The sequence below is a fragment of the Necator americanus genome, chromosome III (genome assembly GCF_031761385.1).
Source record: "Necator americanus strain Aroian chromosome III, whole genome shotgun sequence".
Classification (NCBI taxonomy): domain Eukaryota; kingdom Metazoa; phylum Nematoda; class Chromadorea; order Rhabditida; family Ancylostomatidae; genus Necator; species Necator americanus.
The window spans coordinates 759,590-873,836 of NC_087373.1; the positions used below are offsets into that span (position 1 = coordinate 759,590).

Below are 114,247 nucleotides of genomic sequence, written 5' to 3' on the forward strand. Positions count from 1 at the left end.
GCACATTTTTAAACGATTCCAAATAGGCATATTACCATAATTTCATTCGAAGTGAAATAAAGGTTCAGGGAATTGAAAGTCTCTGGCATAGCAGTCAGCTTGGGATGTGCCAACGTGTTTGATTGCGATTCGGAATAGCTGAGGATTATTATCGCTAGTTGGCCTATACAAGGACTTGCTGTAGCCAACCGATGCGTCGAGCCAGTGTTTTTATCCTCACAAACAAGTCTGATACCAATTTGTTGACCTTGGAGGGATGATGGGGAAGGTTGGCTTTAGGGCTGTTCGTCCGGGTGTAGTTTGGATTAGGATTTTATTGTAGAAGACGTTTGTGAAAATATAAGTGAGAATTACGTTCAAAATTTTGAACATATGACTTGTGGGACACTTCGATCAAATTTTCAGTATGTAGTTTTTTTCTGCCTTGATCAGTTCTTGGTCTGGAATTCGAGGATGCGCTCTGCATTTGACGTCGTAGTGTCAGGTATTGCTTATTGAGTTGCGGCTCGCAGAGACTATCATGTTATGTAACAACGGGATTAGTCTTTATTAGTCTTTGTAGTTATGCATGCCCGTCGCATATCTTGTGTCACTAAAATGCTTTAGTAAAACAGGTTCAATTTCGGCTCGGTGCTTTTGCCCTGAGGCGGATCTCATGGTGTCGAATTGTTGCACCAGCGCCAGAAACCACTAAAATGGAATGAGTTGGTTCCTAACGCCTAGAATTTGTGCGACAGACCCAGAAAGCTTTTAGTTCGGCTCCACAAAATGGGACTGGTGCCACGATACAAAAAATAGTAATTAGGGGTGTTATTCGTGCACCATTGCCGTGTAATAATTACAAGTGAGCTTGTCAAAAAAATAAATGGGACTTTGTGAGAACGTTGTTGTGGCCGCGACAACGTAGTGTCTCACCGTAATCGCTGCGCCTTCTTATGCCTACTTCATAGACGTTCTTTTCGGATTGTCTGAACAAAACGGCAATGATATTTAGAATCCGGTTTGAGTTCCAAGCTTGAAAAGAGAATGTTTGGTGAAAATTTTAGAAAAAAAAGCATCAAAACCAAGGGTTGAACTGAACTGCGTCAGTCGGCGGTTGTCTGCAACTGCTATAAACTGATCTAACGACTACATCAACAAGACTGGGGAAGAAAAACAAGTGCTTCCACTCTCTTCGCGGCAACGCGACACATTCAGTATGGCAACAAGGTTTGTCGGAAGATGCATTCATCGCGACATAGGCGTCTGCTGAATGTCCAAACCGCTTCCTCTTTACCCGTTATGTGGATCAACATGTTCTTCCCCTGCAAAAATATGTGAAGCATTTGTGACTTGATGGCAGTGCGTTTAAGTGAAAAGGAATAGCATTCACTATCGTTCATCGTGGCGTTGATTGCTGTTAAAAGTAAGAAAAGAGTTAAAAGAGTTAAAAGTACAGTAAGAATAAAAAGTAAAAGAGTTAAAAGCAGCGTTTCACAAAACTGACGTGGTACAGAAGTCGTCGTTAAAAAAAGCGCGGAAGATGGTCTTCTTTCCTACGAAATTATCTGCAAACTTCGTCCACGTGCAAGCGGTCGGAAACCAATCAGGTTTCCTCACAAGGCTATTCAAGAAAAACCAACGGTACCAAAATCCTGGTAAAGGGACCGTAGCATGAGAACTAAGACGGTTCTTGCGCCAGTTTTACGACGATTAACGGAGGATAAGAGAAGCCATGCTTGTTCCCCTATTCCACAATCCGAATTCGGGGGAAAAGTCGTTGGGGGGGAGCTTATTTTCCGAAGCTCTAACTTACTTTTTTTCTCTTAGTAACTTAAGTTTACATGTCATAGATTCTCTAAGACTAATGCTTAGGCCTTAGAGCCCCGATTGATTTGATTACTTATTTTGAGAAATAAGAACCCCACTGAGTGCTCCTCCCCCCCGCCCCCGGACGACACTTTACCCCGAATTCTACGTTTTCCGTTCTACTTCAATTTTGTACGTTAACACGCTAACACTGATGAAGCACATCACGAAGCCCCTCAACGGTGATCTGTCTCACCGTGCTTTATTAGTCTGCGTAACGAATATTTTGCGATCTATAGTTATTCACAAAATAATCCAAATGATAGATTCTCCCCTTCCACCACGTTTCTTTCACAGCGGTTTATTGAAGAACAACGGCAGTCACAACAGTTGTTCCGAGCAACGATGTTGTGGAGCACTTTTTCAGTGTTTTTTTTTCTTTGCGTAGCTGTCGAAATGTTCGTCTTTCTGCAATTCGTTCATTATCCCGTCGAGAACGAAGTAATCTACGTGTTTGGGAGATTTGAGCGTCAAAACGCTCCAACTGAGTAAATCGTGTTTTTTCCGGCTGGCAGCCAGCGGATGTGGCTTTTTGTGTTCTGGAGCGAAGAAGAAGAAATAAAGAAAGCGAATGATATTACTGTTCATATTCGACTATCGCATAAGTCTACATTGTTGCGGATTTCTACTGCTCTCTCTTACCAGAAGAAATGCATTAATTTTGAAATGATTTACACCTATAACTTTACATTGAAGAAAGATTATCCCCCTAATGAGGCTTCTGCTGCCTGATGAATCCTGCAGCGCTTCGCTTAGTAGCGCAATTTTCTCTGTTTGGAAGTCCTTAGCACTTTCCTAAAATCTTTAGACAACACTACATTTCTTCATTCACGTCCAAAGTGTGAAGAATTATAACTTGAGTAATTTGATTCTTAGTAATATGATAATGTAGTTGTAGTTATAATAAGTAATTTAATTCTCTTTCGGTAAACATTTTGTAAATTGCGACAACTAAATCCATGCATAATGATGAACGCCTTCTAGACAAAGGAACAGGCACCACATCAACTCGAGGAAAATGATTGACGTAAAAAGTGCTCCACAGCATCATCCCTCAAAACAACTGTTGTGAGTGTCGTTGTTCTTCAACGAGTCGTCCCGTCGTGAACTTGGTGAATGTAGGATTTATTTTGTAAATGATTGTAATAACGGTAAGGATTTATTGCGTAGACTCATAAAAGAGGCTAAGACAAAGAGTCTTATTCTGTTACTTAATCACAGCAAGCTGAACCAACATACTGGTGGCCGTCAGAGCAACGACGAAGATAATTGAAAGATGACTTTCTTTTTTTCTTTAGATGTCTCGCAGCTTCAGATCAAACTTTCTCATGCCTTGGAACCGCCGCATATGTACCTCTGTCTATGTTTTCTATTAATTTGCCTTACATCTCGTAGCTTTGATCCTTCTCACGTAAAGTCGTCAACTCAACACTAAATTATCCTTACAGTAGACAGTGGTATTTAAATTAGTTAGTCAGTTAGAAAGATTTAGCATTAGAATGCTGGAAATTGTATTCCAGGACAATCTAGCTAAAACCCAGGAAATAAATGTAGCTGTGAAGACATCTCTTCATAGAATTAATCAGAGTACTGAAGGAGTTATGTATTGTTTAAAAAGTCAGACCAGAAAGTCCAGCAAAATCATCAGATCAAATTATCACGAGGAAAAAATGTGCAGAACGAGGAGAACTGATATAAATTGAGCACCGCGCTCTAAATAATTGACTTTTCGCTCTGTGTCCTTTTTTCAATTGTGCAAACATTCCGTTACAAGAATGGTTGCTATTAGCAGTTCCTTCTGAGACTTATGTTTGTGAGGTAATCCATCCAATAAGCAATCACTCATATTTTCAAGTGAAAGGGAGCATGGGAAAAAAAAGTGTGAAGGAACGTTATGAAATTATGTTCAAGTTCGAGTAAAATTCCAGTTCCTAGAAATTTTACAACACATCAACATAAGCTTCTATATGAGCTGTCAACTCTCCTCGGAATCTCAAGTACCCCGCTTCTTGTCGTATGTGAAACGGGAAACAAGACTGTTAACAATCTTTATTACGGCAAAAGTTTCGGCGGCGCCGCCTCCGTCAGAGCGGGGCAACCCTACCTCAGCGGTGGTACGCGATCACGGCGGCGGGAGGCTCTGCCTGGGGGAACGACGCCGAGACGATAACGGCAACAAGGAGCGCTAACAATCTTTGTTCTTACTTCACGTACCTAGTCGATGAGTTGTAGAGCCTTAACAAGATTGAAGAAAAGTCGAAGTTTCACGATTCTGAGATACGTTATCAGCTTCTCTCCAATCCGCAATTTTCGAATACTCTGCTTTTCATGTGTTAGGAGTTCGGAATTGCCAAAAATTTGAAGTTATCGGATGTTCAAGGAATATCGCCCCCTTTTTTCGATTCATTCAAGAAGCAGAGAAGTGTGAAAGTGCGTCTGTGAGCAGCTAAAACGCATGCAGATCGGTATATGCCTTCCTCCAGTGATCTGTGTCTTTCCAATTGCACTATACCTGCGTGTATATATACGGTGTGGATACTCCTATCCCAATTAAATCAGAAGCGGCACCTAAAACACTTATTCGCTTGAAGTTGAAAAGAAGGCATTTTAAGCTGTTTTATGCCCTAAAATCAAAGAGATCACACAGTTTATAAGCAAGTTGAGTCCATTTTGACTCTTCCGTCAACATTCGCTTCTCTGACGAAAGCTAACAAGCATTATAGTAGTCCAGATGCACAGATGAATTAAGAGTGAACGAAAGAATACAAACAAGTTCGGAGTTCAACCAAACCTTTGCCATAACTCAAAGTTTGCTCCCTTGGTTTACTTCACTTGGAAATTTGAGGTTTCTCGAAATAGAGTTCTCAAGGATGTAGGATGATTTCGGTTTCTAAGAAATCTAATGAATATCGAAATAAAATTCTCAAGGATACTGCTAAATTGGATTTCTTTCTAAGAAAGAAAGAAATCGGATTTAGCAGTAAGGTGCTGTTTAGTCTTAAGTCTCTGGTTAGATCATCGTGCACGTTAGTCGTAAACAAAAAGCACTTTTCACTTACAAATAACTTCTCTTTCATTTTTCCACAATGAAATACATGTTACAATATAGGAATATGTGTCGCAATGGAGAATGCAGGATTAGGTTTTTGATTTTGAATTTTCGTGCTTTTGGATGTAGTTTTATTTTTTACCTCCAATTACAGTCCATTGAATATATGTACCCGCATTCAGCAAATTGTTTACTTTTTTACTTTCGAATTTTGAATATTAATGTCTTAGGAGCTAGCCCTCTTTTTTAGCTAGGCACAATCCTTTACTGGCCCCGCCTCCTCTGAGTAAAGCTTCTGCGATCACAATAACGAGGAATCATTCCCTTGTGTTCTCATCTTCAAACCACACAAGTTGTATGCTAGAGCAAAGCATCGCAATCAAAAAAAAAACTCTCCCTCCATTCGTGGAAACATTTGTACCAGATCCCGAGATATTTCTTTGGCTAATCCTTACTTCCAATTTTTTCCTGAATATTTTCAAGTAGCACTTTGAGGGCGAGTATACCAAATCTCTGGAACGTTCCCACAAAAAACGCCTTTCTTATGTCCTGATTTACTCTCTTTTATTAACATTCTCCTAAGGTTTGATGTCATCCTTTCAAACACTAGGAGAATCACTATTTATAGTGATATTCTCTCTCTTGGCTTCCATACGCTTCAGTTTAAACTAAAACTCATCAAAACATTCAAAATTGGTTCGCTCAATGAATGGTGCTACTAGAAGATTCTGGCTATTTGGCTCATCAATCCTTTGGTTGTCTTTTTTTGTCGGTCTTATTACAACATAGTAAAACAGGGAAAAGTGCCTGGAAATCTCTGCATTCTTCGTAGGTTTCCGTTTTTATTCATATGTGTAACACGACAACGAGTGAATGCAGATGCGGCAGAGAAAATTTTAAAGTCCGACCATCCTGACAGCAGTGTTGACGTCATCGCGGTGTCGTAAGACGCTGAACATTCCGCACATTCATAGATGCGACAAATCGTTAAGCGAAAAACAAAACATTTTCTCTCTGAAAAACCAGTTCTACTGCACTTGCTGCTAGAAGTGAAAAGGTTCCCATTTATTGAAAACAAGGGAAATTCAACTTGTTCTTGCGTCATAGCCATTTCCACTTGCGAAAACATTTTGATCCGATAAAAACAGTTCAGTTGTTTTCCTCCTCGTATTTTTCTTGTCTGCTTTTTGAATTATTCGTCTATGTATATGCAGGGGCCTGCAGTTTTGTCTACCGGAGAAAGAATGCGGGATGGCTCTCTGATTGCATCTCTTCTGTGGTACTCAATCTGTCTGGACTTTCCTGCCTCTAGGTAACATATCTTATGCAAGCAAAAGCGCACCCACACTGATTTCCTGAGTACCAACCTGATTGTGTTCCCAGCAAATTTGCTTTACTCTTTCACTTTGTTAGCTTCGTTTCTCATTGCATCATTTGCGGATAGACCTTTACTTGTTAGGAGCCGCCCTGCTGCATTTTTCAAAGTTTATTCCGCTATGTTGTAGTTGAAATCCGCAATGCGACTGAGTCACTGTCGACTGAGACAGAATAACCATGTTTATGCTGCAGTATGGCGCAAGCGGTTCCGTTCGAAGCGACGCAGTTCCCAACCGCTCGCCGGTGACGGTCAGAACGATCTGAAGTAGGTCCAGTGGCGTTAGCGGCTGCGCTTGTGGTGAAGCAGTAAAGCCAGAGGTTGACCGAAGGAACCATCGCAGTTTCACTTGGCCTGCAGAGTTGACTGGAACAAGGGAGGAACTCAACGCAACCGCCTCACCGCGCCGCTTCGAACGCAGCTCCTTACGCAATTGCACCAAGTTTCAAGCGGTTTTCACCCGACCATATCATTTTTGTGGTTGCTCTGCAGCGCGAAAAGGAGTTTAGCGAGAACGTGGAGGTCAGGAATCGCTAATTCTTTTGAGGGAACCATAGGCAGGAAGCTTTGAGAGACATCTGTTCGATCTGGTTCTTATATCTCCTACATTTGGTAATTTTGGGAATATTCAGAGCGACAATCTGCCCGATATTGATCCTTATGTGGAACGATACAGTAATCATCCACTTATCCATCACATGCTCCTCGTGCATCGCTTCTAGATCCCAGGTTCGACTAGTGACATTCCTGTAAGGAATAATTGTCCAACAATAAGTGTGATCAGAGAAACAGGGGTAACGGCCCAAGTCTGCATGACACGTGATTGCCCCCTAAGTCTCCTTGATGGTGCGATGACCGATGTCTGAGAGATAGCTGCAGTGTTGTGAACGTTTCCTGCAAATAGCTCATCCCAGCAAATTTTTTTTTGGCGCTACGATCTCCAAATGAAATACTTCCTTTCATTACTAGGTGCAGGAATGTTTAATGATGAATCGTGTTTTCTCATCTTTTCCAAAGCTTTAAGTGCGCTTCCGACGAATTTCTCTCACAACAGCCAAACAAAACTGAAGTGCTGTGTGGAAGTCAACATAGAGAACACCCAGGTCACATGTTGTTCTTTAACCCACGTGAAAATCATGTCTTACTACGTCATTTTGCAATCCACTGTTAAACGCAGCATACTATGAAGTTGAAAAAGTTGGGATCTTCCCACGGGAATATAGGCGAGAAGTGTAGATTACGAATATAAGCCTGGATTTCCCCAGTCCAGAAAACAACGTTAGCAATTGTCCTGGCAAGCGCCTTTTCCTATGAGATAACTCTTCCCCACAACTACGAACGCAGGCATGCGCGCCGCCGTTGCTAAGTGCTTCGTAGAGAAATTCGGTCACCAAAGTCATTTCGCACGCTGTTTCTGGGAGAACTCATACTTCTGGTCCCTCAAACCTCTCATTTCGCTGAGATATCTCAAATTCGTCAATTTCGTGGTACTGTACCTTTAATAGTACACAAAAGATTCCTGACAACAATGAGCATTTCCATGCAACCATCGATAGTCTTTTTTTTGTATCTCTTGTGTTGACAGAGCGATCAGTAAAATCTTTAACTAGGAACGCTTTTCTTTACTTTCTGCAAGGAACCGAATATATTTTGCTATTGACGCCCTTCTCTCCTTCCGAAATCTTAGCAGTGACGTAAGATTTTGTAATCTCCTTTCTAAAAAATCACTACATTTTAGAAAATATTCAAAATTGACCTCATATCTATATTATTTGGATATCATTGGAAGTTGGAAACATTAGACAAAGCTCCCCTCTTTTTCTTTTTCAAATCGTAGTAGCATAAAATGATGTGAACATCATGCCACGCTTATATGAACATAAGGATTTTACTTACAAGACTGAAACGTTTGCATAATTTATTAGCTAGTAATCAGGGTATGTAACCACAATTGTCTTAAATCTGAAAACTGCGGAAAGGAAGGTGGAGAGGAGTAGGCGAACAGGGACCCACATTTTTTATGGCACTACGAATGCAGCTGTCACAGCTATGGCACCATTTTCCACGTATCTTCTACCTTTGACAAATTGACACCGGTGCCCACGAGCCCCGGTGGCCTTACTTTCTAACGCTCGGACACTTGATCCGTCCCATCCACTTTTATGGCGCCGGCGCAATAATCCCATCTCTGTGTTTCCAATCACCAGCGCTTTTTTCAGAAGAAAACCTATTTCGAAACCAGTGATGAGCACATTTCTCTACTTTTACGTCTCTTTAATATTTTTTTAAGATTTCATTATTACCAGGATAAAACCCTGCAGAAATGAAATGGATTTAAAGCAAAGTAGAAGTTTCTCCTGTTGAAATTGGTCCCAGATTTTTTTTTATGTTCACGTCATGTTTTTGCCCAGACTTATACTATTCATGATCAGTAGCAGCTTTTCGCATTTGTTTGGTTTCTTAGAAATGATCTTATTAATGATCTTATTAGGTGTTAGGTAAACTTTTCAAAACAACTCATTCACCTGACGCCGATTTTGCATCTTATCGAGTAATACATATGATCGAACAGTGCACCTCACAACTGAACTGTCAACCTATCTTCGAAATTTTGAGTCCGCGCCTTGTTGATTCTGGCCCGGATGTGATCTACTCAATAGATGTGACTACACCGCACAGGAGATCATCTCTCGTTGTGAGACGCAGAGAACTTGCTTCCTGGTCTGCAAAATCCCGTTTCCAAGACATTTTGAATCCAATTTCATCTGAGAGGAAACATTCCTCGTGCCCGGATTCTCATTTTCAAACATAGAAGTTTTTTTCATGAGTTTGCAATGCTTTTCCTGGTGTCATTATGCTACATGGTTTTTCTTTTTGTAATTTTAAATATGACATGATATCAGCACCTCATTCGGCTGCCGTTGTTCTAGGTATCTAGGATAAAGTGAGATTCCTCGGTCACTACGTTCTCGAGAACATTATTTGCTTCTTTTTTTTTCTTTTTTTCCTCTAAACTTATTTTTCTTTGGCTGAGGACTGAGGAATGGTGAGGGATTAATCTACCCTATTTCTCCACTTCATAACAAGGAATCATGGTAGACATCTAAGATTAAAAGCAAATGTAATAGAATAGCTTGAAACAGAGTCATTTTTTTCAGAGTAGAAACAAAAATCGAAAGAGTAATGGCTTGCTGATAATTGTTTTCCTCACAAGATCTTCTTAGCATTTGAGAACAGTGTTCTTTGAAGAGCTGAAATGGCCTCGGTATCGATACACCCAGACCATTTCGTACCTAACGAGGTAAGAAGTGTAGTATTATACTACAAAGAGCTGACATTATTCATTGTTCTCCATCGTCAACCCGTTATTTGTTGCAAAGCGCATTATATCTTTCAGTTTCTTTTAATTAGGTCAAGGCTTGCAGCGAACGCGATAAGAGAAACTTTAAAAAACTAACGAAATCTCGTCAATCGAGTACTCCACCTATTAGATGTCAGTGGAGCGCGTCATAATGTGCGTCGTTGTAAACTATGCCGTGTTTTCCTGAGAAATTACACAACTATAGTACTATCAAAACGACATGAGCCACGATGCAGTTGCGCAAGCGGCTGCGCTCGAAGCGGCGCGGTAGAGCGCACCGGTAGGAGTCGAGGTGGGATAATCGCGATCGAAGAACGTTACTAGCAAGGGTCCTCCCTCGATCCTAACCGCTACCTCCACCGCTTCGAACGCAGCCGCTTGCGCAACTGCACCGTGCTTCATGTCGTTTTAACCGTATTATACAATCTAACTATATGACTTGAAGTAACAGGCTGAAGTGAAAAGATCTTAAGATTTAAATTTGATGTATAATTAATTATTACATAGTAATATATTTAACTGTAATATTATTTACCTGCAATTTCGCATTTGTGTCGTCCTTGAGCATATTAGCTGTAATATTATTATTAAGATTCAAATCACTGCCTTCACCGTGCCGCTTTGATCGCAGCCGCCTACGCAACTGCATCATGCTCCCTATCCTTTTGATCCGGCTGTATGTGCAACCAGTCATAATTTAGTCATAATTCCAAACCAGGTGTTCCGCATCTAATTTGGCTTGAACGACTCACTGTGTTACACATCACATCTTCGCCGAAATGCGTCGTCCTTGAGCATATTTCATCTCATCCTACTCTTTAATCCTTGGCTACAGAGATTAATAGAGCCTATAGAGTCTATCAATCCCTAAATATTCCGTAATCTGCGAAACATTGTCTCTTGTCTGAACTGCCTATCAATGCCATTTCTAACAATATGCTCTAATTATTTCACCATCATATCGTTATCTTAACAAATTAAGTTGTATACAATGCATTATTTTTTCAGTTTACTCTAAATCGCCAGTATGGGCTCTACAATTACTGAATTTTCTGATTTAATTAGTGGTCAAGGCTAAACAAAATCAGTAAGCCAGTAGCCTCTTTGAAAGAACCAGTGCGGGCAAACGAAGCAAGAAGCATCACCAGGAGCTCAATGCTTCCTCAAATCCCCTTCTTGTCACCTACGTGTCGCCAGCAAAACATAAGTCGAAACAAAGTGCAAATTAAGTTCTTACGGTTCTTTCTGAAAACATCTTCCTCTAACATCTTTGTGAATTTTAACCTTGTTTTTATCGAAATCGAAGAATCTCCAGATGTTTTAAGTCCTGAGCACTCAACAATTTTCTGGTTTTTCTATGAATACATTTTTAGGATATTTTCTAAGAAAATGTCCTCCTTTTCTGTCAAGATTTATCGGATCTTCTCCTGAATTTCAATCTTTTTTTATCGAGCTGCGGATTTTAGAAAGTAAGGGAAAACTTGTTAGCTGCTTCATGAAAGCATGTCCCTCCTGCTAAGAAAACTCTGTCACGGACATCTGTGGCTTCCCCTGATGCCACCAGTTGTGAGAACCTCTTATCCATAAACCACCACGCTTTAAGAAAATCATCTCGAAAACGGATTGCTGGACTTTTATGCAAACACCCCTATGACGGACTTGGACTAATTCCGATTTTCACATGGATTTCTGACGTCGATTGTATCCCTGAGATGTGTGTCGCTGCCGAGATGCTCAGATTGCAACTGAGTTTCTTTCTTTCGCCACCATGGCTGTTATCTCATGCACATCCTAGCAGCGACAGTTGTTCCTTCTAATTAACACAAGTCAACTAAGAACCTCAATGGCATGTTTTGTTTTCGTGACAATAGCTACAGTATACCTTCAAATCATGAAGCGTTGCTTACCTCCCACATGAAGTAACTGCGTAAGGTAATGCGTATGAGTATTCGCAAGTTGTAACGATATCAATGCATTACATGACTAGTTTCATGGACTTGAATGTTCTTATCAATTCTTCATCTTCCTATCAGGTATCCAGCAGTAATAAGTCTCAGAGAAGTCTCAATGCAACTTACGAAATTTGTCCCTATTCGAGTTGAGCTGGTTGTGAACTTGCGGTCCAACTATAAAAAACAACGTAACTTCCGCCGCCTTACGTCGTACGTCGTGAGCGCTTCAGTAGACTTCTAAGTGGTTCCGTACAAACTCAGGTGTTTCTCTACCTGAAGATCTATATTTGCTTCCTAGAACATTGAAGTAATTTTTCTAAAGAAATACACTATTTACGAAATATTTCCGCTGAACACTGCAAAGAGTTATTGCCATTAGAAGGTATTGCCTGATTGTACTCAAGCAACTCACATCCATGCCCAAATTGCTCGCGATTCGCCAGAAAAGAAGGATAGGTTAGTAAGAATAAGATCACCATGCTCTTCTTCTACAGTTCAAGTCCAAGAACCACTTCGATACATCAAATAGCGATGCGATATCTCACTTGGAAGAGATGTCACGCTATCAACTGCAAGTAGAACTGCTGACAAAGAACTTGGCACTTTTTTTCTCTTAAGAGGCTCTGCTGCAGTTTCGTGTTGGGACTAGCACTAAGGCACATCCCTATTGAAGTACAGTCAACAAAGTTTCCAAATCACCCATAGAGCTTCCAGAGATGTTCAGGAACTGATATTACGTTAACTTCCATGGAGACAGTTTAACATACTTTAAAACGAGCGGTATAACTAGGGAGATTGAGGTCGGCCGTGATTTGTGGAGCTGTTAGCCCCTGCCACAATTCCATGCCTCCTACCTACCGCAGTACAGCCTTGCCGACCAGCTGGAAACTGAGTTGTAATGGTGTTATCGCCGCATTGATCGCCTCACTTTCTGCTAAGCCTGCTAGGAGAATTTTTCCTACATGCCTCTGCAGCTAACATAAGCGCCAAAACTAACTCACCACCACTTCTCCACCTATACACTTGTGAAAATCGACCTTAATATATCACTCAGACTCAGGTCCGATCATCATCAACGCTTTTTTTGTTGATCTAGAGCGTTGCAGGTGAGAGCGTGATGACTGCCGCCGCCATCGGACTCCCCTGAAATCCATCCCTCCGAAATCTATGCGCATCGTGCTCATGTTCTCTCACCCGACTTTACACTGGCCCCGCGCACAGTTATTGGCTTCATGTCAGCGGCATTTCGTGAAAGTTCATCGCAGACGTGCGCACACACAATGACAGCGCTCTCAAAAGACTTTCCTCTTTACAAAATGCCGAACTTTTCTTAAACAATTCTTCGCTACCATACAATTGGTCCCTTGTTTCCCGCGTCCTCAATGCTGCTTCAACAAACTAATGACTTGTGCCAATGATGAGATACAGATGCTGCAGTTCAGCTTCTTTTACAATCAACGACGTTACAAAAGTCATTTTCTCGTTTGCTGTTGTTTTTTGTTGATTAGATATCTCAGCATCTCTAACTATATTGAATATTTTCTTGCCCATGCCTTGATTTAGAAACAGAAATGGCCTGGGAGAACGAAATGGTGGAAGTGATCACCACCTCATCAGCCTGATAAATCTTTCAACAGTCCCGAAGGCCAGCTAGACTTTCCATCCCTCTGGCATCGAAACATCGGTACTGTACTTGTCTACGAGGTAAAGACACCTAATCTGATACACTGGGCGACTTTCGCAAGTCATTGTAGGACGCACAATAACCTCCACGGTCCTGAATTGAATTCGCATCCCGAAGTTATAAACTAAATCCAAGCACTTTGTCCCTTGTCCTTTGTGTTTACTCAACACTCAGTTTGAAACTAATTTTAAGATACTTTATCGACATGTCGATGTATTTGGCAGATATGCTCAAGATACGTTCACGAAATGTAGTCTGCGCCGAATGTGTTAAGCAAGGTGAACGCGACGCATCCGTAACGGCGCACGATCACTACCCGCTTGACGAACGTTCCTTCTTCGGTCGAACCTTCCCACTCTGCCTCCTGATCGAAGGTACACAAGTCGATCTTGTTGAACCTTCATTCAAAGAATTAAAAACTGGAAAATTCTTCTTATTCTTGATTCTATGACTTGACTTCTTCGTGCCTCTGATAAAACCTCATTGTTTACCACACGGTCTCAATCTGAGTAAGCATCCCATTATTTCTTCTCAAACTACCACAAGGAATTGACTTCAGCTTTGCGGTGCTATTGGACTTTTTCTGGTCCTGCAAATCGCCCCACTCAAGCAATTTCATCGCGCTCTCACGTAAGCTGCCTTAAAAGCAACGTATCACGAAACTGACGCAGTTGTGAAACCTGTAAGGAAGTGCAGAGTACGGATTATAGATTAGTAGTATGAAGGCAACCCCCTCTAATCGTCCTGAAAAGGGCGCAGTCCGCTTAGCAGTCTGTTCATTGGTTTTCCTTGAATAATCTGGTGATTAGACCTCATTGATCCTCGTCCGCCCGCTCGTGAATGCAGCGCGTGTTCAAAGCTAGCGCGTCCTTACGTACCTACGAAGGCCGAGAAACGGCACTTTTCCTTACTTACGTAAGGAAAAATGCCGTTTCTCGGCCTTACGTAAATAAGGAAAAATGCCGTTTCTCGGCACGTTTTTTTAGGACGATTAGGGAGGACTGAGCGGGGCCATGCTAATACTCGTAATCTACATCCGGGACTAAGGATTTACTCACAGACACATCAAAAATCTCCAGATTTGTCAGTTGCCTTTAATCATAGCGACTTGCTTGACAATGAATCCGAGACCCTGGTTAGATGTTAATTCCAAGAAGAGCACTTTTCTTACATTTCCCTATCAAAATCCTCTTCACCTCTACCTAAACAGAATCTCTCATGCTCGGTTATTTGACTTCATTTAATTTACTTCCATCGAGAACGATAGGTGAATTGATTCGTTACACGATTTGGAATGTGCTGCAGTATCCTTAATAATGGTACCCAAGCGAAGCCAAATCTAGTTAAGCACCTGAAGTACCGTTTAAATTTGACATGAAACATGTTTTGAGTCGATTCCAATGGTTTCCACTTGCTTTTATCAGCAATTCTTCCTGATTCTTGCGTTATTTTTGCATCACTATCGCATCTATTCCAATGTTACAGAAGTTTCTGCTTATGTTTACTGCTGGTGCTCATATTCTTTCGTTACCCTATCGTAATCATCTGTGTCAGCTGCAGAATTTCATGAAGACAGTTGCTCGTTGACGTTTGTGCAGTCACATATCAGTGCAGTCAGGGAATGCTGACGTAACTGCCGTAGTCACTGAAAAGACCCTACAACGAGTACCTGCAGTTTCGATTTACTTAATACCAATGTTATAGCAGTACACCATCTTCTCTTATTTATAATACTACACTTTCGTGGGATATTCTGCTGTTTACACTGTTATTTTGTCTGATGCTGAAAATCTTACGATATCGTATTGAAATATCAACAAATCAAATCTAGTAGCCATTCCTACACTTCCAATATTTGTGTTCTTTTATATATTACTGATGTGGCCTTGGATTTTAGCTGAAGTCAGCTTTATATGCAAAATATTTCGTTACCATTAAGAAAGGGCCGGAACACTCACATCATGAATTGCTGATTTTGCTGTTATTCATATACTGGCCGGTGTGCAAGAATCGGCCAAGAGTTCTTTACAATTTTTTCGAATAAGAAACATTCAGCCCCTGAGTAGAGGTCCTACCGCCGTGCTTTGGCACTTTGGGAACCTGGTTTGAGTGTAAAGGACATGCTTTCAACGCAATTCTCGGTGTTGCCGTGAAAAGCTTATTTCTGTGAAACACGAGGTGTTCCGAATCCGATAAACTTACCTCTGAGCTATGACATGATATAAAGTACAGTTAAAAAGACCTGAAGCACGGTGCAGTTGCGTAGATGGGTGCGCTCGAAGCTGTGCGAAGGAGCATAGCGGTTAGGATCGAGTGTTACCACCTTTCATTGCTGCAGTTCACGATGGTCCCATCTTGATTCCAACCGCCACGCTCCACCGCACCGCATCGAACGCACCCACTTACGCAACTGCATCGTGCTTCATGTCGTGTTCACCTTACTATACGCAAATCTAGTCGTTACGACACCATTTGCACCGTTTTTGAAATGTTACACGTTCATGTATACATATTTCTGCTGCCGTTAATGTTATTTAGCAATGGGGAAAAAAGTAGGAATGATGTTTTGCCAATATATGATCTTGAAGAAATTCAAACTGCACTGTCGTAATGGGCTTAGGAAACTACGGCGAATCAAGGTGTTACAAACCAGTGAAGCAGACAACGAAGTAGTACCATAAGAGTTCTAGATTTGTTCAAAGAATTATTATTCTGGACCATTGCGTACTGTAGACTATTACGCGACTATTTCGCTCCAACACAGTGTCCTGATGATTTTTCAAAAATTATGTAGTACTAACTTCTTTTCTAAACTTCTTGGGACCTATATTTGTTCAACTGCCGTAGACAGTTTCAGCACAACGTATTCTGTACCAGTTACGTTATCATGTAAAATTTATAATTGAAATAAACGTATTTTCAAGAGATCATGCACTATTTAATGAGCTATGCTTCCTCTTTTAAGCTTGGCGTATAAGCTACGCCGCGTGAAAGCCACAGTTTGACGAAAAGCTGTAGAGGAGGAGCATCTAGGACAAATCTTGTTTTTTTTTCTCAAAGGGCTGCCACTTGACAGTTACTTCAAAACCGGATTTTGGCGATTAGTTCGATTTTAGCCCCTTTTTCTTCGAAATTGCTTTTGTGTCGTTTATCCTCACCGCGTCGGCGACTAAAAAAATGGTTAAGAATTATCATGAGCTAACTTCTAAGAAGTTGATTGTTGGGTTCATTGTCCCAATTCTTTCATTACAGCTATAAGCCGCAGAGGTTTCAAATGTTTCTGCATAGACATCGTGCAATCGCACCAACAAAAAAAAAAGTTGCGCGAATAAATTCTGCATCTGATAATAAATTATTCCTGTACCAAATTGCTTACCATATTCTTCTATTTTAGTGTTCAGTCAGCTTCACAAAATGTCACCCTTGCAAATGCACAGAATTATTAACTAGGGAAGTGGAAAGCAATCAAGCTAAAAGTATTCCTATCGTAGCACTTTTCGTGCCTTCACCTACAGAAAATCCTTACTCCTAAACAAAATTTTTGAGCAGTTTTTGTAACGATTGAAGGAAGAATTGGTTCGCATTCCTTTCATCTATTAGGGTGTTCGGAAAGTATCTGCCGAAAACTTCGAAGTAGCGCAGATTTCTTGAGATGTTCTGGAAATTCCCCTTTTAAATATTTTATATACACTACCGCTTGTATACACATAACATATCTGGCTCCCTCTTCCTTGCTTATTTCATCCTATAATGGCCAAACATTGCACCCATAATCGACACGTACTCCTTTGCGAGTTCGAATCTAGCCACATCGTTGCTGAAGCCCATCGAAACTTAAGTCAAGTATTCGGCACTGAAGCCCCTTCTGAGTGGTCTGTGCGCGCCTGGTTCCGGCGCCTCAAAGCCGGAAAAAGAAACTCGAAGATGATCCTCGCTCTGGTCGATCGACTGCAATATCGTTCGACGAACTGAAGAATCTGGCGGCGCAACATCCATGTGAAAGTGTGCGGTATTTTGCTGCCAGTCTTGGCTGTTCGCTGTCCACCGTGAACAATGGACTGCGATCTCTCGGAATGGTGAAAAAGCTCAGTCAGTGGTTCCCACATGCATTCCACCAAAAACGCGTGGACATCTGCACTCAGCTGCTCTCCAGAAGCTGCAGATTCGACTGGCTGGACACCATTGCCACTGGAGAAAAATAGGTCCTCTACGTCAACCACACCCACAAACGTGCGTGGTGCGCTGGCGACGAAATGCCGGATCCTTTCGTGAAATCCATGAGAAGAAGGTCATGCTGAACGTCTGGTGGGGAGTTCAAGGAATCTACCGTTTCGAACTTCTGTCGGACAACACGACAATTACTGCCGAGGTCTACTGCGCTCAACTGCAAAGACTGGCCGACAAGATCCGCAAGGAGCACCCGAACCTCGACAACGTTAGCCTGCTGCACGATAACGCGCGCCCTCACATCGCGAAGAAGACTTCCCAGAAAATTCTGGAGCTTGGATGGAAAGTTTTAGCGCACCCACAGTAGAGCCCAAACCTGTCCACGAGCGACTTCCACCTCTTCCGATCGCTTCAGCATCACCTGGAAAAGAAGCGCTACGATGATCGTGACCACCTCGAAAATGACCTTCGGGCTTTCTTCGCCTCCAAGTCGCCGGAGTTCTACGCCGAAGGAATCCGTAGTCTTGTGAGACGTTGGCAGAAGGTTGTCGATGTTGATGGAGATTATTTCGTCGAATAATAAAATGTTGTTAAAAAGTTGTGTTGTTTTGAAATTTTGCGTATTTCGGCAGATACTTTCCAAACACCATAATATGTTTCCGAAATCCCATTAGTTTTCCAAAGTTACCGCCAAGTAATGACTTTCAAGATTTACTACTAATGGAACCAGGAAGTTCCAAATCCATTCTCACTGATATATCTCTTTTTCTTCCTACGCACGTTCTTTCATAAATCCGTCTATGTGTATATCTGCAGAAAACTGCATGAATGATTCCACCCATTTGCGGAAAGTATCATCTTCACCTCTGTTAATTCACGGTGAAATCTCAATTTTGAAATCGTGAGTACCCACAGCAGAAAACGTCTTATGCCGAGCTACAAATAGGAGCACTTTTACGATGTTACGTCATTCACATCATGCGAAATATTTCAGTATCTCACACTTCACATGTAGCACATATGTTTGACAAAGTTGTTTTTTTTTTTCAAAGAAAAAAAAACAAGTTCGTCGAACACGTAAGCAGAAGTGGTGCAGTGAAACTAAAGGCTGAAATCGTTGTCGAACCATTATCATTAGCATTTTTCCGCACTCTGCAGTCAGGTGAGAGTCCGTCTCGATCGTAACCCCAAGCTTCATTGCGCCACTTCGAGCGTAAGCGCTTAATCCAGCTGCACCTGGCTTCAGATCGTTGCGAATCGACTATACATCGTTTTGAAAATGAGTAGATTGGCGCCAAAATTCTAAAACCGATCGTTTTCTGATAATGAGCATGACTAGAGCGAAAACACCTAATTTCAGGCCTTCTATAGAGATAATCCAAATAATACAACGTATTTTTGTCCTATCTCTATCCGCTCGCAGCATTTTCAACTGCTAACGATGAATTCGGACTCGAAATTCTAAGTCTCATTGTCGTCAGAAAATTCACATGGAAATTTACGCTATGCCTCAAATACAATCCTTTCCTGTTTGTTTACTCTCGTTTGTTAAGGATGTGTTTGTTGTTACTGTTACGTGAGCATGTCATATGCTATTGCGACAGTTGTCTTAGTGTGCAACCATCAATTCATACCTGGTCTTGAACTGTCTCTTCGAATAGTCAGAAAAAAAAACTTACTCCCAAAAAATACTGCCTTACACAAATAAATCGTGCGATGTTTTACCGTTAAAGTTCAGGGAATCATAGAAACCCATATCGTGCTTTATTAAGGATTAAACTCATTTGTAAAATTTCTTTTGAAATGCTTTATTTCAGAAGCAAATGCGCTCGGATAGCACTCATCATCGAGTGAGGCAGAAAAACTCGTACTATTACTAATATTACTCTTCAACTTGTGGTCCCGGCCAATTGTCGTTCCCAACTCTCGGTTGTTGTAGTGGTGTATGTGTCATTAAATTAGCGAAAGACTCCTAGTCAGGATGCATCCTCTCTGTTGTTTCCCCATCTTTCTCATTCACGACCGCATTGGAATTCTCTGGACACAAAATCTGTCTCAATCTGTTCATGTGAAACAGATTACCGCAAAATGGTCCTTTTTCTAAACAGTCCTGGTGAATAAGATTGATCGCTGAGGGCTTTTTTAAAACATACAAATTTGCAGAGAATGAACAGATACAATCCACTATTCATAAAAGACAAAAGATTCCTGTTAATTTTGCATCAGGACCAGGTTGTGGCTTAACTATCAGTGAGGTGCCAATTAGACGATGAGAAATGTCTTCCTGAGTGTTTTCATTCTTGACTCGGCTGAGCTGAGGTATATGAAAAACAACAGCAGCAACAACGTACTCATCAAGAATCGTCCGAACAATAATTCAACCCAGTCGAATCGAAGCAGCAAGGATCTTCAAACATCTTCTGTATTTGCGGACGACTGCGCGAACTGATGGCGGAAAAAGTTGTCATAATGTCAAGCATTTGATGTGAACTATCAGCGGAAAAACCTATCTGTTTGAACGCCACTGCTTGTGAAGAAGAAGGACAAACGCAGAGAAATGGGGCGTGGAGTCAGATCCAGCTTCATTAGTGTAACTGCACTGGGGAAGGGCTGTGGCGTACTTGAGAGTGCGGCTGCTTCCATTTTACTAAGAAATTCTGTGTTAGTTACATACTCCATACTTACATACGAAGAACTAGCCAAACTTAGGTACTTTATGCCACGTTCTTCGTCGTTCAGTACGAAATGTTGCAGTGCACAATCACAAGTAGTGGGCTTTTCCAGCCTAACGACATCTACATTCGCACCGCATTGTAAAATACATTTGCTCGAAAGTTACGAATTCGATTGCGCATCGTTGGCGTCGGACAGGGAACTAAAGTCAGGTTAAAATGACCTTAACTTGGTGCAGTTGAGCTGGCGGTAACGAGCGACTCGAACAGTTAACGGTGGCTCAAACTCGATCACAACCACTGCCCAAAAATTGAGGTATTTGCGACTTCAGGAGCGCTCTGAGCCATCAATTCGGAAGACATCTGCAAAAACCAATAAGATGACTTATTCACCCTCACAAAATGAGGAAAAGAAATCATCAAAGATATCGAAGAAGAACGATGTCTTTAGAGGCAGCATATCACGAAGTTGAGGGTGTTGGAATCTTTTCACGAATAGATTGAATGGATACGAATAGGGGATGTAGTTTACGAGTATGGACGTAATCACCCTAGCTATTAAAAAAAAACAAATTGGGAAACGACTGGATCCTTTTACGAGGCACCTAGTAACGTGTCACGTCTTCGTGAGCGGGCATACACGCCACTGCGAGCGAGGGCAATGAAATGATTGTTTCCCTTTCGACCTCTAAAGGCACCCGATACTTAAATCAACTGTTATGAATGGTTATGTCAGCGTTAAAAATACCCGCCTCTACAGTATCTGAAGTTCTGAACCCTAGTGCGATTGCTTAGGCGGTTGCTCTTGGAGTGACGCGTTGGGACCCTTATTCATCTCTGCGAAGGTGACCTTGAGCGCAAGGATACGCTGCTACGCCAGGCTTCAAGTCGTTTCTACTCAACTGTACCAACTAATTGGAAGATGATTTCTAAGAACAAGATTATGCAAAGAGAGCCCTAATAATGAAAAAGGAAAAATGCACCAAAATAGGATTGCACATGCCAGATCGAAACGACCTAACCTGTGGTGCAACTTGTGCGGTTGCGCTCGTGGAGGGACCCCCACTAGCCCGTGCTGCAGGGCTGACCGAAGACACCAGCGTGCAACTGCGGGCCCAGCTGCATACGCACTTGCCTAAGTTCGTGGTTTTGATCGAACTTTAGATTCAGTATTGGCTAATGCTAAACGACAAATGGTCTTAACAGGAACCAACCTGATTGGAAAGTGGTGTTCCCCTCCTCTTAACCCATCTTGAAATTTTTCACAGACGCGGCCTACGAGATTTAAGCGGTAGCGCAAAGTGTTTCTCTTTAGACTATTATAATCAAGTCAGAGCAACTTTAAGTTCTGTATAGTTGCGTAGATGGTTGCGCTCGGAGCGGCGCCGGAAAGCGTAGCAGTTCGGATCGATGTAGGACCACCGCCAGAAGCACCGAATCACCGTTGTAGTCAGAGTGAAGCTAGCGATGGTTACGTCTCGATAGCTTTCCCGAGAAGATAATGGTAGTCATGTTGCCGTGGGTCTGATCCTGACTTTGCCATTGTTTCCTTACTCCACGGTTTAGTCTGTATCATGCAAAGCTGGAAGCGTTTGAACTGCACAAGATAACGTACTCAAGAATTGGTAGCTACTCAGAAGACAAATTACTAGATTGGATGCAAATGCAACACGTGCGTTTAATATTTTCGTGCCTATGTAGGAGCTATTTCCTCAAAGTAAACTGCCGAACGCTGCTGTTGAATGAATCTTTCAATCAAGAATCTGTCAAAGTCACACATGTTTGCGCTATCAATAATCCAGAAGTGGATTTCCATTAGGAAGTCCGTAGTTCTAAGTTCACATCATTCCTTGCAACTTTTCACAGCCTAATTGCCCTTTTAAGTTTTTAAAGCTCTACACCACTTGGATCACTTGGGATCTGCGCTCATTGTAGATTCCTTTTTTTTCACAGACGCTTGCGTTTTTAGGTCCCAGTTGAGGACTGAAAGGATAACATTTGACAACTCAAAAAATGCGTTAAGGCAGCGTATCATCAAACTGAGTTAGGAAATCTGTGGGAAAATATAGAGTTCAGGGTATAAGTATGAACGTGGCCACACTCAGTTCCCCCTAATCGTCCCGAAAAAATTAGGATGGGAAATGCCTTTACATGTACGTGAAAACTTTCCAGCTTTCCGCAAGCGTGGCATACATGAGCGGGGTTGAAGATCAGTGGGGTCTCCTTACGTACTCAACCCTACTCAAGTAAATCCAATGAATAGGCTACTGATGCGACGGAGTTTGTACAAGGGTGGCGCGTTCTGGTGCATCGTAGGACAAAAGCTGTTTTCCACGTCGTTTTTCGGGACGACTGGGGAGAACTGAGTGGGACTGAGCTTATACTCGTGATTTACACTCCAAACTCTATACTTTCCTACAGCCTCCCTAACTATGTCAGTTTTGTGAAACGCTGCCTTTAACTAATAAGAAGTTGCATTTCACAAAACCGTAACTTCCACATCCGTTGCGTACGACATTGTTTCACGACATATCGAATCTAGAAGGTTAGGGATTTATAGTCTCGTGGAGACTACGAAGCCGCTATAAAAATGTGCAGCCATGCCGAGTGTGTTTCTCTTCACGCGCTTTCGATCAGGAACGGGTGGCAGAGTTCCGAGAATCTCGGCGCAATCATTAACATTCTCGACTTTTAGCATTCTTAAAATCACAAACATTTGAACTATGTAAGCTCAATATTTGTAACCTTTTAGGTAAGATCTACGACAAAAAAATCCTTTGTCGAAGCATCCCTACTTTCCTTTTATTTGTTTAGGTAGATGCAGTCGAATTCGCTGTCTGCAAACCTTGAGATCTCTCGGAGTTTCAGATTTACTTTAGAAAAGGACGCTCATAGAAAAATGTCTACCTTGTCCTATGCATGATGAGATGGTCTAGTCTGCTTTCGTTTTTTCCCGTGCCCCGAGGGGACCTCAGGAAGACAGTTGCCTGCTGCTGCTTGCCACGCCCATCCCGAATAGCTGCGCTTACGCGCTAACATCACACACACACACCCCGCCTCGGCTATGTGCTTTCTCTAGTAACGAACACACACACACACACACTCCAGCCACTTCCTCTCCCCCCAAGAAACGAGGCGAGGAGAACCCCACCGCCATTAAAGGATCTCGGCGCATCGGACTCTACGGTCCTGCAGCGGAGCTACCGTAGAATGATTGCTGACGACCGATGACGCCATCACTGCGATTGCAGTAGCTTTTGTTCGCAAGTAATTCGCCGAATTTTAATCGATAGTCCGTAGATCACACTGATCCTAGTGTACTGTGGTCTTGAGTTATACTGTGACGAAGGGTCGAGTTTTTTGTTGCGCTGTTTTTTCTCTATATTCTGTCCGCGTGGCGTTTGCCATGATGTGCATTGCATAAATCGTCATGTTAACAATTATATCGAGCCTTTTCGCTCTCGCTTACCCTCTCTCTCACTCATACACACACGCACACTCTGTCTTTGGAAATCATTTTGGTTCCAAGAGATCTTGTCGTATTTAGTCTTCTCGTTTGGATGATTTCTCCCCTTGTCTTGTATGCATTTTTTTTCAGATCCGGAGGGCGTTTCCATCCGCTTGGGTGAATTAGCGCCAAAATGGAAGACGCACACGCGAAGTCGGGCGAAGAGGTGATTTACAGATATTTGTAAATGCTTTGTTTCAATTTGCAATCATTTTCTTTGTGTCTTTCCTTTAGTTTTTGCTTAATTATTTCGCTTGTTTTCTCATTGCTGTTCTTATCAGAAGTTTTGATAGCACAGTGGAAGATTTGTTATAGGTTTGCCGTTTCTTTGGTGTGGGTGAAGACGGACTGAACGAAAGTCAAGTAGAGGCGCAGCGAGCCAAGCATGGCTTCAATGGTGAGTGACTCTCAGAAAAAGCTGCCCACAGAATTTCTTCTTTTATACATAAACTTGAGAGCAATAGAGTATTTTGTTTATCTTGTTCTTTATCATAGATCTTTTATCGAACAATTCTTGCGCCCTAACCTAGATATAGTACAATTCCTGAGAAAATAACTAATCGATTACCTCAAAGATTAATTGGATGACAAATGAGGCTGGTACTGTCTTGATATCGCTTTATGTTCCTTTATTTCTGAAGTGTTGGAATTTTGCGCACTGTGTGCTAAATGTCTAATATTTGGATTCTCATCAGAGATTGTCAGGATAAGTTTCGGCTCTGTTTGAGACCGCTATGCGGAGGTGCGATATTTGAGGACTTGGATGCAAAAGCGTCGTCTATGTTTACTGAGAAAGAAATGCCCATGTGCTCTCTCGAAACTTGAAACTTTTGGGCTTGCTTTATTTGACCATTTTATTAGGCTGCAACCTATACGGCAAGTTTTCCAGAAATGCCTGCCGAGGAAGGAAAGTCAATTTGGGAACTTATTTTCGAACAGTTTGACGATCTCCTTGTGAAGATTCTTCTCCTCGCTGCTATAATCTCTTTTGTAAGTTAAACTGGAATTATTCTTTTCACGTTTCCAGCGGGTTTTCACGAATCTTTACCTCTCTACCACTATAGTTTTCGTACTCTTCACGGGTGACTCCGGTTCTGAATTGGAAGCTGTGATCGCCGATATGTTGGCTCAATTGTCATTTTTATCGGTTACAGTGGCATCACTTATAGTGTTGACATAACCTCTTCGTTAATTGAAGCCTTCGCTCAATGTCCTAAATCGTAGTCAATTTCAATATTGAGTTCTGGTGTTTCTACAAAATACATAGGGAATTGTGGTGTGGGTTCAAATGTAGCACTGCTTGCTTAGCGCCTGCTGCCACTGTCGTTGCTTTCCTTTGCACACTCCGTCAAACAGCTGCGCCTTTTCTAACAAATGTCTGCATCTGATATCCACCACTACGTTTGATATTGTCAATGTGATGCTCGCGTGTTTCATGTAACAAGCAAGTTTTTATGTGATGCTATAATTTGCTGAAAGTGAATGTAGTGTTTCGAGGAAATAGGTGCGATAACGAGATATCTCCAGGTCCTAGCTCTGTTCGAAGAACATGACGACCAAACTTCTGCCGTCACTGCATTTGTTGAGCCTTTCGTCATTCTCCTTATTCTTATCGCTAACGCCACCGTTGGAGTTTGGCAGGTATATAGAAAGTAATTGATTAGAAGTTTAGTCAGTGGCTTTGTGACAACTTGGTGTTTTTAGGAGCGAAATGCAGAGTCAGCTATAGAAGCTTTGAAGGAATATGAACCGGAAATGGCCAAAGTGGTCCGAGCTGGGTCTCATGGCATCCAGATGATTCGAGCTCGCGACTTGGTACCCGGAGACATTGTCGAAGTATCTGGTGGGTTGTTAGTCAAGTTTAATTGTCAGAACAAACCCTCTCTTTATATTATTTTTGAATGACTTACGTAATTTCTTTATGAAAAAATTATCGAAAATCAAGTAGTTCGTGCAATATTTTCGACTTTGTTCTGCATAAGACAGATGAGTTCTCTGAAATTCTCATCTGTATCAAGTCACAAGGGAGGCAGTCCTAGTTGAAACTGAGAGATGATACCTCGTAAATTTCGTCACACAACACTTATGCCTTCAAAAAAATGGGACCTTTCGCGATTTCTCCATCCCTATCCCCCGGGACCTTCCTGTAGTTCTTTGCCAGCATAAAGCAAGGTAGTTGTTTTGTTTTTGCAAAACACAAGAGAAATATGTATTCCAATTTAACTTTTGTTTTTGAGATACTGACGAATTATGAGCCTTCAAAACCTGCTGCCTCTTACAGAAAAACATCACAAACATCCGAGAAAAAAATCTGCATTTCTGAATAGTAGCTGGGCATGACAAAATTAAAAAGTGGATCACTTGCCGGATTTTATCTGTCCAACAGAACCGTCATTGTAAGAAAAGGGCGTATTCTTGATTGCACTGCGTTTACATCCCTTCATTTCTGTACATATGCTCATTATTCAGCCGCTTAGAAGACATTTTTGGCAAAATTATGCGGAGAAGATCATTAGTGCTTAGTTGTAGAAGAAGATTTTGCTTCATCATCTAATTTATACTTTGTTATCTTCAACAACATACAATTACGTGGTGCACTTATACGATAATTGCAGTCGGAGACAAAATCCCAGCAGATCTTCGCCTGCTTAAGATCTACTCGACAACGATACGAATCGACCAGTCCATTCTGACTGGAGAGTCAGTGTCAGTTATCAAGCACACAGAATCTGTTCCTGATCCCCGTGCCGTGAATCAGGATAAAAAGAACTGCTTGTTTTCAGGCACAAACGTGGCCTCTGGAAAGGTATCGTGCTGAGTAGCGTACTTGATTAGACATATCTATCTTTGCTTTCAGGCTCGGGGGATAGTATTCGGAACTGGACTGAGCACTGAAATCGGTAAAATTCGAACTGAGATGGCAGAGACGGAAAGCGATAAAACCCCACTTCAACAAAAACTTGACGAATTCGGTGAACAGCTGTCTAAGGTCAGTACAATATTAGGAATTTGCGGTAAATGCAATCCGAAGGGTGGGGTGATGACCGTCTATCTTTCATAGCGGGAATCCTTGATGAATTGGTTTTCCCATAGCTCATCACAAGGAGTGAAGTTTACATGAAAAGTTAATATATTTTAACACTAGCTTTATGTGTGGTTAGTACCATTTATTCGTAAATTACCGGATTGATGTAGAAGGGATTAAGAACTTCAAGGGATGCTGAAGAGAAAACAGAGGTTGTTACTGAGTCACGGCAGAAGACGAAAGGTGTTGGCTTTCTAACTAGGTTATTGTTCTCTATTCGATGGGAAAGGAACGTTTTTTTTTTAGAAATTCTGTAAAACAAGATCAACTGTACACATCTACTCGCGTTCAACTGATGTTAAAAGTCGCTTAGGTTATTATTAATAAAGATTCTTAATAATAATAATATTAATAAGCATTCGCGTAAAGTGAATACAAAAAAGTGTATATGAGTGTCAGCTGTTTCATTATGGGTGAATTTTGGAGTTAAGTGATGAGAGACTAAGGTTATGACGTTAATGTAGAGGTGTGGACTAATTATTTACGTGGAATATCGTCTGTGATGATCGTAGGACCATCTTTTATCTGTTTTAACTGTTAAGATTAACCAGCGTTGATACGTTTCTTTCAGGTTATCTCCATAATTTGTGTGGCTGTATGGGCCATCAACATTGGCCACTTCAACGATCCAGCTCACGGCGGGTCTTGGGTTAAAGGAGCGATTTACTACTTCAAGGTGAATTTTCAAAATACGCGTGCCTGTTTTATTTTTGTTCAGCTAATGAAGAGATCGTTTCTAGATTGCTGTTGCGCTTGCCGTCGCTGCTATTCCTGAAGGTCTTCCTGCCGTTATCACTACCTGTCTAGCTCTTGGAACACGAAGAATGGCAAAGAAGAACGCCATTGTCCGATCACTGCCGTCTGTGGAAACTCTTGGGTGCACATCCGTGATTTGCTCTGATAAGGTGATTTTGTTATTTCTGACTTGATTTTTCGTCAAATATCTAGTGGTTTGCTTTTTTTAGACCGGTACTTTGACCACTAACCAAATGTCTGTGTCAAAAATGTTCATTGCTGAATCTGCGTCTGGTGATAACGTTAATTTCAACGAGTTCACTATCTCAGGATCAACGTATGAACCTTCTGGAAAGGTATTCTTCAACAACAAAGAGGTGGGTTTTATTCATTTGCATCTGGAAGTTCTTTTGTAAGTTTGTATGCTTCAAGAGAAAGAATTGTAGATCAACTGTGCTAGTGGAGATTTTGATGCCTTGACTGAGTTGGCTACTATCTGTGCTATGTGCAACGATTCTGCGGTTGATTACAACGATACGAAGAAAATCTATGAGAAGGTATGGTCACTCACGTCTAAGCAAGTAATAACCGTTAATAAGAGGGGTGCATCAGTAATTTGATCTGAATAGAAATCAAATATAATTGTTATTTCACCGCTTCTTTAAATTACATCTCAATTTGGTCACACGGCGATCTACCGTAATGTATGAGGGAAATTTGTCCGACAGTTCACCTTGCACGAATTTCCGCGTCCATTTCATGATCCGCTGTTCCTCAAACTTGAAAAACCAACCCAGCTTAATCCTTAAACCAGTTTTTTTTTTTGCATAGTGCATGTTTTTTCTTGCTTCGGACGGAGTACCGGCATTAACTGTGTAGCTAAGCTTCCGGGACAACGTCTAAACGAGAAGATATATATCATGCACTTCATCCTCAACCAAAATACTAATATGAGAAGGCGGTGCGTGATTACAAAACATTTGATAATCAAAACACTGAAGAGGTGCATGGACTATTAAAAGAAGCTCGAAACTTTGAGAGTTTTTGGCATTCCAATTCAAAATCTCACCGTATACTTTGATTATCATTTTGCCACCTCTCTTTCGAACTCAACCCTAACTGCTGTGCTTGCTGCAGTGCAATTTAAAGGTGTCCAACCTGAAAAAAAAACATCGGGTTGCCCAGAACTAGATTGTTCACAACTCGAATTTGAAGCGAGTGGTCGTCTCGCTAAAAAAAAAAAACTAAAATACACTGGCTTAATGCGCTCTGACGTTCATATTTTGTCTCCTAGTTTTAATTGTGCATTCTAACTTTTTTTGGTGCAGTTTATTCAAGCAGTTTTTGGGGAGCGAACAGAAAGCTTGCGAGAACCACTTTTTCAATCACTTGTGTAAGAGTTTTTTTAATCACTTGGGCTTACAAGCTGTTTGAGTGCACATCGGAATTTGCATCGGACGAACAAATTAATGCCTTATTTTTCGGTGTGATAATAGTATCAGGAATCTCACTCGTTCGATGCTACATTACTGGTGCAAACGAGCTGGAGATTATCCGTTTTGGTTGCTTTCTCCATGTTTTATATGATAGACGGGCGCATAGTTGATTGCATCTCTGTGCAAGTATCAGTATTGTCGAATTTTTGCCGGTTTTATCTGAAAAAAAATCGTTCGGAAGTGTTATTGCGTGCTATAATTTTACTATGATTCATAAACAAATGTTCTGGTTGCAATCTTGCTGTCGTTTCTAAATTAAAGGCATCACCCCAGATTCGTGGGGTGATGCCTTTAAATAACGAATGTGAGTGAAAACGATTAAGACTGCAACAGATTGAATCGATTATCCTCTACATATACGATCCATTTAAGGTCAGTTTGCTCTCTATCAACAGGAGATTCATCTCAGGCACAACAAATAGTAAGATATAGAAATACAACTTGATATGAGATAAAACAATTTAAAAGCTTATCTAAATTTGGCAGCTATTGATTGTACAGAATGTTAAATCTCGTTTTTGAGAGCTTTGCATAAGTTCCTAATTGGAAGTTTACAGTAGGATGAGAACGGTATGATGCATGATGCAGTTGCATAACTGGCGTTGAAGCGTTGCGGTGAAGATAGCGGTCGGAATCAAGGTGGGACTATCACAAACTGCAACGAAAAGTAGTGCTATCCAGGCTCTTCCCTTGATCCTAATTGCTACATTATACCACATAGCTTTGAGCCCAGCCGCTTCGTGACTACATGCTTCATGTCGATTTGACCCTACTATACGTCAGCATCAATTCAGAATGTATTTTGAATGGTAGGATGAAAGTTTCTCGTTGGGATGTTATATTTCCCTGTTGAAGGTAGGAGAAGCAACAGAAACAGCACTGGTTGTTCTCTGTGAGAAAATGAATGTCTATGGAACCCCGAAGTCTGGACTCTCTCCACGTGATTTAGGCAACGTTTGTAATCGTGTTATTCAACAGAAATGGAAGAAGGTAATAGTCACTATTCGTTTTTCATGCGATTAAAATTCAAAAAGTAGAGATTATTTCTTCTAGGAATTCACTCTGGAATTCTCTCGAGACCGAAAGTCAATGTCATCATACTGTGTCCCTGCTACTGGTGGGTCTGGAGCTAAGATGTTCGTAAAGGGAGCTCCAGAAGGAGTGCTTGGACGTTGTACTCATGTTCGTGTGAACAACCAGAAAGTACCACTTACGCCCGCGATGACTCAGAAAATTGTGGACAAGTGTGTTCAATACGGCACTGGCCGCGATACGTTGCGTTGTCTCGCACTGGGAACGATTGACAATCCAATATCGCCGCAAAGTATGAACCTCGAGGAGTCTACGCAGTTCGCCAAGTATGAACGTGATATAACTTTTGTTGGAGTCGTGGGAATGCTCGATCCTCCTAGAACTGAGGTAGATTGATGAATTTCCAAGAATGCTGTCATTTACATGAGATTTTAAGGTCATGAGTTCGATCAAAGAGTGCAACCATGCTGGTATTCGTGTAATTATGATCACTGGTGACAACAAAAATACTGCGGAGGCTATTGGAAGGAGGATTGGACTTTTCAGCGAAAATGAGGATACCACTGGCCTCGTAAGTTTATGTACCACACGCTTAGCAAAAGTGAGTAGGACTACATACCGAACGATTTGCACTCGAGGGAGTGAAGACTGACGACCACATGCACAACTAATTATTAGTTAATATGCTTTTATGCAAATTTCTGAAATTAACTTAGTATGATCAAGAAGAGCTCTTCAATTTTCGAACTGTTCCATAGCCGTCCGAAAAAGGACAGAAATTGGGCCACCGGAAGTGTCGAATTCGCGAAGAGATTCTGTCGAATTTGTCATTAGACGTAAATAGAGAAAGGATTCAGCTGCTAGGTGCTTTAGGCCTTCACCGGCCGTGAGTTCGATGACTTACCGCCAGAGCAGCAATCAGAGGCCTGCCGACGAGCCAAGCTGTTCGCTCGTGTCGAGCCCGCCCACAAATCCAAGATTGTTGACATTCTTCAAAGTCATGGAGAGGTGAGTGTCTGAAAAAGCCAAGAAATTCTTTCACTCCAAGCATTTCTAGATAACAAGATGAGTAAGTATAAAATTTATTACCCAAGTTTAGATTACTGCTATGACTGGAGATGGTGTGAACGATGCTCCTGCTCTGAAAAAAGCGGAAATTGGAATTGCTATGGGTTCAGGAACGGCTGTCGCCAAATCGGCCTCAGAAATGGTGCTCGCTGATGACAACTTCGCCACCATCGTCGCTGCTGTAGAAGAAGGAAGAGCCATTTACAATAACATGAAGCAATTTATCCGATACTTGATCTCATCTAATGTCGGAGAAGTGGTCTCAATCTTCCTTGTTGCGGCACTTGGAATCCCGGAAGCGTTGATCCCAGTACAACTTCTATGGGTCAATTTGGTCACAGATGGTCTTCCAGCTACTGCTCTTGGCTTCAACCCACCCGATTTGGACATAATGGAACGTCATCCGCGGTCAGCGAGCGAGGGATTAATCTCCAAGTGGCTTTTCTTCCGTTATCTGGCTGTTGGAAGTGAGAAACCCTTATTTCTGGTTCGAAATTTCTATTTCGTTGAATATTTGATCAAATTAAGCCTATGTCGGAGTTGCAACTGTTGGAGCAGCCATGTGGTGGTTCCTTCTCTATGAGGATGGGCCCCAGATCACTTACTATCAGCTGACTCACTGGATGAGATGCGAGGTATGCAATAATTCAAGCAATTGTGGTGATTTTGTACATTACACCTATCAACTTTTCTCCAATATTGCCTACTGTTTATTCTTGAAGATTGAACCCGAAAACTTCACCGATTTGGACTGTGCAGTTTTTGAAGATAACCATCCAAATGCTATGGCACTTTCCGTGTTGGTTACGATTGAAATGCTCAACGCCATCAACTCGTAAGACATTCCTTAGTTTTCCTCACTTAATGTGTTTTGCCGCAGTTGGTAGCAATGATTTCAGCATGAAAAATATGTTTTAGATTATCGGAGAACCAATCCCTTCTCGTTATGCCACCATGGAAAAACGTATGGTTATGCGCAGCTATTGCCTTGTCTATGTCACTCCATTTTGTGATTCTCTATGTTGACATCATGGCAACAATCTTCCAGGTATAGTTGATGATTATGTAATTGTCGTACAAATTTCTGATGAAAAGCGACAATGTAGTATTGAAAGGGATAGATTAGTGTCCGTAAATTTGTCACACGGATATCTCACCATACAATCCTCGGTTTTTTTTGTTGAGCCAACGTTAAACCTTAAAATAACTGGTTGCAGCATTTATAAGTTACCAATATCTCCATTTTTTCTGAATACTTTGGAATTTTTCAATACTTTTGTTTTGGAGAAGCACATTTTTCTCTTAGAATTTACAGGATTCTTTTAACATCACTCTGGTAATTTTTACTTTCAATCCTTTTTAATTATAGAAGTGTGGTGGATTTCGTATATCTGACATCTTTTCCCACTTCGTATTAAAATTCCATCGTTTTCTTCAGTAAAGCTACTTAATATTCAACGGGTGATCCAAAATCTCATGGTAATTAATCTGACTTTGGGCCAGTTTTTAAGAGATAAAATTATAAATTAGTCTTCTGAAAAATCGCCTAGATATTTCTGCAGAGAACCAAATTTGGAGTGCTCTTTCATAATTTTACCACCTCAGTATTTTCAAATCCCTATTCTCTTATCGTATTTTCCAGATTACTCCGCTATGTGTGACCGAATGGGTCGCTGTATTCAAGATCTCATTCCCTGTTATCCTTCTCGACGAGGTTCTCAAGTTCGTCGCACGCAATTACATCGACGGTAAGCCGGAAAGTCGGGCTGTTAGCATTCGAGCAATGGTGTCTCTAGCTGGGCTCGGCGCAGTTTGGTGTGCCTATTTTGGTTGGATGTTAGGGCCTTACGCTGCAGCCATCGATCGAGCTTTCGGTAGTTCAGTGATAACGTCGCGTTTGCACTCTGAACTCTAATGATTACTTAGAAACACCTCGAAAGTTGTTTGTTTACCATCTATCAAAACACGTGTGTTGTTGTTCTCTTCTTATCACTAACCGAATGGAGTGCTGTTGTTAACTTACTGTCGACAAACGATGCTCTTAACCATTGGTCACACATATACTTGTCTCTTATTCCCCAATAACTGCTCATGCGATGTATACGCGTACTCAGGGGTACATACAGCGCCTTTCTGTGTTTTTTTCAGTCCCGTAGAAAAAGGAGCTTGAGACCGTTTTTTGAGAATGGCCGCTTTTCGTTGTGCTCTTTTTTCTTGGAACTGGGATGGTTTCGGATCTTTGGTGAGATTCAGAGTCACTCCGGAATTTCTTGCAATTTTAGCTATGATTTTATACTATGAAATGAAATTTACAATGTGGACCATATAGATTGATGATCACGAATGATTGACATAAATGCATGCACACAAGATGATAAATCAGTAAAATTGAAAATATGTCTACCAAAGAGGTTATTCAAAAACAATTGTTGCTCACATTGTGTTTCATTATATATATATATATATATATATATATATATATATATATATATATATATATATATATATATATATGCGGGACTCTTCAAATTTTTATTGTTTTCAGTTTCCAGATGTGAGTAGTTGATTCCACCCTGTTCAACTATTTCTGTGTAAGATTAAAGGCATCACCCCACGAATCTGAGGTGGTGCAGATTTCAGGTGGAGTATTCGTATACAGGATGGGAGACTACGGAGAGGGGGGTGATTCCGTCCATTTCTTCCTAATTGCCGTAAAAAACGGCCCGGAAGATACGGCTTCACTCGTTTTGGCGCACCATTTTGTACAAGAGGTTTGATTGGAGCGCGCCAGTCTTGTGCGGCGCCGCATCTTCCGGGCCGTTTTTTACGGCAATTAGCAAGAAATGGACGGAATCACCTCCCTCTCCATAGTCTCCCATCTCGTAAACGAATACTCCACCTGAAATCTGCACCACCTCAGATTCGTGGGGTGATGCCTTTAAAGAAGTTCGAAGTTGGTCTCGGTATCTCATGATCGTACTTATGACTGAGTATCTGCTAGTTCAAGGTATCGTGTAATTCTAATCAAGTGAGAGTATCTCCCTACATTCAGATCATGTTTGGATCCAAAAGTGTTGTTTCATGTTTGGATCCAAAAGTCGGACGGGAGACGCAAGTTGTGCACTTTAGAAGAAAACATCAATCAGGCATGCAAAAATAATTTTGTTGTAAGATATGAAGTTGGTCGAACGACACATATATCGAGTTGGACGTTTTATCCTCAAAGGTCAGGTTGGAGTGATGTAACAGAAAAATCCAAAACAATTTTCGTCTAGAATCTCACCATTCATTCGAAACAAAATGAAAATTGCTGAAATGAAAGTTATGAGTTTCACTGCGACGATACTGCAATCTATGAACTTTCCACATGTGCAGCCTAAATGGACGTTTAATTTTTCAAACTCCACCGCAGTTCCTATCCACCGATGTTTTTGCAACCCCTATTATACAGCGGACCGAGCTTGTGGCGTCCGGGTGCTTCGTTTGCGGGATTCTTCTGCGTCTTCCTATTGCTCCATCTGGCTTCTTTTCACCTATTGTTTCGTTTAATCTGTGTGTACACCACGTCTTTTTCCCCTAGGAAGTTGTTTGTGAGCAGTTCCTGTTGTTTTTCAAAGAGAATGTTCAGTCATCTTCACCAACGATCTATCTATGTCTCTGATCATCTTGTCGTCCTTTCGTTTTCCTTCACAATTCGTCTACACTAGATGTAGAATTGATGATAATAATTGTTACTACTTCATAGTGATTATGAGTGATATGAAAGGGACGATCGTCTTGCGGTCGTCCTGCTACTTTTTTTCTGTGACGCACTTTTGTTGATATTTATTTGTAGTTATTCTAATCATTATAATTTATTTCTCTTTTTTGTTCTGCTTTCTTTGAGTATGGTTTGATAACATAAACCTGGTTTTACATAGGATACAGAGTTCCTAAATATGGTGTGCTCCTTACGGTATCGTCACAGACGATGTTCACATCGACAAAAAGGTGCTACAGTCCGGGTTTGTTTCGTCTGCTTTCCTGTCGGCTTTGGTGGTCTCCAAACTGCTGTGTTGTGGATGTGCATGATTTGTTGTGTCTATAATTTATAGCATGTCTGCTGATCTGTTATTTCATTGTTTGGAGCGTATAATGATGATAATGAGGTTGTTGACTGCATCCGACTAACGTTTCAAATATGTTCTTCATCGTAAGACAGATGAGGATTCAAGATTTCGGAACTAATACAGGTGAAGTGGAGCTCGCAGCTGAGTTCGAATAAGAGTTGCGCTAATAAAATAAGAAGAAAAATAAGAAATAGAATAAGAGAAGCTATGATTTCGCAGAAGAAAAAGAAGAACTCAAACATTTCAAAATATGTTCTTCCATTTGATTTTATTGCTTACTAACTTGCCAGCAGAATTTATTCGTGGTCATAAATGTTCAGGAAATGAATAGAAGAGAAGGGAAACGAATAAATCATGAATTATTCGTTTTGTTCCTGAATATTTGAGTTTCGTCTCTCAGCAGTTAATCAGACTATGAACTTTAGTGATATAATCAGATATCATATTATCAAACTTCATAATTTCTCTGATTTCTTGGGATATTAAAAACTAGGTTGATGTTGAAGGAAACTCTACACATACTGCTGAGGTGCACTTATGGTCGCAGAGAATTCGTTGTTAAAAGAAATGGTAATAAAAAAAAGTATTAATGCGCAAAGTTTGCAAATAGAGCTTACCAACAAAAAGACAACGAGAAATTTAGAAACTTGAAATAGGTTAGACCATAACTCTCAATCAGTTGAAGAGGAAATTGGAAAATTCTCAAAATATGTCCTCCGTTATTTTCGACATTTACATATTTCATCATGTTATTACTATTAAGCAAGAAGGCATCATCTTTAAATTACCTTAGTCTTTTTTTGACCGGACGACCTTAATATGCGCTACCGTTCGCCGTTTTTTGGGATCTGGCTTTTTATACTAGTTCAAGCTAGTGTATTGGGTTTATAGAAGTGTGTTTTATAAGAATACCCTTTTCAGAGGAGCTATTCACAGAGAGTAAAGTTTCATCTTGGATTTTTACTAGTATTTCAACAGTTATTTCTTAGTGGTCGAATTTAATCTTAACTCTATATTGCAGCGTCGTAACCTTTTTCTCGTGTTCGCCTTTCCGTCCATTTTCTAGCCACACACATAGTCCGAGAAAAATTTTTGCTGTTGCCACTAGATGCCACTTGCTGATATCATGAAAACGGATATTTGGAAACTTTTTGAAGACTATGGGTTTCAACTAGTAAATTGGGTTTCAACTGGTAAATTGCGGTCGCTATAGCGATTTTTTCTTGTGTGTTCGTTGCCATAGTCCTGAAAGAATAGCGAGTTTATCCAAGTTTTCGATTATATGTAGCTAACTAAATGTATGTTTTATGGGACACTTCATTTCATTGCATATTATGCTAAAGGATGAAGAATAAAGTGCATAGTGTTAATCAACCCGCTTGGGGTGGGCCGATGCGCTTACTTCAGTTCACAGTCGTTTGAGGTTTGTGAATGCGCATGCAGCCTTGGATGAGTTGTGGAGGGTAGCCGATATGTCAAGTAAACGTTTCTATCCTCCCAGAGATCTGGTACATACTTATCGACCCCATAAGAATGAAAAGCTTGGTTGGCACTATCACAGTGGTACCGCTTACCTACTGCGCTACACCGGCCCCTCTATTTTGTGTTATCTATCACATGGCCTTTTGTGCAGATTTGCCAACATTCCGACGTGCGGGATGTTTTTTTTTCGTTCATGATCATGTTCAGTTAGGCGATCGCACTATGTGTGCATGTTCGCAGTTCATTGCGTGCGGATGCATTGTTGTACCATATGGTATTGATTTCGCACAGACATTTTCTTGATTTGAAAAAAAGATTTCCGAATGTGTGGCATTCAGCATGCATGAGCTCAGGTACACAGCTGTTGTCATGGTAAATTTCGTCGAGATTGCCTTGTAAATCACCTCCATTACATGTGCTTTTGTCATTCATCATAAACCTATTTCAGTGGAACCTCCAGCGGATATCAATATCAAGAAGAGGATTTAAGAGGTCGGTGTGGAACATCTTTATCTGTTCATCAATCTTCTCGTCGTCATCATGACTTGAATCATGAGATTATCAAACGTTGCAAACATTGCTTCCACTTCTCTGACCCTCCAACAGATAATTAGGGATATTGCTATTTAATTTTTTGTATTATTTCCTATCTTTGTAAGTTAATTACATTGTGATAGGTCGTAGTTGCTTGTTTTTTATTCCTAGGGATGTCGAAAGCTCGACCAAATTAATGCTCAAATGGCAATATTCCACAATAGGCGTCGGCGCGACGTACCTGTATTGCTTAGGGTCACATTAGTGTGGTTTTCTCGCCCACCTGTTAATATTTACATTAGTTATAGCGCTTAATAAGCGGATGAGAAAGCCACTACGCATTAGTAGTCCTCCTCTCTATTTTTTTTTACAAGCCGCAGGTTAGATATTTCCCGATGTCGACGTAACGTACAGTTTTCTAGTATTTTTATCTTTCGATTCTTATTCTGAATAATCTAATAATGGGGATAGGTTCTTTCATGTTGCTCAAGTGCTCATCATTGATGAGTGGTTAACTAGAGGTGTATTACGCGCGGCACACCCACAAACACTATTTGGCCGAGATGTTATTCGCCAATTGAAGTCTGGTCACACTAATACGAAACATACGGTCTGTATCCGTGTTCATTTTTCTCCATGCCTATTGATAGTGGTATTGTTATGTGAAAATATTTGAAATACAGATGGAACCCTAATAAAAAAGTTTTGTTTTGCCTGTTGTCTTTGTCATTCATGTTATTTGTCCAAGAAACGCTTAAGCTTCGAACATCTTTCTTTAGGGCATAACATCTATAACTACGAAAGTAATTGATATTTTCTCTATTTACATTAAAAAAAATGAAAGGTGCGCAGTCCGATATCGATTACTATAACGCCATTGTTATCTGCAGTATTTGTATGAGAAAAATAGGTGTGAAACAGAAGGGAAATAAGAGGACCACAGTGGTATATGTAAAAGTAAGCGATAGCAACAAAAAATGCGAAACGTCGTCTCGGACATGATCATATCTGATACACACATTTTTCAGGTTTTATATACGACTTGAACTCAATACTATCGAAAATAGTGGTAGGGCTGCGACAATTTTAGAAGACTGTAAGAGGTTACCTTTGTTCGATGATATGTGACAAGACGCGGAAAAGTGCCAGGCACATAATGCTTAATCTAAATCTGTAAAGCAATATTGTATACAATTATTATAATTATATAGACTGCTGAACAAATTATATTCATTATATTATAATTCTATAAAAAAATTGGAGTGTCTGGTGCAAATTTATCACAATTGTGGTTGTTCGTCTTCTTTTCAACTACAAGCTCAACGTCCACACGGCCTCCTTGTTTCGACTTCATTCTTCTGCAGTACTGCGATGAAGACCGTTCCAAGGGCTCTCATCACTTATTACTTCACGAGTTAGAGCGCGGAACTTCTAATTGAAGAATATTAATCAGTTCTGAATATGAAGAGTCAAAGTATCCTGCATCTAATGTTTACGAGAGAATCCTGCGTGAGAAAAAACAAACGATGGGAATAATGAAAAAGAACTCTAGAACAACGTAACGCTTCTGGTCTACTAATGAAAAAAAAAACGTAAATAACTATGGAAAACAAGAAGAGAGAATTGCGAGGAGCTTGACGCACTCTGTAGAGAGGGCTAATGCCAGCCTCCACCGAGGACGCATCATGTCCACGCTCCGTCTAATTTTTGTTTGCCTTTTGCTTGATTGGAGCGGCTAAACTGACGTTTGTACAAACAGAAATAAGGGGAAATGTAGCTGGCTGGAAGGGGCACTCAACCGCGCGCTTACTTCTGGAGGCTCTATCTTCCTTTAATATCTAATAAGTCATAGGACACCGAATGAGTTATTTACATCCAGAAATAAGAGCGCGATCGTGTGCCCCCTACCCCTCCCACAACTACAGTTTACCCCGGAAAAGTTGGTATTTTTGGAGGCACGTGCATTACTCCGAAGCCAGTGTTAATTGGTACTAATAAACCAATAAGGCTAAAAAAAAACCGTGATTGCATATCCAGTTCTACGAGGTCCACTACACTGCTAGTCGCCCCCCCCGCACGTTAACTTCTTTCCAGAATCGTTTGAGATTTACGAACGTGTAACTGACCTGTGGAATGACTTGCGGTGACTAGCCGACGACATTGAAGAAACGACAGGAAATAAAGCAAGAAAAAAACTTTACATATCCTCACAATTGCGAATAATAGGCAGCAGAAGCTTGCGCCGAGGCTTCTCTGCTCAAATGTGGCCTGCTGCGACGCGGCCGCTGAAACAAAATCTGCGACCGTACTGTATTTTGGTGGCATTTAGGACTTGACGGGACCTTCTTTACCATTTCCCAGCGAGTTCATAGCCAAAGGAACATTACATCGCAATCATGTGGATCTTAGTGGCCAAGAGGATTGGAGGGCTAATATGTAATATGTCAACGGTACGATATATACATTATGAAGATATGTATTGCTGAGGGATAGCCTTGGTAGCACCCTTCCTCGCCGCACTTTGCGATGGTCCCACCTAAGTGGGTTGCCTCAGGGCTGAATGTGGCGCAAGGATGAAAGCTACGCGTCTGTCGCTGCACATACTCTTTCTTAGCTTAACGTACACTACTCCGCTTCGACATGTCCCAATCGAAGATGCATTGCCCCCATTCGGTTGTTCATATTTGGCATCGACTGCGAGCATTAGCAGTGGCATTACAGCCAAAATATATGTGACATGTAACGGCCGGTTTTGCTATTGAAAGTACTGCTTTGAAGAAAATCAAACAATTATAACTATTATTATAGTAGGGTTAGTACGACGTGAATCACGAGTATAGTTGCGCTGCATTTGCGCATGCTTTCGAAACAGCGGGGTAGAGGCAGCAGTTGGGACCGAGTTGGGACCGTCGCAAACTGCAGCGATGGGTGGTACTAGCAAGGGTTCCACCACACTCCAAGCCGCTACGCTCCACCGAAGCGCCTTGAGAGAACCCGCGTACGCAATTGCGTACATAGTTCATCTCGTCTTGACCCTAGTACACAATTCCGCTTCGAATTTTACCATCACCACACACATCATCCTTTGCATAATTTATGCCATTGGGACTATGTTCACACATGAACTCATATTTCATTCGTTGCAGATGATCACTAGCTGATGGACTGATTTGTCTAAGGGATCGAAATTGTAGTAACAAATGTGAGTTGCAGTGAGTGTTGTCGTTTCGGGAGAGGACACGTCGACGTTGTAATCAGCGTTGCCACGTATGGGCGTCATCGACTATGCAAACATCCGAATAAGCCCGACTCAAATTCATTGCCCAACAATAGATTTTTCTTTTAGAAGAGTTCCTTGTTTCCTTACTCACTAGACTAGTCAATTTTTTCTAATGTATCCAATATCTTTATCTCTGATACATAGTGATTAAAAGTATGCGCTTTATTTCATTGGATTCGACTTTCGTCTAAGAAGTCACCAGCTATAATGTAGTTCTTGCAATTAGTTAATACTTTTGAAGAACGTGAAGAGATTATATCGTATCGTTGGATTACACTGTCCCATAACTGTTTCAGAATCGTAGTTGTTGGCATGGGCTTAGCCCGATTTTTTATTCCGCGGCGCAAAGACAATGTCTTTGCTTTCCTCATAGTGCTCTCATTCTTCTGTGGCGCTGTTTACTTCTATCGGATAAATGGTGGATATATATCTCGAGGTTGGTTGTATTCCTTCGTGTAATTTCTTAACCATTTTCCATTGTGAAACAAAACAACAAGTTCAAATTGTCCTTCTGCAATTGAAAATGCTTCCTTTAAAAATCAAGAGGTTTGCAAGAAACAGCAGGCAGTAAATTAAAATTCTTTGTTTTGATCCTGATCAGACCTGGAAGCTTCCTCCTGTTTTTGTGGTAAGTCTCCTTTTCAATTTTGTGAAGGTTATATTCAAACGCTGTTGCAACATATATCACGTACATTTGTTCATTCTTCGTCCTTCGATATGTTTTTCTTAGTTTTTTTCTTCATTCACCACATTTTTTTTGGGTTGGGGTGAAAATGACAAAGGTTTCCTTTCGGATTATTGAGAATTTTGTCCAATACTGTGTGGTATCACATAAAAGGATAAAACAACCAACTGTTGACGTTGCTCAATTGGCTTTGTGTCGATGCTTTCAACTTTAAAATGATTTGAAGTTTGCAAACGCATGTGCAGCCTCTAACATTGACTGAGGAACAGGTGACGTATCAAGGCAGTGTTTTCATTCTACCAGAGAAACTCGGTTCCTCCAGTTTATAGATTCCGGATGGAAGTTAGGCTTGATCTGCTCTAGGGTGGTGCGATATCTATTCATCTGAATTCCTTTCATGAAAGTTTTTTTTTTTCAGTGGCTGTATCAGGTCACTACTTTCTAAGTGTTTAACGATATTCTTTGCTTCTCTTTAGTCGCTTTTTTAACTGAAGGCATTGCGGTATCTTAATTTAGAACCATTTGGTGGCAGTCTGATGTTACATAACACTATCCATTGTTCTGATACAATATTCATTTCGTTTTATATTCATGAGTTGAGATTCACCTTTCTTAATGATCATGTTTGGGTAAACAAAGGTTTCAAGTTGACCCCCTATCTTTCTTGATGTAACGATGGAATCGATAAACGGAACTTTCTCCTTTTACGGTTAACATGGGAGAAATAGTTAAAAGGTTTTTCTTCATTAATTTAATACTGCGACTGTATTAGATGTGATTTTTTTTGAAAACCTTCAACTGTTCAATACATTGGAGCAAAAAAATGTACGCTTTATTAGAAATTGTGTGCCACGTGATGTCTATGTTATTGCTTGGAATGTTATATTCTGAGAGAATTCTGTTATATTCTGTCCCTTTCGAGTTTTATGTCGGATTTGGATATCATGCGAAATTCACAATTCATAGGTAGTTTAAAGTTTAAAGGGTTGTTATACTTCTTTCCTCGGTTCTATTTATTCTTGTGGAATTTCAAGCACTGATTTTTTTACTTTTTAGGTACAAGCTTGGCTCGAAGGACGGAGTGGGGTTATAGAGCACAACATCTAGATCCTAATGCGCCTGGAGAAAATGGTGCTGGTGTGGTTCTTCGGGAAGAGGACAAGGAGCAAGTCGAGAAAGACATGAAAACTTGGTTCATGAACGTAAAAGCTAGGTAAATTTTGTGAGCTTTTCAATGAAAATCCAGAAGCTTTTTAAAGGAGATCTCCTATCCGATATTTTCATGTTCTTTGCCTGCTCGCGAATGTCAGTGTTATCGTATTGCATGTAAGAGGATATGTCATATTTTCTCCGCCTTTGTAAAATTGTTCATGAGAACATGTGCGCTTCGCTAGGTGCTCGTTCCTCTATGATTAAGCAATGAGCGGGTATTACAACGCGCCGCATCAGATCCGTGACGAAAACCGTGTGAGGGCAACTTATAATGTTTACTGAAACTTGATTAGCGCAAATAAAACGTAGATTGATCTGTGGGCAGAATTATTGCTAAATTTTTGTCTATGCTAAAGATTGCCAGAAGCATGTTCTCTATGTGTACGGGAAACAAAATTTTCCCTACTACAGCGATATGATCTCACTGGATAGAAGCCTTCCAGAAACTCGTAGAAAGGAATGCTTAGACATCAAATATGATCTGGAAAATCTCCCCCAGGTATGCATCACTACTCTATTTTTTTCTTGATGTGCGTCTTTTGTCATGTTCAACGTCCGCCATATTTCTCTTTAGGCATCGGTAATAATAATCTTCACAGATGAGGCTTGGACTCCCCTGATGAGAACTGTGCATTCCGTTGTGAATCGGAGCCCTCCACAGTTGCTTAAGGAAGTAATTTTATTGGATGACAACAGCCAGAGAGGTATTTCTTGAACACGTTTTGTTCATCACTCGTGCCATAAAAAAATAACAAAAATAATGTACCTGGGGTTCATCAACCTCCTTGGATAATCAATGCGTTGGTCTTCGATTTAGAATCGTAGAGGTTCATAAAGGCGCATGCACTGTATGCTTTTTCTGTAGGACCTTACGGTACGACTTACTGCATATGATTTTTTTATGTAGTATATACAGTAGTACATATAGTATGTAGTATATACAGTAGTATATATAGTATGTAGTATTGACACAGTATTCTTAGTACGTATTTTTGCCCTGCTTTGATAGATCTTCTTTGAAGTTAGCTGCCCTAAGTATTCACTCTTCCAGGTAGGCATACAATGATGATCCGTTTTAATGTCTAGTAGAAAATTCGTATTGGAAGATTCCATGCTATACACCTCGCAGTGCCTGCAAACGCTATGATTTTCAATGGGAAATCCAAGTGGAAGGCGAGAGTGCTGTGCAAAGGAACTCTCTGAAATCCTCTAAAAGACTTCTTGTTCAGTACAAAAAGGCTACTGCTTCTTCGGATGAAATAAATGTTATTCGTATTGTCACTTGTTTTCGACTGTCACCTTCAGTAAGCTTTCAAGCACCGATGAAGTTTATGAGAACGCTCCTGAATATCTTCCGAGAAGTGCTCAACTTTTTTGAGGTTCAACATCATCTGTTATGTTTTCCAGCTGAGTTAAAGGACCATCTCGATGAGTATGTTCTTCGGTTCAACGGTCTGGTCCGTGTTATAAGAAAAAACATCAGACATGGCCTTATAAGAGCGAAATTGGCAGGCGCACGGGAAGCTATCGGAGATGTAGTCGTATTCCTGGACTCTCATTGTGAGGCAAATGAGGGATGGTCAGTCTTTAACGTATTTGTAGTTTCTTTACGAAAAAAATCTTGGAGTTATATAAATTCAGGTTGGAACCGTTGGTGCAGCGAATTAGTGAGAAGCGTAGCGCTATTATCTGCCCAATCATCGATCACATTTCTGCTGAGACTATGCAATACCATGGCGACCCTTATTCAACGTCAGTTGGGGGTTAGTTATTCTCTTTTCCTGTAGCACCAGGTATCGTTGAAATTAGTTTAGGGTTTTCCTGGGCCCTCCATTTTACATGGGAAGGCTTGCCGGAAAGTGAGAAAAAGCGGCGAAAAAGTCCAACGGAATACATAAGGTTTGATTTTTCACTTGCCGCAGTCATGGGGATGTTCATGCTCTGATGACAACAAAAGTTGATGATGTCATCGTCGTTTGGTATTTTCGAGACGAAATAAACAACAAATCTAAGTATGGTTACTTTCCAACTACGTTTAGGTGATTCTATTAATCATGCCTAATCAACAATCAACAAGCAACGCTATGCAGAAATGCATAACTATTACTTTTATACCACAACATCTTAACGTTTTGAAGCATTATCGTCTTTCGCCGTGATACTGTCTTATGGTGTATTCGTTTTATATGTGCTCCAAATTGGTAAGTTGTTCACACCGGTGAGGCTGGATCCTTGAGCATACGTGATTAAACTGACGGTGCATTACGAGGAAACAGAAATCAAACTGCATAAATGTTTCATATGTTGTACCACTTATTCTTAGTTTACTTCACTTTCTTGATAAGGTAGGTGGTTAAGGAGCATTGTGGTATTTCCTTTCTCAATCTATTTTCTTTGAGAGAGGGATTCAGTTCTACTGCAACACAAAAGAAAATCGAACTGATATTATTCCTAGGACCTGAGCCCGTATCCAATATATCTACCCTTTGGAGGATAAATACGATTTAAATGAAACTATCGGCGACTTCTTTTTCCAGCCGTGCTGTGCAGTAATATTTAGCTGGAGTGTTGATCCAAAGTCGATGCAGCTCGGCACTTCAGCTGGACCTGGCCGTATATTGTAGAAACATTTCCGGTGCTAAAACGTATTTCCAAGTTGTGGTGCGTTTGTCTGCGGCGTCTAGGACACATTTCTAGGACGCATTTATCCAAGTGGAAGAATTTTATTGGATATGGGCTCTGGGCTAGAATTCGTTGAATATTGTGCTGTGGAATAAGGTAATCAACCGCGTGAATGTCTGTGTCAAAATCTGAGATGCTATAATAAGTTCTCATAGAAAACATCGTCTTGCTTACTCTGTGCTACGTGCCTTATTCATTTCATCATTTTCCTGCCTTTGCAATTTCAATACGGCGATTTTTCTCCATTTAACAACTGTAGTAGTTTGTAGTAAAGACTTGCAAAATAATTTCACATCAGCGGTCATCCACCTAGTCTAAGATGAACGTTGAAATGAAACTTCGCTATGATAATGCATCAATTTCATTTTAATAAAGACTTGTGAGACGAAAAAGTAGGGGCCACCTGACACTGCTCTAATCGAACTGAGCTTTAGAGCGCAAGAATCATTCTTAGAGCACAAAAAACGTTCTTAGCTGTCAAATGGCTTTCACATTTGAGAAGGCGATACTTCATCAATCGACATTTCATCACTGGAAGTGAATAGCTGACTCAGTCGGGGAATTATAGCCTAACCATTAGTCTTAGAGGATCCACGACATGTAGGCTAAAGCTACTAAGAGAAAAAAAGGAAGAAAGAGCCACATGCACCAAAGACCTACTTCAACAACTCTCCAAAGAGGCTTACTAGAAGTGAATAGCTAAGTTATAGTCGGGTCAAAACGAATCACGAGTGTACTTGTGGTGCATTTGCGTACGCGCTCTAAACGGCGCGATGGAGCAGCAGTTACAACCGAGTTGGGGCCGTCGCAAACTCCAGCAATGGGTGGTGGTTCCACCACGCTCCTAGCTGCTGCGCTCCACCTAAGCGCCTCGAGAGAAGCCGCGTACGCAACTGCGTACGTACTTCATGTCGTTTTGACCACTATACACCATGTAGTTTTTTTTACGAGAAAAAAAAAACCGAAGGTGGCCTGAGAGATGACTTCTGCTTTGTATCTTCGCAATCTGCATCGTATAGTTTAGCACGGCTTTTGTGCCCTAAGACCGATTTTGCGCTGTAAGTGCAGCTCGAGTCCAGTTCGACCAGAACGGTGTTGAGTGTTCCTCCTCCTCCCAGGAACCTTTTCGTCGGCTTCTGACTGTAATGATTTACGAAACTCATTTTTTCCGTTTACTTATAATGTGAGGAGAATCTTACGTTCCATGTTGTTTCGGAAACGTTCTAAAATGTATGTATCCTTCCTGCATCTTTTTAGGTCTCCTACTATGGCTGGAGGCCTCCTCGCTGCTAATCGTGAGTATTTCTTTGAAGTCGGTGGGTATGATGAAGAGATGGACATCTGGGGAGGTGAAAACTTGGAGATTTCTTTCAGAGTAAGAATGCCCAACCCATAACATCTAAGTGATTTTCAGATGGTTTGCTTAACAATTTTTTTCAGGTGTGGATGTGCGGTGGTTCTATAGAATTTATTCCGTGCTCCCATGTTGGTCATATATTCCGTGCTGGGCACCCGTATAACATGACAGGTTTATTCGATTTTTTTTCAGGCTCTGAGCAGTTTGTGATTTTTCCCCTCTTCTTTTGTTTTAAGCTGAGCTTGTTTTGCTCGAATATGATCTTTCTGTGCTACCACCCCATGAGCTAGAACTCCTCCACTTGAGGAGGGTCTGGCTCCTCCCTATCCCACCAAGGGGGAGGAGCCAGACCGACCTTCAATTATAAGCTTTTTTTAGCAATCAATTCAAAACAACAGTAGACTTTTCAAAAACGATGTGTTTACTATCTACAATATGCTCAACCAAACATTTACTAATTCTATATGAAACCATTTCTCGAAAATCTGGAAGGATTTCTGAGTTTGACAACTTTAAAGGTCGCGGGGGCAATAAAGACGTACATGGTACAAACTCGAAAAGGTTAGCTGAGGTATGGATGGACGAGTATAAACGACTTTATTACCTTCACAGACATGATCTGATGGTTTGTCTTTGATCTAGCTGCTTATTTCTGAGTTAGTTGTATTCTCTTCATACTTTGGTTTCAGGACACCGATGTTGGCGACTTGTCGTCACGTAGGGAGTTGAGGAAGCGTTTAGGATGCAAATCGTTCAAATGGTTCTTGGAAAATATTATACCAGGAAAGTTCGTTCCTGATGAAGATGTGCAAGCATACGGAGTGGTTTGTTTTTTTTTTCTACCTTGTCCATTTACTTTCTTTCGTTCTTTTTTTCTTTTCTTCAAAAGAACAGTTTTTTGCAGACTGATTTTGTTCTGTGTACCTGTATAGGGAATTTGGGCTCAGCTAATTAAATTTACAGCTCTGAAATAATCAGGGACAGTTCTGACGGTGTTAAAAGTGTTCCTCATAACCGAATGGTCAATGCAACTAGATTCTAAAATAGCATTGTCCTTTACCAAATGCAGAGAGAAAACTGGGTAGCAAAGAAGATCGATGAATTATCGTTTCTTATGTATCTTCTTCTTATGAGGGAGTATTCGGAAAGTTCATCATGCTGTATGATAACGCGCTTAGTTCGTGTACGTCTGTGTTTGTTTGTGTGTCACGGAAACACTTCCTGAAGATGCAGAACTTTGCGCGGTGGGAACCGAACCACCGCCAACACTCTGATAGCCAAACATTCTGGCACTGAGACATTGCCATTAATTACGTAAGAATATATGAAACACTTAATAGGACAGATTACGTTTAATCTTGTGTTAAGGAGAGCATATAAACCTTTATGAGCATGTTCATTTCCAATTCTGCAAAACAGTAAAAGTCGCAGTAGTAACTGATCGTAAAAAACAGCGTCCCGGAATGCTCGAAATTCTACTGGAGCGCGTCACCCTTGTGCACGCGCCCCATCTTCCGAGCCGTTTTTTACTGCAATTGTAAAGAAATGAGCGTTATCCCAGGCGTTTCTCCAATCTACGACACTGTTTAGTCATTAGCCATCAGAAATCCATACCACCCCAATTTCGTGGGGTGATGCCTCTAATGCAAGTTACTTCAGAATGCTAATTTTCTAATTTAAGTTATTTACCACCGTCAACGACTTTCGAATGTGCACGGATACATTGCAGCGAGACGAACATTCATCACATACGCTGGGTGTTTATCCTTGTCAAGGAAAAGGCAGCCCACCTCAGGTTAATGGAGATTCTCAGACTCGTATTCTAGCTTTCTTTCAGGGCTTCTGTGTACATTCCCTAAAAACGGTCTACTTATAGTAGGGTCAAAATGACATGAAGCACGGTGCAGTTAAGCGACTGTGCTTGAAATGGTGCGGTGGAGCTGCGGCTGGCATCGAGGTGGGAACATTGCGCAGCGATGGGTGGGTGCTAGCAAGGTTCTACCGCACCCCTCGAGCAGCCGCCTATGCAATTGCACCGTGCTTCATATCGTTTTGATCCTGCTATAGAAAGCGGTTTATTTAGAATCTCACTTGCCCGTGTCGTCTGGGTTAACTTGAGGATATGACCAAGCTACCATTCCTCTTAATACACTTCTGTTTATACACAATAGATCCATTTTGTGTATTAACAGAAGTGTAATAAGAGAAATAGAATCAATTCATTACTAAGGTACATTTGACATTCTTCTCTCGTCATATTCAGCTGATGTCCCTTTCGAAAGCTGGCCATTTGCGTAGAGAAACCAACTGTGCCGAAGTACGAATTTCGGAAAATCTTCGCCGAGGCGTTGTCCACATGTCTCGTTGCCATGCTGGAAGTCCTGCATGGCTCTATGAGGTGAGTCTACCTAACTTTTTATTGGTTTGCTTGAGTTGTATCCAAGATTCAAGTATTGAACTTTCTGAAACTAAATTTTGTATATTGAACTGTATATATATATATATATATATATATTGAAGTGATTTAAATCTAACCTTATTACGTGCGCAGATTTTACGCATAACCGTTTTCCACCAACTGTTTTATTCGCAGAATTCCATGCTAAAGAACAAGGACTCTGGATTATGTCTGTCCACAGCAGGTTTGAAAGCCAGCGACGATGCAACAGTAGAGATTTGCGACAGCAGCAACCCACACCAATTATGGAAATTTGTTGATCCCAAAGTGTAATTAGTCCTCCTTCAGTCATATTGTTCGTCATTACTGGTATTTACCGAATGTGATAGGATGTGATTCACCTCGCCTCTAGTGATGTCTCAAAGCTTTTGTGCAATAGCTTTCTTATTTATTTGAAGCTGGACAATAACTGTCTTTACCTTTATGGGTTAATGTCGAGTTGTTCTGGAGCTGTGATTGAGAATTATGTGTTTCACTCAATTTCTAGGGCAAACGCCATTTCTGTCTGAGAAAACAATAAATCTCATAATTATAATGAGGAGACGCTTATTGACTGCTTCAGATGGGATGTCTTGAAATACTGGTGCAATTTACAATTAACAGAAATGTTGAAGTGTAAGAAATTTAGAATGAACGAAACTAGTGATGTCGTGATAATGACACTCGCTCCGGGACCACTCCCAGATGCTCAGTATCCATTGAAGGTGACGTACTGTGGAGGTGGGCTCCTTTTTAAACAGCAGTGTATGCCGATCACCGGCTCCTAATTGTCGGTTTTTCCCTTTTGGTCATTCACTCTTTCGTACCGATCATACTGACAGCAAATAATTTTATAGGTTGTATACACATTAATAAAGCCCTACGATTCTTAGTTGAAGTTGGGCTTGCAGGGGCACTCTGAAGCGATTGATGAGCACCAAGTGCATTGTATTGTGTCCTGCTCATTTAAAAGATGAAGGAGGCAACTTCCTTGCATTGTGTTTAAGGTGACCATAGCTGCAACGGAATTTACGCTTTGCCAGGAGTGCACAATGGTGTTGTAGGGAAATTGGGACTGTTAAAGGGAGATAAGATTTGTGGCTGAAGATGATATTAGGTTAGCTGTCTTCTCATCTTTCAAACTTGAATGACCTGCGACATCTGGAATTCAAGAAGAGATACAGAGGATAGCCCTCCAATCTTCAGGCCAATCGTCCAGGTTAACGTTTTTTTGCAGCCAGTTAAAGCCTAGAGGGTTTTTCGTTGTTTGGAAGCGGAAAAGCAAATTGCCTATATTGGAGCAATACAGAGGGATGACTAGAATATAAGTAGTATGCTAAAGTAATTTCACCCAATAAGGTATTACTGAAATGGAGTCAAGCTTTTAGTGTAGATGTGTTGCTCATTCTAATTCCTTGTAATGAGCTATTAGTCTAATAAATGACGAATTTGTTGACCTACTTTAATATTACTATTGATTGAAGCACTTGAATTACGAAACAATTCAACATTTTAGAATGTTCCATGCCAGTAGAATATTGCGATTATTCTGGAATGACTGATAAGTGCCGAAAATGGGCCGAAGAGAATGCTCCGGAAGCTTTGGAAGGTCTTGAAATTTCACCAGATGCAGAAAGTGAAGAGAAAAAACATCAGAAACGTGGAGGCAAAGGGATCAACAAGGTAATTAAGTTGGTGACATTGATGTCAGCTTCCATTTAACAGCTGATCTTGTTAAGGGCGAAAAAAAGAAAGCAGCCACTGCGACCAAGATTACGCTTCAAAGAGAGCCGCGTGGAAAGAAAAGTGTTACAGTGATCAAGGGGTTAGCAGGTTTCGGTATGTGTTTCGAAGTAACAGTTTTTTTTCTTGTTAACTATAAAAATAATATAATTTACAGAGATCGATTTAAAACAGGCGTCGAAACTGTTCGCGCAGAAATTCGCGTGTGGCAGTTCTGTAACGGGTGCTGATGAGATAGTAATACAAGGGGATGTAAAGGATGATCTTTTGGATGTGATACCAGCGAAATGGCCACAGGTGTATAGTTTTGCTTTCCTGCTCTTCAGAACCACGGACCATGACAATTTTTTTTTCAGGTGTCCGAGGATATGATTGATGACCTAGGCGATAAGAAGCGGTAGAACAAATTTAAGTCAAGTGTTTGGTGAATTCGGATAGTTCCTGTTGGCATAAATGTTTTTCTTCTCTTCTCTTTTTTCACGGTAAATACGGGTAATTGGCCTCGGTTTGTGGTCATTTCCATCCTATTCGTACTCATTTCTGGATTGAATTCTTTATGTTTACGTTTTAATATACAATACAAAAGGAAGGACAGTGATCTGTTCCTAAGATCAATGAGGCTGTTCCTGACTTCGCGACAGCGTTCTCGCCTCATCAACTGGATAATTTTTTGCGTTGCTGTGTTTCTGTTCATCACATGGAATCGTGAAGGTGCTAAGCTGTACAAGACAAACCACGTTGGTAGGACGCATTTAGTGGGTTCTATTCAATTTGGAAAGAGTTTCAGTGTTAGCAAAAAATTTTCCGTTCAATTTGTGAGCCATAAAAACTAGCCAAGGGACTTTGATGATTTCATTATTGAGAGTCCAAACATACCTACAATTTAAAAACTCTATGTGTGTTCAGTAGTGAGGGATTGAAAGGATTATTTTAAAGAACTCACCGATTTCACAACTATTAAGCATATTGGCGGCGATATTTCGGCATTATGTGGAACTAATGTCAGCTTGGGCGGGTGTAGCGCAGTCGGTTAGAGGTTCCGCTGCCTGCACGATCTGTAGGAGGTTCGCATCCGCCCTCTGCTCACCAAGCCTTTCACCCCTCTGGTGGGGTCGATAAATTGCTACCAGACTTGTCTGGGAGGATAAAAACACTGACTTGGCACATCGGCTAGCCTCCACAAGTCATTGTATAGGCCTGTTACACGTTCGTAAACCTCAAACGATTCTGAAATGAATTGAACGTGGGGGCGCATTCCAAGCGGATTCATAAACGCCAGACACTTTATCCTTTATCCCTTATTCACTTTTTAGTATACTGAAATTAAGAAGTTATGGTCTCTTCTCGTTCAATTGACTCCTTCTGCTGTCGAAAAATAACTCGCAGGAGAACTGTGTCTATGGTCAGGTCAAAACGGCATGAAGTACTACGGTGCAAGTGCGTAAGTAGCTGCGTTCGAAGCGGTTCGGTAAAGCATAGCATTTAGGATCGGGCGAGGACCGTTTTCTAATAGTTTGCCTACGTTTTTTCATTCGGTTCTATCCGCTACGCGCCACGGCACCTTTTACTGTCACTCCTTGAAAACTTTGAGTTCAATTTTTTCGAAATATTGAAGTCCAAATTCGAAACTCTCACCTTGGATGGTAACTGACACCTTTCGTGTGGGAGGTGAACGTACAGCATAACTTTTCTTGTTTTTTTTTAAAGATAGTGTATCATGCCATTCTTACGAAGTGCATTAGGACGCACCTCGTCCCCGTCTCTGAGGAAATCTGAGGAAACCTCCCTCCTCTGTGCCTCGTCTCGGGACATTCCTTTCCTCAGATTCAAATAAAACCAATTGACGTTCTACTGCTAGAACCGGACCGTATACAAAGATTGCACGTTTTCACGTATCTTGAAGAAACAAAGGTCATGCTACGCAATTTTCCAGGACTCTTGGTAGAAATTTAGCGTTTTCACGCTCATATTCGTAATCTCTACCCCGAACTTTGTATTGTCTGCAATGTGATCCAAATATCGAAAATTTCGTGGTATGTTGACTCTAAGTAAATAGTCAATCTTGAGGGACACTGCGCCGTTTACGAAACTGCAGAAGGCTTCATGTCGTTTTGACCCGATTATAGTCACTCATAGCAGAATGGAGGAAAATAGTAGGGGACGATCTGTAGGAACCCACAGCCGATTACGTGCAACTGGCTTTGCTAACATTATGTTCTTTTAACTTTCTCAGAAGCAAACTTCATCTATTACCTCGTTTGCAACACGAGTTCATTGGTACGGCCGAAGCTTAATGCTCACAACGGACGTGAGATATGCCTGCTTATGGGCCATGCACAGTCTATTGTCTAGCGCAGTCACGTACGCAACTGCACTTGTCTTCAGTCGTTCTGATCTTACTTCAACAGCGCAAGAGGTTCCGCCATGTACGATGGGATCATCTGACAGACGTTGGTTCCTCTGAACAATTTTCTTTGGTGATCCATGCTTATTCTACTAATGATCCTGCACGAACGAGAGCAGGAATAGTGTGGTACAGTGCTAGTTGAACGTTTTCTTTCGGTGCAATCAAAGTTGCTGTGGAAAAAAGGTTGCATCCTGAGAATTGTACCAATTGGAGCGGAATTTAGATGGGTTTCATATAAATGTAGACTCGAGGTCATAGAAAGTAAGTGAATGCTAGTTGCACAAATTATGGTAGAATTTCCAGATCCCCAACTACACAATACGTCGATTTGGACCTGGTGAAAATGGGGAAGGTGTTTATCTGGAAGGGGAAGAGAAGAGAACTGGTGAGGAACAAGTGAAGAAGTACTTTATGAACGTCTTGGCAAGGTTAGATACATTCCTGACTGTTAATGGACTTTTTTTTAGTGCATACATGGTTTTTAGTGATAAAATATCACTGGATCGAAGTATCCCGGACTCAAGATCGCGTGCATGTTTAGCGCTATCCTATCCCAAGAGCCTACCAACTGCATCGGTTGTCATTATATTCACGGATGAATTCTTGTCTGGTAGAATTATGCTCATTTCCTTTTTGAAGTATTCACAGATGTTTTAATTAGGTCCCCCGATTTTGGACTTTTTCCAACTTTATCGAAGCTAATTATATCTTTTCAGCATTACTTCGTACAGTACATTCAGTGGTTAACCGAACGCCGCCACATTTGCTCAAGGAAATAATTCTTGTGGATGATGACAGCAATAGAGGTCGGTTGTTTTATAAAGGTCAGGTCACTCGTGAATTGCATGGGTTTCGAGTTCATATTATCAGAGCGTTAAGAAAAGTTTCCATAAAGTATGTAGATGGTTACAAATCCATTGGAGTTTCTTGCACGAATCTTTGTGGTTGCTAGGAATATTTCTCTTGTGAAGTAAGATATTGTCTTGAAATAAGTCAATTCAGTTGAACTTAAAGAAGCCCTGGATAATCACCTGAAACGGTTCGGCTCTCTAGTGACATTAATCCGATCCACAGAGAGACTTGGTCTCATCAGAGCAAAATTGCGAGGAGCCAGAGAAGCAACTGGTGACGTTTTGGTGTTTCTCGATTCTCACTGCGAGGCAAATGCTGGCTGGTGAGCATTTTGCTCTCAAAAACTATTGTTTCTTTCCTCGAGTATTTGCTTTCATGGCGGAACCACTGTTGGCACGAATCCAGGAAGAAAGGACCGCCGTTGTTTGTCCAATCATAGACGCAATCTCCGATACTAATATGGCGTATCTTGGCGGCTCACATGGAGGTCTTTTATTACTATAGTATGTTTCAAAAAAGACAAAATCTAAGCGTCTATGTCGTTTCTGGGATTTTTAAGAATACAGTATAGGGAATGTTTGTTCTCTCTTGTTTTGGATCTACTCCATCTGAGCTGTCAGTTTAATAATCTGTGCTTTATTTATGTGCTAACAGTAGATGAATGCAATCCTTTCTTGATGTGCATTTCTAGAGGTTAATTGGACTTTTCTCTACTCTTAGATTGAGTTTGGTTACCCTTGCACCAAAGTTTCCAAATCTGTCTCATGTTCCTTTTTTCTTCCTCGAATAATTTTGCTAACACTGCTTAATTTTTCAGGAATTGGAACATTCTGGTGGTCGCTTCATTACAGCATGGGACCTATGCCTAAGAGTGAAATAGAGCGAAGAACTCATCCAGAAACGGACTACATAAGGTCTTTGATTTAGTTCCAGGTGTACTGAAGATTTTCGTCTTACCAGGATCATTTTGATGTCATTTTCTTGCTTTAACCTTTCACTCAAAATAATAATTTTTCCGGTCGCCGACAATGGCTGGTGGCTTGTTTGCTGCTAATCGGGAGTATTTCTTCGAAGTTGGTGGCTACGATGAGGAAATGGATATTTGGGGTGGAGAGAATCTCGAGATATCATTCAGGGTGAGCGTTCATTGTTTGCCTCATCATTCAATGCTTACAGGCGGCTCTGAAAGTTTGAATCGACTGAGCGTGATGCGATTGCGACAATCCAAGCATTTTCTTTCGAACACATTCGGAGTTTTGTACTGAGTATATTTTATTTAAGTAATTGTGTGGGTAATTATAGAACATCATGTCTATTGCTGGTCTAAATACCGACACTCACCCCTTTTTTGAAGATTTTTTTTTTGTCTTGAGGTATAAAAAGATAAGTTGTCTGGCTTCAATCAGTCCGGCTGGAATGCCCCAACACACTCAACTTCAATTTAAAATCTTTTTAAGTTCATGAAGGTGTGTCTGCCATACTCCGTGAACTAGGTGATGTATCAAGCCACTGTTTTGCTCTCACGGACAAGGCTGGTGCTAGTTTATTGACCTCGGAGGGATGAAAGGCTTGGTTGACCTACGGCTGTTTCGAATCATTGACCATGCAGTCGCAGAAAAACCTCTCACCAACTGCTTAGCACTTGCCCACCTTTTTAGTTCTAGCTATAGATTATTGAAGATGACTATTCAACTTTATTCATTTTCTCTGGGTCATTTACCTGTGAACTGATTTACGAGAAATATTATAACTCATCTTTAGGTATGGATGTGTGGTGGATCGATTGAATTAATACCTTGCTCACATGTAGGCCATATCTTTCGTTCAGGCCATCCATATGACATGACAGGTTTGCTTTTTTATTAAGTGAAAATTACAGTAATGGAGATAATAGAACTGTGCCTTTCTGCGCTTTGTTCTTTTTCCTTTTTTCTACACTATTCGCTTTTCGATGTGCAAGCAGAAGACGCGTCCTTTGCACCTAGGAAGCAAAAATACAATGTCTTTCGAAATTTCAGGTGTTCTAGCCCTTTTTGTGATCTATTGGTTTTCCTTCTTTTTTTCTGAAAGTTATGTTTGTGTATGCAGTAAGATTTGCAGAGGTTCACTGATCTAGTTGATTGCTTACGTTACGTTATCTAGGTCGAAACAACAACAAAGATGTCCATGGGACGAATTCCAAAAGATTGGCTGAAGTGTGGATGGATGATTACAAACGACTTTTTTACGTTCACCGAATGGGTTTGGTGGTGCGTTTTATATACCAGATAATTCAGTTTTTTTTTTCTCGAGAAACGAAGCTTGCCTTTTTTCCGAGATGTAGGTCAAATATTGAAGACTGGCCCACTCTTACATAGTGGTTTTTTCATATTCAGAATACGGATGTTGGAGATCTGACTGAACGAAAAAAGCTCCGGGAACGTCTACAATGCAAATCGTTCAAGTGGTTCCTCGAAAATGTCATTCCGCAAAAGTTTATTCCCGATGAGAATGTGTTTGCATATGGCCATGTGAGAACCGAACGTGATCTTTGTTTGGATACACTTCAACGGCTGGAAAACAAGGTTTGTGACGTATTATGGTTTTTCTGTACACGGAGATAGAGGTATGTCCTACTTTTCTCTAGATGTAGGATCACTTCTGGATCACTGTCTTGCCGGAGCCGCATGTATGAGTCTGATTGCTACTTGATCGCGATGCTTCTGCTTATATCAAATGCAAGCGGCATTTGAGCTATATTACTTGCGCATTTATATGGCAAACGTTGCCCACACTTTGCAAAAGCCTACCAGCATACTGCCAAATCTCAGCCTAAATAAGTAAATACCTGGGAGCGTTTAGTCTTTGGTAGCCTCATTTCATTACGCGGACATTGTCGACCTGAGGTACTCGGGTCACTGGGCAGTTCACACGAGACGCCAAATCTCGCAGGAGAGCTCTTGCTGTGGACCGAGAAGGTTAGGCAGAGATGTGTTCGGATACGACACGCCTCGGCGTGTATTTGTGCGCCAGGCAGATATCAGTCCGCCGATTAAGTCAAGTAAGTCGAATCGCTGTCTTGCTTACTTTCTCCCTAGATTTAGTCGCCTACTCCTCATTGCGGCAAAGCACCTAGGAGATCAGCAACCCAGTGGAAGTCCACTGTTTTGTTACTATAGCCAGGTAATCGGTTAGGGCACTCCGATAATCCTGCTTCTAACTGCAGGATTGCGGTCGTTGTACATTTAAATAGAAGATAATCATGTTCCCAACTGTATGGTGACATTACATAGTGTATCAAGAACAGGCAGTTTGCTTTGTAAGCCTGTGTATAGTCAGGTTAAAACGACACGAATCTCGGTGCGGTTACGTAAGCGGCTGCGCCCGACGCGGTGCGGTGGAGCATACTGGTTAGGATTGGCCAGGGACTGTTTTATTGTTCTACCAGGTACTAATAGACCTCTAGAGACTGCGAAAAACCCGAAACGTCCGGCGAATAAAGGTTCCGTCTAAAAAACTTTGTAGGCCCACTATTAGAAAACAAACAGAAATATGGCGAGATTTCAAGACACGAGAACGTTTGAGGTACTGCGAGTGGGGACCCTTTCTAGTACCATTGGTACTGCAGTTCACGATGGTCCCACCTTGATCCCAACAGCTGGAGGTCACTGCACCACTTCGAGCGCAGCCGTTTACCTAATTGCACCGAGCTTCATATCGCTTTGACCACACTATAAGTATTTGTTATGTTTCAACAATCTTGGTTTCACTCAGAAAAAAGTAGTACACAATACAATTACCTTTTTTGAGGAAGATTGACTAATACAGTGCAGCTCGAGGAGATGATACGTTAAAGTAAATTGATCTTGCCGGATACGTTGTTTGATGTGACAATACAGCATTCTTCTTGGTACTCCAGAACGGTGATGTACCATACTTTAACCCCTCTTACATTTATTTGAACATCTTATTCATACTACTCTCTTCCTTGTCAACATAAGGAATGAATTTTGCTGTTTCCTTCACTTTAGCTACTGCTCATATAGTGCGTATAGTTTTGTAAGATGAAGCCCATACTGCAGTTACAATCGGCAGTAAGTTGATCAACAGCCGTTGAAAGAAGTTGGACCAGACCATAACTGCAAAGGACATTTGGTCTTTTCTCTGTCTTACTGAAATAAAGAGTCATGGGCAAAATTCAGGGCGAAGCAAGTAAAGGAGGCAGTCCCTAAGAACTACCCCTAGCTTTAGGAGAAGTAGGCTTGCCTATTCAAAATGTCACACATCCTACCCAGGGGTTACGCAGTAGTTGGGTGCAGCAAATTTTCTTTTTTAGGGCACTGTGATTCTGGGTGTTTTCGTTTGTCAATCAGAAGGCAGCTCTGCTCAGGCGAGTGCAACTTTTTTTCTTGTACTTCGATGAACACAGATGATCTTGAATAGGTGTTTCGCTGTAGTTCATATTCAAGAGGTTAGTTGCGACTACTTCACAGTTAGTTTTTTTTCCGTTGAAATATAACATCACCTCTTTTTTGCAAATTTTCCAGAAACTCCAATGTTTTTGTATGTACATGCGTACTGTTGTAGATGTTTTCCATATCAAGACAACATGAGCTCCGCAGAGAATCGACATGCGTAGAGGTTGGAGAACAGCTGCGACCAGGAGTTTATTCCGTGATCCTGCAAGAGTGCGTGGATGAACAACCGATTGAATTTGAACATGAACGGGTAAGATTGTTCTTGAGTTAGCTTTGCGGCATTCCTTTTCATCAATTTTCTTTCTTGCTGTTTTATGTATGTGACGCTATTGAAGGGCGGTCGAATCCGACATAAAAAACGTGGACTCTGTTTGGACGTGGAGAACATTTTATCCGGCGGTGATGTGACGTTGGCTCGCTGTGAAGAAGGCAAGGCAAGCCAACAATGGACGTTCGATAAGTACTTTCAGATCGATTGACCAGCTTTGTTCTTAGAAGCTTATGCTTGTATTCTAGTTCTTTTTCACTCGTTATTCGGTTGAGTTTTTTGTACTGTACCCCAGCAGTTGTGACTGGGTATTATTTCTGTGATACATTTTTTCCGCTCGTCACGGTGTCATTTCAGATATCTATGTTCTTATGTTCTCAGAGGGCAGTATCTTTTGAAATTTATTCAACTTATGATCACTGCTTGTATGGTGTTTCAGGAGGGATTTAAAGTTGACAACTACTCCTCCTTCTTTTCTCCACGCGGTTTTAAGTGAATAACCACCTTTTGAAACTTTCGCTACAATGGCTCTGACGACTTATTGGAAAGGACGAATGTGGTGCAAGATTGCGGTGAGCGAGAAATTGGTGTGGAATTTGTTGTTGCGCGAGCAATTATTTGAAATTTTAGCTGTACAGCGCAACGCAAAACTACCGGCCTAGCATTTCCGAACATATGACATTCTTTTGTGTAAAAAATAATTTTAAAAATCTGTGAGCAGATGCTAAGCACGACATGATAAGGGGAGGTACTGTTCGCACTGCTTTTGAACGCTGATCGCAACCTAAAACAAAAAAATAGCGTGCACCATATGCACTGTGCACACGACGTGTACAAAATCATCAAGAAGAATCTAATTCCTGTTGGTTTCTCGGTAACTTTGCACTCTTAGGAATAAAAGAGATGAATATGGTAGTCAAACGTTTGAAATAAAATTGCCGTTACAAGCTAGGCTAGAAATTCATCCTAGCGCACCTTAAATTTTATTATTTTGTTCTACTCTCACCAGGTATCTGTACTCTATACCGGTCATATCATAAATGGCATATTATCTTTTATGACAGATATTACACAAGTTAACAGGTATGTGTGCGTTTATGCATAGATTTGGGGGCGGTCGTTAGGTATCCACAGCCGATTATGTCCAGCCGAATAAGTGCCTGCAGAAGAGGTTGTAGGTAGGCCAGTGCAGGTATATCTTGGGCTACCTGTGGTCACTTAAGCCGTGCCCACCAATCACTACATCACCGGAGTCGTGCGCCGTGTTTTTATTGCAATTACCTGGTACAGTTGGCTTTTAGGGCAGTTCAGGGAACAAAAAGGTACTACATCAACGTAGAAAAAAACTAAAAAAAATGGAAATGTTGTATGTATGGGCAGGACATGAAGCGAACGCAGCGCAATGGTCTGTTGATACTGCTAACTGCTGCGCAGCGCAATTAACAATTGTCGTTGCCAGTCATTTCCTCTAAAATAAACTGTCGTGGAACCTGTGGGTACCTAATGATACGCACACAATTGATTTTGATAATGGCAAATATTCCTCTTAAAATTCTTTACTTCTTGTGCCGACATTTGTCGAGCTAGTAATATGGGCGATTACATCGCCTGTATTACTATTCCTATATACTCAGGTCTTTAAATTATTGGTGGGCGATTCCTCCTACAGCAAAAGTAAGAAAGGTTCTTAACAATACCTTCACCATTCTACCTGATTATAAGCTTTCTTTGTTTTATAACATTTGTTCTATGCTGTAGCTATTCATTGTTGGAATTACTCTACAAAAAAACTGTGACAGTCGCTACTACACAAATATTTGACCGAGGTTAGAAAAGCAGAGGTAGGGGAGGATCAGATGATGTCATGAGTATTCTTATGGTATTAGCATTCTTGATATATATATATATATATTCACTGTTTTGAGACGAATTCTGATATCTCAACTCCTCCTCTTTTCGGTCGCTGTCGAAACTGCGGAGAAACCCGCTTTTTATTGTTTTACACACCATTTTCGCTGTTTTGACAAAGCTGAAATTTCTTAACCTCTTCCATGTCGGCAGGGACGAAGAAGGAAAAGCAAACTTTATGGAGGTAATTTTGCTTCATATCTAAATTTTTTTATCAAAGAAAACTTGGAGTTGTTGCTCTTCACAGTTTTTACTCCTATTTGAGTTGATCAATGTTCAAGCATAATGATTATTTTTCTGCTGATAAATTGTCAGTTATTTCCCAGTTTATATGCCTTGTGAGTACTGATGTTGTAGTATGATAAAGTTTTTTCTTTTTTTTTGCAGCAAAGCGTGATTGTTACATATCCAATTGAATAAAAGGTTGCTAGAAACTTGTTTTCTTATGTTTGTTTGAACGGATTCCATTCTGCGGATCTTGAAAACATTCCCATTGTACAGATTTTGAAAATGTGTCAGAAGTTGGTGTAAAAAGGCATATCGTTTTCTTGGCCTTGGGCAATTATTGTCAAACGTTTCGTTTTTCCAATGCTATTTTTGTGCTTTTAAAAAATGTATGACGATACTTATGAGTTACTAGGTCGTTCTTGAGAATTCAGCTGTTTTCATCTGTGTTGATGTTCGAAACCTAAATGTATACCGCTGAATTGTTAGTACCAGATTCCTGGAGATCTTCGTTATAATCCTGTTGATAAGAAAATTCTTGTTATGCATGATCTCCTGCAAGTAAACTGTGTAGTTTAGTTAAAAGTAGCCCTTACGCTGGCTTAGTGTCTAGCCAAATAGTGTATTCCAAAAGTTTCAATGAATGCAATAGCATCGACGAAGATTGAATTGTGATCAGAAAGAGTGCTTCCAACTTTGCTTGGCGAAATTTTCTTTAAATGAAGTGCTCCAAAGTGGATATTCGCCAGGCACAACCGGGCTGCAGATCTGTTAACGACGGGCATGCAGCGCTCCGCATAGTGGGGAGCGACTTATCCGTATACCGCATCACTGTGTATCTCGCACACACCGCACATGTAATACGGTGAAATGGAGTGAGACGGGTCCTACGGCGCAAAGTCGGAAAGAACTGACACAATTCCATAGTAAGTGATTGGTGCGACCGCACAAGAAATTGGACATAGAATTGTCGCGGCCTCTCATTTATCTTCTGTATCCCTGTCGTAAAAGCGGCTGGAATCGAGGTGGGACCATAGCGAACTGCAGCAATGAACGGCGGTAGTAAGGGTCCTCTCCCGAACCTAACCGCTACGCTCTACCGCACCGCTTCGGGCGCAACCGTTTACGCAACTGCACCGTGCTTCATGTCATGCTTTGACTCCACTACACGTTGTTAGTAACTAGACGACTTTCATAACTGTTTTCAAGTCGTCTCGTCTCACCAGAATCGTTGTTAGTCATTTGCTCAGATTAGTTGCAAAAAGTTATGAATCTGACAACTGGAGGAGCGGTCAATGGATATGGGGAATGCTCTTTTACGTGTGGCTCATTGGATATTTTTCCGCAAATTCGAGAGCTATGCGGAAACCAAATACGAAAAAACACTCATAAAGGAGGTAAGAGAAAGAACTAGAATGAAGTAGTCCTTTGATGGATGTTTCTTCTGCGAGGCTTTCGTAAGTGAATGTGAAATAAGAGAGGGGATATATAAAATGCATGTGCGGAATACTGATACAATACTGGTGTTGCTGCTTTGAATCTCTGAATTTCTACGGCAGATGCGCTCGAGGTGGCACCAATAACCAACACTAGTTCCAATCAAGCTGCAGAGGTAGTGAGTAAGGGTCCCATCGCCCCACTTGAAACGCAAGCGGTCAAGAGGTTTCACTAGGGTTCAGATCGTTTTAATCCGATCCTAGATTAGAATAGAGTAGCTACTAACCTGTCAGTTTTCATTAGCTCAGAGCTAAGAAGCCACACTCGTTCATCAATCCTCAAATTTTTCTTTTTTTTTTGGATCATTAGGAAAACAGACCAGAAAGGAAATATGTGCCTTGTCAGAAATGAGTAATGAGGTGATCAAACGTGGACTAGCAAAGGAGTAGAAATCACTAGGATAAGTACTTATTATTAATTACTCTGCCCTGTTATTATTAATCGTTAATCACAATAAGCAGAGTGACGCAGAATGGCTGGTAGTGAAAAAAATCATAAGGAAATCATAAATCATAAAGATGATGATTCGAAGAAGAAATGAGAACAAGAAGCAAGAAAAAAGAACTTTATGCTGATGTCCACAAAACAAAAACGTGTTCAAGAAAAAGTTACAAGTTCGCACAGAAGGTTCTAGGAATTAGCGTTTGTCAAACCATAAGTTCTTGAACCAATCACGTCGGATACCCTCAAGAACTGGAGAATGTTCTTCGACTTGTGATCTAGATCATCATCTCTGGTGCGACTGTAGGTTTATCGATGACATTAAGAACCAGATATCGTCTCAAAAACGAACTAATTTTCGTTCTAAATGCACATTTTAGACTTTATCTGCTCAAAGAGGACTAGATTATTCAAATGGAAGTGTACACTCTAGAGAAAAAACGTTTCTGTTACACCAGTCTGAGTTTTCTAGGTGCCAAAACGCTCTGTCCCATATGTTGGCGCCCTTACGAGTTCACGGGCTTCCTTTACCGACACGTGAAGAAGATGCATCCCGAGACTTTCTATCTTTTCACGGAAATATCCAATGCTGCAACAGAAACGGCACATAGTGGTCGAGATGCAGTCTTAATAGCAAATAATTATAATGGAGCCTTGAAAACTCGGGATGTGCTAACGATGCGTCATACTCCTGATCATGGAAAAAGTCGCAAAGTGAGTTTTGCTTTGTAGTGATCCTTTTCATGGTATCGTAACAACATCCATGTTCTTTTTGAAAATTTCTTTTCTACTTCTCTATTTTAGCCTCATACTCCGTTCTTCGCCTTTCATGTCCAGAATTTTCGCTTATTCATATGTCATTTATTAATCGATAGTGACAACCGCAGACTGGCTTGACGGCTGAACATTCTAAGTCTGCGCATTATGTGCACTACATTCTTGCTCTGTACAGGGTCCTATTCAAAGCAGTTATCCTACCTTAATTTTCTTTACAGATGGCAAAATATGTGGCTGATTGTCCGTTTTGCTCACCGTTCCTTTCAGAGGCTACAAAACTCCAACATCAACGTGAGATCAAATTTCGTTTTCAGAATAAAATGCCAGAAGTTGATGCGTCGCAAATGATATTATCCTCTATGGAAAATCTTTTCTACAACTGTGGGGCATCCCTGGAAATTTCGTGCGAGGAAAACTACGAATCAGACGATGATCTCATGGAAAACAAACGAAACAAAATCACTAGGAGAAAAGCCTATCTGGAGAAGGCAGATTTCTTTCCTACGGAGGAAGCAATGCTTTGTGAAGAAATCCAACGAAAAGGTAAGAATACAACGCAAAAAGTACTAAGAATATGAACAACGGTAATGACAGCCCTTACATTTCTACTGAGAATTCCATCACTATTTTCATTCGAGGTATGAGAGGTATGTACCGGTAATTCGAAGGTTGTGCACCAGGAGTATGTGTTCTTCAGTCGATGTATTTTAATGATGAATACCTTCATTTTCTCTACCTTTTTAAATTCATTGTCGAATACTTGCATCCAGACAGCTTCCCAGGCATCTCGCACCCATATAATAAGAACTAGCAGTGCTGTTCCTTTCTTTGAAGAAATCTGCCCAACTTATCCATCAGGATTAAGAGTTGGCCATAGTACTAGTAACCCTTCTTTTGCACACAACTTGGCCACGTTCTGACCACCTAGTAGCATTCTACCGCTAGATTTCTAACGAGCGACGTTCTTAACGTTGAGGTGAGAACGTAGTTCGAACTGTGCGCTTAACGAGATTGTACAAGAATACTAAACAAATATGAGCAAAGTAGTTTCTCGTAATTGCTACTACTGGTAATTTTGTTCTAAGAAAGGTAAAATATACATGTATTTTTTATAGGTGGTAACCTAGCACGTTTTCGTGGCGGACTCTAATTACCTGATTCCGTTAATTTCGAGAACCTTTTGACCTCTACGCATTTTGGTGGAAGCTGTTTCATTCATTGCAATTACTGTGATGATATTAATACCTCTTACTTGGTCATACGCATGAGATAATGGCTTACCAATTCATTTTATTATACTTTCGTACTTTTTATACTTCCTATTTTTCATTGTTTTAATTTCACTCGGCATTGTTATTATTCTTTATTCGGAGGAATTTCGTTTATTATAGTTTTGATTATTTGAACTTCAGCCTAAAAATTCACTTCAAGCAGGATCTACGACAAATCATCGGAAAAAACACAATAAGGCAAATGAATGAAGAAAAACTCTGGAGCAAGAAGGTCTTCTTGATAAGGGTCAGCTATTTCACTCGACAGTTGGAAGGTGTTATAAGTATTAAGAGAAATTGTTTAATGCATTATGTGCGTTTCTATGAGAAACTAGTTCAAAGAAGAAGAGTCCGAAGCAGCGAAATTCCAGAATAGTTCCGTTAGTATGTATTCTTCAAACTCCACCGTGTCACAGATTAAGTGATGGCGATAGAAAGTTCTACACCATTGTAAATGTTATGTATTCGTAGAGTAGTGTGCTGTAAGAGACGATTTACTTTTGACGCGAAGACTAGAGCCCACACAGTTGATCGTTAAGGCTGATACGCGGCCTTTGTCTAGTTTCAACACTGCTACATATGATACTTCACTTATTTCTTCAATTAAGCATCCTGACAAAGGTAAAAGTGTATACACCAGTCGGGTAGTTTTTGAGATATCTACTTATTTAAACTTCATTTTTCCAGAGAATGGTGTGGTTGCTCGAAATAAACGTGGAAAATTTGATTCCTGGAATTTAAAGTATGTCGACTTTACTAAGAAAGCCACTTCACCCTCCTTTCCCTTCCGAAAAGATCAATAATCGTTTCTCTTTTGTTTTCAGAAGGATAGAGCAGGCTACTTGTGTGCATAATCTCAGTTTAAAAACATCAGACCAGCCAGGACTCCTCACACGGTTGTATATCCAAGGACTTGGGAATATGCGGTAACTGCCATTCAACTACTATCTAAACGTTTTAGTAAAGTAGCAGTACAAAACGTTCTAAGACCAGAAAAGAGGAAATTATGTCACAGATTATCGTTCAAGTGATCAATAACTGTGCAACAAGACCATGTTTTGAAACGTTTTTTCTTCCACAGAACGATGCCCAACACCATCTCCCACCAACAATTGCTTTATCACAACGGTTTTTGCAGGCACGAAACCATCGGATGTATGTACAATCAAGAGGAGAAAACTAAAATAAATAATCCAGTTCCCAAGCAGTGGGGTAACCTCCTCTTACACCGTAAGCTTTCGCAATTGGATTTTATTGTTAATTTGTTGCAGGAGATCCAAATCCAATACCTATTCTTATTGCTCCTTTCCTTGAAGATAATAATGTCAATAGTATTGATTTGTCTGGAGGTGGGTTCTTCTTAGTATTTCGTACACACACAAATTCGCTATAGTTCTAAGGTTTTCATCTTATGCAATCTTTCATGTTGCTTGAATATGATTTTGCACTGTTGCTAAATTGTCCATAAAACCAGTGACTACCGCAACCGACCGAGGGAGACAACTGAATTTTCTAATCATACTGTTGAATTATATTGGCTATCCAAACAATTTCTTACATTTATTGATAATGGAACTAAACAAATAAGTATTTCAGAATGGAAACGTTCACGATGTGATGGTGCAGTTATGTGTTAGCTACCAATTTTTTTTTCAATGTATTGGTGCAAATGCATTAAAATACTTAATCACCAGTTTTCGAACTCGGAATTAGAATTGGTTTCAGAGGTTGAAATAGAAGGAGGATCCAAGCGACCAATCCGTCAGTCCCTCTCTAACCATACACTAAGCCCTCGAAAGAAAGGAAATACGCTAAGTCTGGAATGTGTGTATTGTATTTGTTCTCAGTAAGGTATGCTATTAACTGATTTCGTTGAATGTGTGAATATTCTCGTTTAGTAACAATTGAAGATATTACGGCGTTTCCTTTTCGATGGAGGGATGAAGTTATCACTCAGCCGTATCTGTCTTTTATTGTTTTCCATCGTATATGTGTGTAATTGATAGCTTACAAATAGCACACTTCAGAGAGGAAACCTGCATAATGAATGCACAACCGATAAAGAGAACAGCAAGGAAAAGAAACACTACTTATAACCAACCTTGACCAAATACATACATTCCACTTGCAAAGTTTATGTTGTGTTGGAGTTTCATTCCATATTATCACAACAAAAAGCATACTCATCATAGTGAACTGTGATTTTCCATATACAAATTTTCTGTTTTCTTCGTCTGAATTTTTTTACGGATTGCCATCGTCTTAAAGGTGGTTGGACAGACATGTTTTAATGTTCAATAACACATTTGTTGCGACAGACTTCAAATCGTCCTCTGTAGGCAATCTCATTCACAATTATCTATCGATCTTCATTTGTCTCTTTACGTATGTCTTCCATTTTAGGTCTTATTGATCAGATCGTTCCTAGTTTAATTGATCTTTTTTCCTTTTGTAAATTGAGTCGATTAAATTGATTGGGTTACATTGTGCTGTCGTTTGTACACACTAGTTAAGAATAGACATCGAAGGTGGTTTCTTTTTTGTGATGATCGGATGTTACGTTATATGAAAACTTCGATAAATCTTCAAAGAGCTACTGGCAGCCGGGTCAAGAGGTATCGAGGTGAGACGATCGCAACTGCTACACTCCACCACCGCGCTTCGAGCGCAATCGTACCGTGTCATTTCACGGCATGTTCGTCTCGTTTTGACCCGACTGTTTTGTAGTTGCCTACAAATGTCCTTGGACGTTTAATTGCCGATTGTTCCATCTAGGAAATAATTACCTGTTCTCTTTCCACAAAACTACCCAGTATTAGTTACAGGAAATTGGATCTAATTAGTACCATTAACAGATGATCTTGAGAATTTGCAATTTACGTACTATAAATCTAATTTTCGAAGTTCTGTTGTGGTTGTAGATGAACAGGCGAGGAATGCGTAATGTGATGATAGCTACTTGTTATTCCTTTGAAAGATTATCATTCAAGAACTGGAAACTAAACTGATCAAAAAATAGTCATGACCGGTTACCATATCCGTTAGAGCTTGATTCAATGGATTTACCACGGTTCATTGGATTGGCTTGAACTCGACACACAGTAAAAACCTCTGCTCATCAAAAATACGATAGTTTTCTACTCCACGCTCGCTAAGAATCAGATTGGCTACACATTTTTATTTTGCAAACGCATACTCCTTATGATTTCATAGTTTCTTAATCACATATTGATGATCATCCATCAATGTATTCACTATGAACGTCTATCACACTTTTACATCTTTCGGGAGGGTTTCAATTCGATTGATCAGAAGTTGAATGGTTGAGACTGAAACAACTCAAAAGCGAATTTGAGATCTGTAAAAGAATTGAACAGTTTCTCAAGAGATACTTAAGGGACCGGAATAAATGGTAATCTGAAGTAGAGTGAACGGGGAACCGTTTCCCAACCCAATAACTTGAGTAGATGGAGAATGGCCGGAGCGAAATGCTGCCCTACGTTCCCGTAGACAAAGTAAACTGCTGCGCATCTCAGTCACTTCGTCGTCCGTCTGGTTGTCAGGCAGTCGCTCCTACAGCGGCATTGAGTCCGGTGCGCTGTAGCTACACCAGACACGCAAGGACTTACGACATGATAAAATAATATTTTCTGATTTTGATTTCCATCTCTATAGTACCTTCCTCTGTTTGTGTGGTGAGTATTATTTCTCGTGATTTCTCTCGCTAATTTGTTGGCTTGTTTGTCTCCTGCATGCCTTTTGTGTACGTTTGCATACAAGCTCCTTTTCTGTGGATTTTTGTCTCAAATATACGTTATGTTCTCTAATGCGTGCTATTATATGCAATATGGTGATTTCATCGTTGTTCTTCTTGTTTACGCCATCGTTTCACATCTCCTGTTGTACCTTCTGCCATCCTTTGCTGTCGCATATATATGGTCATGCGAACCATTGGATGCTCTGGAGGGGAACCATGATGTATACTGTGACGTTTCTATCTAATACCTCCCTTAGGGCACTGCCGGACCATAAATAGGATTACATAGTCGTAGTGAAGTTCATTTTCATTAGTTTTATCGTTTGTTCTGCTTTTACGATGCCTTCGAGATGTTTTTGTTTTGGTTTATTTTGTATGGATTCGATTTTTCTCCCATTTTTTTGCGCAGAACTTTCATCTTTCTTAGTCTTAATAGCAAAAAAAAAAGAACCATTTCCACCGATTCAGGAGTTTCTTCTGCATTTGTTGTAATCAGTAATTGTATTCGTGGGGAGCGTCTCCTTGAAAAATTCAGTTCGGGGCAGTTGGATTTCTGCACTTTTTGTGTGACTGTGCACATTAGCCTTCTTCCAAGACGGATTTTGAGATTTCACGATGATTTCTATTACAACGAATGCTAATTATGCACAATCACACAAAAAAAAATTGAATCCCTACAAACTAAGAACAAACGACGAAACTAACGGGAAAAGATTCCACTGAGACTACGCAACCCTATTCATGCACTATTATACGGAAAAATTATGGAAGACTATGTGAAGGAAAAACGAGATCTCGGGAGTTTTCCGCATAATGTGGAGAAAGTTTAGTGCAAATCTTAACCGAGAGCGCGTCGTCATATTACGAAACGTCCTACGTACTATATTAGGTTGGCTACTTATTTTTTCACATTTTGAGAAATGTTTTGTTTTAAAAAGTTTTATCCTGGGTGTACAGGGTGGCAGAAATTATCTGTGCCATAAAAAACGCTCCAAAAATCCCGAGTTTGGTTTTGAGGAAGTGGATCGTTGTTTTGGCTCCATAGACTGGACCCCATTCTGTTGAAAGATAAAATTTGGATGATTTTCCTTCCATGGCGCCAAAGCTTTTTTTGAGGATCTCTTCTTGATGGAGCAACGCATTAATTTTGTCAACGTCAAATGTAAGCACGTAATTTTTCACCACATTGTATATTCCAGATATGTTATACATAATTCTGCAGATATTATTCATGCACTGCTCAAATCTCCATGTAGGCGGTTTTTTTTTTCATTTCCCCTCTATTCTGAGCTGTTCTCATAGAACGCTGCTGTACTCATAGCTGAAAATGCTACTATGGTCGCCAGCTCATGTGTGGATGCAGTCAAATGAAGTTGTGGCTCCCCCAATATTTCTTTCTAATTCATGGATAACTACGCGCTTTCTGCTGTCTAGCTGGACAAATCCTACAAGCGGATGATTCTGCTAACTCTGTTCTTCGACATGTAACCTGCTAATCTGCGAGAAGAAAAAAAAAACGAATGGAAAGTGAATGTAGAAAAAGGAGCAGCAAAGGAAAGGGAGACGACGATTAAAAGAAGCAATGGTGGAGAATATCGTATATGAAGGAAAGAAGGAGGAAAGCGAGAGGGTGCATGTCTCACCACGCATACCTACTACTGGATTATAGACATTTTGAAAGCTAGCGTCAATCTGTGTTTTCGCAAGTAAGCAGAAACCTTCATGATCACCGATTTTATTTGTGGTATCAACCACTAGTTCAACAAAATGATATGCCTTAATAAGAATGTAACCATAATTTCCAACAGACGAAGTCATAATACAGAAGTCAATAATCCTCATAGAGGACAGACACGTGCTTGGTGCCAGTTATCCACTTACACTTTACAACATCTGAAGCAAAAACTGATACGATTGAAGATACAAACCCATAAACAGGACGTCCGGAAGGCCTCACAAGGCGAAATGAAATCAAAAAAAAATTACTGAAATTTTTCAGTGTCCCACAAACCGCACTGTATTCTATCAGTATATTGACGGATGGACGGTTTTTACAACACTGAAATGCTGATGACCCGACACAATAAAAGTACAAATGGGCAGCTTTAGAACCCTATGTCATCAACAAAGACAACTTCCATTATTGTTCATGATGAACAATCGAGAGTCACATATCTGAACAATCTATACGTCCTTCATGTGATGATAAAGTTAACAGCTGTTCCAAAAATTGTGCATCGCTGAGTTCACCAATATTTTTCCAGAGTGAGTGAAGTTTGTGCACAATTTCTGGAACAATACGCGATTTCCCGACCAGCACGTCAAGGATTATAGGTAAAGAATACATCGTTGGGTCAAACTAACGGCGGCGCCAAAATCGCCTTCAGCGTTGGTTCATCGCATGCTTCTGCAGCAGTTTGTCCATCGTAGTTGCGCATTGTTCTGTCTGCACCTTTTGAGATCAGGATTTCAGCAGCAGTTTGTCGGTGACAGTACGCAGCTGAAATTTCAATATTCTACTACTTAAGCCCTTAGCAGAACTCTGTTTCCGAACTACGAAAGACTTGTGGTTTTCTTTTTCATGGACACATTCAATGTAGCACCTAATCACAAGTATTAAATTGTTTTCAAAGAGTAGGCGAGCTTAAATAAACCTGCAGTAGAAAGCTAAATAGCTCCAGTTTAAAGAACAGCAGAGAAACAGGCATACCAAGTGAGTGTTCAGCAGCAGCACAAGTGACAATAATTCGAGTGATAGAGATTTACACACAACGAAATGAAGCGATAGAATGTGAGGAAGGCAGATACCCGATCGCCGATTCTTAATTTCGGTCTCGTACAGCAAAGATTGGTAAGAGCATTGTTTCAGCTTTACAGTATAGGTAGGAAGAGAAAAGAGATTAATAATAGATGAAAGCGTCCATATTTGGGCAAGCTGTGGCGAGAATATAAGTCTGTTGATAACAGCTTTAGTAGTTCCAGAACCGTGAAATAAAAACAGAGTGCAAGGACAAATTGAAGTACAAAACTACTGAGTATCTCAATGACTATGAGAGCGCAAGCAACGATTCACTTATTCTTAGGATTCTTGGAAAACCCACCAAAATGTAACGGAGTATTTCCCTCCGGATCTGTAGCATTCACGTCAGTTCCCTTATCAATTAAGAACTGCACCACCTTATCACAACCAGAGTCTATCGCCCAATGCAAGGCAGTCATCTAAATCCCAACAATTAGTTTAGCTGATCGAAGTCAAATCGACTAGTAATACTTACACCAAGATGCTGATCCTTTTGATTGAGCAATTCCGATCTTCGTTCAAAAATATCCGCAATTGTTGTGACATCGTCAGCTTTCGCTGCTGTAAACCAAAGCAGCGCTTCACGGTCACTTACTGTAGCTGAACTGCCGTCAGATGATTCGCTCTGGAAACTGTTTTTGGAGCGATTACAAAGACCATAAAGGCGCAATAAGGAGTAGCAATCAGAAAGTTCCCTGTATTACCACTGCTGCTGGACGACTTGGCCTCATGCCAAAACCTTGAGATGAGTCCTGTGCCGTTGGATCCCAACCCAAATTCATATATGCCATCTTAGCAACGTACCTATAAAACTAACAGAGTACAAAATACAATAACTAGATCAACTGACAATGAGGCGCAGTACTTGAGGAGAGTTTCTATAGACTTATAGTCGTGTTCAAATTCGGAGTCAAAGAGGAAAGTGGTTATGCAGATGGATATAGATAAAATCTATATAAAAGCAGTAGAAAACAATAAAATGAAATATGTACCATAGCGAAGAAACGCCTATAAGCACTAATAATCTGCAAAATTTTAAACTCCATTACTTGCTCATTGAATCTTTTTTCCCCGACTTCAGCATTTCTCAAAATGATTGTTCCTCTTTTCTAGGCAGAATATAGCAAATTTAGCAAGGCTGAAAAAACCACGATCGTGAAATGAGTTCGCAAACGACGAATTCTATGCTTCCATTTGCTCGTACCTATGTTGATAAAATAATAAGAACATCATGGAAACATATTAAGGTCTTTCTTCGCTTCATATACAGAATGAGAAATTTCCCAAACGAAAATTAAAAATTTGGAACTATTTATATTAAGAACACAAAACTTTAGGATTTTGGATTTCAAATGGCCACAATAAAAGTAGTTTCTACTTTCTCTACTTTTCAGTTTCCTACACCCTCTTTTTTAGCGAAAAAAAATTCTCATCTGGAGACTTCACAGAGACGCAGAAAGAAAGAATGAGTAAGTGGATGATGATGATGATGATGATTGTAAGAAAGAAGTAGGGATGTAAATGCATTTCTGATCTGGAGTGAAAAATAAAATCAATAGAGAAAGGTGAAAACAAGGAAAAACTAAAGAAAAACAGAAGAATTAGATAAAAATTAGACTGAAGTCATTACTAATAGATAGCACAAAAAGGAACAAGCTTTAATAGAAAAGGCAGCAATAACAATTACGTCTTCATGGCCACATCTTTTGGCATATCTCCGAGCTGAGCCCACGCCTCGTACTTCATCCTTCCTTTGGCATCGAAGAACGACGGCCGGTCGGCGGGTTCTGAAATCTCCGTTAATTTAGATTTTTCTAACAGGACCAACACTACAAAGATCTCATATGGTCTAGTATATCTCAAAACGACCTGAGGTGTAGTGCAGGTGCGTAAACGGCTGCTCCCGAAGCAGTCCAGCAGCTCCACTCAGACTGCAGAGCTACCGATAGTCTTGCCTCGATCGCAACCGGTTCCCCCTCTCCAACTTTAGTGCAGTCAATTACGCGGTTGAACAGGTTTCACTTCGTTCTGAACCGACTGTAGCACTAGACTCCAAGGTATCCCTCATAACCCAGCCGATTAGTCGAGAGGCTAGGTGGAGCGAGCGCAGGGAGCTGGTAAAGGGTTAAATGTGGTCCAAAAGCGACTTTGTCCTTGTCTCTGCTGTGCCAGAACTGACTCATACTATGCATCTGACATGTCTCCTTGGTCAAAAGCTTGCAATTAAATGAGTAAGAGATGATAGGGAGCCAGCTTCTAGTCGAGAGCAACAAGTGAACTTCACTTCTCCATTTCGGGAGGGAAGGAAGGAGTTGCAATAGTCATCTATGCTACCAAAATAAAAGATGACAAGGATGCCGATATGCACTTATAACGCAATCACGCAGCATCGGAAGGGAACATTGAGAATTTGATGATACATGCGAAGAAAACCAAGTACAACGTCATCGGACTGGTCAACACGAGAGCAGACCCGTTGAACGCCGTGCATGCCATTGGGCAGGAACTCTAGGAACATGCGACACAAGAAGAGTTGGTGGAGTTTGTATGTATGGAGGCACTTGTCCACACGAGTGTGATAATGAACATGGATTCTTTCAAAGAACTAACGATCCTAATTGGACATCAGTGGGTGAGAAGATGTGGATCAAATCCGACTTTGACTATCTTCGTTGCTTACGCTCCAATATCAGGTCACGGAGGAAAAGAAGTTTATTTATTAAAATAGATACAGACAAGCACCATAAAGAAGAGCAACCCTGTAAGATCACTGACTGTCGGCTATTTCAACATCAAAAGCGGCCACAGAAGAACGCCTGAAGCACTTCATATTAAACGCGAGCTGCAGATGGAGGAAAGATTTCCAGATTTATCGCAATGGCTAACACTGCCAATGAAAATTAGCAAGCCGAAGACCCTTCCTATTTACGCCGGACGTGGAATTCGCCCCGGTAGAGGTTACCGTGACGAAAAAACCACATCACCATCATTACAAAGTTTCGCTTGTCAATGGAGTATGTAGCTGTTGTATCAAGGTTCTACAGAAGACGGACCATCACCTCCTTCAAAAAAAAAAAAAAAAGATTTCCTCCTCAAGTAAAGGAGAGAAGGCCCTAAAGTTCACAAAGCGAAATCACAACTCCACTGCTAATAAGTTTCTTTGCTAGTTCGTTAGCAGACCTTTGGAAAGACATTGGGTGAACAACGATGATATGAAAGACTCACAGGTCAGCTTACGAGAAAAGCCAAGAATTTTAAGACTACTGATAGGCGATGTCTCCGGAAGTTCTCGCGCAAATACACCAGAGTGGATCCGCACGAGCCGCAGACGATCACCAAATCTCTTCCAAGCTTGCAAGAGTTGTCAGAGAAACGATAAAGGAAGATCTTAAAGAATAAAAGGGCAACAGCAGGTTCGGCAATCATAGAACAGAAATACCGCTTTTTGAAGTCCGACATGTCAGCATGTCGGCTATGAAACTTACTTCACCTGGCCCTGAGAGGATCAAATCCGGACATCTGAAGAACCCACCGCCACTCCTCATTAACACCTCATGTAAACCAGCTGGTAAAAGATTCGGTAGTGTTTGCACGATCGCTGGGTTGAAACAGCCCTAATGCCAACCAATCCTTTCATCCCTCTGAAGTCGATAAACTGGCGCTAGACTTGTCTGGGAGGATAGAAACACTGACTTTACAAATCGCCTCGACCTCACAAGTCATTATAAGTCTGTACACACGTCCACAAACCTTCTACGGATGTTCGGTACATCTTTCTCTCCAGAAGTACTTCTGGTTCACCGGTAAACTACGAGGGTACTCTCAGCTAGAACAGTTTCCTAGCAATTTAAAGGCATCACCCCACGAATTTGGGGTAATACGGGTTTCAGGCGGGTAATGCCTATACGGGGTCGTAGATTGTGGTGAAGAGGGTGATTCCGCTCATCTCTTCCTGTATCGGTGTAAATTTACGAGTCCAGAACGGTGTTTCTTACGACGGCTTCTGTCAGCGCGCCTCTCCTCCCCACAATCCGTATAGGCACGACTCGCCTGGAACCTGTGATTCCCCAGATTCGTGGAGTGATGCCTTTAATGAAAGAACTAAAAAGTCTGAGTGAAAAGTGCAGGCAATATCAATTAAAGCAGCGCGACGATGTTCAAAGAAATCTAAAAAAAATTAGGAAAAGTGATGAAGAATTCTTTGAAATAACTGACTTGCTGGTCCAGCAGTCGCCTGCTTATAAAGGGCGTAGAACTGGGTGAGATGACTTCGCTCAAGTCGCCCAACGATACGAGGCAAGTAAGCCGAAGCAGATCGAAACCGTGCCCTAACATCAGGTTCGATGTGGGCCTTCAAAATGGTCTTTTTTTTTCTACGTAACTAGCGGACAAGAAAGGTCATAAAAACAGCGAAACAAAGTAAGAAAAAAAAGCAGTAAAATTCTAAGGAGACATAAAAGTAACGACAAGAAGTAGTAACAACAATATCACGTCAAAAACCGCTGACCTCATCAAGATTGTCCATCAGTCCGAACTCCTCTTCCAACGAGATTTCTTTTTTCGTTTCTGTAGAAGATGAGAAGTCAAATCTTCCAAAGAAGCTTTTCAATTCAATAAGTGAAGCCATGAAGAGAACATTAGAAGGTGGAAACTTGACGAAAGTCAACCATATTCTATTCGAATTGCGAGCAAAACCTCTATGCATTGAGGTAGAATTCCTCCAATACCAACTCCAAATAATATATTCACGTAAAAAGCAAGTTTCCACAAAATGTCTTGCTCTTTTCTTGAGCAAAATACGGGTGACTTCAGGCGTGAAATAATTAGGAGACGTCATAAAATAATTTCTATTAATTTCTAATCCATGTTAGTAATGAGGGTTTTCAAACAAGTCTTACCTCGTTGTTCTGAGTCTCTGAAACAAGCCTGGTAGTAGCGAGCGAGTAACACAGTGAACATCCACACTCCAACCAAGGTATCTCACACGCCAGCTTTCTTCAAGACAGCGCGTTTCTGAGTGAGAGAAGTTAGAGTTGATCAGGAACTTTTGTTCCGGAGAATACGAAGCTATAGGTTAGATCCACGAGTTCGGAAAAGATGATCTAACCACAGAGAAAGATACAAGACCTCGCATCATGGAAGCGCACGAAGAGGAGGGCAGGCTAACAGGTATGCTATAGGAACATTTACTTTAGTAGGGTCAAAACAACATCAAGCACAGTGCAGTCGCGCAAGCGGCTGTGCTCAACGCGTTGCGGCGGGATGTAGCGGTAAAAATTTAGAAGGCACCTTTGCTGACACCACTCGTCGCTGTGGTTCGCGCTGGTCCCACCTCGAATCCAACCGCTATCTTCACCGCGCCCCCTGATTCGCAGCCTTATACAACTGCATTGTGCTTCATGTCATTTCGACTCTACTATACCTCTATTTTCTTAGCGCCGAATCAGATCACAAATCTGCATCTAGCAGTACGTTACCAACTCCAACAAATTATTTATATGGACCAGGCATCACACTGAGATACGGGTGGATAATTCTACGCTGCGAACCGATCCACAGTACAATGACATAAAAAACAAGTTCTGAGGATATCATCATCAGATATGCATCGTTTTAGTAAGAACAAGAAGTTTATTGTTTCCACAAACATCTCTAGATGAGAATAAATCGTATGGATTCTCGACCACATTCAGTTCCAATTAAATACCTTTCGATAACATTTACTAGCAACAAGCAACGATTTGGAAAATTAAAATAAGGAAAGAAGACACTGATACTGTTTTGGGATCAGTGTGCAGTGGACAGAAAAAAAAGTCGGTAAAGAACTGAAATTTTCAAGCAGCAGCCTTCTGAGCGTTCTCCCATTTACTGTGTGTGTACGCATTTATGGTTACCGCGTGGATCTGTGGCATGATATCTGCAATTGCATCTTGGACAAGCCTGAAAAACGGCACACAGTCATCCATCCATCTTTCAAAAGGCATGTTCTTAGTAAACTAGTCTCAACAGTGTCTTTTAAGTATGGTAATACAAACAAAAAAGCGCATGCATGGCTAAACGTCACTTTCTTCTCTGGAAAAATGACCTAAGCTCCCACCTATGGCATTCCAGGACTCGCTTTCCGTTGAAGGAGTCTGAGACTACAGTTATTAAAAATTTTGCTCCACATCCGTCCGATTGGTCAGTTACTTCCTAAACTAGTTTAATTGAAGAAAAGACTGAAGAGTAATGCAAAGCTAATGCAACAAAAGGCTGCTTCGTAGTAAACATGGAAGAAAAGCATGTGCGCAATCACTCGGCCTCAAAAATAAATTTGTACTCCATGTCCATATTCAAGAGGTTGCCAGATGACTTCACTTGAGATTGAAACAAGAGCAGCTGTTCTGTCTTCACAATGCATTCGCAGAATAACGTGATTGCCAAACGAAAAGACTGATACCTTGATTTCGTACTTCAGACAGGTTTTTCATGTACTTGTCGTGAACACTGAGTATTTATAGGTTTTTTTTTAGTGTTGGAAAAGATGGATAACAACATCTTCGACTGATAAAGTGGAAAGGTGAGGGCGGAGTATTCAGTCAAATGGAGAAAAGAAAAAAGAAGATGGTACTCTGGGAGAAAAGGACGAATCCACAAAGATTTCAAAGAAATCGAAAAGCTGAAGATTTAACATGCTGACGTCGACCGCAATAACAACTCGAAAAAGACTCATCGTGGAGTAGTTCACAACACGGTAGTCTCTAGATTCCATGACATATTTGCTGAGAAGGGTAATCATTGAATAGTCATGAATATGTGTAATATTTACTTTAGTCCTCTCTTTCTCTTAGTTGCGAAATCACTTAACACAACTTTGAAATGTCTAAAAGAAGTGATAATCATACCAGTAGTAGAGGGTTAAGCTTCTCCGATATCCTTTGGTGAACGTCTTTCTCAGAAACCATTACGAACGCTACTCAATAAATCAGTAAATCAGTCAGGAAATAGTAAAAATAAACCAGTACATATATACTGCTTAGATAGGTACCAACCTTATAAAGTAATTTTATTCAAAACCTTTTACGTAGTGTATACAAGTAACAATTACAAAAATATGCAACTAGTGACACTACTGTGAAAGCATCAGTTAGAACAGAAAAGATTTGTGCTACGACTGTTGATTTGTTATCAATCAACAAACAAGTAACTTGCCTCCAAGACTGCAAAACCAATGAAAGAATACGGAAGCACATACACATCTTCCCCCAAATGCTAACAATAGGGGATTAAAATTTGTTACTCAGATTACCGAGGAAATGTCATCTTTTTCCTGGGTGCGTTCATCAGCAAACAAGAATGAAAAAACATATTCTAGGTTCCAGCATGAAAAAATAAAACATGCAGTTCAAAGTTGAGATCTAGCTGTACATCTGGGTTCCTTTTAGAGAAAACATTTGGAAAATATTCGTATATAAGTCTCCAGGATCCCCAAATATCAAAAAAAAACTTTATAGTTCTTCTTATTAAATTGTTTTCTTTTTATGATTTTCTTGGAATCACGCGAGTAACATCTAAGTCATTTGTACTGAAGAAAAACAATCTTGGCAATTGGAAATTAGTTGGATTCACTACATTCATTTGTCACATCTTTTTAATCCCGTTATTGAGATTTTCCCGAGCTTCGAGAAGCTCGAAATAGGAACAGTGACGCCCTTTTGAAAGTTCTTTTAGTTCACTGTTCTTTTAACATGATCACAGTCGTATTAACCGAACTACAATAGGTTAATGTAAATGAGAATAACAGATAAAAGAAATAATGCGGTTACAGAAACTAACAACAGTGAAATGAAGATATGATGACGTTAACTGAGCTCTTCGAAATCAGTGCCTTACTACTCATACTCCGTGCATATGGATTGTTTTGGACCCCAAGCAATGGGTGCCTAATATTCCACATTTGAGGAGACGTGTATGTGCGACCGCTGAACACGTAGGAAACAACGCCACAAACCAGCGAACAATGCCGGAATAAAATCAACAACAAAATGTCACCAATAACAGCCTCACTACAAATAGTGAGGTAGGCAAGTAAACCTGGCTAAACTCTCTTCCTATAAAACTATTATAGGTTTTAAGCTATCAGTAATAATTAAGACAATATATAAGGCAACATATTCACCGAAAAGATTAACCGGAACGAGAAGCCGCTTCGATAGTCTGAAATAAATCTGAGTTGATAGAGCAACCATAGCGTAAGGGAACTGATTTCGCTCTGATTTATGTGGTTTTGGCTGGATTTGGACTATGACGACAAGGCTGTAGCTCTACCGGTAAGAGACGTCACTCGTGATGAAAAAGGAAGCAAAAAATCTCGTCGGAGTGCTTCTTCATAAGTGGTCATTGCAGCAGCTGATGAGCGACATTTCTTACGATTACGTTAGCGACGATGACTACTCCTACTTTTTCCACTCAATTATGGATGAAATCTAAGCAATGCTATGATTGTCTGGTCATGATGAAATCCGGGAGGCAATAGAGAAATACACTCTCCAATATATAAATAAAAAGCAACCTATCTAAGCCATGAATAATTTGGCACGGCGAGCCGCTTCTTCCTCGGCTTCTCGCTGGCGTTTCGCTTCGAGTTCGGCCGGATCAGTAGTCCGTGGCTTTAAAATGAGACGAGGACGGTCAGGATGTTCCACTGCATTTAGCAATTTTCAGAAGGAAAAACGCCAACAGTCTCCATCGAGAGGAAACGAAGTTAAAAGCAAACCAAATTCATCCTCTTCGAGGTGACGGTCCGAAGGCCGACGACGTTGGCGGCCGGTATGACCGCCACGAAAACCACTGCTTTGACCATGCCCAACACGATGATCGACTGCTGTCCAACCGCCACTACGACCACCACGTCCTCCGCGACCTCCACGGTCATTTGCTCGTTGACTTGCTATGTCGATTTTGAGGGGCCTTCCACCGTAGTCCTACACAAGCAAAAGAGTGACATTAAAAAGTGAAGAGAGTGATGCAATCCGGAATCAATAATAGCACTAAGGAAAACAAAATAGAAAAGTTGAGGTTATGCACCACTCCATTTATATCCAAGACTTTGCGCAACTCATCAGCGGTGTTGAACTCTACATAAGCGAATCCTTTGAACTTATCTGTTTCGCGGTCTCGAACCATGCGTACTTGAAATGAATGGATCTAAAAGCAACATAAAATGTATTCGACATAGAAGGACTCTAAAACAGTTTTAGAAAACACGCAAACATCAAAAATCGAACCAAGTCGGGAGGAAAAGAAAAATAAAGGATTTATCAGTGTTATAAAGAAAGACATTTTGTGTCAAGTTAAGAAGAATTTCTTTTGTTTGGTTCTCTTCGTCCTCTACGTATCCAGAAACCAAAAGTCGAAAGCACCCAAGGCGTAAGTAAACCCAGTGGGCACTGCAATATATCAGCAAAATTGACTAAATGAAACGCTCTAAAGTGGATTTCATTGCCTTTCATTGATTTTCAATTTCAATTTTTAATTTAATTGATTAATTAATTTAATTTTCATTTAATTGATTTTTAATTTTTCACTGGTGTGGAATGCAAAAAATAGTGCTCTTATGAGAAATTTCATGATTAAAGGTAGCGTCTCACAATTTTGACGTAGAAACCACAGCAAAAGCGTAGAGTTTGGATAGTAGATTGCGGAACTTAGCGTATTTCAGCCCATCTTTCTCTGATATTCGTAAAGAACAGCGTGGGAGTGGCGTTTGTTTCCCTTGAATAGGTTGGTGAGAATGATCTTCGGCCGCATTTGGATGCGGTGCGTTACTACAGAAATCCCACACCACGTCAAAATCGTGATACCCTGCCTCTAATACATTTTAAGCGCTTTCATCTCATCAATCACTGGCGTTGTTGAGTGATCCTGACCTATCTGAGTTCTGTACTAAAACGAAAAGTTTCGAATTTTTGCTGCTACGCTAGAGCACATCCGTTACCATACTTACTACTAAAGAAATCCCAGCATCGAAAATTTTCCCAAACGTTACTTTTAAGGGAGCCATGAGTGCAAACCAATAATGGATTTAGAACAATAAGAAAAGGCACTGACTGAGCATCTATTAACATATTTCACACTAAATCAACGGTTACGGGACTCTTTTCGTATAGCAACTATCCATTTCAACTAACGACGAAGTATTCAACATCAGCAGAATGCAGCAGTCTTTGGCTTTCGCTGGCAAGTAAAAAATTGAACTTATCCTCGTCTTCTTTCTTACCGAGAGTGGCTCTCAAACGTCTTCAAAAACAGCGCAGGCAGCATTCTACTCAATCATGACAATGATGTTGCCATGAAAGACTCCAAATCTGAACCTCAAAAGATTGTTCTGTAATATCTCTGTTTACGAGGATTTCCAACGATTACAAAGCAAATTTTACAATAGACCATTATCTTAACACCTTAGAAGCAACTGCAGTGAGACATAACATAACATGACATAGTCAGACATGTTCATGAGCTCTTCGAAAGAGGCAACCAATATTTAAAAAAAAACTACAGAAAGAGAAGAAGCCCTTTAAAAGAAATAAAAGTAGAAATATATGAACTAAAAAATAAACAGAAAAAATGTAATGAAACGCCAATTTCGGTGAAGAAAAAAAACCAAGAAACAGACTTCATCTCATGCCAGACAACATAACAAGTTACCTGATCGTCAGTGAAACCGACATACTTCAAGATCGCCTCGATGTCACCTTGGACGCCGTCGAAAGGAAGGTTCCCGATGAAAGCCTGAACCAAAACGCTTTGCATAAGAGCTCTCCACAAATAGGGACAACGGAGAAATTTCGACACTACTTAAACGAAATTCGCGTTGAAAACCACAAAATTAAGGGGAAAGTGTAACTGGGGGAGGGGGAGGGGCACTCAGTGGCGCTCTTATTTCTCGACACTGTGACTTATGTTGTTTACTATATGTTGTTATAATGTTTTTTTTTACTTTTAGTAACTTAAGCTTACATGCCATAGTTCCTTTAAGACTAATGCTTAGACCTTAAGGCCCCGATTGATTTAATTATTTACTTCGAGAAATAAGGACGCCGGTGCCCCAACTACATTTTACCCCAAATTAACATTGAACGACGTAGTTAACACAAATAGAAGGAAAGGAAGTGAAAAATAACAATAATGAGAAAATATGGCATCGGTTTGACCTGCGAACACCTGGAAAAGGGTAATAAGTGTGCTCTAGAGAAGGATGTAGTCGCCTAGGTAAATAAAGCAAGAAATGCCTAAAATTAGAGGTTTAAAATAACAAACCCAGCATTGGTACCAAGCGTACCTTGAAAGGACCGTCGTCGGGGAAATCCATATTTGTTGCAGAGCCGAAGCGCACTTCCTCGAATTGAAGCCTATACATACCATTAAATAAATGGGCTTGACTCTAACAACAATAATCCACTGAGAAATACATGCATAAGGAGAAAATGACGAGAAACTAAAAGAGGGAATGGGAGACCGTCGATTTTAAAATGAGCAGGAAGATACATTCATGTCCAACAAGACCAGACATTGAGAGACTGGAAGAGTAAAGCGTCTTTGGCGGGGGGTGGGGCGACTCAGTGGCACCCTTATTTCTCGGAGTAAATAATCAAATCAATCGGGGCCCTAAGGCCTAAGCATTAGTTTTAGAGGATCTATGACATGTAAACTTAAGTTACTAAGAGAAAAAAGTAAATTAGAGCTTCGGGAAATAAGGGAGCCACTGAGTCCCCGCAACGATATTTTCCCCGGACTGGAAATCGGAATCAGAATTCCCCAGCAAGGAGAGGAACAAATAAGGACTGGAACAAACTCCCAATCCCGAAATAACCACGGATGTGAAGCTCAGTAGTACGCAGTTTAGCCTCATACTTGTTGGCATTACCGTACACCGTGAAAAGCACGTAGCCGCGGCGCGTTAGTTTCTGTTCCCAACGTGCGCAAAGGCGGGCGTGGATCTAGCGGATCTGTGTCTAGAATGTGAGGTATCTACCATCTCTGCATCCGCCGAAGTAGATACCCACGTTCATAACTCTGCACTGATATGTCAGGCATGTTTTGAGGATGCGGCTAACAATTAACTGACAACCATGCGCTTATTTAAGTGGAATGAGGAAGCACAGTGTTACTTTTAAAGGCATCACTCCACCAATCTGAGGTGGTACAGATTTCAGGAGGAGTATTCGTACTTGGGATGGGAGACTAGGGAGAGGGGGGTTATTCTGTTCATTTCTTCCTAATTGCCGTAAAAAATGGCCCGAAAGATACGGCTTCAGTCGTTCTGGCGGACTATTTTCTACAGCGAATTCGACTGGAGCGCGCCAGAATGTGCGGCGCCGCATCTTCCGGACCGTTTTTTACGGCATTTAGGAAGAAATGGACGGAATCACCCCCCTCTCCATAGTCTCCCATCCCGTATACGAATACTCCACCTGAAATCTGCACCACCTCAGATTCGTGGGGTGATGCCTTTAATCTTTCTTATACCACCACAACAGGTTGTTGTTAATTGCGGTAACTGTATATCTGTACTAGCCGGTTTTTTTCTGCTTCTGATGTGTTCCATTCTTCTTCCTGTAATGGTGTATGAGTTAAGTTACTTAATTGCCTCATACGATTAAATGCATACGATGATCACATGTTTCTCGCATTATCTTTCAGTGAGTTTGATAATCTTGTCCGTCGTCGAGTCGTTTTTTACAATCAGCGTTGCTGAATGATTTATAGTGAATGCATACACGGCCCGTTTCGGAGTTTGCGTACCGCATTCAGTTATTTTTTGTTGTGTTATACAAGTCCATAGTAGGGTCAGAACGACATGAAGCACGTATGCAATTGCGTACGCGGCTTTTCTCAAGACGCTTCGGTGTAGTGTAGCGGCTAGGAGTGTGGTGAAACCCTTGCTGGCACCATCCATCGCTGAAGTTTGCGACGGTCCCAACTACTGCCTCCACCACGCCGTTTCGAGCGCGCGTTTCGAACGCAAATGCTCCGCAACTACACTCGTGATTCATGTCGTTTTGACCCGAGTATACCTCAGTACATCTACTCGGAAAGACTCTTCTAATTTTACGTCGACAGACAGTGCTTGCGCGAAGTGCACAGAGAACTTCTGAAACTTTTTTGGAAATGGATGCGTGAGAATGCATGCTCTCTGTTTGCTTGACACACACTCTTTCTTCTAAATATCCCCTTATCGAATTATGTTACTCGGTATCTTTCTCTAAGATCGATTTAAATTGTAGATTAGTCCACTATTTGATTGTTTTGCGGAGAGCGACAGCACTTCTTGTTCATTTCTCGTTAATGGGATTTATTCGAAAATTTCAGACTTCAAAAGGGAGTTGGAGGGGAAGAGGCACTCTGAAACTGCTCTGATCGGACTGTATTTAGGGCGCGAAAATCGTTCTTAGGGCACAAAAAGTCGTCCTTTACTGTCAAATGCGGTTTGCGAAGAGGCCATCTCTCAGCCCATTTCCGGTTCTTTTTTCTTCGCTGAATCGTACTATATGATATCACTTGGCTATTCAGTTCCAGAAGACCTATTTGGAGAGTTTGGTAAAGTCAAAGCATTAGCATCAGCGTTCCAGCTCTATCTTTTTTCTTTTAGTACTTTAGCCTACATTTCATGGATCCTTTAGGACTATTGCTTAGGACCCTAACTCAGCTATTCACTTCCAATGATGAATTGCCGATTGATGAACTATCGCCTTCTCAAATAGGAAAGCCATTTGACAGTTAGGAACGACTTTTGTGCTCTAAAATTATTCTTGCGCTCTAGGTGCAATTCAAAACAGAAGGTGTACTTCTATCAGAGAAGTTTTGAAGTGATCCGTACTTCCGTAACTACAGCGAGTTTTATGTCGTTTTGACTCTACTATACTTGTGGCTTTATTGTGCCTATTTGAAAAGTATCCATCTTGAGTCCTGAACATTTGCTGTCTGATTCATGGGCGCTTTGTGAAAAACCCTATTTTTCAGGCTCGTTTCACATTGAATAATGTGTGAAGAAAGTTGGTATGACATTTCTGGTTCAATTAATTGTTCACTCACAGATGTAAGTAGCATGTATCTGTACTGTCGTTTATAACCGCATTACGCAAAGTGAAAGGATGTTATTTGATTCACATTACATTGTTGTCACCAAGCAGAACGAGGTGGTAGCTGGGCGTGGCCACTCAGCCGTGCCCTCTTCGGTTCGTACTGCTTTGGCTTGTGCTGTTCTTCTACGACGCGCAAAACCGTCAATAGAGCGCGGAGATAATTCTTAGGTGACAAATGGCTGTTTTTTTTCTTCTGAAAAGCTAAAAAACATTCTTGAAAGGGATAGATTTATCATCCATCAATCGATAGCTCATTACTAGAAGTGAATAGCTGAGTCAGTCAGCGGAACCCTAAAACCTAAACGTTATTCTTAAGAAGACTCATGACATGTTTGCTAAAGCTACTAAGTGAAAGGGAAGACAGATCTGGAACTACTCCTCCTTTAACTTTACCAAATCTTCTCAACAAGGCTGGCAGAAGTGAATAACTAAGCCATATCATGTAGTACTTTCGAAAAAAAAAATAAAAGGACCGAAAATGGCTTCCATAGCAATCCACGACCACCAAGCATGCAACCACTTTTGTTCACATATTTTCGATTTGCATTCGCGAGTTGGTGGCTCTAAAAAAGGTTGTTGGGTTCGAATTTACAGGGTTTGCTTAGTTGAGGCAATGTCGCTCCTCCACAGCAATCCACGAGCCATTCGTCGAATTCCTCCTTGGACTTCGCTTCAAGTTCCGGCAACGTAGTAATCAGATTGAAATCGCAAAAAGTCAGCAAGTTAGCAGCGGTCGTTATGCAAATGAATTGAATTAACAACGAATAATAACTAATAACATAATTAACTACAATCTTTGTGCCCTATGGACTTTCTTTTTCGCGCGAACTACAATCTTTCTACGCCACGGACGTTTTTTCTTTTGGGCGCCGAACTACAAACCAATGAGGCCAGATAAGTATCAGATGTAGAAAGATCAGGCAGCTATAGAATCCCACCGACTACGCGAATAATGTATTCCAGTTCAGTTTAAAGGAGTCAACCGACACTTTACGAACATTTTATTCTAGTCGTTAGCTACACGAATAAACACACAACTGGGGACAACTGCTATCTGCGACATAACCACCAAACATCACTCCAAACGAGACCGGCATTATCAAGGGGTTTGTGTTTGCTTGCACTTGTGCGTGAGAACTCGTCCGCCTGCACTTCTTCGACACAGCATTTTGGATATTGCACGTGTATTTCTTGTGTTCATTGTCGAATATGCGTGCTATATTTGTACATGTATAAACTACAATCAATGATGATCGATCAGTTGTTACGCGTATCAACTGGAGATTATGCACATGAAAGAGTGCCGTTAAGGGTTTTTTGCCAGATTTGCTCCAGACGTGGGTCTTTTAGATTCGTCCACGCGTAGATCACCACCGCCGCTTCGTTCAGCAATCCATTCCACGTCCATTTTCGAATCGCACGTGACAGGATTATGCTGGCTGTGGCTCCTTGCTTCACCTTGTAAAACATTGATCGCATCCCCGTCTCAATTGGTTCGAAGAAAGCATAGAGGCGCACGGAACCTGCACAGTTGTTGGATACCTGGAACAAGCCAATACGATTGTGCGTGGTACACTACAATAACACGAATTTGCACCAATTTTAAAACATTCGAGTTTATGGAAACTGGTCTCTGAACGTTGCGTGGTCCTTTGGGAGTGACAGCTCTAGTAGAAAAAATTCCAGAAGTTCTCTGTACACTTCGCGAAAGCACTGTCTGCAGACGTGGAATTAAAAGTGTTCCGCCGCGTAGATGGACTGAGGTATAAAGGATAAAGGATAAAGTCGCTGGCGTATCAATCCACTCGGGATGCCCCAACGCGTTTTACTGGAATTCGTAATCGTTGAGGTTTTGAAACGCGTGTTGGCCTATACAATGACTTGCGGGGGCCAGCCGATGATCAGGACAGTGTTTTTATCCTCCCAGACAAGTCTGGTACCAACCAAACAATACCATACCAATAGAATTTCGGACTGAGGTATAGTCGGGTCAAAACGACATGAATCACGAGTGTAGTTGCGACGCATTTGCGTACGCGCTCGAAACGGCGCGGTGGAGGCAGCAGTTGGAACCGAGGTGGGAACATCGTAAACTGCAACGATGGGTGGTGCCAGCAAGGGTGCCAATACGCTTCTAACCGTTACGCTTCACCGCACCGCCTCGAGAGAAGACGCGTACGAAATGAAAGACATTATCCCACGAATCTGGAGTGGTACGGATTTCGGGTGGAGTATTCGTATACGGGATCGTAGATTATTGAGAGAAGGGTGATTCCGTTCATTTCTTCTTAATTGCCGTAGAAAATGACCCGGAAGATACGGGTTCGAGCGTCCCGGCGCACTATTTTCTACAAGGAGTTCGATTGGAGCGCGCCAGCCTTGTGCACGCGCCGGATCTTCCGGGCCGTTTTTTACGGCAATTACGAAGAAATGGACGGACTCACACTCCTCTCCATAATCTACTATTCCGTCTAAGAATACTCCACTTGAAATCCGTACCACCTCAGATTCGTGGGGTGATGCCTTTAAACTGTGATTCATGTCGTTTTGACTCTACTATAGGTCTATTGGATTTGTAGCTGTTCTGTTGAACTGTAAGGATTTACACGCTAGAAAGGAATTTTTTTTTGCAGTGCGCAGATGCACCGCAGTAATTTCCAAAAAACTAAAATATACAGAAAAAAGTGTACTTTGCAGGGCAGAAATTACCTGAGTATTTGTTTGAAAAACACTGCAGCATACATGCACTTGGTGCACAGAAAGAAGTTGTTGCGTCCAACATATCTCTACTACAATCCTGCACTTTTCTGGCTGCTTACTATATAGTTAAAAAGGATCTTCCGAACTTGCCCTCACTCCATAACTGAACAGTCTCTTTAAGCAGTCAGTTTTCAAGACAAAGTGTTTGAACGCGCCGATTGCCAACTGAATGCCTATTCCAGAAACATCTTTAACATCTGGCAGACTTCTTAGGTCCTGGCCTTGCACTTTCAACCCTCAACGGTTTTTTTTTAATTTTGACACAAGACAGCTGTCTGTTAAAACGAGCTTTGATCAGTGTTCTCCGATTGGACGAGAAAGAAGAAATTGGAGAAGACAATTGAAGAGGACAGCGGTAATTTGGTGCATAAAATTGATTTTTTTTAAATAAGTTGACGGAAGTTACTCAAGTGTCGCGAGTTATGAAGAAGGAACCATAAAGGGAATTTGCACAAATTCTGCAAATGCACACGTTAGATTATTAAGTGGTTATTTGAAACGGAGCTACAGAACACCCACCTCAACGCTCGTGTCTATTCTTTTGCAGTCTACGTTTAATGAGATACTTTCCGATGGAGTGGTAGTGAGGCATGACGGGAATTCGCAGAAAACAAATGGAGTAAGCTGAAAAATACCAATGATGTGAAAGAATATTAGACAAGTTCGTGTGCCTGGCCTTATGCAACTACATATTGGTTGATTAGACACTGGTTAAAATTCAAAGTTAAAGAGAGCACAAGTAAAAACATTTGCTGCTGAAATTTGCAGTGATCTATGGAAGACCGGTAATGCCCATGTTCGATTGTCTCCAAATTAACGTTGACATTGAATTCGTAGCTTTCATAGATTGATCAATACCGATCTTGGTAACCGTTCAATGAAAAAAGGCCGGTAGTTCAAATATATTTTGCAACTATAGTCGGGTCAAAATGACATAAATCACAAGTGCAGTTGCGGTGCATCTGCGTACGCGCTTGAAACGGCGCGGTGGAGGCAGTAGTTGGAATCGAGCTGGGACCTTCGCAAACTGCAACGATGGATGGTCCCAGCAAAGGTTTCACCACTATGCGCCACCGAAGAGCCTCGAAAGAAGCCGCGTACGCAACCGCGTACGTGCTTCATGTCGTCTTGACCCTACTATGCAGCCATTTTCGACTACTGTCACATTACAGTTAGGGCACGTATAGTATGTATGGGTCAAAACAACAGTACGTTTAGTGCAGTCGCGTAAAGGGCTCGAAGCGGTGGAGCGAAGCGGTTAGAGTCGAGGGGACCCTTGCTAGCACCACTTGTCGTTGCTGTTGGTCCCAATTCGATACCAACCGCTAGGTTCACCGCGCCTCTTCGAGCGCAACCGCCTATGGAACTGCACCGACCTTCATGTCGTTTTGGCCTGGATATATCGCAAAATTGACAATGTTTGGATCTCTCCACGAATGAATAAGGCAGGGGATGCAGTCTACGAGTTGCGGAAGCGCGACGATGACGAAATTGACCTCTTTCTAACTCGTAATAAGTTGCATCGCTGCTGAGATGGAATTGCTTAGGACTGTTTCACAAGCCTTTTTCCTGATTTCTAAAAGAATTATGTGGGATCATGTGAAATGTACACCTATCCTTACCGATTTGTGAAGTGTTCCCAAAATCGCCAGTGCTGTTTTCAACAGAATGCTATTGAAGGGGTGGCAATTATCTCTTTGACGTCATTACTCTTGCTGCTAACAATTTGAAATTCTATTCTTTTTTTTTGTTGTTGACTGCTTTTGTTCAGATTTTGCAGCTTGTTTTTCCCCCAAAGTTCAGCTTAGGGATATTTTCGATGTTGTGTTTTCTCCAGTGATACATTTGAAAATAGTTTGCAAGTATCACAATGAAAACGCGAAATTGACCTCTTTCGAAGCATCAATCCACTAATCCTTTTTCTAAGTACAGCCTATTCTTCGTGTCTGGAGGGACGTTATCGAGATTTTTATGTATAAAAGTTCTCCTGAAGTTAATCCGAAAATGCTGTGATGTCATAGAAAAAAGATGCAAATAAAAAATATAATATGTAAAAATATATAAAATATTGGTAATTTATGATGGATGATTTCCCCGAAATTCTTCTCTGTGGATGAGTGCACGGTAATTTCGAAAGAAATTGGCCAATAGCTGTCAACTATTGACTTCCGTGCGAATACTGATGAGATTAATGATATCATGAAAACCTACCCATAAAAGACACGTACTTACGACGATAGCGCATCTGACGTTAGCCATATTTGAATGATGGGATGAACTGAAACAGATACGGAAAGCGTGACACTGAATGTTGACCCGACCACGTTGTTGACAAGATCAGCATCACTCGTGAGCGGTATTTCTAATACTAGTACACAATGCATGTACACCATGGCACGGAAGAGGTGGAACTGCGTGTTATTTGTTTATTGCGGTCAAAATAACAAGATGACAATATACGCGGAACTAGATTGGCTAAACCTTGGTGATAGGAAGCGTCTCAGAAGTAATTTAACCCGACTTGCCGACTTCAGATCACCGTCAAATAAACCGATAAAAGGAATGTGGAAAATAAACGAGAGAAATATCCTGAACATAGTTGGAAGAGTAACATCGAACTAAAAATCGAATGTTCTCCTTAGAGAACAGGTTATCTCATCCAATTCATTAGTAATCACCAGTAAGAGGCGAAAATTAAGAGTTCAGAAAAGGAATTTGACCTGAAATGGTTCACCTCCGATTTTTTTGAATTAATTATATTATGTTTATTGCAAATATGTTATAGCATTACAATTATGCTACATTAAAAGTAAAAGTGCTACGGAAGCAAGCAAAAACATTGCAAAGAACATGCAAACGTCAGCACCACATTGTGATTCACTTGTATCTGCTGCCGTTGAGTACGTTGAGGCAATCGCTGACATCGTTTTAGTGCTGGATACATCGCATACTGCTCTTTTAGAGCTTTCTAATCATTATATTTATCTCCTACTTTTTTGTTCTTTTAGTTTATCACCATTTTCTTCCATCAGACTTCACCGAGACTAGATCGAATGGAGTAGTGAAGGAACTATTCGATCCATAGTCGATTTTTCGTCATTTCCTTCAGTCATAGGTCTTGGTAACTCCATGCGATCGCGCTGGTGAAGGTGGTGTGTCTCAAATTCGAATACGAACATCGGAGGAACGGAAGACAGAAACGGCAGAACCATTGAGGTTCAAGGATATACTTCTTGGTCCGCCAAATCATTCCGTTAAAACTTCTTTGAAACTTATGAGGTGCACTTACGGTATGTTTTGATCTTTTAAAGTACGAGTGACCTGAACCGAATGGTATTATCATGTGATGTGATGTGAACTACAGTACCTTCAAAGTGAACTCATTAAAATAATGTTTGATAATTTTTGTGCACCCAATTTTTGCCGGTATTCTAGGAAGAATTCAAGGAGGTTCAGTCCCGAACGTAACAAGTTCGATTTGTAGTCTGTGAAGCCGTACGCGATGCCAGCCACATTCTACCCAATATATGTTTCTTAACTAGAACGCAGGGATTCGTTGAAGATGGTATTTTGCCTTAGAACTGCAATGACGTATTTATATCTTTGGCCAAAATAATCGTGAAATCCGTATTTATACATACAACCTATTGAGGATTTGTGTAGACGTATAGTAGGGTCAAAACAACTTGAAGCTCGAAGATGGCGATTGGAATCGAGATGGGGCCATCGTGAACTGCTTCGAAGAATGTTGGTAGTGGAGGTCCGTCCTAGATCGCAACCGCTACGCCCTCCACCACACCTCTTCGAGCGCAGCCGCCTACGCAACTGCACTGTGCTTCATGTTGTTTTGACCCGACTACATATGTGGGGTAGTTCTAGAGACGGCAGCAAAAATCTGGACTGGACTGGATGCTTGTAGGCTGCGGGCGTTTCTCTTTCTGGATAGTAACACAATTTCTAACATTCTTTTCAAGCGTTTTATATTTGGTTGTTTTATACAAGTGAGCAAGCAGCTTGGCTAACTATATGCAATTGCTAACGAAATGAAATGAAAGCTATGCAAAAAAAAGCTCGACGCTGACTACTTGTTGTTAGAGTACGCGAGTACGGTTCCTTAGTTCTATAATGATGAATTTTTAAGGAAAACCGCTAACCGACAGATACAGAAAAGTAAAAGAAAAAACTTACAATCGTCGTAAAACGTGTTCTAACATTAGAAAGCAACGCGTATTCAGGGCGTACACTGGACCCTCTCTACAGTATGCAGAATATTTCCCATATTTTCTTCTCTTTGATTTTTTTTTAGTAGTTTTTCATTATATTTTTCGAATAACAATGTACAAACAGTCTTGCGTAGCCTTAGCAAAGTCCTTTTCCATTAGTTTTATCGTTTGTTTTGCTCTTTATTCTAGTACTCTAAGCTCTTACTTTGAAACGATTCAATTTCTGTCCCATTTTTTTGTGTAGTTGCTCATAATTAGCATTTGTTGCAATAATAATAAAAACCCAAAATCCATCCCATAAGAACACCAATGATGCACAGTCACATAGAAAATGAGGAAGGAATCCAATTCTTGCAAACTGAGGTCTCTGAAGAGATGCCTGGAAATCAGGAGGAACTACCGAACTAGCAAAAAAAGTTTTTTTTTCTGCATATACAGTCTTTGCAATGTTTTGCAGCTATGTATGAAGAAAATAAAAAAAGGTACAAAATTAGATCCGTACAAACTAAGATCTTAACTAATGGAAAAGAAGTTCACTAAGACTATGTAATCTTATTCTCGTACCATTATTACTATCCAAAAATAATGAAAAGCCATAAAAAACAAACAGAACTTTTTCCTTTTTTCGTTTCCGTATACTGTCAAGGAAGTTCAGTTCACTGAAGACGCGTCGTGTCGTCACGCTACAATACATCTTACGACCACTGTAAAGTGTAAATGGAGATTTTTTTTGCTACTCTTAACGGAAAACTGTAAGTTATTGATAATCCTCCTAAAAGATGTTCAATTACAGTCTTCTGATCCTCTATTTCTTCGATTCTCTGGATTTTGTCTACAGTTTCGTCAAAATACAAGCTGATAGCTGGACTTTGCGGAGATGAGTAGAGGTATCATCGGGCCACTTTGAGCGCAGCCGCTAACGCACGGTCGTTTTAGCTCGACTATAGGATAGATCGGTATTTGGTTTGGTAAATCAGCCAACCAACAACTCCTATAGAATCCGTAGGTGGGGAATACCACAATTTTGCAATTCTAACTAGATAGGTAGATGCAATTTTAATTAATTGGGTAGGCAAAGATCCAAGTTCTTTGTCAAAGCCTTCCATAAATCACCCAATGAAGCATCTACGCTGTTTACGTAACAAGGTGCAGTCAGGTCAAAAGCTCAGTGCAGTTGCGTAAGTGGCTGTGCTCGAATTGTCGCAGTGGAGGAAGCGGTTGAAGTCGGAATGGGACCGTCGCTAGCTTCACTCGGACTGCACCGATGAACGTTCTTACCGAGTGTCCTCCTCCCAATCTCAACCGCTACGCTCCACCGCAGCCCTTATTCAACTGCACCACCACCGGGGCCGTTTTGACTCGACTGTGGATTGTGCCCGTGATGGGAACGGATGACTATGAACGAGAAAGTAATCACAGCAAAGGATCGTTGAAAATACCAAAAATCAACTCATTCGATGATGTCAACATATTTGCACGAGTTGACTTGCTTATTTGCTTGCAGGTCGTCTTGGTTTACTTATGAGCAGAGCGAATAAATGATTAACGACGCAGCTGAGTGAGGATTATAGCATGAAATTATGCAAAATCGAAGCTGCTAACGTTCTCATTTAAAAAAAAACGGGCGCTGTTACTTCTCAGATTTCGAATTACCCATTTTTTAATTCACTTTTCAGCTGTAAAAATTTTCTAACAGTGGGATTAACGGTAGTTTAAATTATAGGATGGGAACTGCAGATGTCTCTGACCTAACTTCACTTGTGTTTGATGATAGTAATAAGGCGTTTAAGTTTAGGGGTACTGTAATTTGAATGAACAAAACTGAGGAATAAACAGTTCCAGAACGGGGAACTGAAAATTAGTAAGAATCCTAGATGCTTTGCACAAAAATTACTGATTTTTACGTTGTCCTGCTTCCCTGGTTGTTTATTTAAGGGAGAAGAAAGGTGAGTGAAACCATTATTCACATTCATAAGGCAACAATGATAAACAATTTCAGCAAACAGAACCAGCTTTTCAGAAGTAAGCTGTTACTGAGTTTCTCTCTAAATAATGTTAATAAAGAAATGTGTGGGGCATGAAATAAAAGATTAGAATTGAAAGGATTATAAACCTAAGTTAATTCTAGCCCAATTACTTTTCCTTAGATTTCAGGTTTTGTTTACGCAAAAAAAAGTGAGAAAAATGCAAAACATGATTGATTCTACGTTCAAACTTTACCTTTCCCTACTTATACATATGGAAATATATCGCTTGGACTTCGGTCAGCTTTGTACTTTAGAATTCTGTATACTGAGTTCTTCTGCTAGGTCTCAGTGCTCTCTACGGGCACTGAAATTCTACAGTGCATTAGAAACATAAATGCAGAGTATGTGACGTTTGCAGTGGGAAAAAAATATGAATTTAGCCGAAATTGCAAATAATAATTGGCGCCGGGGTTGTGTACACGAATCTGATTGTTACGTGCTGTAGGTGGTTGCTTATACTAAACGGAATCAGGCACTTCTGTATACGGCTTGGGAGCGTACGAGCTACATAACTTGCGCAGTTTTACGGTGGAAGTTGCCCAAACCTTGGAAAAAGGTGCTGTAGTGCAGCAGACTACGAAAACCCAACCCAATAGGTCAAACACCTAAAAGCAGTGTGGGATACTCAGTAAGAACTCTCTGTCTTGTTACGTTGAACTTTCGGACACTTCCGACCTGAGGTTCTCGGATCATTCGGTATCGATACGGAGTTCGCGCGAGACGCCACGTCTCGAAGGATACGAAACAGTCACGGATGGTTGGTTTCTGTGCGAGTTCTGGCTGTAGATCGAGAAGGTTAGGCAGAACTGTGTTCAAGGACGACAAACTTAGTGAAGATACGTCAACCGCGTCAGGAAGTACCACCAGTCTGCCGATTAAGTCAAGTAAGTGAACAAGTAACGTTAGTCTTCATAGTAAAAAAAACTAGCAAAGTTAAGAGTGGGACACCTAACAAGACCCAATAATAGACGGCATAATACTTGAACGGATTAGGAGTTGCAATGGAAACCACGTACGTCCATGTAAAAAATCCAGAAACAACCACGATCCAGGACCTATTGGAAAGAATGAATAGAATTGAGAAGTTTCGATGAAGGCGCTACGAACATGGACGCAGTCGTTGCATTGAATTTATAATCGACTTCCGCCAACAAGAGCATTTCGTTGAAAGTCAGATTTCTCGAAGTGGCAACCATTTTGAAGGTCAACACGTCTACGTACCTTACCTGTGACGGGCAGGTAATTGATGGGGTTGGAATTTCTGCATACTTCATAAAAACCACATAACTTTTGAAATAACACGGTATTTTCTGAATAATGATTAATTACCGCTTACTAATGCCAAATGCGAGGATTCATAATATATATTCGAAAAAGAGATGGAAGGGGGTAATGATAAAAAGGAATTCTTATGAAAATGCAGCATTGTTGGTTGTTATCTTACTACAAGTACATGGATGTGTACATAACAGCCAACTCGGTGTACATAACACATACATGTGTACATAACAGCCAACAAGGTCAGTTCTGTTTTTGCGAAGCTGCAAATGCAATGCAGCTGAGCTGAAGCTCCTTTTATAGTTTGATTGCACTGGGCACCGCCTATATAGAATAGGAAAAAGTGTGCACATTTGCAAATAAAACAGATAAATATTACGTATTTGTAACTGTAACCTTCCACGAGAAAAAAAAAACGCATGGAAAAAACACACGCATCAAGAGATTAGAAATCATTCGCATTCATCTGCACCTAGCCCACATCCTTACATATGACAGTTCATTTAGAATAAATTGAACTTCTAGAAATAAATTGAGTAAGACAAATTTAGGTGTTGTCTTAAATCTCTGAAAGAGAGTCAGGGAATGATAGAAGTCCTTATTTCTATAGATAAACATGCAAGATAGATGATTTCGCGCTAAAAAAGGACCCACGGCAAAAAACGAACAAGCGTAGGCCTTGCTACTCAGATTCGTAAGTGTACTAAGGATGTGTTGTAACACAAAAAAGTGCACTTTGTATGAAAAACGGGGTCAAATCCTTCGCAATTTATCACCTTGAAGAACATTTTCTCCTTCGTTTCTGCTCACGAATACTAAGGATGAATTGGCACCGAGCCAAAACTAGTATGAGTCACGAACGGATGGACTGGGAGGAATCCGGAACGAAGGACGAGAAGCAAACAATTCACCTACGAAGGCAGATGTTCACTGATAACAAATGGGAATCCAAACTCGATTTTACTGCAAAGGCCAGGCCGGTTCGGTAATCTCCCGAATGAATGCGGAGGAGGACTTCACGCGCGCCCCGCCCATCGCTGGAAAAATCACGTGGTGTTTTGTTTTGTTACCGTACCGTGCCCGCTAATGGAGTTGATATTTGGGGAGAGTTGCAGCCATTGTGCACTCAAGCTGTTTTCGTGTGTAGTTGCGTATCAGCATTCGTTGTAAAACTCTCAGCGCTACTGTAAAGAGAGGGTAAGAGGGCTCTAAGCAAAGAAACGTGCGCGTAAAGGTATGTGACCTCAAAATGTACGTGTGATAGTGCGATTCGTTTGTTCCGAACATTTATTTCGTTTAACATTCAATACACTTCTTCTCCTGTGACCAAACAAAATCACGCAGAAAGTACATTAATTATCAAAGCGAGTTCGAAAAGTGTGAAGGGTTCCTGGCACACAAAGAGCATAAATCTCTTAACGATTACTATTTGTTTCATTGCGATTATTGCGATTATTGTGATCAATCCTTGAATAGTCCGTTCTCCTCCCTGTATGGCACTTTCTTGGTAACGATACTCTCAGAGGTAACGTAAAACAACTGAAAGTATCACAAAAATCCCTCATATGTTGCAAGATCACTCTGATGTCGAAGTCATCCATCAACTGTTGATGTTAGCCCCAGAAAATTCTATGAATTCACCACATGAAGTCCGGGAAGTTTGGATTAAGACCATTTCGCCTCTCACGATAGTCGCCACCCGTAGAAAAATAGATTCATTGGTGTTGAAAAAGAAGAGAGTTCTTGAAGATTTACTTCCGACAAAACCAGTCAAGAAAAGATGGAAAAAAGTAGGCTTAGGCCTGTTCCTAGCAGAGTTATCTGCTACGTAATGATTTCTCCACTGAGCCAGTCCCGAATGTTTAATCCATGAACGGTGGCAGATAAAATTTCTTGATTATAAGTAAAATTTGCTATCATTCGATATTTTGTGAACCACTCAAAGCAGTGGAAATAAGTGGATTAGAAAATTATGACCTTTCAACGAACCAATCATTCTCTTTGCCGTTCATCTCATTTTTGTTTCCCCACAATCATTTTCCTTATGTTTTCGTTTATCATCTTACGAATGCATTATTCGTTATAAAGATTGTCAAGGATAAGGAACGTCTACTTGTTTATCCACACTGGACGTTGAGATTATTCAGAATTGGATTTCAGTGAGTTGGTGGCGTCGTCAACTTCGTGCGGATTAAACTCACTGATGAACAGCGTTGAAGCTCGAAGAGAATTCGACTTTTCTATTCTTTAGCGTGATGTGGAAGGATTTTTTTTAACGGGATACGGAATGCTTTTCAATAAATAAATATGCAACATTTTGTAACTGTATTCAAAACGAATTTCTAACATAAACGTGCAAACTTCAGTCTAACTTTTTTTTTGTGATTTCTGATGTCTACATGCTTTCTCCAAAACTTCCCTTAATTTTCTATGGGCAGACTTTAAGCTCATAGCAAATGCACCAGCAATTGCTTTGTAATTATCCACGTGAGGGAATAAATATCAGGGCTAAAAACGCCAGCAATAACTTCTATTAATAAAAAAACCCATTCATAACCAATGAGTGAAAAGATGTAATTCTTCTTATTAGTGAAGTTCATACAAAAAAACTATCATCAGTGTGGCAGAATTTCACCTTAAAAAAACTGAAAAGAAATGAGAAAGAAGTTTGCGATTTAATTTGAATTAAATTTATAAGAAAATTAAATAATAAATAAAATAATTAAATAAAAAAATAATAATAAATTCAAACTTACGAAATGAACTTATTTCGATGTGATGTGTATTAAAAACGACAGTGGCACTAATATTGTTAATAAAAGGGACGGAGGTACGAAGTGCGGTGGAGCCAGCGAAAGGGATTTAAGTGGGACCATCGCGAACTGCATCAACGACTGGTCCCTAGTAGGGATTTCCCTCGATCCTACCCGCGCGCTGCTCCGCACTGCAACCAATTCCGTAATTATATCCTACTCCATGTCGTTTTGACCCTAGAATACAATCGGCGTAAAACGTGTAGAAAACGTTGACGCGACTCCACCTCGGTCACTGAGCTCCCTCTCAGTATAAGGGAAACTCTCCGGATCTTCTCTCTTTCTGTTTTTTTTTACAGTTTCTTCTCATGATAGTGTATGAATAGGGAGGGTTACACAGTAAGATAATTTTTCATTAATTCAATCGTTTTTATTCCTTCTGAGACTCTAAGATCTTATTTCGTAGATCTTCTCAAGATTCACCTTCTGTCCCATTTTTCGTGTAGTTGCCCACGATTAGTGTTTGTTCCAGTCATAGTGAAATTCTAAAGTCCCACCTGGAAAAACACTAACGGTGCATATTTACAGAAACAGAAAAAGTCGGGCAGAACTTTATTTTTCACAAACTGAGGTCCTTTCCTGGAATCAGAAGATACTGAACTAATGAAAAGAGTTTTCTTGGCGTTACGACCATGCTAACCGTGCACAATCACACCAAAATACAATAGGAATCAAGTAACTACAAATTAAGATCATTAAGGCGGGAACGACAAAACTAGTGGAAAACTAGATCTTATTAAGACTATGTTATCGTATTTACGTACTACAACCCGAAAAAGTAGTTAGGAAAATCGTAGAAACCGAAAAAGAAGCCCGGGAAGTCTCCTGGATACTGAAGAGAGAGAGCTCAGTGTTCTCTTTCAATGAGGAGGCGTCGCGTCAATGTTTTACAACACGTTTTACGCCGATTGTGTTTCCTGGGTACAAACATCACATGACACCATCATGGCTAAATTTCCTCTCTACGATGAGCTTTCAAAGAAAGAACTATAAAAATAAGATATTAATATTTCTCTTATACGATGAGTGTAGTGTTGCAACCTAATAAAGGGATTGAAGAGCAGCAGATCCCTGCACCTTTCGATAAATGAATCTTTATAAAAGTTAAGTCTGTTCTGTCTGGAAACCTGGAAAGCTTTACAATAACAAAATCGTCAAAACCTTTGTCGTCATCAATATGTACCGATGCAGCTTCACTTCCACCAGGAAGTGCTAGCTCTATCCTTCTTAAAGGCATAACCCCACGAATCTGAGTTGGTACGGATTTCAGGTGTAGCATTCGTATACGGCATAGCATACGGGAGATGCGGCGCGTGCACAAGGCTGGCGCGCTCTAATCGAATTCGTTGTAGGAAATAGTGCGCCGGAACGCTCGAAGCCGTATCCTTCGGGCCATTTTTACGGCAATTAGGAAGAGATGGACGGAATCACCCCTCTCTCCATAACTTACGATCCCATATACGAATATTCCACTCGAAATTCGTACCACCTTAGATTCGTGGGGTGATGCCTTTAATTTACCGTAAAGTAACGCAGTATTCAGTAGTATATGTTGATTCAAGCAAGTTACATTACAGATAGCAGGTGAATGAAGGGAGAATCCTTTCCATCTCCTGAACACCCACTGTTCTCATTCTGAATGACTTACCATTGAGTGAGCTTAGCTCACTCCAGAAAAGAAAATCTTTACTTTAATCCATTAGTTCATCACGATCAAGTAAACGGAAAGAAACGCACGAGTTCAAGATGTGTGGGCTTAGAAGTGCTCCTACGCTATTGAATTGAAGTGTTTCTCAAATGGCAGGACCGTTGAGTGACGTCAGAAAAAAAAAGCAGACGAAAGCAGTCTACTGGATGCAGGATCAATTAGTAGTGTCTTTTGGAGATGGTGCTTTCAGATAATACGCACAAATTGCCAGCAGCTACGTATTGAAACGAATCCACAAATTGCTGGGAAAAGACTTGATCCTCCACTAATTAAATGATATGTTTTTCCTGAGATTGACTACTAGAAATCCCTCTATCCAAAAAATGGGTTGGCGGTCTTTAGAAAAGTCTTCCTAAAAAAACGCAATGCATACATGCACTGCATAATTAAAAACCCCTGATGGTGTAACTTATGGATACAAAGTGGTGTAGTTTTCAACTGTTTTTTTTTTCGTTGCGATTACATGGAACTGTCTGCAACCGAATTTAACTAAGACGAAACTAACCAATCTTCGGTCGCATGCATTGAACTGTGGACGGCGGATTTCGAAAGAGAATTTTTTTGTCGAGCGAGAGTTTCAAGGCGGAAACGGCGGCCCCTATTAGGAGTGCAGCAACAGTCAGTTGTATTTCGCCCCATTCACATCTATGACCACACTAACTTAAAAACAAACAAAAAAACAAACAACTACATCAAAACAAACTCTTGGATGTTTTGCTTGCTTCTGACGTCGCGATGCAATATAATCACGCGTCAATTGTTTGCTGCCTTAGTGCAAGTAATTTCCCAAGAAAAACAACAGGAAGTGGAAAGTTCAATTCGCACATGGTTTAATCGTCTTTTCTTGTTTTTGGTAAGAGAATATTCTGCTTAAAATTGTGCAGCGTTTAATAAGAAAACGACTCGTCTTTGAAATCTCTGTCAAAAAAAAATAGTGGTGGATTGTAGAACTAACTCAAAAACAACTAAAAGTTCCTTAGTAACACAAAGATTATGCAAATGTTTTAATAAGGTCTTATTTTGAGAGTCATATAGAAATCATTGTACTATATACACCTTTTAGTTGTATTTCTGTGTAGCTAATGAAATACGCAGCCGTAGTAGTGCAGAAGTTCTTCTCATGGGCCTAAAAAAAAGTCTCTAAAAAAGCTCATCTAAAAGAGCGTAAATTCTGAAAAATCAGCTGAGAAAATCAAAAATTGGAATAAAATAAAACGAATAGTTCATTTATGAATGTCAAAAAAAGTGGTACTAAGGGTAGGCGAGTGCGAACACAATCGAATCCTGTGAAAGAATCAATTTTGCCGATGATCGAGTAGGTCAGGCCCAACCGCTTTCCTTCAAAGGCGCTGCACCTCGGCTAAGACAGTTGCATCAGCGCATAATATCAACCGTCACTAAGTCATCTAACTTAAAGTATGATCTTTGTGCTGCTGACAGCTCTTTAGGTGTTCATCAAACTCAAAAAAAAAACGGGAGACGTCACTCAAAAATCAGGAAGAAGTTTAAATGCAGATTCATTTAATTAAAAATAAGTGTTCAGATGCTATTGGAAATAAAGATTGAAGAGTTATATCAAAACTAATCTGTGACCACATCATCGAAGTAATCTTCAGAAAACCTTCCAAATTATTCTAATAAGTGAAAATTGAAATTGAAAATTGTTCAAAGACAGATATCTAGGATTTTGGTTCCGACATTGGTTTGGTCTTCAGGGACTGGTCCTGACATTTCGATAATGGTTCAACTTATTGGCTAAAATGAATGTGAAATAAATAAATTTATAGTAAATGTGGAATTAGTCGTAAAGAAGTTGTAATGAATCTCCTTAAATTCGTAGAAATATTCGATACTGCTGTGTTCTCTTCAATAGTAGTTAGCTTAGTTGAAAAACAGTTAACAAGTGCCATTGCGAAAAAGCTAAACACTCTCTGAAAATTCAAGAATTAGAAGCAACAGGAACAACAGACATCAGTTCATCCAACGTCGCGACTGTTTAAAGCTATGCAATTTCTAGAAGAAATGAGAGATTTGAGGATTGACTATCGTAACTCACATGAACATAAAAAGTTCTTGCGCGCTAACTTCACATCTACTCCACTTGATGCGGTTTCATTTCGTCAGTCGGGTGGTTCAAAGAGTTTCATGTTTGGAAATCTAAAGCACCTCGTGCTCCTGAACCTCGTGGATATGTGTTTAACGTTTGCGTAGCCAACCGTTCTGGGATTACAATCCTACCTCTAAAATTGGGAGTGACCTAACACTAGAGGTTAGCTTTTTTAACGCTAAATGTCCATAATATACCAAATACATAGTCCTCTCCAACTCAAGTAATTCAACAATTTTCGTTATAAAATAAAAAATATAAAAGGATAGAGGATAAAGTTTTAGTTTTTTTTTTAGTTATTAAGTTAATCAATCCGCTCAGGACGCGCCCCAACGTTCACTCGAACTCAGAATCGTTTGAGCTTCGCAAACGTGTTACTGGCCCATCGAATGACTTGCTGAGGCCAGCCGACGTATCAATTCAGGATTTGTATCCTTAATTCAACTGAATATATCTCAGCCAAGTCCGGTAATAATTTATCGACCCCGGAGGGATGAAAGGCTTGGTGAGCACTACGGCGGATTCGAACCTCTGATCGATCGTGCAAGAAGCGGAACCTCTGACCGCTATACTACACCCACCCCAAAGCTAAAAATAGTTTTTAGTTTAAAACTAGAAATATAATTAGGATAGATATAATGGGTCATAAAATTATAAATATATCAGCAGGATTTACCCTAAAAGGAGGACAACTGTTCAATTAAGGCATGGGAGCTCTGCTAATTTCTTTTTGAGCTCTTTTCTTCGTACTTTTTTTCCAGAATACAATTTCTAATCAACAAATCAATCAATGCTATTCAAAAAATATTAAAAATCAAAAACCAGATATCTCGAATAATAAAATGCTGAAAACTGACTAAGTGAGCTTCAAGTGCTCTGCGAGACGAGTAACGAAAGCGAGTGCCTGCCAGTAACCAATGATTTTCTCGACCTTTGTATCGCAAACTACGTAGGCTATGGAATGTCACGTGGCCGTTCCGCAGATCCAAACAATAATCCGGGATGCAGTGTATCTTGTGTAGTTTTGCTATGTACGACCTTATCGACAATGAATGTGAACAGACCTGGTTGGAGTTGAAGAAAAAATCATTCATACATGAGCTGAGAGAACAAGGGGAATTTTGTAGTAGTGCGCGTCGACTCCGTGAGATCGGTTTCATGTTCGCAGTGGTCTTTGTATCGTCTGTGCGCTTTAGAACTTATTTTTAGACTATTTTATTATTATCTCACTTTTCACTTGTATTTATTTACTTTTTATTCTTAAAATAAACACTTGTTTCCCGCGTTTACGCTTTCTCACGTAAATACGAGTCTCATCTGTGTCGATTTGATTTGATCCATACATACCAATCAATTACTCATTGTGTTGTGTTGTGTTTGTTCTTTGTGCCCTGACACATCCACACAAAATCCAAGGGTTTTGTGGTACGGATTTGTCTTTGGACTTTTTGGGCCACTTTTTGTAACAAAATTTATAATAAATCAAAGTTATTGCAAGAAAATCACAGCTTACTATGAAGAATTTCAGAACAAACCTAATCAGAACAATTCATACATAATCACAACAAATTCGCCGCCATTTTGCCACAGCATAGTAGTTTTACAAAATTGACATTTTATGTAATCTTTTTAGTCATAATTATAAAGTCATAAACCTGTCAAAGTTAATTTTTTCAACGTATTTCGCATCGAAAAATCTTACCCTTTTGCCCAATACTTAAGTCCTCTTCTCACAACAATTGGGGCCACAAACATGTCGTCTTGCGTAGCTTTTTTAGAAATGAATCCTAACCTTCTTCTTTGAGCTTCCGTTCAGAAGCGTGATCCGTTTTTCTGACAAGGTGGCGTTATTTCGAACGGTCATCTGCTTGATCAGATGGATTGATTATGGATAGACATGGATGCCAGCTAGCTCCGAGCCAGTTAACGCGAAGTCTCAGTCTTCATTTTCATTTGCACTTCTGCCTTTTCTCGCTACTTGTAGTGGCATACGCATACGCTTTACGTTAGCGCTCACTCAAGAGGGCATAATGTTGCTTGTGAAGATACATTCGATTGTTCGTTCAATTTTTCGGGGCTGAACCAAATGAATGAAATAACGAACGGAAACACAAGAAGTCGATAAAATTAACATTAGCTGTGTACTTATCCATATTGTGTAGTGATGACCGTACTTAGACGAATGGTGTGATTATGTTCGCATCTCTTTGAAAAAGAAAATGACAAGAAAGAAACAAAAAGTTGATATTTGGTAGAAAAAAATTTCCGCCACCCCGTATTAATATCCACTGCACAGCTACGGTAGCGGCTGAACAAGTCGGGGACCCGTCGAGACGTTCGCGTGTCTAGAAAAAGCAGAGAGTAGGAAAAAAGGCACAAAAGTGTCAGAAACATCATTTTTCTCTCCTCTCCTTTTCTCCTTCTTCTGATAGAGATTCGTAAAGCATCTTCTGAAAAATAGTCCGAATTCAACGAAGAATCATTTTCTTCGAGTTCCTTGAATTGCGAAACTATAACAAATTTTACATTTTTCTCTCCTTTAGCAGTCTCTTTACTCATACTCCAGTTTCAACTCTACATGACTGGTTTAGTCTTCAAGTAAGCACCGGAGTTCTTACCTCTGCGAGGTACTCCCTCGGATATTGTGGATATGTAGGAGACAATACTCCACTTACTGCTTACTGCTTACTCTTACTAAGAGTTGGATGTCAGTATAAGCGAAGTGTATGGAAAGCAAATAGCATTCAAGTAACTTAATCGGTAACAAAACCATTTACTTCCTACAATTATCGTTGAATTTTTTCATGATGCACTACCAAAAAAGTGTAATAATGGTGAAAAGAAGAATGGATCGCTAAAGAAACGGTTTCAATTTTTTTTTCTTTTTTTATTGCATTAATTTCAGTATTATGGCAACGGGTTTTATTTCCGCAACATGACGCTCAGGATTGTTTTTGCGGTTCCTTACGATTTACTAACACTTTCGGTGTCATCGTATTTATATTGAACTCCTTAGCACACGTTCTTTGGGCTGATACAGTACTAAGTAAAGGATCATATCTTTTTTTAAATACATAAATAATTTTCCCCACAGCAAGATGTCATAGGAAGTGCAAAACATGGTTTGGTTCCATTCAATGATAATTCCGGCACAAAAATTGTCTTCAGTTTTCAATTTTTTGACATATTAACGAGAAAAGAAGTTAAAGCATATTTGCATCTCCTCCGGCTTATCTACGGTTAGGCAATGTCTCAGAGGCATTCGCGAGAAAATTTGCGGGATCCTGTTTACTGTTTCTCAATAAAAAAGCACAACTGTAGAAAGTAAGGAGAGTTGAGAAAAAAAAACCTATGAACAATGAACCAATGTAGGTTGATCAAAATGTTCACAAAACATTTTGATGTGCAAGTGTGGCGCGCTGCAACTGAAATCCTGAAAAATAGAGTCTTTCACGTCGATTTTTTTACAACGATTAGGGAGAGGTGAGCCCTGAACCCACAATCCACAACTTCATCTGTAGCTTCTCCCACGGATTTCTTCACAGAGCCAGATTCGTGATATGTTGCCTTCAGTCTTGATGAATTACACAGCGATATAATTTTGCGAGCACAACATTTTTTGTTATTTCTCTCGAGAAATACTTGCACAGCTTTTATAAAATCAACGTAAGCTTTGTAAACAATATTATAGAATTATATCTGCTCCAGCAAATCCACTCAAAAGTAGGTAACACAACGAATAAGTTGGATGCAACAAGGTAATGGCTTGATGATGAAACAAGTGAAATGATTCATAAATGAATACAAGCTGCAAATTTTGAATATAAGTTATTTTTCAATTACTGGAGCCATAATAGTTAACCCGACCTCAGGGTAGGTACCCAGTACTCCACAGACACAGATCTATTCCATTTATATGTACTGCAAAAATTCTAGGATTATAGTGCTCATGTTCGATTATCCTTTGAGTTTGTCCATAGTTTGAATGCTTTCTGTAGGGTGAAAAGTCACTGATGGCTGGAATTTTTCCTGGCTCCGATGAAGACTAGAGCTGCGAAACGTTAGGTGTTAGTTAATAAAGAAAGATCAATACCAATCTTGGCTACAGCATAAGAAAATCAATGAAAAATTCTAGGATTACGTCAAATTTTAGGAAATCTGGGACACTGGAGGAAAAATCGTGAGCCAATAAGTAATGTTATGCGGAAAAATTAAGAAGTAATAATCACAAATATGGGAATTTAAACCTAGCATTGTACAAGAAATAAAGTGTGGACGAAATTATGGATTTCTTCATGCATTTCATGAGAAATGTGTGTGTAATGAGAGGAATTTCTGCCGATTTGAAGAACTCAATTGAGCACTTGTGCTCTTCTGTATTTACCTCTTGTTTTGCACTTCTTAGCTACTTCTAGAGCAAAAATACTCGGTTTACAGCTCTCCTTTAGAAAAACGTAGTATTCTGGATATGGATCAAAGCTTATATCCTAAAAGGCAACGTGTCGAACATGCTTCAGGCTGTTCATAGCATTAAAAAATCATTCTGTGAGTTAAAGTACGTACGATTTGTCCACTTTCAATGATTGTTTAGTTGATTTGGGAGTTTTTCCAAAGGCATGAATTTTCTAAAATGACACTTTCGTTACTGTGAGTGTTATGAATGTCTTAACTCATATTGAAATAACAATTACAGATGGAAAGTAAGATGATTAAATTAGAATTGAAATATACATGAGAAGAGGTAAATAGTGAGACGACAGCTCAACGATCAAGGTACTTGCTGAAAAATTTGTTGAAGAAGCTTCCAGGTATGTTCAGACAAACTTGGTTAAAACCCAGAAATGAAGAGAGATCTCGTTGTAAAAAATGATTAAATCCAAAGACTAAGAAGATTCAATAGCAGTATCGTTTTATACGCGGAAGAAATGCAAACGAACTAATATGGAACAACTTGAATTGTTCTAGTTGTTGTTTTAACAGATGTAATTATCCATGAGCGATAAACATTGAGAAAAATGGAGAAGAATTTCAAGAAATCACTTCTCTTTTTTTTTCTTCTGTCCCAAAAAAATTGAAATTGAACCTGTCTTTTGTTGTAATATGAAATCGATTACGGTATCCATTTATCGCCAATTTTTCACGATGTTTAGCTTCCTCTGTCAACAATGTCCGTAAACAAACGTGCAAAATGAACTGCTATAAGTAGACCGTGTTACAATTTGCGCAGATCATTCCTTGTATAAAATAAACTAATTAAAATACTTAAATCCACATATTGATGTTCAATGAGGGTCCTTTTAGTCAAAATTTGTGTTTTTGTTGATTGATTAAAAATCGGTCAAATAGGTTATTCAAAATTTGTAAGACCCTGTTTCTGCCAAACCTTTATGCAAACTTGACAAAAGTTTCAATTCGGTCGGAGATCTCTACGATGGTGCATGTCGAGGCGTGAAACGTTTAACATGATGATAAATCTCACAACGAATTTCATACGGTAAACCACTTGTAATGGTGTATCTATAATTTTTTTGAAATTCTTACATATGTTCCGAGGTATTGCAGAAATCTTCCTGTAAATATGGGTAAAGATGACCACATCCGTGAAATGTAGACACATCGCTGGCTCGTGCATCAGCGACTGTACAGACCTGAGCTTGCAGAGGTGATCGCAAACGACTCATTAAGGCTCAGTAACTTTTCCACGCCAGTTGATTTGGTATGAACAGAAAATCTACTAAAATGGCATCTACTAAAACCTTTATCACCTAACACAGCCGACTTTAACCCTACTAACAGCACTAAGAAAGAAATGATTGGTCAACCACAACAGTTAAAGTGTTACAGAGTGGAAGTGTAATATCTAATAAAGTTTTGACGACTACTTTCCATTCTTTTGCATAAATTATATCTTATTGACAAATGTCGAAAATCTAATCAAACTCAAAAAGTTTGTTCTTAACGGATGAGGAAGCGCGCTGGTCTATAAACAGTTACGTAACCGAACCTTAGTATCGAAAAATTAGGGATACTTACTGGAACTCAAGGGCATACAGAAGATTCTAACCAAATAGACAACCTGATTACGATCTTCTGTTTCTTCTGCTATTTCCTATCCCAACAACACGTATCAATATCAACTGTAGTTGATTCACTGACCTATCTCCTAAATCCCAGCCTAGTTTTCAGGAATTTGATTCTGAACTTCTGTGTCGACATCAATACATCGATTGAAGATCGTGATCAGTTATCGTAAACTTCTTAGAAATTCAATGGTCTTAAGAAGTTTCTGGTATGAACATTCAGCCGGAAAAAAAATAACTCTAGTGACAATGTAGAAAACTTAGGAAGGTTTTTGAATCATGAAGAACACGAGAGATGCAGTGATTAATGCTGACGATTCGTATCCTATTAATCAAACAGACATATCATTGGTTATTTAAGATTTATTGTTCGCCAACTGAAATGTTGCTTCTGCAGGTACGACGCTCATCCGTTCAGGCTCTCATCAGTTCAAGAAGGTTAATTGCTAGAAAAACCTTATCGTTGACAGCACACAAAAGAAGTTATGCACTGTCAGAATCGGTGGAGAAGGTCATATTAAACAGGGCAGCATACATCAACGGTCTCGTCCAAACTCGTCCACATTTGGTTTTTTCATCCACAGTTGAGAGTTTTCCTTCAAGATGGTTTGTACTTTGGTTCGCGAACGGAATTACGGTTGCATCTTAGAAGAAATTCATTTCTTTAAAAAAAGCAACGTCTGCACTTCTTCCTAAAGTTTGATAATGTAGACTCAGACGAATTCATATGCAAATCATATCTGATGAGAATATGCTACAGGTAGAGGTCGTTATTATCTGAAAAAAAAAGCCTCAAATGAGTACCAGTGAGTAGAGCAATATAAGTAAGGGGTAATGAAAACCAATAAAATAATGAAAGAAAAGGCCCAAATGTGTTTCGGAAATTTCTGAAATTAAAAAAAAAATTATTTCTAGCGGTTTACGATTCGACATTGTACCGTTGTAAATAAGAATCAATTGCAAGGAAGGTAGTGCAATTAAAGGTTACAAAGAATCAGAGGGACTGAGAATACTGACAGCAACTGAACGCGTGTAATCCACAATATAACATTAGATTGATCGCTTTTAGTGGATTTCCAGGCATTTGTAAAACCAAAACTTCACTCGGCTCCGTCCTGCTCTATTATCTCAATACTGATTTCTTGAAAACAGTTTCTATGAATCAGAAGATTCCTGTTTTTCCTACTCGTTTACAATTTAAACTGATAATGTAGGAAAAAAACTGTGAGAGAAAGTAAGTCAAAATTTCAATGGTTGGTTTCAAAGGCTTCTTGAATTTTTACGACCAGTTGCCGTTTTGTTCACGAACACAATTTCATAATACCCTACACACAACAATTTGCCAAATGCAATTTTTATATTTGGGGCCACCAATTTTTCTGTTCCATTTCTGTGTGGCTACTTTTTCCTGAGCATCTCTTGCTTCATAATTTTCACAGAAGCATTACTGTCAAAAGTTGCCGAGGTGATCCTTCCAGATTGGAGATAGGAAAAATATATGTAAGCTTAAGGATACCTTAAGACCGTATAAGGTACTTCAGAAATGTACCCTCCGCAGATCTCCCAATCCTTACCTCCCTATACGACGATAGTGCAGCGCGTACAATCGGGCACGTACTGGTCGTCAGTTTTAAAAACTTCCTACGTTCAACAAAATATTTCAACAAGTTCTAGATTAGGTTCATTCTAGAAACTGCTACATTTTCTAGAATGGTGGTTTCCTTGCGATGTTTGATAGGTCAGTCCATAACCCGTCTCGAAACCTAGTACATAACAAGCAAAGAGATTCCTCGATAGTTCCAGGGGTGTAGTGTAGCGGTTAGAGTTTCCGTTGCCTGCACGATCAATCGGAGGTTCGGATCCGCCCTAGTGCTCACCAAGCCTTTCATTCCTCTGGTGAGGTCGATAAATTGGTACCAGACTCGTCTGGGAGGATAAAAACACTGACTTGACACATCGGCTAGCCCCCTCCCCCCAGTGTTCGTAAATCTCAAAACGATTCTGATTTGAAGTGAACGTGGGGACGCATTCCAAGCGGATTGATTAATGCCGGAAACTTTATTCTTTGTCCTTTACTTAAAAAACATGAAACGAACATGAAAAGAAAGGAATTGAACGATGAGAGGAACAAATGTAGATTGTATGCTACTGATTAATTTGTTGTCTTACGGTCTTTTTTTCCAGGAAAAGAAGAACTTTTATTATTTCTCATCGTTTTCTTGACCGATGTGTGCTTCACTTTTGAGGCCAAAATTCCCCCTCTTTGAGTGCGGGAGGTAACGTTCGGAGCCTTCGCACACCGTTCCTTCTCCTTACAAAGCACCAGTGTAATTTTCAGCGACTTTCTCTCTTCAAAAAACAAACAGCAGCTTTATCGACTTCATCAAATGCATAAAAGAAACAGTTTCAGAAATACTCCATCCCGTCTAATTGCCAGTTCAATATAATGATCGAAGAAAATAAGGATCAATAGAAAGTAGGTTTTTTTTAGAAAAACTCAAACACTACTTTTATACTGGACATTCCACGTCAAATTATGTATAACGTCCTGTCTGACGTTTCCTTTATTTCTGAATTTTTAAATTTGAAAAAAGACGCTCACGACTTATTTCTCAACTTAGTATTTGCATTGATTTTTTTTTTTTGATTAGATAATACTTTGTCTAATATATTACACAGCAGTTATTCGTAGTGCTACTATTGGTATGTGATTCAATTACTGAAAAATAATCCAAAGTACGTATCGTCTTCACTTTTGTACGAACTGGTTCTAAACGATTCGCAAGAAAATTTTTGGAAGGGGACGTAATTCATTTTTTACACTACAGAACGCTAAGCACATAGTACTGTCAACGAATGTGTCAGAATCAATTCAACTGATTGCACAGAAATTTCTTTTTCGTGTTAGACCACACATATGAATTTATGTGACGCAATATTACAGCCGTTACAGTAATGCTGTTGATAGTGCTCAACAAATCAAATATTCTTCAAATAATCTGATTAGCCATGCAATGCTTATTTCGTCGCTTTTGCTGGAGAACTAAAACCGTTAAGTGATGAGTGTGATGGGTAGCTGCGTTTATATTGCTCTAATCATCGTGAATAAAAGGTAATAATAGATGAAATCTCTATGGACATAGCTGTTTAAGCTACTATCTGGTTAATTCTTAAAGGATAAAGTGTCAGGCGCTAATCAATTCGTTTACGATGCCCCAAAGCGCTCACTTCAATCCAGAAACGTTTGAAATTTGCGAATTCTGCCTATACAACGACTTGCGGGGGCTTATCCTCGCAGACAAGTTTGGAACCGATACGATCGTGCAGTCACAGCGGAAATTCTTATCAACGGCGCTACATCCACCCATAAAATTAGTTATTAATTCTGGGAGTTTTTGGTTAATTTGTTTCATAAAGAATGAAAGGATTATGCGCATATGTTGATTAAAGGCATCACCCCACGAATCTGAGGTGGTACGGATTTCGTGTGGAGTATTCGTATGCGGGATCGTAAATTAAGGAGAGGGGGTGATTCCGTCCATTTCTTCCTAATTGCCGTAAAAGACGGCCCGGAAGATACGGTTTCGAGCGTTCCGGGGCGCTATTTTCTACAACGAGTTCGATTTAAATCGAACTAAGCCAATTTAAACCAATTTATCGACCCCCGGAAGGATAAGAGGCTTGTGAGCACTAGGGCGGATTCGAACCTCCGATCGATCGTGCAGGAAGCGGAACCTCTAACCGCTACACTACACCCTTGGAACTATCGAGGAATCTCTTTGCTTGTTATGAACAAGGTTTCGAGACGGGTTATGGACTGACCTATCAAACATCGCAAGGAAACCACCAACGACGAGCAAGTTCGCTTTCGTCCGGGCTGCTCTACGACTTACCAGGTGTTCAGAGTCAGGAGAGTGATCAAAATCTGGCAGCGGTATTCGAAGTAAATGCAATTGTTGTTTCAAGATGGAAAAGGCTACCTAGCCGAAAACGGAAGTTCTAAACTGAGGTGGTGAGAGAGGAATTGATGACACTCGCTGTGTGTAGGCAGTTCAGGCGAGATGTTAGGTTTCGCAGGATATGGAATAGCGACGAATGGATTGATTCTCTGTAAGTTATCGTGCAAGATAGAGAAGGTTGGAGAAAGCTGTGCTTAACCAACCCATTGACGATCGCGCGCTCTTTGCGCGTCTGGCATATGTGACCGCGCGCTCTGCCAATATGCCACGGGCGTGGCCCACCGCGGGCCGCGCGGTCACACGAGACCCATTTTTGTAGTGATTCCCTAATTTTGAATTTTTTTTTGTGGATCATAATGGATTCAAAATTTTTTCAATAATTCTGATCTGGATGAGAGTATCGGCCAATTGTTGTTAGACTCCGATGCTGAAGATAATGATAGCGAGATAGATGATTCACAGACAGACACTCTAGTTCTCCGTCCAAAAATGATTCTGATTCTGATTCTAGTTCAACAAGTACAATTAGCAGTGATGATGATAGCGAGGGATGGACAAGCGATGCTGAAGCTGACAATAGATGGAACTTTTCGGACCACCATGGGCCAGATAATACAGTATTGATGTGCTCCGCACCAGCTGATTTCTTCGAGATGTTTCTGGTTGACGCTCTCGTCAATCTAATAGAGACAGAAACAAATCGATGCGGAAAAGCTAGAGATCCCACATTCATAGAAACTAATAGAAAGGAATTGAAGAAGTTCATAGACTCCGCATCCAGATCGGAGTTGTGAAAATGCTTAGCCCAAGCGATTACCACGATTACTGGAGTATGCATCCTGCATTAGGAGATCATTCATTCGCTAAGAGGATACTGTCTAGAAGCCGTTTTGAACAACTGCTACGTTCTCTGCCTTTCTGTAACAATTTTGTTTTCTGTGATTTTTTTTTGTTCGTGTTACCGTTAGAAATAAATAATTCCCGGACCATTATGCATGAAGCTTTGTTAGAATGCAATATATCTGATAAGTACTTTAAAACTTTGAAAGATTTTAAAAAAATACATCGCAGCCAATAATTTTATTACCGTGCCCCGCCGGCGGGCCACACGGTCCCACGCGACCCAAAAAGCGTGGCCCGCCGGCGGGCTACGCGGTCGTCAGTGGGTTAAGGATGACACAACTCGAGCAAAGATGCGTGCAATCGCGTCACACGATGATATCGGCGCGCCGATTAGGTAAGTCAAGACCACGAAGTTTTAAAATGGTTCTTTCCCATTAGTTTTGGCGTCTGTTTACTTCTAAAGCGGCTGCAAGATCTCAGTTTGTAGCGATATAATTTCTGCCTTTCTATTAATTGAACAATTGTGCACGATCTCAATAGTTCTAAAACCAAAAAAAAGTATTTCTGTTAGTTTAACTGTTTCTATCGGTGTCAGCACATCCGCTCATATAATTACGTTCGTTACGTTAATTGGATTTCTTCATTCTCAATTGTGCGCTAACGTACCTCAAAGACGGATTTTAGGATCTTATTATGATAACGACGAAAAAAAATGCCTGTCATGCCTACGTGAGAAAATGGAGGAGAATGACACTCCTCTGGAACTAGAAACCTAAAAAAAAACTTATAGGGGCTCTTAGAGAAAAACCAGCCACAAAACCAATAGAAAAAAATACGTGACCGTAGTAATGTACTATTATACGAAAAAAGGATGAGAAACTGTGCGGAACAAGAAGAGCTAATAAGTTGTTAGGTTCCAGTGAAAAGTGGCAATGTATAGTCGGGACAAAACGACATGAATCACGAGTGTAGTTGCAGTGCAATTGCGTACACATTCGAAACGTCGCGGTTGAGGCATCAGTTGTAACCGACTGGTTGGGACTGTCGCAAATTGCACTGATGAGTGGTTCCAGCAAGGGTTTCACCACGCTCCAAGCCGCTACGCTCCACCGA

General features: G+C 40.4%; 10 protein-coding genes across 16 annotated transcripts; 6 read left to right on the forward strand and 4 right to left on the reverse strand.

Moving 5' to 3' along the window:
• Positions 1-17,560: 17,560 nt before the first annotated feature.
• On the forward strand, positions 17,561-18,016 carry RB195_008227 (uncharacterized protein; the record flags this gene model as incomplete). The annotated part of the gene is made up of 2 exons (XM_064194634.1): positions 17,561-17,704; positions 17,852-18,016. The coding sequence occupies 2 exons, from the start codon at positions 17,561-17,563 to the stop codon at positions 18,014-18,016; spliced, it is 309 nt and encodes a 102-aa protein (XP_064045779.1).
• Positions 18,017-23,749: 5,733 nt separating this feature from the next.
• RB195_008228 (uncharacterized protein) lies at positions 23,750-37,112 on the forward strand (the record flags this gene model as incomplete). Its single annotated transcript, XM_064194635.1, has 21 exons — positions 23,750-23,782; positions 23,932-24,013; positions 24,506-24,606; positions 25,144-25,257; positions 25,321-25,459; positions 26,232-26,422; positions 26,474-26,605; positions 27,273-27,377; positions 27,442-27,606; positions 27,667-27,813; positions 27,883-27,993; positions 29,788-29,922; positions 29,986-30,351; positions 30,401-30,535; positions 30,838-30,972; positions 31,064-31,499; positions 31,561-31,667; positions 31,755-31,867; positions 31,951-32,080; positions 32,675-32,780; positions 37,072-37,112. 21 exons carry the CDS (start codon positions 23,750-23,752, stop codon positions 37,110-37,112), a joined length of 3,024 nt encoding a protein of 1,007 aa, XP_064045780.1.
• Positions 37,113-39,730: 2,618 nt separating this feature from the next.
• On the forward strand, positions 39,731-50,954 carry RB195_008229 (uncharacterized protein; the record flags this gene model as incomplete). 3 transcript variants are annotated; one of them, XM_064194637.1, is made up of 22 exons in its annotated part: positions 39,731-39,830; positions 40,337-40,359; positions 40,734-40,740; positions 40,811-40,873; positions 42,179-42,335; positions 42,746-42,833; positions 42,909-43,038; positions 43,742-43,913; positions 43,976-44,097; positions 44,149-44,233; positions 46,274-46,391; positions 46,457-46,544; positions 46,892-46,998; positions 47,063-47,197; positions 48,055-48,168; positions 48,637-48,771; positions 48,967-49,100; positions 49,460-49,551; positions 50,327-50,493; positions 50,550-50,649; positions 50,711-50,850; positions 50,910-50,954. In XM_064194637.1, the coding sequence occupies 22 exons, from the start codon at positions 39,731-39,733 to the stop codon at positions 50,952-50,954; spliced, it is 2,322 nt and encodes a 773-aa protein (XP_064045781.1). The 3 variants fall into 3 exon arrangements, with proteins under 3 accessions (XP_064045781.1, XP_064045782.1, XP_013293450.1); XM_064194636.1 differs by lacking the exons at positions 39,731-39,830; positions 40,337-40,359; positions 40,734-40,740; ... (3 more) ...; positions 50,711-50,850; positions 50,910-50,954 and having other exon boundaries at positions 40,750-40,873; positions 48,967-49,104; XM_013437996.2 differs by lacking the exons at positions 39,731-39,830; positions 40,337-40,359; positions 40,734-40,740; ... (12 more) ...; positions 48,637-48,771; positions 48,967-49,100 and having other exon boundaries at positions 49,461-49,551.
• A 213-nt stretch (positions 50,955-51,167) lies between these two features.
• RB195_008230 (uncharacterized protein) lies at positions 51,168-54,739 on the forward strand (the record flags this gene model as incomplete). 3 transcript variants are annotated; one of them, XM_064194638.1, is made up of 5 exons in its annotated part: positions 51,168-51,308; positions 53,264-53,364; positions 53,428-53,570; positions 53,677-53,766; positions 54,630-54,739. In XM_064194638.1, the coding sequence occupies 5 exons, from the start codon at positions 51,168-51,170 to the stop codon at positions 54,737-54,739; spliced, it is 585 nt and encodes a 194-aa protein (XP_064045783.1). The 3 variants fall into 3 exon arrangements, with proteins under 3 accessions (XP_064045783.1, XP_064045784.1, XP_013293448.1); XM_064194639.1 differs by lacking the exon at positions 54,630-54,739 and adding an exon at positions 53,963-54,138 and having other exon boundaries at positions 53,264-53,388; positions 53,446-53,570; XM_013437994.2 differs by lacking the exons at positions 51,168-51,308; positions 53,264-53,364; positions 53,428-53,570; positions 53,677-53,766 and adding an exon at positions 54,188-54,299.
• A 101-nt stretch (positions 54,740-54,840) lies between these two features.
• Positions 54,841-58,748, forward strand: RB195_008231 (uncharacterized protein; the record flags this gene model as incomplete). Its single annotated transcript, XM_064194640.1, has 7 exons — positions 54,841-54,948; positions 55,574-55,661; positions 55,955-56,061; positions 56,188-56,376; positions 58,128-58,181; positions 58,379-58,519; positions 58,605-58,748. The coding sequence occupies 7 exons, from the start codon at positions 54,841-54,843 to the stop codon at positions 58,746-58,748; spliced, it is 831 nt and encodes a 276-aa protein (XP_064045785.1).
• Positions 58,749-61,937: 3,189 nt separating this feature from the next.
• RB195_008232 (uncharacterized protein) lies at positions 61,938-66,762 on the forward strand (the record flags this gene model as incomplete). Its single annotated transcript, XM_064194641.1, has 10 exons — positions 61,938-62,067; positions 63,081-63,322; positions 63,700-63,928; positions 65,344-65,398; positions 65,481-65,582; positions 65,795-65,868; positions 65,928-66,005; positions 66,382-66,480; positions 66,555-66,615; positions 66,684-66,762. The coding sequence occupies 10 exons, from the start codon at positions 61,938-61,940 to the stop codon at positions 66,760-66,762; spliced, it is 1,149 nt and encodes a 382-aa protein (XP_064045786.1).
• A 3,897-nt stretch (positions 66,763-70,659) lies between these two features.
• Positions 70,660-76,172, reverse strand: RB195_008233 (uncharacterized protein; the record flags this gene model as incomplete). Of its 2 annotated transcripts, XM_064194643.1 has the most annotated exons (9): positions 70,660-70,702; positions 70,778-70,913; positions 71,515-71,632; positions 71,689-71,838; positions 71,918-72,017; positions 72,901-73,000; positions 75,429-75,564; positions 75,721-75,779; positions 76,112-76,172. In XM_064194643.1, the coding sequence occupies 9 exons, from the start codon at positions 76,170-76,172 to the stop codon at positions 70,660-70,662; spliced, it is 903 nt and encodes a 300-aa protein (XP_064045787.1). The 2 variants fall into 2 exon arrangements, with proteins under 2 accessions (XP_064045787.1, XP_064045788.1); XM_064194642.1 differs by lacking the exon at positions 70,660-70,702 and having other exon boundaries at positions 70,768-70,913.
• An 875-nt stretch (positions 76,173-77,047) lies between these two features.
• RB195_008234 (uncharacterized protein) lies at positions 77,048-78,157 on the reverse strand (the record flags this gene model as incomplete). The annotated part of the gene is made up of 3 exons (XM_013437989.2): positions 77,048-77,153; positions 77,311-77,405; positions 78,098-78,157. The coding sequence occupies 3 exons, from the start codon at positions 78,155-78,157 to the stop codon at positions 77,048-77,050; spliced, it is 261 nt and encodes an 86-aa protein (XP_013293443.2).
• A 1,069-nt stretch (positions 78,158-79,226) lies between these two features.
• Positions 79,227-82,611, reverse strand: RB195_008235 (uncharacterized protein; the record flags this gene model as incomplete). Of its 2 annotated transcripts, XM_064194644.1 has the most annotated exons (8): positions 79,227-79,303; positions 79,372-79,409; positions 79,765-79,819; positions 79,882-79,896; positions 79,969-80,176; positions 80,280-80,399; positions 81,900-81,983; positions 82,534-82,611. In XM_064194644.1, 8 exons carry the CDS (start codon positions 82,609-82,611, stop codon positions 79,227-79,229), a joined length of 675 nt encoding a protein of 224 aa, XP_064045789.1. The 2 variants fall into 2 exon arrangements, with proteins under 2 accessions (XP_064045789.1, XP_013293442.2); XM_013437988.2 differs by lacking the exons at positions 79,227-79,303; positions 79,372-79,409 and having other exon boundaries at positions 79,769-79,896.
• Positions 82,612-86,620: 4,009 nt separating this feature from the next.
• RB195_008236 (uncharacterized protein) lies at positions 86,621-90,355 on the reverse strand (the record flags this gene model as incomplete). The annotated part of the gene is made up of 3 exons (XM_013437987.2): positions 86,621-86,878; positions 88,616-88,720; positions 90,308-90,355. 3 exons carry the CDS (start codon positions 90,353-90,355, stop codon positions 86,621-86,623), a joined length of 411 nt encoding a protein of 136 aa, XP_013293441.2.
• Positions 90,356-114,247: the final 23,892 nt, after the last annotated feature.